The following is a 112,046-nucleotide window of genomic DNA, read 5'->3' on the forward strand; positions in this document are numbered from 1 at the left end:
GGAGTCACACAATTGTATAGGATGTCTAAGCGTAACATTTTCACTTAAATCCCTTTGCACAATGCCATCTCCATTAATATGGTTTACATGGGAAGTGGAAGATCTCCTGCTATAGAGCTCTGACCTCAACCTCATTGAACACCTTTGGGATAAACTTGAATGCTAACTGCAACCCAGGCCTCGTCACCTCACCTTCATCCGTACCTTACTTCACTGACACCTTTGTGTCTGATTGATCTCAAAACTCCACTAATACACTCCAAAATCTTCAGCTTCCCGGAAGAGTGGAGGTTATTATAAGAGCAAATTAGGACTAAATGTGTAACGGGATGTTCAAAAGCACATACCAGTCTTATGCTCAGGAGTATATATAATGTATATACACTTTAATTGTCCTAGACAAATATGTATAATGATTATTTTTCTTGTTGTATTACTGACTGATTATTTATTGTAAAAAGAAAATCTGTTTTTAAACACCTTTTTCTATTGATTGTGTCTAATAATTTGGAGTTGCCAACGTTCCCAAGACATCAAAAATGTAATGTTATTGGGCAGACAATGTGTAGGTGCGACTTTGTGTCTGTCTGCTTTAGCATTCATGGTACAGTGGAGACATGTGGAGGATGTCACACACACACACACACACACACACACACACACACACACACACACACACACACACACACACAGGTCTGATCTGGGCTCTAGGTAACAAGCCCTGTTATCAACTGACAGACAGTACAGAACACTGTCTCCTGACTGACAGGTCTTGTTAAGGAACATTACAGCACTTGAGTTTCTGACATTCCTCTCCAGAGAAACTCCATGAATCATAATCAGGATGAGGGCACTCGGAGCAAGAAAAGGGAAACGGAGTACCTTTATTTCTGCATAAGTAATACCTTTAGTGGTAATAATGTCTTCACACAACAGGCTACTAGTCTGCCTAATGGCCACATTTTTTAAACATAATTAAAGGCTCAACTCATCCCTGACTCATTTCCTCACTTTGCAGTCGCTCTTAAAAGGCCTGGCACTGACACCGCTTTCTTTAGTATCTGGCCTTTTCTTGCTCGGGGAGTTATTCAGGGAGAACAGTAAAAGTGCAGCTGAGACTTAAGGGGGCGAAAAAAAAAAAGAAAAAGAACAGCTCCGGTAATTACAGCCTTCACAGCGGCTTTATGTAACAACCAGGTCACATCCTGTTCTGTAAAGCTCTTAAGAGTACTTCTAAAGCTGGAGGGAAAAAACATTCGATACAATTATATTTTTTCACCTCAGTCTTATAGTTAAATTAAATTAGCAAGAAACAAATGAATGTCATGCGAGACAGATCAATCTATTACTAGACATTGATGGAAGGAGTTTCCAGTGTCAGTGTTTAGTAAAAGCTGGGTAACTTAGTTTGTTTTTTTATTTTAGACCTTGATAAAGAAAAAGAAATGAAAAGAAGGTAATGAAGAAACAACTGATGCTGCTATAATATAAGGAACAGGAATCTGTCTCATGGATGTTCAAACACTAAATGCAACTATAAATTTATAAAATATGCTGGAAAATGCTGTGAAAATGAATGAAGAAGAATAATAAAAGAAACTATAATAATATTAGGTCTATTGACACTATGAGATAGACTATATATATTATATAATGTATCAGATAGAGCAACAAGACAAAAATAAGATGAAATGTTAAAAGGAGATGAGATAAGATGAGGTAAGATAAAATACGAGATGAGACACGATAAACCTAAAGCAAGAAAAGATAAAACAAAAGACCGTATAAGATAAGATGAGACAAGATAAGATAAGAAGTTATGGCAAGGCAAGATGAAATGATAAGACAAGATGAGATAGGATGAGATAATTCGAGAACATGATGAGATCAGAGGTGAGATTAGGTAAGATGAGAAAATACGAGACAAGGTAAGACAAGATAAGAGCTGCTCCTATAAAATATAAATGTTTCGGCACATGTATTGCTAACTGTACATTTCATTCTCGAGCTGATCTCTCCCAGGCCATTAGGATTCCATAAGCAAACAGTTTGCACGGTTTGTGCTCAAATCTCCCATAAGCCCACGCAATTACAGAACAGCACAGGCCCTTTAGATCATTTTGCAGAGAGCACGGTGTAATTTATGCGCTGCCTATCCTTCAGTGTTTTTACCATTCCGTGAACGTTTGCGCTGTTTTCTAATGTAGGTCTGCACACTCCCAGGTACATCGCCGAGCACTATTCATCTCAATTTAGCCCCTGCTCAGCTGCTTGTCTCAATGAGCAATGAAAAATAGATGCCTCCTGTCTCTGAGTTAATGCCTCTGAAATGCTGAATGACCGTACGCATTTGCAGCTGTCGCTGGGGTTATGACATCTCTTACAAGCGAGGTTATAAAGACCCTGCTCGTTTAAAGTTTGACTGATTGAACCAATTAGGTAAATTATCCAGCTTGGGCAGGCTGTGCATTACTGACAGGAAAGCAAAGCTGACATTTCCAAAGTACAAAGCTAATGATGGGTACTTTCTGTGCTTTCTGTTTGAACCCTGTCACATTCAAAATGTTAGATTTCCTCACATATCCAGAGCTAACGTCTGCTTTGGCATTGTTTGCCATTCAAAACTCTGGTACGGGTCTATAAAATATTCAGGTCACTTTAAAAACTAGCTAGCTGTCAGTGAGATGTACATTTTGTTTGCACATTTAGTAGGTTACAGAAAAAGTAAAGACAAAAGAGAGAGAGAAAAAAACTTCAAATCTCTCTCAGACATCATAGCCATCCAATAAAGCCACCCTGGGCTCCAACTTCCAGAGTACACAGACACTTTCCGGCTCTGATTTGCTTATTTACTGATTAAGCAAAGGTATTACCTGCACAAACACTCTCACACTCTCTCACGCACACTATTTAAAGAACATTTATTCAGGAAAACATCATGAAGTAATACACTAACTGCCTGACTCTTGTTCGTTTGTCTATCGCCAAGCCGTAATATTGGCGTTGTTTCTCTTCTCATTTGCTAGACTGCTTAAAGCCAGTGTGAAAGAGGCAGATGTAGAGGACAGGGGGGTATGGAGACGGATGATCCGCTGTGGTGACCCCCTAATAAGAGAACCCGAAAGAAGAAGAAGACAGTAAAACAAAGTTTTACCAAGTAAAGGGAAAAATTTCATGCTAATGTATAGGATGCATCCAAAGACATCCTATACAACTGTGGTCCTTCAACTTTGAGCTAATAGTGTCACATATGATATATGGAAAAGTCAGATGTCCCAATATTTTGTCCATTATAGTATCTCTCTAAAGCGAATGAGCAATTTGGCCTAAAGGGCATTAGATAGGGTACATGGATACATCATGTTAAATCATTCAGTCCTAAAAATAAAAATAAAAATAAGAATTGTCCATGTCCAAGAGTTCTCAAGAGATCAGAGACAAGCCTCATGTCATGTAGCGCTCAGCTAAAAATGGCCTTTTATTTGAATCTAGGACGCATACGGAGATGCTGTAATGAGTCGTTCAAGGTGTTTCGAGTGGCGTGCGCATTTCAAGAGCAGAAAAACATCACGAAGACAACGGGAGATCAGGAAGATCTTGAATGAGCTCAACCAGCGAAAATGAGGCCAAGATAAAGATCCTTGCTAACTCAAGCAAAAAACACTGCTCAGTTCAGAGATCAGCAGGTTTGTTTTCATCAGTGAGGTAGACACCAGAAGCACAGTTCCAACAGTGAGTGATTACTTTTTTTCCTCTGGACTGGTGTTTGAACATGACAGGAAGCTAATGTTCCACACACAGTGCTGTGTAGCTAGAAGCCCAGATCTGGACCCTTTACTTACCATGACAGGATGATGAGTTCTCGTAGAGTAGAGTCTATAGAGTTACACACAGCTCTGTGGGGGAAAGAAATTGCTAAAAAATGCTACTAATTTCTGGACTCACTGTTTCCATCTCGTACAATGACAAGCACTTGGGATTTGCTGTTCTTTTTTTTTTTCTATGCCCTGCCAGGTGTTTCTTGTGAGCAATTTTAGCACTCTTAATGATGGTGATATATTATTATTATATTAAAATTATATTTTGTTTGTTGCCATATGCAAATTCTGCAGATTAAAAAAATATTATTAATTCAGTGCTCATATAATTTTTTAAAGGAAAAAACTAGAATACACCTAAAACAAATACCTCTTACCTGATTGATGATTGTAAATTATGCCTATAAAAGCTCAGCAAGCAGATGTGTGCAGATGTGTGCAGATGCGTGGGTTCCATTGTGTCTATAGCTAAGACCCAATATATTAAAAGCAGATGTGGTCAGATGTGTTTCAATGTGGTATTGGGTCTATAAGTAAAGACCCATCAGATTTAAAGCAGATGTGTGCAGATGTGTGTAGATAGGTGCCTATGTTTCATTCTTGTCAATAGCTAAAGACCTGGTAGATTTAAAGCAGATGTGTGCAGATGTGTTTCTGTTTCATTGTGACTTTATCTAAAGATGTGACAGGTTTAAAGCAGATGTGTGCAGAGGTGTGTAGATGCATGTATCTATTTTTCATTATGTCTATTGCCAAAGATCTGGTAGACCTAAAGCAGATGAGTGCAGATGTGTGTCTGTTGTATGGAGTTTATAGGTAAAGACCAGACAAATTTAAAGCAGATGTGTGCAGATTTCATTTCATTTCATTTTATTTATTTGACAGGGACAATGCAACATACATAGTGTCAAAGCAAGCTTGTCACTAAAATGCTACATAAAAAGTTTATAGCAAATGCTAATTTTCAACTCCAGATGTGTGTAGATGTGTGTCTGTTTCATTGTGTGTATAGCTAAAGACCAGAGAGATTTAATGCAGATGTGTGTAGATTTGTGTGTCTGTTTTATTGCGTCTATATATAAAGACATGACAGTTTTAAAGCAGGTGTTTGCAGATGCGTGTATATGTATGTGTGTGTCTGTTTCATTGTGTCTATAGCTAAAGACTCAATATATTTAAAGCAGATGTGTGCAGATGTGTTTCGATGTTTCGTTTTGTCTATAGCTAAAGACCTGGTAGATTTAAAGCAGATGTGGCAGATGTGCACTGGAGATGTACAGCTAAATTTTTTTGGGGAAAAAAATAATTACTTTATTCATAACCAATGGTAATTCTTTGGTAGGAACACATTGTTTTGTTGGATCTGCTAATGCAAATGACTGTGCTATACAATATGGCAACTACTAAAGAACATACGCAACGGTTCACTCGACTCAAACCCTCCTAACAACAGAAAAGAAAGTCTATACCAATATAAGCTATTTTTTTAATTAAGGAACAAAATACTAAAAAGAGATTTTACCTCTGACTGTGCTGACACTGGTGGTGAATAAATCACCATAATTTACAGTTGAATAATATTAACATAACGCAACATGAAAATATACTCTAACAAGATGGAATTTTGGCATGTTGATCTCTCTGTGGTTTCAAGTTAATGGTTAAACATAGATCGAGGTTGCACGCTCTACTTCTTGCCACAGTTCCCATAAAAACCGAATATAGTGTCGTCAATCCACTTGCGAAAATTTGACACGGCGGTGTAAACTCCAGGATACCGGGGATCTGCACAACCGTTACCCCAAGACACGATCCCGTAGACACGCCCTTCGCACACCAGTGGCCCACCAGAGTCACCCTGCGAAGAGGAAAGTGTTAAAAAACCTGCATCATCAGTGCAAGGGTCAGTATTCATAAAAACTGATATTACATATACATTTTCTATATTAATGGTAATTCTATTTTTGTTCATTAAGATTATGTACACTAGTTTTCCAGTCCACTTAAAAAAATTTAAGTCCCCAACTTACGATGGAGATGCATTCCGATGACCCCATCGTAACTTGAACATTTTGTGAGTCGAGACATGGCCAACCATGACTTTTAAATAATGGTGATCAGTATGGGGTACTTTATTGTAAATAGTTAATATATAAACAAATTATAATTATAATTGATATTGCATATAAAATCAATGCTAAACACAGTTATCAGGATGTGAGATCTGTAGTTGCTTTACACACTAATAAACAAAGTTTCATAGTTTCCACAATTTGGCCCTCATTAAAAGTCCATATTGTGACAATTTCTTTAGTAATGATGTTGCAAATATGTAGCTTACACTACAAGCATCTGTTCCTCCCTCAGCGTAGCCAGCACAGATCATGTTTTCTGTGATGTTTCCATTGTAGGAGTCAGTGTTGTTGCAGTTGGCACTGGAGACAATGGGCACAGTGGCAGTGTGAAGAGATGTAGGGATACCCCCAGTGGGGCTAGTGAATCCCCAGCCTGATACACGACACACACGCCCCTCTGCCATGTTCTCCCCTTGACGGGGCAGCGGTGCAGGGCACACATAGTCATTAACAATCACCGGAGTCTGCATCTGGATAGGAAAGAAAGAAGCAATATTTATGAAACGAGAGGGCCCTCTGCTTGTGACATCGTTCCTAAAATATCATATCTGGATTTTTAAATGTCAGATACCATTAGGTGAAACAGCATTGTTTTGAGTTACCCCTGATGGAGCAGTCTTTATCTCTGGGGTCACTTTTAATTTACTGTTATTAAATTATTAATTAATATAATTTTTAAACTAAGAACACTGAAAATCTGATGACGTGATGGAGCTTTCGCCAGCATCAACAACTAAAACTTTTTTCTGTTGTTTGAAAGCCAGGGCAAAGTCTTTGAACAGCACATAAAGGCACTCTTGACAGACTTATGTTGATGCTTCTAGTAATTGAATCTAGACTGCCTTGAATTCAGGCCACGGCACAAAAGAACAGCAATGCATCACCACCCTTCACTCTACTGCAGAGGACATCAAGTCTTTGTGAACCAGGAAGTCAGACAGTGGATCTCCCGGAATCTGTCAAAGGATCTCTTTCTCTTTTTTTTTTTCAGGTCTATACAGTGGTAAAGATAATTAAAAGCTAGGAAAAAGCCAGCTAAGAGTTTCTTTAGAAAAAAGAAAGGAAAGAAAAAAGCACTTCATTTTTATCACATGTAGATTACAGCACAATGATCGCAAAGATTTTAGGAAGCTGGGGGCAGAGCACAGGGTCAGCCATGATATAACGCCCCTGGTGCAGGGAGGGTTTAAGGCCTTGCCCAAGTACCCAAGAGTGGCAGCTTTGCGATCCTGGGGCTTAAACCTCTCACTTTCTGATCACTAACCCAGAGCCTTAACCACTAAAATGTACAGTAGTTTTTGCAGTTGTGGATGAATGGCTTTTGGCTGTTGGTCAGAAGGTTTTGCTTACAACCAAGTCACTTTGAATGAAAGCATCAATCAAGTGGGTTAATGTACATTTTTAAGTACTTTCACTCCTCACTGAGGTCTTTGGGAGTCAGATACTACCTTTGGATTGTGTGAAGTACTGAACCAGATACTCAGCTGTCCTTCAGTATCTCCCACCAAATTCAAATTCCATATGCTTGTTTATATATTATATATTATTACATGTCTGCTGGAAATGTATTTACAACACACACACACACATGCCCACACGTGTGCACACACTCCAGCAGATATTTAATTCCTTTTTTTTTTTTTTTTACTTTTAATTAAATTTGATTTCTCAAAGTAACTTTACAGAATGTAAGCATTATAAAACATGGTTCACTTATATTTACATTTAATTATATTAATTGTATTTATACAATGAGCAAGCCTAGGGCGATTGTGGCAAAAAGAAAAAACTCTATTTCCTACAGCAGGATATGCCTTTATAGGCAATTTCCATGGAACTGAAAACTAAATTACAGTCAAAGGTCAATAAAATGACACTGGTATTCATTCATTGTTTTATTCACAAATGGTTCTAGTGCATTTTAACCATCGTAGAGAACCAACCTGTCATCCCAAATATATAATTACATCAGAGCTAAAGCGTTTAAACATTCTGCTTACAATATGAGCATCTGTTATGTCTGCAAAAATACCAGAAGTTTATAGGGAGTCTATAAAAATATTATATTGCCGGGACAGTAACGTTAAATTTTCTTTTATCACAGATATTATGCTGTGCTGCTTTTTTGCCACGTACACAGTATTTATTTGGGGATTTTTTATGCTGTTTTTTTGTAGCATGTTTTTAAGGTTGTTCCTTGATTTTCTGTGAAGTTTACAGGAAAGAGAAGGATCAGTGAAAGGTGATGACACTTTCCCATGTCTCAATGTTGTTGTTTTTTTCAATTCAGGGAACAGAGCAGTTTCAGGTTTCACTTATTAAATGATAACATTCATATAGGCATTTACTCTGAACCTTTCATTTTCGGAGCTCTAAACCCGTAGCTGTTACTCGAACAATCATATGTTTAAATAAGGATTTCTGTGATTTTATTAACAGTCAGAACTACATAGAAAATGAATCATGAACCCAAAGCCTGCAAATCTATCAATCATGAATTGGCCCAATGTGTTTCCAGCAGTCGCAGGTAATCAATTTGTATTTCCAGATGGTAATGGAAGAGAACATTGTTCAAACTCTTACCTTTATGAGCATGATGTCTGCATTGTTAGTGCTTTTGTTGTACTTCGGGTGAGGTACTAGGAGCTGTGGCGACCGGTACTGTTCTGTCCCTTCGTACACACTTACGGAATAATCTCCGGTGACAATCCTCATGTTCCCAGCACTAGACACAACACATAAAACTGATCTTTCCTCCACAGTGGAAATATACTATATACAAAAACTGAAATATGGAATTTAATTAGCATTTCCTTCAACTACATACAGAAGGTTTAACCATTGTCTGATTAGATCGTATTTTCTGCAGTGTTATGAATATAAACCCGAATATTGCGTAATAAATCGAGCAAGCAAAGGTTAAGGCATAAAACTATAGCACCTTTTCTTTGCTCCACTTTTCTTTCTGAGATCGAATACATATTTTATTTTTTATTACAATTTTTATTACACAATATGTACAACCATATGGACAAAGGTTTGTTCCATTCCACATTGGTTCCCTGTTTGCTGTTATAATACCCTCCATTCCTCTGGGAAGATGATGTACTAGATTTTGGAGTGCGCTTGTGAATATTTGTCAGCCACAAAGGAGTTAGTAAAGTACTGATGTAGTAAAGTGAGGAGGCTTGGGGGCAGTCAGATGTTCAGTAGGGTTGAGGTCAGAGCACTGGAACATTTTATTGGACTTGACTTGGAACTCCAAACCTTTCCGAAGCATAAATTGAATACAAACACATCCAAAGACATCCTATACAATTATGTGCCTTCAACATTGTGGTAACAGTTGAAAGAACCACGTATAGCTGGATAAGTCAGGTGACTTGTGTCCATATAGTGTATATCCAGAGGGAATATTCAACAAGCCCCACTGGTTTAAATAATCATTATAGTGTGCTGATTCATTATTACTATTTGTTGATGAATCATTATTATAATTTTTTTTAAACTTAATCAGTTTTAGTTGTTTATTGCTACCTTCAAATGTAAAATTTTTCCTTGGAACATTTTTATAATACATTTTTTTTAATTTGTCAGTTAAAATTTTGGAAGCTGAATATTGCACAGGAAACTGAATGTACAGAAATTCTCTTTTTTTATCTTTAATGCATTTAGTGCACTTTATTTCCAATCACAACTTGCAAAACAAGTGGCCTTAAATAATCTCCTTATAGCTCTAGGTCCTCTGGTCCCTGTTTTCTTGGTTCGGTCTGTAATGTCGCTTGGCCATCCTTTCAGGTTTCATGTAAGTTCCCTAGTTTCTCTAGGGTGTATATTTAAGTGAAACTACACTGTAAGCTTTTTTGCTCTTGAGAAACTTTTTTTCAGAAGGAGATGATTTGTGTTTTTTCTTTGTTCGTTAGATTTTTTTCAAAGAAACTTACCCTACGTTGCAGTGTGCTGCTGTCAGCACCCAGTACTTGTTAATCAAAGTGCCACCGCAGAAGTGCTGTCCCACGAGGGTCTGGATGGACACCATGTACTTGATGGAGTAAGGTGCAGGGGCGTATCCGCCTATTATCCGGCCCTGCATCATTGTCTGACCTGAGAAAAACAGTGTGGATTCAACATCACAGTGCATTATATTCTACTGTTCCAGAAATCATGTAGCACCAAATAAAATAGACATTAAACATGTAATTTAAATAAATCTGGCTAATATCTCTGACATTTATGCATAACAGTTTATAACAGTATAACAGTATGTGTCAAAATGTTTGGGTTGAACATGTGGATGGAACAGTCAGGTGTCCCAATACTTTTGTTCATATATTATAGACTATATGGACACTCCAGTTTAGTTGACTAATATAATGTGATTTATTAATATGATATTTATTAGTATCTATAATTTGTACAAAGAAAAAATAGTGTCATGATATTTATTGGCAGAATTGTTCTGATGGAAATGCCTTTGGTAAGAAGCACAGGACTTGTTAGTATTAACTTTTTGAAAGCTTTAGGGAAAAAAGGTGTACAGTCATTTATCATCACATTACCCCTCCATAGTGTTAACTCATCTATGGCTATCTACATCGCCACCTAAGCGAGCATGAAAGGGACGAGACATGTAACTCGACCCACAGTTTCAGGTTTTGAGTGCTAATTTGGTCACATCGTAACTCAACCCTACTACACTTCCAACCAGACAATACTTGCAGATGATGGTTCTGTGATCTTTCAAACATGATTAATAACAGTATGCAGACCATAATTTCAAATTCAAATTTTATTTGTAACATACACATTCATAAATAGTATGACATGTAGAGAACAGCTTTTACGACTGTCCAACATGTGTGTGTGTGCATGTGTGTGTGTGTGTGTGTGTGTGTGTGTGTGTGTGTGTGTGTTCCAGTGTGATTGTTACTAAAGTGTCCATGTGCTGGTATTACAGTGCCACTGTTCTGTGCCAGTCCAATGACAGTGGTATTAAAGTGACAGTGTGCAATTATGCAAAAGATTTGTGCCACAAAGGAAACATGAGACAGAAGAGAAGTCCAGGTACTAGGTGGTTGGTGTTTCCTCTTCCTCCTTCTCTCTGTGTTCGCCTTCAAGCATCGGAAGCGCTTCCCTGAACTCAAAAGAGAAAAGGGTCCATTGTTGGGATGGTTGAGGTCCTTCACAATCTTCCCGGCCCTGGTACAGCACCACGTGCTGTAGATGTCCTGCAGGTCAGGGAACTCATTGTGGGTGGTACCATCCTCTGGAGGGCTCACCTGTCCTGCATGGTGCTGTTCCCTGAACTAGGAATTGATGCTACCCTTCAGGACACTCTTAATGGTGCAGGTGTAGAAAGTCCTTAGCACCTGAGAGGGTAGTTTAAAGACCCTTATGCGCCTCAGATGGAAGAGACGCTGCCAGGCCTTCTTCACCAGGGTGTTGATGTGATAGGACCAAGACAGGTCCTGCGTAATGTGAACTTCTAGGTACTAGAAACTGTTCACTCTCTCCACTGGGGTCCCGTTGATCTTTAGTGGTTGGTATGACCGTTCCTGCTTCGTGCTGAAGTTCACTATTAACTCCTTAGTCTTGCTGCCGTTCAGGAGAAGATTGTTCTCCTGGCACTATCTCTCCAGGTTTTGAATCTCCAGTAGGTAGGCAGTCTCGTCCTTGTTGGAGATCAGGCTGCGGCGGATGATGTTGGTGGAGTTAAAAGTGACAAAGTCATATGTGTACAGCGAGTACAGCAGGGGGCTCAGAACAAAACCCTGAGGAGCTCCATATATCTTTACCTGGCTAGCCTTTGAGCGTATTGACCTTGTGGCAGTGATTGGATTGCACATGCATATATATATATGCGTGCCTGCACACACACACACACACACACACACACACACACACACACACACACACACACACACAGGGTTGAAACTCAATTTGCAACAGAGCATCTAATGAGAGTGAAACCTCAGGGAATTTTTTGCTTTTTTTTAAGATTGTAAACTGCCTATTCGGAAAAAAAGATGATTGTGTCTGTGTTTGAATCTATTATTATCCAGACAATACAACAACTCGAACGGTGAATCAAATTGTTGTGCCTTCATCTTTATTGATATTTGGTTTTTTTTCCTGTTCTCAATTCTTTTAGCAGATGAGCCAATAGTTCTATCTGCAATTTGAACCAGGTATATAGTAAGACACTCATTCTAATATATTGTTTCCATAGTAACAGCTCATTCAGATGATAAAAGTTTTTGTTAGGAAATTTACATTTAACTTTTTTTATGTACTGGCATATTCTTTCGGTTTTTCCATCACAGGATAGTCTTCAGGATGGAGGACATTATGGTTTTTCACTATCATGAAAAACTGCAATTGATTCAGCAACTGATTGGTTGATTAAACTTGTCTTATTACCATGACCAGCAAATAACATGTCTTGGGACATTCTATATTTAAATTTACATCAAATTGTTACAATCTTTGGGTAAGAGAAATAATTTACTTCAGGTTTATTAGCAGGAAATAATCTTCACACCAACCCATCAGGTGTTATTACCTACATAAATCCCAGCCGGTCAGCTGACAAATCAGTGATGATCAGTAGAAAGAGCAGAGGTCATTTTGTGTGTTTTGTTTCGCTTATGAAACTTTTTTATTTTTTGGAAACGTTCTTATCTTCACCCTTATCCCCACCATCAGCTGAAACCCAGCTCCGGTTTCAGTTAATAAATAATGGTACCACATATAGAGCCGGTTCTTTACAATAATACATCTCAGTCCCAAGCAAGTCTCAGTGTGCAACCTGAATAACCCAGGGAGCTTTAAAGCCAGACAGCTAGAACAGAGCATAAATATCCGCGAATGTGCTCAGAATTTGGCAACACTTCTTCATTCTTAGCTGGGCTTTGGCATCCATACAGGGATGAGAATAGATTAGCAGCTCATAAAGAAATCACTCATACACATCATAAGGCATCTGGCTGTGAACGCATTATCTCTGGATCTGCATTCCTGCAAAATTCATGTCTCTATAATGCACACCAGCTGATTACATCTCCATAAATTATACAGTATTACACCTCAAAAGTTGTGTTAAGTAAAGAAAATAGACACACTACAAACAACATGTTCCCATATTTTCATTAGTATATTTGAAGACATTCTCGTTGATGCTGGATGATGCTGGGTTTGAATTTTTTTTTTGCCATAAATAATTTGTTTCTTTTATAATTGGGTATAAAAATCAATGAATATGAAAAGCACACAAGAAAACCATTACACATACATTTATTGATTTTGAGAAATTTCTCAGGGAAAGATTCCGTCAAAATAAACATTGTTTAATGTTTGGACCTTGCTTTAGGAGGGGAAAATAATTAGCATTTCCTCTTTAAATAAAAAAGGAAAATGTCCAATCATGCCATGCACACTTCAGTTACAGATCAAAAGTTTCTTCAAGAACTGTCGAAAGCTTTACTTACAGGTAACAGCGAGAACTTTCAGCAGGATGCAGAGCAAAAAGGTGAGCAGGTGATCCATGTTGTAAAAGGAGAGAGAGAGAAAGAGAGAGAGAGGGAGACTGGGATAGAAAAATAGAGAGAGAGAGAGGATCCACAGGAGTCAGGCTGAACTGACGGGAAACCTTTCCCCTCCATACTCTGATTGCTCGGCTCATTTCACTGCTCTCAGGTTTCCCAGTTCCGATTTCTGTTCCCATGGACACCTTGAAGACAGAAGGCATGAAAACAATATATAATTGAAACATCGCTTTCTTAACTCCACCTGTGACCTTTTGATTCAGGGTTTCTATTCCAATCTGGCTGACACGGATCCTAAGTTGCATCGCATTGAAAATTTAACAGCCACTGTGATTCAGGGGGAATTATTTGGACCGTACGGAAGTATGAAGGGAATAAATGCTAATGGACAGCATGTTGATTAGCAGAGGTTGGTGATCACTGGATGTCTTGAGATGTCATTAGTTACACCTTCTAAATCGCCTCGTCGATCTTAACTTCCATGCAAATTCCGTACGGATTCAACAGAAAGAAATGAACAAAGAAGGTTTTTATTGTTTGCAAATTTGCAAATAATCAGACCACATGACGGAAAAACCCACAATAGATTTTATGAAAGTCCGTAAACCTGTAGTTCCTTTCTGTCAGTGTTCATATGAGGGGCTCTCTGGCATCTTCCCTTAACACCTTCCTCAAAACCGGGTGTAGCTAATATCCACCTTTGGAGCCTGACACAGCAGCCTTCATTGGTCATTACATCTACAATATCTCTTTCTCTCACTGCCTTCGCTATTCCATGCTTCATTCCCCTGAGTGCTGACCACAGGCAATTTTTACAGCTGACCTGCCACTCTGCTCCTGAGCTCCTACTTAGCATACACAGATTAAAGGCCCATGTTCCACATAACACATCTTTATCGACCTACTTTCTGCATTTTAGCTCGAGGTAATATTAAATATTTGCCGGAACGTTGCAATGTGATGCAAGGTACTTTTGATTTTGTGCAATTGCTACACACTACACACAAGCCCTGCTTTGTGGATGTTTTGCTTGTTATAATGGTGTCACGAACCATGATAATATTGTGGTTATAATTAGAGTTGCAAAATGTAAGAATTTTCAAGACTGGAAAATTGTCATTGGAATTAGCGGGAAAATATGGGAATTGATGTTAATAAACTGGGAATCTACAGAATTGCAGGTTAGCCTCTAACAGGGAACTTAAATGTAGTTGAAAAAAAAAAAATCTTGTACAATAATATTAGTTAAAAGTTACAAGTTTGGGCACAATACTAATTTTATTAAATTTTTTGAAAATGTCTCATGCTCATCATGCCTGCATTTATTTATTCAAAAATACAGAATAAAACAGTAATATTGTGAAATATATATTAAGAAATATCTATAAATGTCCTACCTAATTAAATCAAAGTCGAACATTTCATTTTTTTTCATTTCTGTATTATATAAAATCTTGATGTACATAGTTGAAGAAATCTGATCTTGGTTTTAATATATATATAATATAGTAGTGACTGTAATGCAGGCAAGGATACTAGTTTTTAGAAAATAAACTGATCTATCAAAATGTAACTCAAATTGTAGAATGTAGAAGTTGCTGTGGGTTTGGTGAAAAATGAACCAGGACATGTAATGTGTTGCAAGCTGAGGCAGGACTCATATGATTTATGCTTTATTCATAGTCATATGTAGACAGCAACAAATCGGATAATCCATAGATCCAAGAGGGGTAAACGAGTGAAGGGGGTAGAACGATATATATAATTCAGATTGAATTAAGAATTGATCAGACTGAAATAAGCTATAATGATGAAACCATGAATAAACCAAGGAAGAAATACAAAAAAAAAAATATCAAGTACTAAAAACACTGAACAGGTGCACACAGTAGAGTAACACATAGGACAGAAACAAATGCAAATTTTGTTTACTCACCCCAAAAATTTACATAATCAATATTTCAACCATATCTAGTTTTTTTTTTATGTACATTTTGCAAGAAACATAAATTTTTTGAGTGTTCAAATGCAGGTCGGTACAAACTGAATGTATTCTCTGTGTCAATCTCCAGTAAGAAAAAAACCCACAAAAATTTAGTACTGTATCACAGTGTTGTGGCCGCGTAGAAGACAAAGCAAAACGATCTAAAGCATGTAAGTACCATGTAGCATGGCGCTAAATGAACAGTTGGTATTTGTGACAGACATTTTAAAAAACATGAATAAACCAACCGATCTGGTTAGCAAGGTGTAGTGGTATAGGGAATTAAAGCAAAAAAAATTTTTAAAGGCTTTAAAAACCTTTTTTAAAGGCTCTTTTCTGTGTTTTAGTTTATTATCTTGGTGCAGTAAAGTGTCATTAATTTACTGAGCTTTCGAGAAATTACATCATTTGAAGCATTTTGAAGTAGTGCTATAATATTCATTACAAAGTCAGTTATTTTAATTTTTATTTTTTTTTAATGCATTCTTTTAAAGACACCACTGAACCAAAAAAAACAATGGCAAGACGTTTGAGTTGGAGCAACAATCAAGCTACAAATAATACAATCTCACGAGCCAAGAAGGCTAATTTGCTATGCTAATAATAATAATATCATACAAACTGCGGTTTCTGGGTCATCATGCATTATGGGTAACTTTGAAAACTATAACTATGGCAAAGGAGAGCATTTTAGTGAAGCACACATTAGCAAAGGGTACTCAAGTTATAAGAGTACTCAAGTTATAAGGGTACTCAAGTTATAAGGGTACTCAAGTTGTACCTAAAAAGTAGTGAGATAAGATTTTCTGTCACCATGAAATCACAAATGAGGCTAATTTTTAGACTTATTAGCAAACTGGGATTGTATTGTGGACCCATTGACCTTATGGTTCAAGCATAGATTTATAGATCAACTGGTTTGTCATGGTAGATCCAGAGCTGAGCCTTGAAACTCTGAACATCCACCCTGTATATGAAAACAAATTTATATGCTAATATAAAAGAAGGTGCATTTATTTTACTAATCCACCTTCTATCATGCTTTTAGGAGGTGGTAACAAACCAGAGAACCTGGACAACAACCCAAGCAGACATGAGGAAAACAAACAGAACTGCATACACACAGTAACCTGATCTCAGGATCGATCCGGAGACAGAAATCAGATGTCAGTGTTTGTGATTGTGAATGTACAAAAAAAACTACTCCCACGAACACATTTGTTCTCTGCGCCACCGAGAATTGTTTTACCTCTGTAACCGAAAACCCACAGCACCCAATACTGTTTCGTGACAATTGCTTCACACCCTGCTTTAGCTTTTATCTCTCCTGTGGAGAGGTGTCGCCCACAGTCAGCAGTGTGAGAGTGAAGAAAGCACCGACTTGGTCACTGGACACCAAGGGACCCCTGTGCTTTGTCATATACCAGGTCAGTCCCTGTAGTTCATACAGGACCAACACAACATGCTAACAAAAGCCATGCACAAAAGACATAGCTCTATTATAAAAGCATTATGGGAAGCTCTGGCAGAACTAGCTCCACATATCCCAAGCGCATGAATGCCGACAGTGTGAGGTGAGTCTTTAAGCTTTTTTTGTCACATATTTCTATATTTTAAAAAAAATCACATTTGATATTTTTTTGTGCAACATGATGGATCGCATACTCGTAATTTTGCATCACTTTCTATAATGAAACTACACTTGACCGACAAAAGCCTTCATTTGCAAATGCGTGGAGTGATAAATCAGACTGACACTGAGATATGCACAATACAAATGGACACTGGTGCCACATGTGCATGGCTGTCTTCATAATTCTTGCAATGGCACGCTTTTCTGCTCGCACGACATTTCGATTTTATTATTATTAACTGGTGTGTTCAGCAGCAGGTGCTCGCAATATGGCTCTCGTCTGGGGGGTTGTAATCCTTGTCCTAACTATGATGAGCCAAGGTAGGTGTTTAAAATCTAAACATCTTATATAAATTGTATATCTGATTTTGAGGAAACTATGTCAAACTATGTTTATAGCTTAAAATATTTTGACTTTAAGATCTTTCGTTTATCGCCATGCTCTTCATAAATGATAATAGATGATAATCAGCAGTTGGTGTCACATAAATTTGCTTTGTAATTTTAACTCTTATCAGACTCACTGACCCAAAGAATCATTGGTGGCCAAGAAGTCGTGCCTCATTCTATCAAGTACCAAGCATCTCTTCAGTATGAGAGAAATCACTATTGTGGAGGCATACTGATCCACCAGCAATGGGTGGTGTCTGCTGCCCACTGCTGGAGGCCGTAAGTACTGCAGCCATGTTTACCTTACTGTTATATTAACATTCTAGCACATAGCCATGTAGAGCAATATGTTTGAAGACCGCAGGTTGTTTTTATATGTAGTAGTTGGCATGTTATCTTTTGGATAGGAGCAATATCATACAGGTGGTTCTGAGTGCACATAATCTGGCAGCTGAGGATGGATCTGAGCAGGTGTTCAGCGTGTCCAAGATCATAGCCAACCCCACTTACAACCCGAAAACATACAACGGTGACATCATGCTCCTGAAGGTGAGCAGTGTAGTTCAGAAAGATTGAAAATCTGATGAATTGATTGCAAATCCAATGTTAACTGGTCAACATATCTTGGTACATAATGAGAGCTATGCACTTGGGTTAGCATCTAGCTAGAGATTGTGTCTCCTTCTATTCCCACATCCCACAATAGAAAGTGTGCTTGGGTCTTTTTTTCTTAGCTGAGCCAACCGGCTGTTCTAAATGCATACGTCCAGCCAGCTCCTCTCCCGGATAATAGCATGCTTCCACTAGATAGTGGAACCACGTGCACAGTGAGCGGCTGGGGCGTCACACGTATCTACAGCTTCTACCTGTCCTCTGTGCTCCGCTCTGTGAATGTGAATTACATCCCCAACTGCTATAACTTCTACAACTCGATGGTCAATGAGAACATGATATGTGCTGGATCTCGATTTGGAGGCAAAGACTCTTGCCAAGTAAGGCAGAACCTATTCTCCATAGCTTACCATTTTATAGAACTCACAATAACAACATTGTTTTTTATAACTAAAATAAACCATTTTAACAATCTTTAAATCACTTGGTCAGGCCCATGACACAAAATGACACATTTTTATAGCTAAAGTACAGTACAGCCCCAAGTAGTGTAGAAGATCCTAATCACAGCTGAATTTATTATAACTTATTTAATCTGATCCAAATTCATAGTAGTTTCCATAATCAAATGTGTTTCCATATAAACATGTGAATAATCATATTTTTCCACAGGGGGATTCAGGAGGACCCCTTATGTGCAATGGCCTACTGGAAGGTATCGTGTCCTGGGGGATAGGTTGTGCCAATCCTTACTACCCAGGTGTCTACACCAAAGTGAGGAATTACAACAAATGGATCACTGGGATCATCACAAGTGACAGTCAATCCTAAAAATCAAGAAAGGGTTTAGCTTTAGACTAAAGCCTAAGTCCCAGTTATAAGGAAATCCAATATGGATTGAAAAATAATAGTAGCTGGGGATCTGTAACTGGGGGTAATATCGGTTTTGGGTGTGTATCCATATGCATAATTCATTAAGTAATTAAATCCTAGTGAGTTCTGCAGACACAGAAGTGTCTAGATTAATGATATAATGTTTAAGCACGGTTTAATTTCACCGCTCTCTCTCATATCTCATATGCATGTCATATTACATTTGTGATCTAGGCAATTAAATATTTTTTTTTTTTGGCTATAAAAAGGAATATTTGTAACTGATTATTGTTTATGTATCAGACGACTGAAGCATAAATAAAGGTGTTTTTCAGTGGTGGTGTTATTTTCTTTCATCTGCTCTCACAGAGGGATCAGTGTTTTGCATATTTGATTTGGCTCAGAATTTCTGGATGCCCTTCCTGACAAAACCCACCAGTCTAATCTGAGCTTGGAACAGGCACAGAAAGTGTGCTGGCTTGTGTGACACCCCAGGCTGGGTTGGTTCCCTCCCCCTGGAATCGATTGAGGGGCCTGATGAGAAGATGAATCTTAGACAATAGACCACAAAGAAACAGTGGGTGTTTTTTAGAGGTATTAAAGAAAAATATGATATAATAGTGGTGATTTTAATGCACGTTTACCTCATGTAAACTTCAAACCACACACACACACATTTGTTTAGTCATTTATTTGTTCATTATAATATAATTGTCCTTATAGTCACATGGAAGATCTGCCTACTCTCCATATAGCGAGGCTTGGGTCGCCATAATAGAGCTTTTTTTTTTTTTTAGATTGACTCATTGAGATCAATGAAACATTGCCAAACTAAGAAGAATTGATTTAATATAACATAAACATAGCTTTGAGGCTTTGCTGTAGGTCTGTTGATAAAGGATGCACATGTTAATCAATGCAAAAGATGGCTATTCATTCTGACTTCTAATCATTAGATGGTGCATTCTAAAGTGAAGCTTTCAATACTTATTTTCTGTTATGATCGTTAATGATTAAACACACTTCGGGCAAATCAAGGTCATCCAAGTGTTGGGTTCAGTGCGAGGAAAAAGCTGAGCAAGCAGCAGAAAATGCAACGCTGTCTCTTAATGCTTGTGAGATTTTGGATCATTTCGAAAGAATCCTGGTAAAGGCAGGTTAGATATAGTTCAATTATAACAATAGTTCATTGATGCCAAAACTACTTTTATTAGACCCGCTACTATTAATATTACTGATACTATTTCTATATATTACTACTGCTTCTGTACAACTATTTACATTTACATTTATGACATTTAGCAGACAAAAGTGCTTTGAAGACTCACTCAATAAATAAATCAACACTTGTTTACTAGGTTGCAAACTTAGGGTACCATCAGCCTAAATCTTTTGAAAGGAATTCTAGAACAATTTTACTGTTACTAATACGACTAATACACCTGTTACTACACTAATTATCTGTTACTACTATTACTATTACTATTAATTCTTCTTTTGGCTGCTCCCATTAGGGGTCGCCACAGCGGATCATCCGTCTCCATACCCCCCTGTCCTCTACATCTGCCTCTTTTACACCAACTACTTGCATGTCTTCCCTCACCACAGCCATAAACCTCCTCCTTGGACTTCCTCTTTTCCTCCTTCCTGGCGGCTCCATCCTCAGCATCCTTTTACCAATATAATTCATGTTCCTCCTCTGCACATGTCCAAACCATCTCAATCTCGCCTCCCTCACCTTGTCTCCAAAACGTCCTACATGCGCTGTCCCTCTAATAAACTCATTTCTAGTCCTGTCCATCCTCGTCACTCCCAACGAAAATCTCAACATCTTCAGCTCTGCTACCTCCAGCTCCACCTCCTGTCTTTTACTCAATGCCACTGTCTCTAAACCATACAACATCTCAGGTCTCACCACAGTCCTATAAACTTTCCCTTTCACTCTCACAGATACTCTTCTATCACAAATCAACCTTTACTACTTTACTATTACTAATACTAATGCTGTTACTATAACTAATACTATTACTAATACTAATGCTGTTACTATAACTAATACTATTACTAATACTAATGCTGTTACTATAACTATTACTAATACTAATAATAATAAAATAATAATGCTGTTACTATAACTAATACAAATTACTAATACTAATGCTGTTACTATAACTAATACTATTACTAATACTAATGCTGTTACTATTACTAATACTATTACTAATACTAATACTAATGCTGTTACTATAACTAATACAAATTACTAATACTAATGCTGTTACTATACCTAATACTATTACTAATACTAATACTAATGCTGTTACTATAACTAATACTATTACTAATACCAATGCTGTTACTATAACTAATACTATTACTAATGCTGTTACTATAACTAATACTATTACTAATACTCTCTACACCTAATACTACTATTAATTCTGCCCAGTAGTGGACAAAGTGCACAAATCATGAATTTGAGTTAAAGCAGAGATACACTAATATTTATATTTAATATTTATATATAATATTTTATTAATTTAATCCTATTAAACATATTGAATATTATCCTTTTTTTCTTTTTTCCACAAGTTTTTAATGTGATTCAGAAGAAGGAAGAATCTAAAAAGCAAAGCATTGCAAAATATCCGTAGGTTATGTACAGGAAACAAAATTGAGTAGTTTAACTCGTGACCTCTAGTCCGAGTTGTTCGTTCTTTTATCACGTGACTCTCATACACGCTATGCAGTCATGTATACACATATAAATAATTGGAACTATAGTCAAAGCTTGTGTTGGGGGATCTGCTTAGAAAAAAAAAAAAATCATTTCATTTTATTTCTGATCAAAGCAACGAAATGAACTAAATGACTCAAACGATTCTTTATTTTGATGAAAGATATTAAAAGAACCGACTCACTAAAATGAACCGATCTTCTCGTCACTACTATGTAACCAGTGTTAAAATGCTCGTGTTTCTTTACAATGATTGTATCCATCCTCCGCATAAGCTCCGCCCACAAAACACGTCACAATGGTTACTAACTGAAACACGGTCTATTAATCTGCCTCGTCACTATACAGCTCACAGTTTGCTGTTTGGGCTGAGATCAGGAAGGTATACCTACATTTTGCAACAAAACACATTGAAACTCTCAAAAATGTAAAATATTACTTTTTGCAGCTGTTATGAGTCTTAAACATGTGAACATTTTATTCATGAAAGAAAACATGTCAGAAAGCTTTGAGCTGGGTTTATGCGGTGCACATTGTATGTCATGTTTTAGGTTTCTTGTGACACGTGTTTGTTTGTTTTGTTTGTTTTTGGTCTTTGTTAACAGATCTAACACAGTGCATGAGTAGCAGATAGATTTTATTTTTGTCATTGTTGCTGATTTATACAGGTATATGATCATTACTGGTTATATTGATTGTATTGCTTGCACAGGAGATGGCATATGTAAAGTTTGTTTGTATGTCCTTTTTATGATCTTAACTTTAATGCATTTTATTTTGGGAATTCGTAGTAAAATTGGTCAAAGCGAATACCTGTATGTGAAACATGGGTGCTTTAACTGGCAACCAGCTGCGTCTTTTCTAGTAAACGTCATGCAATTCTCAAATCAAATCGACTCAAATCAAAATGCTAAAAAAAATGTAAGGGTTTCCCCTACAGCATTCATCAGATCTTAGTCTTCCAACTTCCACTCTACATATACATATGAAGCAGCTACCAATGCGATTCGATTTCGATTTGATTCAACACAATGTGATTTAATGCGACACAATCGATTGGAAACAAATATGATGCTATGCTATTTAATATGGTACATATTTTCCTTCTTTTATTTCTTTGCTTCAGACAGACAGCAAATTATTAATTAGATTAATTTGATTTTACAAACAGGCCTTTATAGGGCAAAATAAATAAATTTTTTAAAATAATGCATCGCGATACAAATGCCAACTTGTTGCATTGCTGTTACTGCTGCTAGTATGGTAATAATATTACTAATACAACTAAAACTAATACTATTAGTAAAACACTCATCTGTACCTTTTATTACTACAGTCGACTGTTAATGATACTTTTACTAATACTTCTACTTTTATTAATACACTACTCTTACAACTATTACAACTACTAAAAGAATAATACTATTTACTACTTCACTACTACTACAAGTACAACTGCTGATATTATTATTTCTGCTGCTGCCATTACTGCTTTAATTGTTACTATTTTTACTAATATAAATAATACCAATACAACTACTACTACTATTACTAATACATTATTCTACTATTACTAGTACTAGTACTACTACACTGCACCTACTATCACTATTTATACTACAATTATTACTGTTATTACTTCTACAACTACTACTTCTATTTTCTTAAATAAAGTGAGTTCTAATGTCTTTTCTCAATCTTCAGTCAGGTCAAACATTTCCAAATTTCTAGTCTATATTCCTATACACATCAGTCAATTTTTTAACCACTCACACAACTCATAATTCATTAACCGTTCAGTGATGCATTAGGATTTCGAAGCACGCATCAGTTTAATCATTGAACTGTAAAGTAGAAGATAATAGAGGAGTTCAGCAGAAAAAAAAAGAATCCCACACACAAATTAGAATGAGCTGCGTCCATACAATAATAAGCTCCAGTATAATGCACAGGATGTCATAATAATGAGATCTTTCACATTGAGTACGTAACAACATAAGATCATGATTTCTGTTTAATTCTACATGATGGTGACTATAGAATTGGTTCCTTGGCTCTGTTGCAAGATTCCTGCCCAATGTATAGGGGGAGGTTTGATAAGTGATGCACGAAAAGACAAGAGTCAGGTGGCAATCTTTATCTCACTTGAAAGTTTATTCAGAAAACAAATAATCTATACCACAACAAAAACATGTATGCAAAATGATCATTTGGTTGATAAACAACAAATCCTGATACACGTGGCCATATATCGGAAGCTATAATGGTCAGAAATGGAAAGATAATCCAGAAAGAGATGAGAAGATTAAATAAAAAAGAAATGTAAACGGGAATGGGTGGATCGCTAGGGTGTAATCGTATTACATACTGATTTGGAATAGGGATTATTTTTTTTTTTTTTGGCGTGGCATTTAGCACAGTAATTATAGAAACACAATGGTTATGAAACGAAATATGGTTATGTCTTTGCTTGAACTTGTCAGGGTTGTGCCATAGTAAAAAGCACGTACAGTGTGTCACAACTTTGTCTTCGAGTCGAGACCATTTTAACGTGATCTTGTTACCTCACTGGAATGATTTTTGTGGGGTTTTTTTTTACCTTCTCACTACATTCTAGTGTCATTTCCACTTTGTATGCATTCCGGGGAAACTGGACGTGAAGTATGTGACAAGTTCGAGCTTGTATTAACATGATTTGCTTCACAGGACGTTCAGCCCCTATGTGACTTTTTCGTCAACGTCTCTTTTTCTCTGCCTGTACTGTTCTGTACTGTTATATTTAATGGCGACACACATTTCTAAGTCAGATGTCATTATGTAGTCATGAAAATGTTGAAACGTTTTTTAAAAAAAAGTGACATTTCCATTCCTGTAATCATTACATTAGTCATTCTGCATGCGTGCAGACACACACACACACACACACACACACACACACACACACACACACACACACACACACACAGACAGATACTCATATACATATGTCCTCACTCACTAACTCACATACACACACTTTAACACTTTCATTTGTGCTTGGAGGGAACTGGAGCAGCAGCATCATCAACCGGATACTGTTGTCATTATAATGGATAACATCTTAAGTACTGAAGATTTAATAGCCAAGTCCCACGAAGCGAAAAACTTCGCCTACTCTCCGTACAGCAAGTTCAGAGTAGGAGCAGCTCTCCTCACACGCGATGGAATCGTCTACACAGGTAGGGAGATTATTTTACACCTTAGAGGTTTAAACTTAATGACCACTGAATGGGAGATTGTAGCAGAAATGCTTGTAGTTTTCCTAAGAATATTAAATGTACTATTACTATGACTACATCAACTACCTAGTGCTTTACATCCTCGTCTGTATTAATACTAATGCTATTATAACTACTAGTATTACACCTATAATACTGGGTTGATTTTCTTACATGAGCGTTTTGCATGTGATATAGAAGGAAGGTTTAAACACAAAGCTACACTGTTTGATGTTAATAATCAACACAGCTGTGGTTTATATTGTGCCTCCGAACACTGTCGGTAGTTTGTGAGGCATAACACAGGGACTATTGTAGAAGGGAACAGCTGAGTGCCAGTGAAAGAGGTGGGTGAGTGTGGCGGGGTGCTCGTTGTGAATACGGCAAATGCCACACAGCTTAGAGAGGTTATATAATTCAGCGTTTCTACTGTACTGCAACATTTCACAGCTCGACATCGGTTCTTAGAAGAGCAGGACGTTTCTAAAAACACAGAATACAAGTGTTGAGCGTGACGGATTGCAAAGGCTTTGGTTAAGAACTGAAACCTCCATTTAGGCTTCATGTATGGGTTTAAGTGAGAAACATGAAGGGATTTAAGGAACTTAATTATTGACCAAAATCAGTTTGGTGTGTAAATATCGCTTCCTTTCCTATGAGGCAATGAAGGATTGCTACTCGTTTATGAGAAGTTATTATCACACTGAAGTCTGTTACTGACTTGTGCATAATCTCTTTGACAAAGAAGTGTTATAAGGACTGTCGTTTATAGACAACAGATCAAAAGATGTTTTGTATACATCTCATTCCACATTTAGTCCTCATTTGCTTGTATAATAACGTCTTCCCTTCTGGTTCCTCTCAAGGTTTCTTCCTCATAACATCTAAGGGAGATTTTCACAGTCGCCACGGCTTGCTCATCAGGGACAAATTCACACCATTCACCTTAACTGTTGATTTGTGTAAAGCTGCTTTGAGACAATTTCTGTTGTGAAAAGCGCTATACAAATAAACTTGACTTGACTTGAAGATGTTCCCCTAGATTGTTTTGAGATTTGTGCTCATTTATTAAAAGTCAGGTGCTGATGTAGTGGAGGTGAGGACGCTTGGGGTGCAGTCAGCATTTACATTCATCCCAGAAGTGTTTAGTAGGGTTGAGTCAGAGCTCTATAGCAGGAGATCTTCCACTACAACCCAGGTATATGATACCTTTATAGACAGTGGTTTTGTGATGCTGACACAAGTTTGAAGCATCCAGAGTCATCTTATACAATGGTGTGCTTCTAAATTTGTGAACAGTTTAGTTAAGAATGAGTATATTTGGAGAGGTCAGGTGTCTTAATACTTTTGTCCAAATAGTGCATGTGAAGTGTTTATAAAATGTATATATTTTAATATAAAGATGAATCCTGTGATTATATTCTAAATGGCCACCATACTCACTAATCTCAGGTAATAATTTAACCTCTTAATGTTCTGGGCTTTAAACCAAATATTTACGGTGATAAACAGAAATATCTTAATGGAACTGAAGCATGTGGCACTGTTTGCGATGGGAACTGCAGTAGGAATCTGTCATACCTTTGACTTGCAAAATATTTGTTAATGCCAGAGATTGTCTTTTTTTTTTTGTTGGGTTTTTTTTTGCTTTTAATTGGTTCTTCTATGGGAGAGGTGATTTTCTTCATTCTGACCCTAGTCTGTGAAGATTTTGGTTATCTATCAAGTTATATATATATATATATATATATATATATATATATATATATATATATATATATATATATATATATATATATATATATATATACTTTATTTTAAATAAGAATGGCACTCTTAGACACAAATACTGTATGCATTATGTCTGATCTGAAGTAAGCGAATAATTTTTTTTTTTTTTATGCTAATGTTTTGTTTTGTTTGTACTTTAAAGGGTGTAATGTAGAAAACGCTTGCCTCGCCCTTGGTATCTGCGCTGAGGTAGTCACTATCTCCAAAGCCGTGTCAGAGGGACATCGAGAGTTTAAGGCCATTGCTATAGCCAGGTTCGAATTTATAATATTGCCTTTTAGCATATTTGTAAAAGATACTTTCATTATGTTTGGGTTAATTGTCTTATTATAAAGGTTCTTTTTTTTTTTTATAGTGATATGGCAGATAATTTCATCTCACCCTGCGGTGGCTGCAGACAGTTCATGAGGGAGGTTGGTTGTTTGTTTTTTTGCTTCTTTTCTTTCCTTTTTAATCATGCAGTAGGATTGCTGAAATGATTTTCGTTTCTCTTGCAGTTTGGCCTGCAATGGGAAGTTTATATGTCAAAACCAGATGGCTCTTTCCTAAAGCAGACTGTGAACGACCTCCTTCCTGTTTCATTCGGTCCTGAGGACTTGCTGAAGTGAAAAGTGATTCCTTCTAAGAAGATATTTTTCATTTTTTCGTGATGTATTAATGCTGAAAAAAATTTATCGGTTTTATACTTGTATCATGTGCTCATATAATGTGTTTATATTTTTTTTTGAGTACTAACAAGTCAAACAAAAAAAAAGAAGAAAATATATATTTTGATATCCTTATGGAAGGAGTCATCAGTGTCAGTACTTTGCAATGGCCAATACGTTTTTCCACCATGATGGGATTATCAAGAGTCTTTCTGCCTTTATTTTTACTTTGCAGTCATATAAATAAATAAATAAATAAACTTTTAAGAGCTGCTGAAACATAAGTACTAAGTTACTATTCTACAAAGTAACTATAAATGTATATCTTCTTCTTCTTCTTCTTCTTCTTTCGGCTGCTCCCATTAGGGGTCGCCACAGCGGATCATCCGTCTCCATACCACCCTGTCCTCTATATCTGCCTCTTTTACACCAACTACCTGCATGTCTTCCCTCACCACATCCATAAACCTCCTCCTTGGCCTTCCTCTTTTCCTCCTACCTGGTGGCTCCATCTTCAGCATTTTTCTACCAATATAATTCATGTCCCTTCTCTGCACATGTCCAAACCATCTCAATCTCGCCTCCCTCACCTTGTCACCAAAACATCCTACATGTGCTGTCCCTCTAATAAACTCATTTCTAATCTTGTCCATCCTCGTCACTCCCAACGAAAACCTCAACATCTTCAGCTCTGCTACCTCCAGCTCCACCTCCTGTCTTTTACTCAATGCCACTGTCTCTAATCCATACAACATCGCAGGTCTCACCACAGTCCTATAAACTTTCCCTTTCATTATGTATATAAAAACACAATAAAACACTGAATGGTTTTTGGTGGTAACAGTAACTCGTGTCAGGCTGCATCAAAACCCTCATCTTCAAGCATATCTTCATGGAGCTGTTTTAACTTTGTGGTTTAGTTAAGAACAAAAGTCAGGTGTCGTCCCTTACTGTAAGTCCTAAAAGGCCATGCATGATATATTTTTTTTTCTTGTTTTCTCATGATTTCGAAGAGAAGAAATGTTGTTAGGAAGTTTTCTGTGACGTCATAGGTAACTTGTCATGCTTGGTATAATCTGTATGTCTGCCTCAATGCCATGCATTCTAATTATACTGTACCATAATAAAGCTGTGTCACGTGTTGGAACCTTTCAGCCAATAGGCATCATGTAAACACTGTCCTTAATATATAACTATCAGAGCGAACGGAGCGCGTTCGCGTGTAATAACTTTCGATATATATATTTTTGGACATTTCGATAAATCATGTCGGTCAAACATGCTCTCAGTCGAGGGCTGGAGTTCAGCCGCACGCTTTTCCAGCTCGGGATTTTAAAACCTGCGGGGCGAATCGCAGGAAAGTTCCGAGGTGAGCGCTTGCGGGTGACTCAACCAGGCCGCAGCGTGCAGCCTCGGACTTTCCTGCCTGCCCGCTACCGGTATTACCGCACGTCTCTCAGCGGCCTCGCAGCGCAGCTCCAGTCCGCCGGTTTCCGTAGGCTGATCGGAGGCGGCTCTCCGAGAAACAGAGCCGTGTTTCTGGCTTTCGGTGTCGGTTTAGGTTTGATCGACCAACAGCTAGACGAGGACCGACGGAGCGCTGCGACATGTCAAGAAATTCAGGTAATTTAACAACAGCGGCTGAAACCATTAAAGGGGCAATTGCTAAAATATTTGTACACGTTTTAGACTTTAAGGGTCGTTTAGAAAAACTTCTCAATACATTACATCGCTTGTTTATTAATTTCACTATTAAAATACTTCTTGATATTGATTATGATGATGATGATGATGAAATGTTTCCGGGCCAGAAATGTCTCCGCCCCCCTCCCTCCCCATCCCCTTTTAAATTAAACATTGAGAGTATATTATGATAAATCCTATCCTAAATCCGGATACATTTGAAAACATCTAAAACGCTCTGCATCCACACTTTGAACCCCGCGGCTTAAACAACGAAGCGGCTTATTTATAAATTTTTTCTCGGTTTTTCACAGTTTCACAAACTTCAAGCCAAAAAACTGAACCCCATAACATTAGACCAATGAAGAAAAAAAAAATTAAAAACGCACCTCACCTGTGTTCTGAGCTGCACTGCATCGGGAGAAAAAACTTTTTTTTTTTTCAAACGCACGACGATGCCAAAAGATAAACTCCCGAGAGAAATAGTTGTGAAAGAAAGGAGGAAGACAGTGAACAATGACTTTCTTGGTAGGCTGCTGTTTAGATACAAGCCGTTGTAGCGCGTTGAGTCTGGGTGAAGGGAGAGTTCGCTAACTCCAGTTGCAACAGAAATCATATAAGCACAGACAGGTTTCCAAAACTCGTGCTTTTTTATTTTTCTTGGCAACAGCGTTAAGGGTTAGTCAAAGAAACTTAGAAATCAGCATTAGAAAATAATAAGGACATATTCCTCGGTCTTGCACACATGCAGTAATAGCGGAAAAATGCGGCAACAGGCTATTCCCAAAATACCGCTATGCTCCTAAAGGAAGCGCAACATATTTCACCCGTTACACCGTGTGTAACGTGTCTTTCGTTAAAGCCTGTGTAAAGTACATTAGTGTAGACAGGCTTATAGACAGGTGCGGCTTATTTATGTTAAAAATTAAAATATTTGTAAAATTCAGTGAGTGCGGCTTATATATGGGTGCGCTTTATAGTCCGGATATTACAGTATATAAATGTGTTTCTAAATTGGATTTCAAGAACTTAAAAAGTTAAAAGTTCATAAGGATGTGGAGGTCCTCCTCAGTCTACAGAAAACTACTTTTAGAATAATTGTCATGATTTGTGATGTTTCACTCGTTCCATTAAAGAAATGAATGTCTTTATCGACATGCAGGCACTTTTTACGAAGAAGTCGTCGTTTCAGAGCCCTGTAAAACCATTCACGTCTGGTTATAAGCTGGAGGACTACGTGATTGGGAAGCAGATAGGAAAAGGCTGCAACGCTGCTGTGTACGAGGCCGCGGCTCCTTTCGCACCCCTCGGGCCAAACAGCAGGTGTTCCTTGGTGGAGCTTAAACAAAACGGAGAAGAAAGTGGTATCATGGCACCTCTACAAATCCCCGGGGCACACAGCTATCCCCTGGCTGTGAAAATGATGTGGAATATTGGGGTAGGTTCCAACAGCACTATAAATTATTCACTGTACTGCAACAAGCTATTTTTTATTAATCTAAATAGTTGTTGTTATAACTGCATTGCAGGCAGGTTCTTCTAGCGAGGCGATTCTTAATGCCATGGCTCAAGAGCTGGTTCCTGCAAATCCTCAGGCATTGAGAAAAGAAAAAGAACTTGTCCTAAATGGGTGAGGTTATAAAGTGTAGTTGATGGTGTCCCAGAAAGCTGATTATATAAAAGAGGCTGGTTTATTGCATTGAAATTCCACTTTTGCCAGATTGCATGTTCTTAGTTTCAACTTGTGTTCTCTTTGTAGCCATTTTGGGGAAGCACCCAAAAGAGTGACTGCCCACCCCAACATAATCCAAGTGTACCGGGCCTTCACGGCTGAGGTCCCGCTCCTCCCTGGTGCTTTGAATGAGTACCCTGCTGCTCTGCCTGCCAGACTCAACCCTGCTGGCCTGGGCAACAACCACACACTCTTTCTAGTCATGAAGAAGTAAGAGCCCAAACCAAAAGATAGAATTTTTTCTCCTGTTCCACACAGATATGAAAATATGTTTAGGCAGATTCTACAATATTTAAGGTCTATAGACATGTATAGGTTTAGGGGAAAGAGTGTGTAAAACAGAAACAATACAATGCAACAGTTTTATGCTTAATATTATGACATGATATATTTTCCCTTTCAGTTACCCGTGTACCCTGCAGCAGTACCTGCAGGTTTGTTTACCAGGCTCCAGACATGGCTCTATGATGCTTCTGCAGTTGCTGGAGGGTGTGGATCACCTGTGCAGGCAGGAAATCGCTCACAGAGACCTTAAATCTGATAACATCTTGCTGGAGTTCGACTCCGGTTAGTTGTCCATACATTTAAATCACAAATCGATCGATAATTTTTTTTTAAGCTTTATTCTTAACTGTAATATTTTTTGGTCCTGAAGCGGACTGCCCCAGGCTGGTCATCACCGACTTTGGCTGCTGCCTGGCAGAGGAGCGTTTAGGACTGAAACTACCGTTTACCAGCCGTTATGTGTACAGAGGAGGGAATTCCTGCCTCATGGCACCTGAGGTATTGTCCAGGCCTATTGTCCATTCCATTCCCTTCTCAGAAAGAAAGTCTAAAAGTATTGGGGAAAGCTGAAAATTACAATACATTAAAGATCGAAACATGCATGTGAAGCAGCTACCTGTGCGATACGATTCACCCCATTACGATGCAGTGTGATCCAAAAGAACAAATTATTGGACATGTTCTAATTAAAAAACGTATAGTGCATCGACTACTAAAAGGTAGAAAGGCATTAGAAAGATATCTGATACATAGTGGGTCGGTTTTCATCTGCAAAAAAAAAAAAACGTCTGTGCAGGTGGCCACAGCCGAATCCGGGCCTGGTGTGGAGATCAATTACAGTAAGGCAGACGCCTGGGCGGTCGGAGCCATCGGCTATGAGATCTTCGGCCAGCCGAATCCGTTTTACAGCTCCTCAGGTTTAGAAAGCCGCAGCTATCAGGAGAAACAGCTGCCCCCTTTGGGTGCCAGCGTACCCTCGGATGTGCAGCTGGTGATGAGGCTGCTTCTACGCAGGAACCCCAAAAAGGTAAACGTTCCTCATGTCTGGGCTTAGACCTCACACGATTAGTGTTGAGATGTTGTACTTACTTTACACTTTTACCTTTAGCGCCCAAGCGCACGTGTCGCCGCCAACATCCTGCACCTCAGCCTGTGGGGAAAACATGCTCTTGCCAGCTTGAAACCTGACAGAATGGGAAAGATGGCCGACTGGCTGCTGTGTCACTCCGCTGTGGTTCTCCTGAAAGGCAGCAGACGCAACGCCTTAGTCGAGGCCGAGCTCCAGAGAGGATTCCTCGCCAACCTGGATCTGGAGGAGCTCCGCATGGCTGCAGGATACCTCATGTATGGACGTCAGCTGAGCTTTAGCGTCTGAACTTGAACGTCCTGAGTACAGACTGTAGCGTTAACACTGTGGATGCAATGCAATCAGTTAGATTTCTTTTCCGATTGTATAGAAGTAATAGCACTTTATGTACATACACTTTTTTGCTCCTTATAGATTTGATGTAATCTTCAGATAAAGCGTGTGGAAATACGTATGGGGCTACGTGATTGCTACGTAATTGAAAGAGCGCATACAGATATGTTTCTGTTCAGTGCACAGCGTGGTGTTGATTATATCACGTGCAATAAATACACTATCCTTTTAAAACATTGTCGTCTCCTTGTTATGCTCATTATTTATCCATTTTTTTATGAATAAATACACCATCCCTGTATAACATTATGATCGGTGAAGTAATTAACACTGATTATATCTTCATCATTGCACCTGTTAGTGGGTGGGATATTATTAGGCTTTTTTTTTTTTACATATTATCCACTACTGTACTACTGATTCAGAGTTGGTGTGTAGCATCTGAGGGCTCACACTGGTCCAAAAAATTGCTGATGCCCCAGGGTCGCCAATTCCTAGTTCCAGAATTCCCCGTTTCCTTGTGCCACCATGCACAATCAAGTTGATCTAATTTTTCTTTAATACATCGTAGCATCACATATAGAAGTATCATTGATATAGTGGCATTTGTAAGGAGTTGTTTATGCAACATTGAATGAGTTTAAAAATTAAAAAAATATTGCTCATTTTTTTGTTATGTAAGAAATTTAAGAAGAATAAAACACGTTGGGACGTGCTATTAAAGAAAAATAGACCGTGCATGGAACTAGGAAATTGGGCCACGTCGTTAATTATTTTCCTACAATTGCACTATGCACTGTTGTGATGCATAAATAAAAATAAAATAAAAAGTGAAAAGAGTAAGATGAATGAAATGCATTTCCCATGAACTCCTGTAGGGGGCGCCTTGTAGCGGATCGCGTTACAGCGGTGCAAAAGTTCAGCTCAGGGTTTGGAGAGGGGGTTGTTTTTTTCCACGAATGAAATAAGGGACAGGGCAGGAAAAGACAGGACAGGGACAGGAACAGGACAGGTAATTTCTTTCTGTCTCGTGCATGTGAAGATCGACGTCTGATTGCTATGCTACATTTGATAAGGATGAAAGGAATCCGGTGGCCCACCGCGTGCGTGTCGTTAGCGCGCGCGGTTCGGGAAAGCGTGAACGTGAACGTGACCGCCAGCCCGACCAGGCACATGTCCAGCAAGTCCTACAATGTTCCTCCAAGCAGCGAGTTTGTCGCGCGCATCTCCGGGATCGCCACAATGGCCAAGTTACCGTATCAGGACACACCCGAGGGATTGGACGCAGCTTTCATCGGAGTGCCCATCGACACCGGGACCTCCAACCGACCCGGAACCAGGTTTGCTCATGCATGTCCATCTCATCTCACATTTGCACACTTTTCCCCCCCCCACTGTCAGGGCCTTCAAGCTGCAAGGAACCGCCTTGAAAACTTGTTGCACGTGAACTTACAAGTCCTCTGGGCTTATGCTCAGACTTGGTTCAGTAATTCATGCAGGTTCACATGCCAACAAATTTCAACAGTCATAATTTCCAGGAAACTTTAGGTTATGGTTGTTCTAGTTCCAAAACGTAATTGTTATGTAACCAGGTAAAGTCTGGGGATGTCCAGGTGTCATCAGTGCATCTATCTAAAAGTGTAAATTATCCCCAGGACGACGAGACGCTCCTTATCAAGGGACATGGTATATTATGATATTAGTCATTTTGAGGATGTCCTCGATCTAATGCACTGGATTCCATTTCTGCTAAATGATCAGATTCCCAGAATAGACTGGCATGACCTATCAATCTGAACTTTCACATTCATGAGTCCAGATTCAAACATAACCCCAACGTCACCAAAACCTGGAAGATGAACTAGTAATGTGCTGTGACACTAATTTCAGAGCCAGTACAGTATTTTGCATAGGGGCTCAAGAGAGGGGCTTTATAGGAACATCAGCCCAAGGGGGATACCTCAGGCTTAAAGAGCTTCTGAGATGTACCTGTCACCTTCCACAAGGTTTTTAAATCACCCAGAAGATAACTCTTTAGACTTCTTGGTATGCTTGTGAGGAGAAAGATGAGTTCACCATGAGCTGGTGTATGACATCAGTTTTTAAAAATGGATTACAGGTACTGTATTTATCATATTTCACTGTATGACTTGGTACACAGCTGCACAAGAATTCATTCTGATCTTACTAGTCAGATCTTCTCCACCAAGCAGCACTGTAGCTGAAGGTTTCCATTCCAGCCATTTAGCTACAGCATCGCTTGATGTTCAGTAGAAGTGCATTCAGGTTTAACAGTAAATCCTCACATTGGTTACGTTGGAATGCGGCACCGGATTACAATTATGAATTCGAAAGTTCAGTTGCACTCAAAAACATGAAGAATGCTCGGTTGCCAGGTTTGGGCCTCGGCAGATCAGAGCCGAATCGTTCATGCTGAGGAACTACAGTGGCACTGGAGCTGCTCCTTGGGAGTCCATGATGGTTGCAGATATCGGTGATGTGAACGTGAATTTGTACAATTTGAAGGATGCCTGCAAACGGATTCGCGAGTTTTACCGCAACGTCATGGCTGCCGGATGCATACCGCTTACAATGGGTGAGTTTTCCTTACAAAAACAAAAAAAAAGATCGGATGTAAAATAATTAATGATTTTATTCCATCTGTTGAACTTTCATCGTCTGGCACGTGAACGCTTCTATAATGATTAACCTTGTTTATATAATATCCCTGCAGGTACGTCGGGTTAATCAGTGATTTACTGTCATGTCAGTTGTGAAACTTTAGCCTTTAGACAGGATTAAAGCTCTGTTGCATTGGCAGGGGGTGATCACACGATTGCGTACCCGATTCTGCAGGCCGTGGCGGAAAAGTAAGCAGGAACAATGGTTATCCTTATGTATCTTCACTTATACGGAGTCTATTCATGTGAATACACATCTTTATTTTAATCCAACTGGTTTAATCCTGTATCAGACATGGGCCTGTGGGTCTGGTGCATGTGGATGCTCATGCTGATACAGGTGATATGTCCCTGGGGGAGAAGATCACTCATGGCACACCGTTCAGACGCTGTGTAGAAGAGGGACTGCTGGACTGTAAACGCGTGGTTCAGATCGGCCTTCGAGGCACTGCCTATTCCCCTGACGCCTACGCGTGGAGCAGAGAACAGGTCTGACAACAGATATAAGCAAAGTCCTCCTAGCCACCAGGGGGCCCTGTAACAATTTGTAATATCTTATGGCGATTATTGTACAATGATCCAGTTGAGCGGCATGTGTTGTTTCACACAAGTAAATGTTTTTCTTCAGGGGTTCCGTGTGGTCCAGGCGGACCAGTGTTGGCACAAATCTCTGGTTCCACTCATGACAGAGGTTCGAGCCCAAATGGGCAAAGGGCCTGTGTACCTCAGCTTTGATATTGATGGTTTGGATCCTGCATATGCCCCTGGCACTGGAACACCTGAGATCGCAGGCCTCACACCTATTCAGGTATTTCTGTCACTAATACACTGATCACTGAATCAAACATTTTACTAGGTAAATATTTAAACCTAGTTTCCAGGTTTTAGGTTCTCGCAGCTGTTGGTGATGAAGCTGCAACACAGTTTGCTGATTTTCTGCCATGAGAAAGTCTTCAGGACAGAGAGTTTAGAGATCAGGCTTTTCTGCAATACAACAAGCTGTGTGTGTGTGTGTGTGTGTGTGTGTGTGTGTGTGTGTGTGTGTGTGTGTGTGTGTGTGTGTGTGTGTGTGTGTGTGTGTGCAGGGACTGGAGATCATTCGTGGATGCCGAGGTATAAATCTTGTTGGCTGTGACTTAGTGGAGGTTTCACCACCATACGACACTTCAGGTAACACACGTCTCTACATACTTTTAACATGAAAGTCTAAATTATATGACAATATTTTTCAGCCTGTGTTGCTTTTCTTTTCTTTTCTTTTCTTTTCTTTTCTTTCTTCTCCGTATACAGGAAACACAGCTCTGACTGCAGCCAACCTGCTTTTTGAAATGCTTTGTGTCCTTCCAAAGACGAAACACTATTGATTATGAAATGCTCTAATTTTCGAAATAATCGAAAATATGTAAGAAACCTTTGTTTACGCTGTAGCACATAAACATGGTTACATATATGTATAATGTATGTATATGTGTGGAAATGTTTTGAATGAAATATAAAAGTTTTATCAATACAAAAAAATGGGAAGTAAATAAACAGAGGGGAATTTCAAAGGAGCTCCGTTAAGGTTGTGACACCCCTCTGGCTTTCAATATTTACTTTAGCACTATATATATATATATATATATATATATATATATATATATATATATATATATATATATATATATTAGTTATTTTTAAGCTATAAAATATCTCACTGCTTTTTATATTCAGTGTTTAAGTTTTTCAATATTAGATTTTTTAATATAATTAAATAAAATTTTTTACATTTTTTAATTTCAATATACATTTTTTTCCTTTTTATTTATTTTATTTTTTAATATTGAAAAGAAAAAAGAAAATACAATCCCGAACCGTAAATAATAAGAACAACTTTCAGTAAAACTTTGACTTATTCAGTGTATGTCTTTTAAAAAAAAAGGCACATAGCAAAATTATGGAAATAAAATTAAATGATTCATTTTATTTGTGACAGCTCTACATTTTTTTGCAATAAATGAGACCACATCATTGTCTTGATCTATTCTATAACACTATCAAGCAGATATACACATGGACTGTACAGAATTAATGAAGCAAACATGAAAAGACTAAAACACTTGAAATAAATGGGCTTATTTGTCATTTATAAATAACAACAGGGTATGGATTTATGATTCACTAAACAGCACACTGGTTTGATGCATCTTCTGGCAGAAATTTCATATCCTAAAACCTGTACTGGAATGGAAGACTGGATTTGGATTATCATGCTGCTTAAAATAAATAAATCATCCAAAAGCTCGTTCCACGAAAGAAAAGGCACAGAAGCAGCTACACATCTCTGTAACTAATAAATACAGGTTATGAATATAAAAGGTGGAAGAAACAAGCTTTTTAGCTTCTATTGTAGCTAGCACTCTCTTCTACTGTGCATGCTACGGCCTGAAAGGAAAATATATAATACTATTGTAAAATGTTGGCGTAATTTGCATACTGGAAGCTGATTGGCTATTTTACTGAATGATGCAATTAAGAAAGGAAAAAAAAAAACCCAGAAAGAAATTCTCGTTTTTTTTAATAGAATCCTGGTTATTTTTTAGAAAAATCTTCATTTCATTTAAAAAAACTGGTCGCACAAAAAACATATTCATATTACTGGGTGGTCTGATCTCTGTGTAGCACATTATCATACAAATATTTCATTTGCTTATATCTATACAATGTATAAACAAAAGTATTGGGACACCTGACCTTTCCATCCATAGGTGTTTCTTTCCCAAACTGTTAAAAGTTGGAGACACACGGTTGTCTTTGGATGTGGTTTCATGCATTTTTTCCTTTACACAAACTGTAAAAACCAAAAAACGAGCTCAATGAAAATATGCTTCTCATATGTTGGAGTGGAAGATCTTGATTGGCCTGCTATTAAGCTCTGACCTCAAACTTATCAAACACCTTTGGTTTGGGATGAATTGCAACACCTCACCTACATCAGACTTCGAATGAATGTCCGCAAGTACACTCCAAAATCTAGTGGAACATCTTTCCAGAAGTCCAAATGGGGACCAGAGGTGGAATGGAATGTTCAGGTGTCCACAAAATATTTTTTTTTAATGTATTTAAAGAACCAGGTTCAAGGCAAAGTAGTCTTATTGCACAGGAAAGACACGGTCCTCTATATTCTTCTGTTCAGGACAAAATATAAATACGCACACGTATGAATAACTAATAGGATTATTTAAAATCTGTACGATTATAATTACAATTATTAAATATTTTGCTGTCTAGATGATGCTTCCCACTGTTATAGTTTACTTTTTTTTAATCCATGCTACATTTCCATGTGAAGGTGACCGTGTGCATGGCATGGGATCAGGTTGAGTTTTACACCGACTGAAATCCTCACATTTCAACCCATTTTGTATATATATATATATATATATATATATATATATATATATATATATATATATATATATATATATATATAATATATATATATATATATATATATATATATATATATATATATATATATATATATATATATATATAAAAGACATTTTACAATTACAGAAAGCTTTCAGGTCTTGTCTCCACCTCAATACATATTAAAAATACATATTTCCAATGTGGTACCATGCAGACATCACATGAGGACACTGTTATTGCTAGCACAGTTACAATGCTGTTTACTAGGAGATGACAGATCTTAATTATAACGGATAACTGTTGATGCTAGGTCCTAAAAAACATAAAAACAAGACCTTGTTTTTCCAAATCAGCACTTTCCAGCGATGTTTATTGTTATATTCATTTAAGAGCAGTCCGATTGTGGAGTGAGACAGAGTTTATGGACAGATTAGAGGAAAGTGAATATGTTTGATCAGAAGATTTGACTAAAATGCCTGATAGATTGATGAACTCCACCCACTATTAGCAAGTAGCTGAGAGACATTGTGGGTAATAATAATTGAAGACTGATATGCAGGTTGAATTTTGTCACTGGTATTATGTTTGGTTACGTATCAATGGATATCCCTATCTATTGTACCTTTAAAGTAACAGCTGGAGCAGCATTCAGTAGTTATAGCGCAGCATGGAGCTACTATTAGACTCGGGTCATTTACAGCATCTGTGTAAAAAGTCAGAGTCTGAGCTCTGAGGTCACAAAGTCCGCCTACTGCTATAGGAATGACGAGAAACCGCTCCCAAAGAACCAGCACCGACTTTTGCAGCATGCTAGGTTTCCCAACTCTATTTATTCACCGTGATCTTGTCCAGACCAGGCCAAGCCGGGATGTAGTATCGAGGTAGCGTGCCTTCCATCAGCCGCTCCATCCACAAACCCAGACGATCCAGTTTGTGGTGGATGTGAAGAGTGGTGGAGCGTGAACGTGCCCCTCCTTTCCTATGCTGGTGCTCATCTCTGGAGCTTGACCTGGATCTGGAGCTCCCTGCCTCGTCCTCTGCTCTGCTGTTAGCGTCCTCCCCAGTGTACACAGGCTTGAACAGGCACAGGTACTTCTTATGACCGTTGAGCGCCAGCACGTAGCCTGTGTAATCTGTCTTGCGGTTGCTGGCCTCCTCCTCCTCGTCCGCTTCCAGCTGCATGGCGTCCTGGGCGAATTCCAGCAGGGTGGACATCCATTCGTTGTGCTTGTCCACATTCAGGAAGGAGAAGTGCAATGTCTGGCTCCTGGAGATTTTAAGAATTGTTAACTTTTTCCTGTCACAATGTCGAACTGCCTCACTGTTTCAATATACAATCTTACTCTAAAAAACATACACTCAAATAGTATACTACTAAAAATAGTGTATATTCTCAAACAGAGTTATATTTCTTTAACTTCTTCGGGTCAGACTGGAAGCAAATCATAAATTTAGTTAAGCAACTTTTGACTTCTAACCCATGTCCCTTTGCCTGCCTTTGTAGTGGCAAACAAAAAGAACAAAAGATGACATAAAACCAGACGTTCTTTTTCTGTTCTGTCTCCGGGAAGGTACAGCTCTACCTCTGCTATGTTAATCCATTTTCTATGTGACTCAGGTCTCTGTTGTGTTGTGATGCGTCATATTCACCTAGCAGCAGTGATGCTGTGAGAATGTGCTTGAGAAACAGTTTAGCAAGAAGAAATCAATCTCAAATATCAAATATTGGCCAAACAATATTGGTTACTTTTTAGATAATTGAAGTATAGCGTATCTACTCATAATTAAATATAATTCAATCGTTTTTTTTAAAGTTCTAACTTGTATCCGATGCACACTTTTTAAAATCGATGCAACACATCGTTAACTTTTATAAGGATGCACCAGCGCAAACCATCTCAAACACTCTCCTCCCCAGTATGCATTCACATAATATATACTTTAAATACATAGTAAAACTTTCTTTCTGCTTCTCCCGTTAGGGGTCGCCACAGCGGATCATCCGTATTCATGATCCGCATGTTTGATTTGTTAAGTTTTTACGCTGGATGCCATTACCAACGCAACCCTCCCCATTTATCCGGGCTTGGGACCGGCACTAAGAGTGCACTGGCTTGTGCAACCCTAATGGCTGGGGTCGGTTCCCTAATTCCCGCGTCCTAACCACTAGACCACCAGGGTATACTCTCTAAATAGAGCTGGAAATGGAAAAAAACGTATGTTTCGGAATAAAATTCATAATTTTATATTGGTTTATTGTACTCTATTATAGCAAATAGTAGATCAATCTGACTACAGTATATTCAAGATATTTTCCTTAATGTCGCTATAGAGATAAACTTGACTTGACTTGACATGTCATGCGTATGTGATGATTGTGTATAAAGACTGACCCAGTGAAGGAGTAAACCTCTTTAGCAAACTTGCTGAGCAGTATGTTTTTGGTTGCGTCCGTAAGAACCAGCACCACGTTGATATGGCCTGGTCGCAGCTTCACCAAATTACTGGTATAAGTGATGTCCGTTAACTCCGTCACCTCCACAAAGTTTTTCTTTGGTGGGCGGCTGCGCCAAAACAAACAATGAGGGGGGAGTTTAGCAAATTAGTTTGATGAACAGTGGTTAAAAACAAATATTTGTGAATATTCATTCACAAATGTACATATGGGGCACCTGGACATGTTGGTAGTGCTTGGTGATCCATTCTGGGTCTTTGCTGCTTCTTTGGCCTTTGATTTCATCGGTTTCTCCTCACCAGAATCACTAAAAACCATATTTATAAATCTGTGTGCGAAGTAAAAAATTTGAATATACTGTACGTATAAACTGAAACGTACCTGAAAGCCTGAATAATCACCGTGCCAAACAGGATAAACAGGGCAGAGGATATCAGAGACAGCAGAGGCATCATTTCACGCCTGAAGTGTTGAGAGCAATAATAACAACCTCCTCATAAACAACGTATTTTTTTATCCCCAAGAATACAGTATACTGTAATGGATTTTTGTTACTTACCAATTATTGTGGAGAACATCATCAATAATTTCCGACAAGTAATCATACGCAGCATAAATCCACCTGATTAAAAACATCTGCAATCGGAAAGATACAGTATACGGTTTGAGTTGAAATTCGCTTTACAACATTGTTAGTAAAATACGACTTTTCATGGTAATGTCATGCTAATCACTCTATTGTTCATATAATTCCTTAAAGAATAGATTTATTGGTGGGAATAGTTTCCCATTTAAGGATAAATGCTCAGAAAGACTGACTGAAGCAAAGTCGTTGTTGAGCTCAGGCAGCGTGGCATCATGGGTAAGGATGGAGGGGTCTTTCCGCAGCCGCTCCAGCTCCTCCATCAGCTTGTGTTTGTCTTCTTCGCTGCCATTCCAGCCGCCCTGGATGGGCTTGTACAGCACTTTACCGGCCCCGTTACGCCGCTCCAGGATCACCACCTACATACACGTACTTTGTTATTGTAATAAAGTCTGACTTTTGGTGTGGGTTTTTTTTGTCTGAGCATCATGGTGCTGTGAGAATGTACCTGTGGAGGATTGTCTCTGTTCTTCAGCAGCACAGCACACAGAGGCTGCTGCTGACGTTGGTATACATATGCAAAACGGAGAACCTCCTCGGTGTTCACAGAGGCCAGAGACAAGAAAGCTTTGTTTCCTGGGACAAAGACTTCCTCCTCGCCGGTGATAAGCAGAACACAGTATCTGAAGAGAGAACAGCAAAATAACCAAAAACTTTATATCACAACCATCTACATGTAAATAATTACAGATGTGCCTCTAGAAAAAAAACACTGAAGCTCTCAAAGACATTATTTCCTTTTACTCGTATATCAACGATTTAGTGTTCCAACCAGTATGAACAGAAAATGGCATTTTTTAAACACTATGCTGGAGAAGACACCTACAAAACCTGGATATCAATACAGTGCTCCCAGTGTTCCTGCCACATCTGGAATATGTCCTGTAAGTCTTCTTTTTAAAGTGTGTGTGATTTGCAATGGAGCTCCACAATGGTGCCAAAACGGCAACCTTTGAGCTGTATATTCATCTTCGGGATGAAGTCCGCAGAAGCCATATCTGGCGAGTAGGGTGGGTGCAAAGTGAGATAATGTGAATTGTTCTCCAACGATCATCATGCACAAGTTGCTGAATGGTTTGGACATTTTTTGGGGTTGAGCTCATTCAAGGTCTTCCTGATCTCTCTGAGATGTTCTTCCTCTCTTGAAGCACGCCTGCTCGAAAACACCTTAAACGACTCATTGCAGCATCGCCGTATGTCAATCGTATGTCACGTCAAACATCTCTGTGGTCAGAATAGCACCAGTTGCACCAATAGTCTCAAACCCTTTTGATACCACCTCAATCCTATTGAATCATCAGAGACTTAATCTTATAAAGGTGTATTGATTAAAGGGCATTTTTATGGATGGAACTGAAGATACAGTTTGCTGGAGTAATGTTTAAAACTTTAATGAAGTCACAGGTTACAAATTTGAGCAATAATTGCTCCCTCTGACATACGACACAAAGGCTTTTAACTTACTTTCGGCGCCGATGGAACTGTTTGATGGGGCAAAGCTCGTCAAAGACCTTCTGGTTCACCAGACGAGGGGCAAGAAGGAATTTGTTGTTGGAGATAAATTCATCAATTATTTGTTTTTTCATCCCTTTAGCCTGTTTAATTAAAAACAAGATTGCATCAATAATTATTTTCCTATATTTATATGCCTTGTTTTGTTGTATATCCTACATCACCTGCATTGAAATTCACTACCTGTATAATGTCAGCTGGTTTGTCTGTGTTCTCCTTGAAGACAAGCATAGTCGGAGCATAGGTGTTAATGTTGTACTGCTTGAGCAGGTTGGCCGTCTCAGACAGACCCTGGTCCACGTAGCCAAACTGGACATAGTCCTTATAGGCAAACGCAGTCAGCTGTGCAGGGACAGGACGTATGCACGCACTATTAATCATAAAACCCAGGATTCGAACTGCATCCAACTTCTGAATATAACCACATATACCTTATACAGCAAAGGAACCGCCGGCACTTGGTCAAAAAGCAGAACGTGGGGTTTGTTAATATCATACCAGCTCTTCAGAAAGTCTGGGTGATTCCGGTCCGTGATCTGAAGAACAATCCATAAGTAGAGTTTTGCGTCAGGAATCAGATCAGGGGATGAAGTAGAGGGAGAAGAAGAATAAGACTTGAACTTACCTTCTCAACCAGTCTCTGAGGCAGCAGGTCCTCCACAAATTGCATGAGATGCTCTTTGGCCAGAGCGTAGTTAAAGAAAGTTACTTTTCCGTTGATCACGCCGAGTATGGACGGAGTGCGGTGAGCGCCAAGATGATTCGCTAAGCGTCTCTCATACCCGACGTCAACTACCCCTACTCCTACACCTATAAAAGAAGAAGCAAAGGAAAGAATATCGAGGACACAAGGACCAGAGTGAAAACCGTTTTGAAGTCACTTTATTGGTAAATTTAGCAGGAATTGATTAGATCAAGCAGTCCAATAATCATGCTACGTTGAAACTCAGCTCTACCCATGAGCTGATTATGAAAAACATTCCTTACCAAGAGGCTCGAGTTCCTTCACGGCCTCCCTCCACACAGGATCCATGTGGACGCAGCTGAAGCACCAGTCCGAGGTGATTTTGATTAGAAATGGTCTCTTGCAGCTGTCAGGCACGACTTCGTTGATGTACTGGTTGTAGTGCAGCATGTACTTGCTGTCGGTGTCGTCGCGGCTGCCCTTGCTGTTAAACGGGAAGTTGAAGAAGGACTCGTCGAAGTAGAAGTTGTCGTGGAAGTGACGGAAGCCATGTGGCCCGTAAGGCTGGGAGTTGGTCTGCTTGTAGCGATCATAATTGGCTCTTTTTTCTTCGTTCGATAAGATCTGAACAACAAAACCAAACACAAAAACACAAACACACTGTGACGAGAGATTCCAATAGATATTGATCTTGTTATTTTCTAAATAATGAAACACAAAAGTAGGATGTGTGTGGGTGTGTGTGTGTGTGGGGGGTGGGGGGTGGGGGGGGGGGGGGGGCTTTACCTCATAGGATTTTGTGATCTTAATAAACATGTCTTCAGCTTCTGGGTTCTTGTTTTTGTCTGGATGCCTGGCAAAAAATAAATGCAAGAGATGATCAGATCTGAATGTGAATCAGTGTGAGTGTGAATCACATCAGCCTTTATCACGACAGTTTGATATAATGCCTCATTCAAATCCTAATAGTTTCATTGTCACGTCACAGTTTTTAAATCTAACATCATGACCAGCCATGGCTCAGTACAGGCGTGTCTGGAGGTGTATTATGGTATGGTATTCGCAAAACGTTACCATTCTTTGGCAAGGCGTTTATACACTTTCTTGATTTCTGCCTGATTTGCACTCTTGGTGACCCCCAAGATCTTGTAGGGGTTGAATTCTGCATCGTCTACCAGAGCTCCAGCCAAGACAACGCAAAGGATCAGGACAGACTGAAGACTCAGGCACAGCATCACTGTTTTAGCCATGACTCCCAGACTGGGAAAAGACAAACACAAACATCATGGTTATGAAAATAAAATCAGTATAGTGAAATAAACACTGATGATGGCTGATATCAGCTATCTGGATTCTAAATGAAGGGCACTAGAATGCAGGACATAAATAATCTCCCAGATGGGATGTAGGGTGACCCTTGTTGGCGTTTAGTCACCATCATTGCAAACGCACCTTATTAGAGACTGTATACCAAATACATCAGTGGTATTTATATAGTGCACTAGACATGGCGTTCTGTTTTCTACTATGTAGTGCACCTGTGTAGGGAGTGAACGAATAATTGGTATTGAATAGCTGGCTTAGTAAGGATTTAGGCATTGAATAGGCAAAAAGATATGAATTTTTTTTAACAAATATTTGATTTAGTGCCTTAAATAAATAAATAAATAAATAGGGACTTACAGTCAGTCTAACAGAACCAGCATCATCGCAAATCAGCGACCTTGTTTGTTAAGAGGAAAACAGGCGTTATTCCAGATGTCGGGTTTAATTAAAGGATCCAGGAAATTCAATTCAGGTTCGACCCTGGATTTTTAGGACAGATGTCAAATCCCCGTTTAAACCGCGTTTTGATGCTCAGACGTTTAGGATCCTGCTGTAGATCCCGCTCCGCATCGTGCGCATCCCTGCCTCCGCATCCCGTTCCGCATCCCCCCCCACCACACACACACACACACACACACACACACACACACACACACGCACGCACGCACGCACACACACACACGCACGCACGCACACACACACACACACGTGACTGGGTCATGCCGTCACAATAAAAGCGTGCATTACGTTAGTCTATTTAAAAACGGAGAGGGTGATGCAATTTAAGTCTTTATGATGGAAATGTTTCTGAATCACTGAAATCTGTGGATTTTTTTAAAGCATTTCTATGTAGCTTTTAGACTTTCGTGTTGCTATAAGAGAAAATTGAGAGAGCATCCTCACCCTAATAGATCATATTAGCAATAATTTATTTGAAAGATTGGAAGTTTCTCATTACAAGATTAAGTGAATTGATTCTGATAAAGGAATCATTTGAGACGAAAGAGTCGACTCTTATTTTCCGGTTGAGAGAAAAAAATAACCACTTAGGACAACGGACCCCAACCACCGGGGCCGCACATCAGAAAAAAAAAATAAACACCCTTTTAATCATTTTATTTTATTACAATTTTATCGACTTTCACAATCTCCGTGGTGTTCTAATAAAATAAACAAAATGAACAAAAAAGTATCATTTGATAGCCAAATAAATCGACTCTTCTAATCTGGTCTTAAAAAATGGGCCATTCAGGACTCAATCATAGAAGGGGACAAATTTAAATACTAGGTCTAAGTAAAGGGGCCAAACACTGTCAACATTTAATGAACAACAGGACAGAGAGGAAAAGGGATGAGTGTGTGAAAATAAAACATGAGGTAAAAGTAATACATGTGGATATACAATATTGTGATGGGGAGACTCTAAGGATAAAATGAAGGCTAGTTTTCATGGTGCTGTGAGAGAAAATGGAGAAGGCATCCTCATCCCAATAGATCTCATCAGCAATTAATCATTTAAATGACTCGAAGACTCAATAAGCTTGAGTGAAAATGGCAGTGAATTGATTTTAATTAAGGAATCATTTAAACGACGAAAGAGTCGACTCTTATTTCCCGGTTTAGAAGAAAGATTATTTATTTAAATTGCACAAATGCACAATAAGAGACGCAATAATAAATTACGGTCTACTCTGATTGTGCTATTAAGAAGAAAAAATAGGAATGTAATGCGTCTTAATCTCCATATCCTACAAAGAGCATCTGGTTTCATTTATGAGTGTGAAAAAAAGAAAATAGAGCCACATCTGTAATGCCACAACCGTGTTTGACGATCTGCTTTAGTTTAATAGGGTTTTGCAATATTCAGGGCGCAATACAGTACATACGCATTTCATCACACTGAGTATTTAGTGGTTCAGAGTGAGCATTTTGATTAAATTCATAAAAAATACAATCTGATTATGTAATTACAAACACACAGATAGAACACATCAAGTATTTTTAGCAAGGAAAAAAAAAGATGGAGATGATCTCTGGTGCTCCCAGATGCAGAAAAAGGTCACATTTTTAGGGGATGATCCTGAAACGTACATAGTATTACAGAGCAATCAAACCCGGCTAACAAGTAGCAGATCCATTAAAGGAGTACTGAGAGATTTTCTACTCAAACAAATCTGCAATGGACGAGTGATTACTATGGATTCAAAAAATAACAATTAAAGGGGAAGATGTTGGAGTGGGGGCTTGAGTTAAAACTGAGTCGACTTTTGGGGCATTTCTTCCTAATTGAAATATAGTTAACACCAATTCAATTCAAATAATATATAAATATATATATATATATATGGTCAATTACACACAACTGTAATCACATCAGCATTTTTTGCAAACACAAAACCTCTTGAGTAAAATTTAGGCTATTAGACTATTCTTTTTTTTTTCGTACATTTTTCAATTAAATTCAACATCAGTTCTTAGATTTTCTGTTTGCTCTTTTTCCCTCTGCAGTACAGAGAATAAATCGTGTTCTGGGGGTAAAAATCACACGCACACCACATATCTGTAGATATATAATAAGCTTTTTAAAGTAAAAATGCTAGAGTTCTCCTATAAACGCATTGCAGCACTTTCGGGAACCTGACATCAGAGCACCGTATTAAAAAAGATTCACCATTATGTGAATAATAATAATAATAATAATAATAATAATAATAATAATAATAATAATAAAAGATTTCACGTACACGTAATTAAAAAAATGTAAATAAAAAATAAGTAATCTGATATATGCTAGGTACTGACCTCGCACACACACAAAGATTAAATACTGAATGATAAATCTCTATAATTAATTGAGTGTTTCGAGTCGTGTTTGGAGAGAAAGAGACGCTCTGCAGTAGTCCGGTTGTGCTTGTGCATATTTGCGCTCCGGTGGGCGACGATTTCACGTTCACGTCCACCTGGAGGGTCTCAGAGGTGTTAAAAAAAAGAGAAAATTAAAGCCTGTAGGACTGTACCTGTGGTGATAAAACATCAGAAAACGAACGAATGGGTTTAACAGACGAACCCTAATAAAACCATGGAGACTTCCTTTATCACTCACATCAGTACGCAAATACTGACAATTTAAATGTCAAATTATAAATAATATTTATTTAAAAAAATGACCAGAAGAATGGGGAAGCAAGGGGGGAAAAAAAGGAGAGAGGGGGAACTAGCGCTTTTATTGCGTTTATAGAACGGAGCGAGGTGCCACTCGCCCACTCAGAGTGCGCCCTCTCCTGGACAGGCTTTGAAGCACACTCTTCATTTGAGCACAAATAAACACAATAAAAGCTCACTAGTAAAATAAAAGATAATAAATAAAAGCTCGGCAGACTGACACACCATCACCAATGTTAAAAAAAAAAAAAAAAATAAGAAAAGAAGAAGCAGCTACGGTTCGGTAGACAAAGGTCAGGCCCGATAAAACCACGTGTTGATCTGAAGTAGATCAGGTCCATAAGTGGTTTATTACAGCTGGGGCACAGCCTGATGCAAGACATTTTTCTTTATAGAGGTCCGATAAAAGCACAAAGAAAGTACAAATCAAATTCAGATTTCCCGTCCCAAAAATCAGTCCATTACTTTCATCTGTCCACTTTTTTTTACACCATGTAATCCTGTAATGCCATAAATTAGAAAGTCTTTTTTTGTTTGTTTGTTTTTTTTTACAGTTTGAGACCTAAAAATTGCCCTAAATAAATCCAAATAAAATGGCCCAAGGCAAAAATGTACAAAACATTCATTAATGTGTTACATGTTAACATGTGGTGCGTGCATGTGTGTGTGTGTATGTGTGTGGGGGGGGTATTGGTGTTGGGGGTCAACTTTAAGATCACGGATGTATGTGTGAGATCATTCCCCCTAGAATCTCGGCTGAAAGTGCATTTCCGTAGGAAACAAGTGAATCTGCTCAGCGGACGCCGGAGAAGCCGAAGGGCCTCGGCCAATCCTGTCACGCAGTTCCACAGGTGACGAGGTTGAGATGCGTGTTCCGCATTGCTACGTTCCTGCTTGAGAAGTAGAAGGCGTGTTCAGTCAGCAGCGTTTGGTTTTCTGGTTTCGAGGTGCGTCTCGGCGGTGATGGGGTACAGCGCGGACGGAGTCAAGGAGGACGCAGAGTGCGTAACTTAGACCTCCGCCGCCGTCAGGCCGACCTTCTCCTCGTCATGTCAATCCGAGCTGGGCTTCTTCAGCGAGAAGGCGCAGATCTTAAAGTGAGCGCTTAGCTGTTCCACCTACAGAGGGAGACAAAAACGCATAGTGTTGAAAAAAAAGAATACGAAATGGACATTAGGATAATTCACAGATGTGAATTGGAAAATCTTACCATCTCTAGTATGGATAGAGAGAGAAGCAGATGGACAGATAGACGGACAGAGAAACAGAAGGACAGGCAGATTGTAGATAGAAAGACTGATAGGAAGATTGTTAACGAGATATGAGACGTAAATGAGAGACATAGATGGGTCATTAGTGAAGCAGACAGAGATAGTGATTTAGAGACACACACACACACACACACACAAAGAAAGAAAGTACATATTTTTCAGATATGTTGCAGTCATTACATGCAGCATTCACACCCTGAGAAGTTGTAAAGCAGCATTTGTTCAACACAGATGGCCTTCCTGTGTAGAGGAAGAAAACCACTGTGTGTGTGTGTGTGTGTGTGTGTAAGCGCGCATGTGTGATTTTGAGATATGCAAAAAATTTTCCTGCTCTAAGGCTCAAGCTGAATGTGTGTGTGTGTGTGTGTACGCACCACTGAAACCCCGTAGTGTATGTGTGTGAGGACGACTACAGCCGTCCACACGTACAACACCACCGTCTCACTCTGCTGCAACACGCCTGAGATCACCAGCAACACCACCAACGCCATCGGCACCAACAGCCAACTCAGAGGCTGGCAGCGTGTGTTAGTCATCTGACACACGATCAGCTTGCACTGCAGAGAGACAGACACAGAGAGAAAGAGAGATCAGCACAAATGCAGCCATATACGTCTACATTTCCACGCTTACATACACCACAGAGCACACAATCACACAAGTATTGTAGAAGCATTGCAAAAGTAAGACTTTATAAGACCTTTTAAAGACCATGAAGAATAAAATTTAAAACTTATATCACAACATCAAATCGCTAAACTTGCACCTTCCCATAGCTGAAAAATGTCACGTCTGTGCTACAAATAAAAGAGATTCACGCCAATAACAGAAAGCTGATTAGGTGAAATAAATTTGGACTAGCGAAAGAAAGCACAACACCACGGAAAGTAACAAACAAAAACATTCTAAAATGCTGCTGGAGCACTTCCATGAGCTTTTTACTATTTAAGGCCAACTTTTTTGTTCTTTGTAAGACCCCAAGGAAACCCTGATTGCAGAAACGACTGACGGATAAGCAGGACAGAATGCTGAGCAGAGAGAAAGACGGATAGAGAGAAAAAGAGGCACAGAGAGACACTCAGAAATAGAGGTGGAGAGGGGGAGGGAAGAGGGGAAGATATTGAGACTAAAAGACAAGCACGCAGAATGAGAGAAAATGAACAGAGCACAGTAACAGACAAAGAGAGAGGAACAGACAGATGAAGAGACCATGAGAGAGACAGGCATGTTCAAAGAGAGAGAGAAGGTGGCATGGAAGGAGAATGAGAGAGTGATGTGAGAGACCAAGAGACAGAGAAATAAAGACAGGAAGAGTGGAAGTGGTGTAGGGATTGAGACTAAGATGAAAGTGAGAGAGAGAAAAAAAAGAGACCGGTGGAAATGGAATAAGAGAGCCCAAAAGAGACAAACTTAGAAAAAAAAAAAGAGTAAGACAAAGTGAAACAGCGTGCTTGCTTGACGGAAAGAACGGATGACAAAGATAAAAAGATAGGAAGCAGAGAGACACAGGAAGAGAGAGGGAGGAAAGAGAGAGAAACACAAAAGGTCCCTTGTCTACAAGCATACCAGAGATTACAATGCTGTGTGTGTGTGTGTGTGAGTGCGAGAGTGTGTGAGAGAGTGTGTGTGTGTTGCACTTACAGTGACGTTGGCGAAGGCTGTCCCCACCATCATGTAAAAGATTCTGGGCTGCAGCTCCAGGATGTTGCTGGGAGACAAGACGACCCACAGTGTGGCGAGGATGGCGATGAGCAGGGGCGAGAAGAAGGGCAAGAAGGCCTCGTACACAGAGCTGTGCTTTAGCGTGTTACTGCGATATGCCCTGCACAAATCCGGCATCAGTCTCTGCCAAAACTCACACAACTGACACTAAAATAATATAAACATCATTTGGTGCTACTGGGGAGGAGATCGGGTCACATGATATCAGCCCATCATTGACACTGATTTTCCGGTGACACAAAACCCCACATTATGTACAAGTTAGAGGTAAAACACACACTTCAAAAGAGTCAGACTTACTTCCAAACGTTGTACAGGCTCATTGGTAATGTTACAGCAAACAAGCAACCTGTAATGCAGACAATATAATAATATTATAAAAAAAATTATTTAACATTGAATATATTTAATCATCCCCTATTTAATACTCGTACTGTCTATATTGTCTCACATTGTCTGTATTGTCTTCTACAGTCCGTTTTGTCTTCTATAGTCCAAGCTAAATGTGTAGTGTTATTTATGTCTGACTTTTGAGAGTCACTAACGGCTGGAACCATATTTCTTGTGTGTATTAACACACTTGGCCAATAAACCTGATTCTGATAAAAAAAATAATAAATAAATGGGAGAGAAAGACGTGTGAGCGCGACTCGACTCTCTCACCCAGGATCATGACGATGAAGAGGTCTCTGTACAGAATGTTCCACATTAGTGGCTGGTTCCACGTCTCCACTCCGACCAGGGCTGTGATGATGTACACGATAGAGATTGTCTGATTTTTGGGGAAAAAAAAGTTGACAAATATGAGAACGAGAAAGAAATATAGAGGGTAAAAATAAATAAATAAATAAATAAAAAGTGAGCTAAAATGAGAACTCTCGACTTCATAATATCGATTATTTTAAAATAAATTGATGGGTTTATCTAATACCGAGTAAAATTAGGGAAGTATGTAGGGAAATCATATCACAATTAGAATGATGGAGAAACCTGACAGGAAAACACGCCAGCGATCTACTGCAGGGAAACACGCCAGCGATCTACTGCAGGGAAACACGCCAGCGATCTACTGCAGGGAAACACGCCAGCGATCTACTGCAGGGAAACACGCCAGCGATCTACTGCAGGGAAACACGCCAGCGATCTACTGCAGGGAAACACGCCAGCGATCTACTGCAGGAAAACACGCCAGCGATCTACTGCAGGGAAACACGCCAGCGATCTACTGCAGGGAAACACGCCAGCGATCTACTGCAGCGAAACACGCCAGCGATCTACTGCAGCGAAACACACCAGCGATCTACTGCAGGGAAACACACCAGCGATCTACTGCAGGGAAACATGCCAGCGATCTACTGCAGCGAAACACGCCAGCGATCTACTGCAGGGAAACATGCCAGCGATCTACTGCAGCGAAACACGCCAGCGATCTACTGCAGCGAAACACACCAGCGAAACATGTTTTACAGTGATTTATAGCAGGGAAGCATGTGTGGGAATTTAAAACGGGGACCAAAAAAATCCCATCAGGGGAATCCCTTTAGGAAAATTGACATCATAACGCCTCCACAGTGCAACCAATCAACTCCCTCCAATCTGACGAAAGTTATGAACGCCCGCTGAGCCTAACAATTTCATTTGCAGCTTGGTGTGTACTTCTGTGTGTGTTCGTTGTATGCGATCATCTCTTACCACTTGGCTGATGTCGTAGCCCCAGGGCAGGAAGAGCACGCCGGTGTTATATTTCTCCCAGTGTGAGAGGATGAAAGAGAAAAGGACGACCCAGAGCAGGCCGTACAGCGTGAGCACGCTGACTCCGCTCGTGCCGCGCCCGAACACGGAGTACATGGAGCTGACAAAGAACACACACGCCCAGCTGTCCAGGCCGTGGTCAAACAGCTCGCCCAGGGGAGTGCTCGAGTTTGTCCTGCGAGCCTGCTTCCCATCGACTCCGTCTACACACACACACAGCACATTTTTACAGTCTCACCACATCTCCCCGAAGTGTTTTATTTTCTCAAGAATCGCCATACTGCTGTATGTAATGTACTGCTGGATGTGTAAGTCTGAATATCATCACACATACATGTTTACACAGTTTTACGCTGCCATGATGCCACCACTCACACACTGCTGTTACTATTTCAACTCAAGCTTAACTTTGACACACACACACACACACACACACACACACACACACACACACTTACCTAGTGTGTATGCCAGAAAGTTAAAGAGGCCTGCAGCTATCCAAGCCCAACTTGGCACGTGTGCATGACCCTCGGCTAAAACACACAAACACAGTAAAAAAAAAAAAAAAAAAAAAAAAAAACAGGATCAGTTAAATATTGACTTGTGTAAATCAAGCAAGCTGGTTCAGGGTGTGTAAGAGTTTTTGTGGTGTGTGTGTGTGCGTGTGTGTGCGTGTGTGTGTGTGTGTGTGTGTGTTAATAAAAAAGATGATTCACAGGGTGTTTCACTCTAGTTGCTGTTTAGTTGCTACAGGTAGACACGTCTCGTCTACTCGAGATGAAAAAGGGAAAGGGAGATGGAGTGAAATGAGAGACAGAGTGAGAAACATCTGAGATGCAGTGAAAAACAGGTCTTCAATATACAGCTTCCAAAAAGGACGAGTGGAAGATTGAGAGTGAACGAAAGAGACAAAAAAAGAGGGGACTTTGTACTTGCTCAATCACCCACTTACACAAACAAACATACACACACACACACTCACCTGATGCGTAGAAGTCATAGTCGTAGAAGGATAAGATTGCAAAGTTGAGCACTAGGAACATGAACCCAGTGAAAGTGATGAGGTTAGGGGCCAGCCATGTGGGTAAGATCTGAGAGAGAGAGAGAGAGAGAGAGAGAGAGAGAGACAGAGAGAGAGAGAGAGAGAGAGAGAGAGAGAGAGAGAGAGAGAGAGAGAGAGAGAGAGAGAGAGAGAAGAATTACAGAATTACATAAGTGAGAGAGACATGCACAGAAATACAAAAGAGAACAGCAAGTAAAAAGTGAAAGGAGTATAAAAGAAAGAAAGAGAGAAACAGAGAGACATACACAGAGACATAAAATAGAGAGAGAAAGAGAGAGTTAAAAAGATGTGAGAGAGAGTGAGTGAGACAAAGAGAGTGTGAGAGAAAGCGAGTGTCCAAAAGAGTGAGAGAGACCGAGAAAGAGTGAGACAGAGAGAGAAAGTTAGACAGAGTAGGAGTGAAACAGAGAGCGAGACAGACAGAAAGTGAGTGAAATAGAGAGCGAGACAGAGAGAGAGATTATCGTTAGTATAAAGGGGTGTGGTCTTTTGTATTGGTAATAGGATCCAAGTGGAAAACTCATTAAAGTTGTATCTTGGCACTGTGATGGACAGAAACACTGTTCATGCTAAGTCTGCTAATAAATAGTCTTAGCACACAAAGCCTACAGCATGTCTGAGAACATCTGCAGGGGCTTCATGCTTTCATGTTCTTTATATAATAACCACTGCTGTCTACAGAAGGTAAAAAAAAGAAACAGGAATTCATCTTTAGTTTCTGGGTAGAAACAAGCTCTTGGTCATGGTGAGTGGACGAGGTGGACCTTTCTCACCTTCACCATGGAGTTCCAGAAGGGGTGCATGATGTAGATGGAGAGCGGGTTGGTGTCCACCGCGCTGTACTGAAAGCACAAAGGAGACAGAAGACACGGGGTTAGAAGTTTGTTCACACTTACACACACAAACATACACACACACACACGAGCCATCTGGATTATGGTGCCATTTCACGTCTGTCTTTCTGATATTACCGTAATTAGCGCTGACATCATCAGCATCAAGATCAACGTGACGCGAAGAAACGTCCTGAGATGCTGAGATCAGTATGCAAACGATTTTCAAATCGGTGGTCGTTCTGGTGGTTCTGCTCTGTCAAGGGGCACTGAAGCACCCACACTATCACACAAAAACTATCACACAATACACACATTTCCTATTGCAGAATCTACAGCAGGTATACAGCATGTAGTGAACGTATAACGTGAATATGAAGAGATTTGGAATTCAGCTCATGTTCAGTCTAATGAACATGAAAGGATTGACTTTAACCTGCATGGAAGTGATGGAAAGAAGAAAGGAAGGAAGGAGGAGAAAGAAGGTAGGAAGAGAGAGAAGATAGGAAGGAAGGAAGAAAGAAAGAAAAGGAGAGTGAATAAGGGAGGATGGAAAAAAGAATATCAGAAGAAAAAAAGAGATAGAAAGAAAAAGGAAAGGAAGCAATTAAAAAAGAGAATTGAGAGAACAAAAGGAGACAGAAGGAAGGAAGGAATTCCTTCATTTCATCTGTCTCCTGTTCTCTCAATTCTCTTTTTTAATTGATTTGAAAGAAGGTGAAGGGAGAACCGAAGGAATAAAAGAAGAAAGGAAGGGAGGAACAGAGAGAAAATAGGGAAAGAAGGAAGAAAGAAAAGGGAAGAAGGAAAGAAGAAAAAGGTAGTAGGTTGGAAGGACGAAGAAGAAAAAAAGGAAAGAACAAAGAAAGGAAGAAATAAATAAATGAAGAGAATTAAGAGAAAAAAGGAAAGAAGAGAATTGAGAGGAAAGGAAGAAAAGGAAAGACGACAAGAAAGAAAGAGAGACATACGGTAGGATAGACAGAAATGTTTTTCATTCCAAAAAAAAGGGTTTGCTTGTAATTGATCAGGTTTTACTTCGACCTGCATGCGAAGCCATGTATGTGAAGAAAGGAAGGAGGAAAGAAAGAGAAAGAAATGAAGAGAAGGAAAGAAGAGAAGAAAGGATGAGACGAACAGACAGATGGATGCATTGAATTAAACAAAAAATGCTTCGCGAGCCAAAAAAATAAATAAATCCAGCCTCCACCCCAATCAGATCCACGAAAACTGTTATTAGAGGAAGTTTACACGTTTACGTGTGGCTACTGAGCGCTTTAATGTCCAAGTGATCTTCACAGTGACGTCTTGACATAATCCGAACTCTATAGGTGTAAATCATATATTTCTCTGGGTGGAGCTTGTATACGTGTGGGAAAAAATGTTTTCCACCTGTTTGACCATTCATTACTTTTACAATCCATTTTAATCGCTACATTTTGGAAATGGGGGGAAAAAAAACAGGGATTACAGAGTGAAAATCGACAGGGTTCCACAAAACAACTTAACAACATGTTTAAGTCACATGAGAATCTCTCGAAAAAGACACATGACATCTGGAAAAGACAGTGGTGTATATATAAATCCACAGATTTGACTCAATTGGAAAACCTGCCAACTGGGCCGAGGGCTTATTTACTCATGTTCACGTGATCTCCATGTGCTCCAAATAGAGTAAAGATCATTCAATTACCCTGACCAGCACAGGAGACTCGGCACTGCCCATTTCACCATGTGGAGTGAAACACTGACACCCTTCTGCATCTCACACACCAACAACAAAGTAAATACCAACCTTTATTGATGGAAAAAACAACACAGACATATACTGGAAGTGAAGGGGAAGAAGTGAGAGAAGGAAGGAATGGAGGGAAAGAAAGAAGGGAGAGAAGGGAAGAAAGTGAAGAAGAAATGTAGGAAGAGAAGGAAGGAATGAATGAAAGATAAAGAAGAAAAGAAAGGACTGTTTCCTGAATTACCCACACTGCCGGGTGAATTCTCGTCTAAAGTGATGCAGCAGCGCTTTAGTGTTTCCTTCAACTCTCTCGTCTCTACACTCCGCCCGGATCATACACTTTCACTTTCTCAAAACCCATAGATCATCAGCTGTCAAACCTCTGAGTCATATGGCTGCATCACATTCCGGATAATAATTCCCGGATTTTGAATGTTTTTTATTTTTTTTATTTTATGTATGTGTATAAAAAAAAAAAAATTAAAAAATTGATAAACAAATAAATTTGAAGCGAATGTACAATTTGTTGGACTTTCTTTTAATAAAGATACATATATATATATATATATATATATATATATATATATATATATATATATTATTTTTTTTTTTTTTTACAAAACGGTATCACGATAAACGTGTATTGCCCCACAATATATCGCGATATCACAAGTATTCCGAGCTACAGACTGTAAAACTGAGGCCGCATCCCAAACGCCTTACTGCGACCTACACATCGATCAGTGAATAAAGGCATGTACGCCCTACTTAGTGCCCTATGTGTGTAAATGATAGGGATTTAGGATCAGGCCTTGGGTGCAGTTCATTTCCCAACCCAACTCAAATTGTAAGACATTTTTTTTTATCATTTATTTTCTTAATCTCATCGGAACCACCAGGATTATGACCTACATATATATTATATATTACAGAGGGGGAAATTTCAAAACGTCAATTAAAAAAAAGCTAACCGGCTAACGCGGGACACCGAGGACTCGCGCCGCCCGTCCCATGCCGTTAATATTAGCATTATTAGCATTTTAGGCTACGTAGCGATAGTTGTTTTTGAATATTATATTATAAAAATCTTTATTCTCAGGGCTTACTTTATATTTATCAAAGCCGGAGAGCTGCTCCTGAGTGACATAACTGTAGAAAACCATGTTGAGTTGCAGCGGCACCACGCTCCCGGTCACTATCACCTGCAGTCTGAAGGAGGAGCACCAGCACTGGGGAGCAGCCGGAGTCGATACAACGTCATTTCCCGTCACGACCACCGCAGGTCAAACCGGATTCAAAGTTTTCAAATTAAAAGTCACAACTTCCTGTGTAATTATAGAATATGTATACGAGGTACATTCATATATGCATTATTTATATAAAAAATATGTAAATGTTATGCAAGGAAATGAATCGAATATGTTAATTATATTCTGTTAATTATGAAATACCGCAACGACGCTGAAGTTTCGAACCTGATTGGACAGAACGCGCTGATTAGTTTTGAGATTTCTAAAACAAAAGTCACACTTCCTGTATTGTTAAAGGATAATCAACACGAGACACGTGTAAATTTTATATGAAATGTTGATCTGAAATTAAAATAAAATGTAATCAAATGTCAATTATATTGGGTTACATAGTCATTGGAACATGGTCATTTTGTGTATGGCTTCTATACCTCAATGTCACATAGCATCAAAATTTAGAAGATAAAGATTAAAAGCTTATTATATTGTACTGCAATTACTCCAAATCGCTCCTTTAAAACACACACACACACACTGCAACTATATATACAACAAATGATTTAAATACAAATGCATGTACAACAAGATTCAGAAATTGTGTGCGAGTTCCAAAAATACTTTTAATTACGACCTCAAACTAAAAACCAGTACGTCGATGAAAAGGAGGTGTAGCATCAGGTCTGCATTTTCTATCCCAGATTATTATTTTTGCTTAAAGGAAGGAAGTGCTTGTGTCATGCTTGACAGTTTTCAGTCACATTATAGACAGGAAGACAGGTGGATGTTCAATGACGTCACACAAAAGCCATGATGTCCTCCAGCTTCTTGCGTGTCAGATCAGGTACGGTGGCATCCGTAGCTGCATAACCCACAGGAAGCAACATGAGAAGCTTCTCATTGGCTGGCCGGCGAAGGAGAACCCGGAGTTGTGGACCACAGTTTAAAGGTGTGGAGGTCACCGTCACCAGACCCACATTCTGCAGAATGTGAACAGATATGTGAAACTGTCCCACAGTGAATATATATATATATATATATATATATATATATATATATATATATATATATATATATATATATATATATATATATGTTTGTGTAAATATTCTGCACACCTGCAGAGCTGCCAGCAAGAGGCCACATGAGATGGACACGCTAATCTCGTTGTAGTAGTGAGTCTTTTTCTTTCCATCTGGCATTATTCCGTACGTCTGCTTGAAGACTAGGATCAGGTACGGCGCCATGTCGAGATAATCCTTCACCCAGTTAGTCCTGTACAAGAAAGAGTATAACTTAGAGCTGTAGATACTGTAGTTTATTGGCCATTAATTTTACAGATCTTAGCCACCAGAGGGTGCTAGTGCTATGGGAGGATAAGAAATAGGTATACACTATACAGTATAAACAAAACACCTGACTTTAACAGCCATTGCAAAACTGTAGGAACCTCATGATCCTGAACTAGGGGACCCAAATACTGTGTGTTCCAGCGTGGCAATGCCCCTGTGCACAAAGCAAACTCTATAAAGATATGCTTTGCATGGGTTGGAGTGGAAGATTTCCTGCTATAGAGCTCTGACCTTAAACGTATTGATTACCTTTGAGATAAATTAGAAGACTGGAACTATAGACAACAGGCCTCCTCACCATACACCAGTACCTGACATTGCATCAATGGCAATCTTCCCAGAGGTGTGGAGGATAATATAACAGCATATAGGGACTAAATGTAGAATGGGATGTTCAAAAAGCAAATACCAATCTTATGGTGAGGTGTCCACAAACATTTGGGTACACAGTGTGGATTTTGGGGGTGAGAGTGACAAACACGCTTACACAAACACACACATATACGCACACATAGACTTTACCGAAGTCTGAGCAGGTCATGAACCCATTTATCGCCCATTCTCTGTTTGTAGTTAATCTCTTCCTCCTGTTCTACGATCTCTCGGACTTTGTGTTTCGTCTCATAATCGGCCACCACCACAAATGTCCAGGGCTCGGTGTGAGCACCACTTGGAGCCGTACCTTACACACACACACACACACACACACACACACACACACACACACACACACACACAAAGCACAACAAGCACACAAGGAATAAAGGCGTACTGGTCAACTACACTAACTGAAAATCAAGTCTTGTGGTCACATAAGAAACAAATATAGTTTTTTATTCCTCTTATACCACAGTATCAATGCTGAAAACCTGTTTCCTTATTGATAAGCAACACATCTTACTTTTATCCATTCGTAGTTGCAATTTAATGTTGTAATCAGAGTTCAGTATATCAGGAGCCATGCGGTCTGTACCTGCAGCACGTATCACATTATCGATCACCTCTCGAGGGACGGGTTCTGGGCTGATGAAGCGCACCGACCGGCGCTTGTTCAAAAGAGCATAAAAGTGTTTGGACCGCTCCAGCATTTCTTCCTCAGGGTATTGACAAGGAGTGTACGGAATGTGGGGGAGGTCTTCTGTCCCTGTCTCCGCCCAATCATTTTCCTCTACAAAGAAGAAAATATGACACTGAGCTGAACTCAACGCAAACTCAAAATACATTAACATATAGCCATTTTACCATGAACACCTTTATCAATATGTTCGTCTATGTGGAAGACAGACAGACAGACAGACAGACAGACAGACAGACAGACAGACAGACAGACAGACAGACAGATAGATAGATAGATAGATGTACATGGCCAAACATTTTATAAGTAGAAATTTGCATCTTGCGTGAACAAACACTGAATGAGTTCTCATGCAAGACGTTTTCATGGAGTCAGAATCCCATTCTAATCTGGATGACTGCTCTCTTGAGGTACTTGACCTCAACATACTGTATCTTCAGGAACTAGCTGCTGACATTTCTGTTTTCTAAGAGCTTTGACATTCGAGGGCCTAAAAAAAAACTGTGGTGGAAAAAGCAACATTGATTTCTTCCTCCATTATATTGTAGGAACATTTCATGCAGGATCTCCACGTCTAACATGGCCAGTATTTTTTTAATGTACATGATGACTCATGTATATACAGTTTCTATTTATTCATAACTATTGTCACATAATAGACCGTAGTTCACCGGACCACTGATTTTCTTCATTATCACATGATTGAAAAGGTGTACAGACCATGGTGTAAGAAACACAGGTGCTGAAGTTTCCTAATGGAGAACGTATCAGATATTTAATCTTTAATTATCTTCAGGATTCACACAACATGAATTCTTGCATTCCCTGAAGCCAGGCAAAAGAAATGTGCAAGCTGTTTCTTTCTCTTCTTCTTCTTCTTCTTCTTCTTCTAGATACAGAAAATCAGTATGCACACTATACTCATATCCCAGCTATCAAAAGGCGTGTGTGTGTGTGTGTGTGTGTGTGTGTGTATGTGGGTGGGTTGGTCCAATGTGCAAACACATTGTAATCTGAGTTTAATATGTTGTATAGAAAAAGCGGTTCGGGTCGGGACGGGTCGGGTCTTGTATCAATCCCCGAACGAAAATCGTACCATTTTCCGGTCCAGTGATTTCGGTGTCGTCCTGCAGGTCCTCATCCACCCACGGCCGGTCTTCTGTCCGTTTTCCGACGCCGCTGGAGGACTTCTGAGCAGACGGAGACTCCGACCTGCGCTTCGTTTTCAAGATGAAGGCGACGACCACGCACAGGATGGCCACAAAGACCGGTGTCAGAGTGGAAATGAGAGCCATGGCACCGACGACACGATAGAGGACACAGACAGGACAAGACCCAGGACACAGACAGGACAAGACCCAGGACACAGACAGGACAAGACCCAGAGCCGAGGCTTGGTGTTAGGAAAGCTGTTCAAAGTTAACAAGGGGAAAGTTACAGGGGCGGAACCTGTTAATGTTTCTGTTAACTCTTTCCATCCCTTTATCTCTCTCTCTCTCTCTCTCTCTCTCTCTCTCTCTCTCTCTCTCTCTTCCTCCTAAGGAAAACTGTCATGATGTGGAAAAACAATGTTATACCCTGGAATTGTGCATGTGAGCATCTCAGTCACATGTGATCAATAAAAGCACATGGCCTACAAGCACATGGATTATTATCATTTGCAAACACATTATAATGAGTCAGTGTAATAACAGTGTCACTTACAGTGATTACAATAGTACAGACTAATTACAATGACATTGTAATGTAATGAGTAATTAAAAAATTTAAATACAAAAATTAAAACCATTTCTTAATTTCCTGTCTATCATTGAAACATCAGTTATCAGAATATTGGGAATTATTCCAAAGTTGTATTCTAACAGTTGTATTCTGTATGTCCAGTGGTCTTTAACATGAAATAACCTCCCTGCAATGTTCAGAGAACATTAAAAAAAACGTTATAATTCAGTGAGACATATAATACAGGAGTAAAATGTATTCTATTAATCTCATCACTTTTTATCTTTCTTTTGATCATTTTATATTTATTATTGTTTCTTCCTACCTACTGTATCTTCCTTCCTACATGTCAGTCTTCTTGTCCTTCTTCAAATTTTTAAAACCTAGACCGGAATATATTTCTTTATTTTTTCCTTCCAGAAGTGCCATGTTTTTGACTTTAGGAAGGAATTGCATTTGAAATGTATTTAAATCTGCTCCTTTATTTTCCTTTTCTTTACTTTTGCCTGTGTTTTATCTTGTCTCATTTATGCATCTCTATTTCTTAATCCTCTCACCTTTCTTTTGTTTAGATCTATTTTTCTATCCTTCATTTTTTAAATAGTTATATAGTAAATAAAATATGCATATAGGATTTAGGGGTATTACTAGGAGTTATGCCTGAATAAATGTACAATGTCAGTGTAAAAATGATGTGCAGTCTGTTCAGTTACAGCCCTGAGGGGACGCAGCTGTCTGTCTGGGCTGGAGTTGTTATTTTGACAGTCTGGTCTCTGACTCGTGCAGGTAGAGGCTGAGAAAAATATGAGAAAAAGCAAGATGAGAGGAACAATCTTGCCATCCTGTTTGTAGGTCCATTTCTGGATGGATGATGCAGTGCAGTGAGCAATCGCCTAGTCAGGAATAACCAAGCTGCAGTCTTTGCATTGCAATAGAATCTGTCTGAGGGGGTTTTCATGTTATGTTCATGAAATGTGTAAAGCAAGCAAATGAATTCATTTAGAAGCAAAAATATTAAAATAACTAAAACACCTAGATTCATTTGCTTGTTTGTTCAAATTCAGAAACATAATATCTGTCATTATTAATTATCAATTCATTTAATCAGTCAACCAACAAGCCCGTAAAAAAGTACAGCAATAAAAGTAATCAGAAAACAATTAATGAATAAACCAAACATTTATTTATTGGTTTGTTTATATTTAGAAACATAATTTGTCTTTATTATGAATTAATTCAGTCAATCTGCCAATCATTTAATCACTCCAACATTAATAAAAATATAATTTCGCAGAAAAAAATAGAGAAACAGATAAACAAAATAATAAATGTTTGCTTTATTAATGAAAATCTATTTACTTTATTTTGCTTCATTTTTTATTTTTTTGCCCAATGTTGTCTGCCTTATTAATGCATGCACTATTAGTGTAATGAATATAGTAATACAATAAAATATATATATAAAAACATAATAATTTGATTAAGTTGCAGGGGTTTTTTTTATATATAAAAATAATGTAACATATTCAGCGATTACAAATAAAAAAGCGTTTAGCTCAAGCAAGACATTTGGATATTTTTATGGCAATATTAATAATAATCATCAATTCAGCATAAATGAGCACAATCACAATATAAAGTTTGACAATTATTAACCAGAGTTTCACTTTCCTTCCAATCTCACACTTTCCTTTGTCGAAACAACATTTCGAAAAAATAGTTTCCTTTTAAGGAAAAGGGGCGGAGTTAGTCAACCTTGTGCAGGTCTGGTCCCAGCTCATTTAAAAAATGTAAGCATTTAAGGTTAACCTAAAAAAATAAAAAATAATTTATTGCACCATAGTATTGCACATCTTACCACTAATCAGAATAGATGTTTACATGTTTATACTATTACTATATTATTTTGCTACTTATCTCAATAGGCCAGTCAAAGGATCAATAATTGACCTTGGATTACTTCAACCAAAGTGTGTATGTGTGTATGTATGTACCTGTATGCCAACATGCACTATGGCCTAATCCCCTGCACTGAATCGAATCAGATCAGTTAAAAGACTGGTGGAATGTTCAAGGATCAACCTTAAGCAAACATTACATTTTAATAACAGTTAATAAGTCATCATTAATAGTTAACAATACAGAAAAGATTATGATTAATTATCAGAAGTCTTCCATTCTTCCATTTATGGATGAAGCCACAGATCAAATCCAAAGATCAAAAATGCATCTTTAAAAGGAACTTGTGCAATGGAGCAGTGCATGAAATATTCATTGGCAGTGAGAGTGATCTTCCTGTCATCCTTCAGACTCATGAGCACAGCTTCAGAATAAATACCCAACTTGACAGGTGAACGTTGTTGATGTTGCTGTTGTTGTGTCAGCCATTTATTAGTGATAATTAAATCACACGTGAAAATTGAAGGGGATTGAAGACAGCATATAATCTTGTTTGAAAATGCATGAGCATTTCTGTCTGCCGTCACGTGTCCCATCTCAGCGGGCAATTTCACGCCCTCAAGCCTCAGGAAAAAAAATAAATAAAAAATGGTGAAGGGGAAAAATGCATATAAATATTGAAACTGAATAACAGAGAAAAGAGTGTTTTTGTTGGCACACACACACACAGACACACACAGACACACACAGACACACACAGACACACACACACACACACACACACACACACACACACACACACACACACACACACACACACACACACACAAAATACAAATCGCTTACAGCTGGAAAGGTTGTCCCAATACTTTTAGCCTGGATAGATAGATAGATAGATAGATAGATAGATAGATAGATAGATAGATAGATAGATAGATAGATAGATAGATAGATAGATAGATAGATAGATAGATAAATTCAAATTATTTTAAGAATTAATAAATACAAAACAGATTCATAATGTTACAGGAAATGAAACATTAACTCCACGTATTATTCACTATTATCATTGTCAGTGCGATCACTCTACATAATGCCAGATTGCTAATAGGCTAATTTACATCTGCATGCTAATCAGCTACTGTGTGCAGTCTTTACTTCTGCTTGACATTTCAGCATGTGAAAGGTTATTTGAGGCCACTACACATTTGTAGGATTTGAGGTTTTGTTTTATTTTTTTGTGTGTAGCCAAAATCAAATCATAAAATAGCCTGTGTGCCTGAGTGTGTTAGTGTGTATGTTCACACTCTGTCATAAAACTCTTACTGTGATGGTGCCAGTCCAATGCCATGTGTCTTGTTCCTCAGAGCGCCTGTGGGCTTTACCACAGAAATAGGTTAATGATGGAGTGTTAAATATTAACCACCAATAAACATGCAGCTCTGGATTTTAGACCCAATGCCATTGGCAAGGGTCTGTTACACCCTCTCAGGCCATAACAAAACACAAACATATACACACAGGCCTTGTCTTGTTTGGTTACTTAAGCAGAAATGTCTTTATAGAGGTGCACAGTTTTGTTTAGTCAGATTTCATATTAGCTGTTGGAAGCTTGATTGACATATGGTGCCTCATTGGATATTTACAAGCATATTTCTGATTATACGTATGCTCAGTTCATTTCAGAGGTGGGAAGTAATGAAGTACAAATACTTCGTTACTGTACTTAAGTGAATTTGTACACAAATATATATTTTCCTCTCATTGTGCATCGTTTTTAGCCCATTTCCTGTCATTGCACAGTTTTTTCAATCTACCACTAATGTATAATTTCCTGGCTTTCACACACCACAAATGTACACTTGTTTACCAAGCTAACAATAAGCAGAAGGCTACAAGAAGTCTGGGGCTAATGTGGATGAGACAGAGAGAGTCAGCGATGTAAACATGAGTGAGACATTCCTAATCACCATCAGCTTTTTTCTGCTTGTGGTCGATCTGGTGGATGTTCAGCCTGGATACATTCATTAGGCAACTCAATTTTAAATTCTTTTTTGTATTAATATATTAATATGATGTAAGGTCCAGTTACCAGTGTGACATTTAAACAGGTAGTAGTAACGACTATTTTTTACTTAAGTACAAGTCAGAGCCCAAACTTCTTTACTTAAACGTTAGTAAAGAAATTGTCAGTACTTTGACTTTTACCAGAGTGTTTTATAACATAAATATCTGTACTTCTACTTGAGTGAAGGATGTGTGTACTGTTGCCATCTCTGGTTCATTCCTAGTTTCTTGGCAAAAAACGCAATGCCACTGAAGCGTCATGTGCTGCAAACATCCCACAATGCATATGTTTCCCCTTGAGAGATACCGTCTCAGCAGGAAAAGCTGATAAATGCAGCCAGATTCACTCCAGGCAAAATGTACCAGATGATCACTGAGATTTTAACTACTTTCGGAGAATATCGCAGTCACCGATAATTATTTATTATTATTATGGAGTATGCATGTTATTGTGTTCAAGATTGTGAAGCATTGTTAAAATTCTTGACTAGGTTATAAATAAATCCATGCAGGTTTATGGAGACATGCTTGGTACTCAGGTAGGAAAGATTTATGGCTGTAATGGTAGGGGGATGGAAAATTGGATTAATACGAAGGAAAGGAAAGCAACGGAGAATGAAAGACGGGTATATTTTTCTTTGGGGGGGGGGGTGGTCTTAAAAAGAAACAAGGAATAAAGTAAATTTATATATATATATATATATATATATATATATATATATATACACACACACACACACACACACACACACACACACAATGCATGCCCCTGCCTTTTAGACTAACAATATCATCTTACAAGACTCAAATATAGAGGCAGTCCATATTGATGGCTCACTGGACAAGTGGCTTAAGAGCTTGTTATTGGGGTTTTAGAAATGCGCATGTGCAGATCTCTGCGCGTTCCTGTCTTTAGCCCTTCGTCTAAGGAGAAAGTGGGTCAAAAGAAGTTAAGGGGACTTCCGCCTTATTTCAATGCAATGGCGTATAAATGGTCTCACAATGAGTTCAACAGAACTTAAGGATATCCCAAGCTTGGGCACTCCACATCAATTGCACACAAGATCAGGTTTTTAAAATCATCCACTCTTTAAGGAATTTTGTCTAATCTCACCTATTCCCACGTTACATATGTACATTGCTCGTGCCTGCCTGCAGAAAGTGCTAATGAACGGTGATTAGGATGGAAAGTTTCATACAAATAAAAGAATGCAGCATACAATATGCTCCCAAGTTACCAGATACAGGTCAATAACATCCTTCAGTGAGGTTCAGATCAAGCACCACTGCCATCATGAAAGTTAAATTTGCCTCCTGATCTCCTCAAAACCCTCAGCTCGCCATGTGTCTAAACGCTGGTAGCATTGCTTTTTTATAAAAACACAATTTCTGTTTAAGAGTGTGTGCGTGTGTTGGGGGTGGGTAGGGGATGTGGGGGGAGTACTTTAAAATAGTGTGATTGCGTACACAACAAATAACCCAGACATGATTATAGTCTGTGGATTTGTATGCAAACCAACAGAATGAAATTCACTTTATTTTAATTAAAACGATGCAAAAAAAAAAAAAAAACCCACACGCACTACATAAAAAAAAACAAAATCATAACTGATAATCAGTTAAAATCAGTCATAAAACAGTAATATCAATAAATGTAAAAACTAATTACAAAATTCTACACAAGGTTGACATAAAAAAAAAAAGTTCCCTTCATGCCATTGAAACACATGCAAAAAGTAAAAATGTAACATTTACAGAATTCATTAAAAGAGAAAATATGCTAAGCCAAAGCCCTGGAAAAACCCTGAAGATTTCTCAAGTATCTAAAACACACATGTACAAGAGATCTTTACATCTTTCCCTTATAATTAAACAAGCCCCAAAAAAGGAACCTGTCCAATCCACCAAGACTCTCCGTCTCATCTAGTAAAACACTTTAAATGAGACAGGAAATGCAAAAAAAATTAGGACAATGGACATCTTGCTCATCTGGTGATGAGGAAACGAATGATTGGAGCTTAATACAAAATCAAGTAGAAAATCTCCTTCTCTAAACACACAAAGCCCGAATCGATCCAATCACTAATTGAAACATCTAAAAATAAAATAAAAAGACCAATAAAAGCATTCCTTTCTTGGTTATTGGACAATATGTAAATCACCTCAGTGGTGATTTATCATTTGTGAGGTGAACACTAGTGCAGCGATTACGTTACACGAGTTCACTAGCTCTTTATATAAAGTCCATCATTTTGCATTCGTTGGCAACCTATATGCAAAACTAAGAAACAAAACGATCGTAGACTAAAATTGAAATACAAATTGGAATTTTCCAAATAACACTAAACAACTCGAGAGCGCTCGCTATACAGCAGCTACAAGTCGGCCATAAAACAGGCCTAATTTTTTTTTTTGGTGGGGGGATTTTTTTATACATCTAAACTCTGAGCTACAAAATTCCTTTTACACACTGGTTGAGACACTTTAGCTACAAGACTACAAAGTGTATAACAAGGTAAACATTACAAAAAACAAAAACACACTGTATGCTAGTAAGATTGTAATATCAATGTATGCTAGGAAGACAAATCAAAATGCTGAAACTAAATTGTACAGTCCACAGAAGAATGATGAATCCAACCCCTTTATGTATAATAATAATAATGTCTTACAAGAAAATCATGGACATAGACCCAACATTTTGTTGTTGTCGTAAACAACATTATAGGCTTTTTAAAAACTTTGAGGTTGTGGTAGGCTGTGCTAGGTGTGAACGCTACTATTCGATCTATTCAATTTTGGACACAAAAAAAAGTCCTTTCTAAGATTTATAGTCCGGACTATGAAGAGCTGGTGAAAGGCGAACCGAGCGGCGGGCTGGATGATTGATTTCGGGACTTGCAGTCATTGTCGCTGGATTGTCGTTGCCCCTTCAAGAGCAATTAAAGGCTTTTCTTTTGAGGAGCGCCCAGTTTCCTCATTCCCCTTATCCTTCCGAGGAGTTCCTGTACAAAAGCCTAAAGGTAGAGATAGAGAGATTGTGTAAGGGATTGACAGAGGTGTACAATGTCATCGGTTCATCTCAAGGGATATACTTGGACAAAGAACAGATTCGATTCAGTTTTGTCCTCAAGTCATCATTAGATACTTCATCTTATCGTCCTTTTGTCCTTTGCTACTGGGTTGAACTGTTGGCAAAAATCCCATTCTATGTGGCAAAGGACATTGGTTTGCACTTTTGAAACCTGCTAGCGCTCCACTATTGTATCCTAGCTACCAAATTGGAAGAGAAAAAAATTAAATTAAATAAAAAAATAACCCACATGCCTGTTTTGACACGAAGCAAACTACTGCACATGCTGCAGATGGATTTGTACACCACTTGATCACACATAAAAGCATAGATTTATACTTTTTTTGACTATAGGGTTTAAATCATGCGTCTTCCCACCCTGCTTGAAAAGTGCTATACTATAGTGAAAACCTGATTGCTTTTTTTATTTTTTTACACACACACACACACACACACACACACACACACACACACACACACACACACACACACACACACACACACACACACACACACACACACCACATTTAGTCCTTATTTCCTGTCATAATTACCTCCACACTTTGGGGAAAATGTTCCACTATATTTTGGAATGTGCTTGTGGGTATTTGTGCTCATTCAGCCACACAAACACTGCACAAATACTGGAGACTCCTTTATTAAAATATGTAGTGAATTTCAATTCTACTAAGCAATCAAGGCACCTTTTCTTGGTATAAAGATAAAAAAAATAAAAAATAAAATAATGCACTTACATCAGTCGGTTTATAGCAGTCTGTCAGGGATTCCTGGAAAAGAAAAGATTTCAGCATCTTTATTTCAACAATTCAATGACTAATTCAAACTGAATGCTGAGCTTTCCAAAGTTAACCGAAACACTTGCCTGCAATTTCACAGCTCTCTCGTCCTCGCTGTTCACCTCCAGGAGATCGTCGATGTCAATCTCAACCTCGGGCATCTCCTCTTCCTGGAAAGACAGAGGAACATATTAACCTCTAAATTTCCAATCAAACAACCCATATTTTAAGCATTTTTGTCCATGGTTATAGGATTATAGGAGTTGGAGATAAAATAGTACACCGATTGTGGAATCTGTTAACAGACTCACAGAATTGCATGTGTACTGTTAGTTCGCTATTGTGTGTCTCTCATCTGGAGGTGAGGACAGCGAGTATGTTGCAGTATGGTGGGAATCACCAGGTCACACAGGGCTGAGATCAATCTAATACCTTATTAAACGCCAGAGCGATGACTGGGTGGGGAGGATGGTGTGGTAAAGAAACCACACATCCATGCAATCACATTAGAAGAGAGCTATAAATATGTATTTGAAGTGGTGTGTGTATATATGTGTTGGGGGGGGGGGGGTGTTCATTTAGTAGGCTGTCTGGAATCCATGAGATGGGAAAAGCAAAGCATAGTATCCCAGAGAATAGTGGAAATACTGAAATTAAACTACTACCATGACAACCACCAACAAAACACCGAACTACTCTAAAATGAAAACCTAGCATTCTGCAACCATCAACACCCCCATAAAAACCCACAATTAAACACTACAGCAACAAACCTAATCCAAGTTTGTTACAATTATGGTGCAATAAAAATGTATTCAAATAATCTGCCCCAATAAACAAATCCAGTTTCAATACTTCTAGTTGAATACACTGGTTTCCAATAGGAGTTAAAGGTTAATCAATGTACATTGTATTAACCCATGTACATTTCTCACATGGCAGATCTGATTCATAAATGTTTCAAGATAAGAAATAAGAGTCTTATTACAAGTGTTATTTAATTCTATTAAAGGAGGCGTGGCATCTGTGCATTTTGAACTTTGTGTTGCTTGATGCCTTTGGAGCTCAAAGAAAGAGGTGTGGTGAATTAAGGACTCGATGAAGGATACATGGCCTATCAGAGATGCCCAAACTAGATTCGGCACACCATTCCATATACACTATATTGCTAAAAGTTTGCGGACACCTGGTCATAAGTACAATGTGCTTTGAGTATCACATTCAGTCCCAATTTGCTCTTACAGTTGCCTTCACTCTTCTGGGAAGATATTTCACTAGATTTTAGAGTGTGCTTGAGGAAATTTGTGCTCATTCAGACACAAGGGGTTAGGGTTAGGGTTAACCCATGTAAACAATATCTTCATGGAGCTAGCTTTGTACACAGGGGCATAGTCATGCTGGAACATGTTTGGGTTGTGGAAGAACCACATATGGCTGGAAAAATCAGGTGTCCCAATACTTGAAAAAAAGCCATTTAAAATAAAAACAACTTGGTTAAGCAGATTACAGTCTATATTTCTCTTATATATGAAAGATAGAAAGTCATACACGTGCAAACATTGTAATCAGTTCCTTCCTCTTAGTAAAGAAGCACCTTAAAAAACAAACAAAAAAAAAAAAAACAAAGGATTCAGGCAGACAATAACAATTTAAATAGATAAAAAAAATAAAATGAAAATAAGTGCATGCACGAGAAAGAGAAATTGGATTTACTTAGATGGAACTCTTGAAAATGGTTTTAGCCACGCCAAAAAGAGCCTCAGGAGAAGAGTCATGGTGCATTATTACAAAATGAGCCTTCATATATCTGTCTAAAAATCTTAAATACATCCTCTGGTTTTGATGCAAGAAACACACACACACGATGAGGAAGTGGGCTGGAGTAATTAGTGGCTGCATTAGTGAACGGCTAGGACACAGCTGATCAGGAAAGAACATTGTGTGCTAAAAAAAAAAAAAAGAAAGAAAGAAAGAAAGAGAGAAAGAAAGAAAGAGAGAATGGCAAAGAGGGAAATGTACAGCTTTTAAAAAATGACCAGTACAAGATTCAAGAGTGAAGAGTCAACATCCTTGGTGACCACGTGTGTCCAGCACACATTTATCACCACTCCAGACTCCAAAAGAAGAGACACAAATAAAAAAAATAAAATAAAAACAGAAGCAAGCACCATTTCCCCCAGACATATTCAAAGCAATTTGCTTGCACTTTTTATCTAGAACATCTTGTTTCTTTGCAATTTTACATGCATTTTACTACCTCTCTGAAATCGTGTGTGTTTTAAAGGAATACTTGACCATTTTTCACCGTAACCCTCTATCCACCAAATCCATGAATAATAGCAGCAACAAAAGAAAATAATGACATCACTAAAAAAAATTTATTTATAATAGCGCAGATGTTGTGGTATCGAAAAACCATTAAAGTTTTTTTCGTTAAAATGTTCATAAGAACTTTGGTTAAAGGAATTTCCAAATTATGCCCAGAGACTGCTATTCTAAAAGTCTACAAAAGGTAGCTCAGTGGTTAAGACATAAGACTTTCGAATTTAAGGTCAATCCCAGAATCACAATTAGACAACGCCTAAATCACTGCGCCACCAAGCTGCAGTCTTTAGCAAGCCCCTTAATTGTGCAGTTGTATCAGTGTGATTAGTAGAAGTTGTCATGGAGCAGGGTGTCTGCTATACAGTATCATTTACATTTACAGCAAACATTAAAGGCTATTACACAAGGTTTTAGATAAATTTTTTTTTGCATATAAACATCATTGTGAGAATTTGTCACTTATTTCTGTGCTAAGAACTGAAAGAAAGGTGCATTATACTTGTCACATGCACATTATAGCACAGTGAAATTCTTTCACATATACCAGTAATGTTAGGGCTTAGAGCACAGGGTCAGTCATATCAGGGTTAAGGGCCTTAAGAGCTCAAAGGCTGAAATTGCATATGCATTACATAGTGTTCTAAAGCAGTGGACACACTTGACCTACAGCAGGCAAAATTTCTTTGGATACCTGCTGTGAAAATAGAGGGCAACCCAGGAAAGGCAACAATCTATTATAAAACTTGTTAATCTATGAAGAAACACCGCAAACAGGGCAGGGTTTTTTTATATTATATTTTTTAAATGGATCTATTTTGAAAGCAGTGTTGTATGAACGGGACAATGAGACAATGCTGTAATCAGTCCTTCTTCATGTATTTTCACGGTCACATGTCTTTAATGTAAACTTGGGTCTTTGGGTCATATGGTGAAAGAGTTCAATTTTCATCTTGTGGCTTTTTAGAATGATGACAAGCTGCTCTGCATCTTACCAGTTTCAATAGAAATAAAGGCACACACACGTGTGTGTGTGTGTGTGTGTGTGTGTACACTGTGTGTACACTGTGTGTGCAGTTGAAGACTAAACACATTGTGAATTCCTGTCACCGTTATCAGTGCACTCTGGCAAGTGTCAGGTGTGCGCTTTTTGAAAAAGGTCAGGTGTTTACACACTTCACTACCCTAATAATAACCACCCATGCCATAAACGGGTGCCGACACTTATGTTACACAGCTGTCCAAACACCACACAGATGCAAAAACAGCAAAGCAGGACACCTTTCACTTACAGTTTGCAAAAAAACCCAAAAAAACATGGGCAGTAAATGCTCGCTGGTAAATCTTTGCTTATGACAAATTTATTGTACCACTTCTTCCTACTGATGCTGTAAACCCATCAGAGCCGAGAATCTAAACAAAACAAGTGCCCGAATCAATCATTCACCTAAGGGACGACCTTGGAGATGCCAAGTTCCTCGTTCTATAGTATAAACACCATCGTGAGGTGTCACAAATATCTCAACAATTATCCATCGTTAAAAAACACCCCAATTGGGGATTTCATACTAAATTATCGCCATGCCATTGAACAGACATGTTTTTGGGTTGTGGAAGGAAACCGGAGAACCCCAAAGAAACCCATTTGGACAAGACGTGAACATATGGAATATGTGAGGATCCCATGTGAGGATCCTGAACCTAATACTGCTTAAATTCAATCACAGGGCAAAAGCACATCAATCAAAGATCAGCAGACAGAAGGATTAACCGTGTGAATGCAATTTTTACCTAAATGAAGTCTCACTCACAGCAAACTATTAATGTACAAGATGCTGCCCATGAGATGCTGATAATATAAATATAAAGATCTATTAGATCCTCTAGGTCCTTTGTTTGTTCAGATTTAAAAATATTAAATAAAATAAATACAGCGATGCATGTCTGATTCAGATTTGATCCATTGTTTAGTTGGACAAGGTGCTGAGAAAAAGGTTTATATAAGAAAAAAAAAAAAACTCTTCTCAACCTTGCACTATTTCTTTGTGCTGCCTCATTTTCTGCAGGCACAAAGCGGAGCAGACAGGTCAGTTTTTTCGTAGGTTTGCCGAGGAATATCAAGCAGGGTTTACTCTTACTGAGAGCGCTTATGAGGAGTAAAGAAACCAGCTAGACACAAACAGCAACCCCCACAATCCCAGGACATTGAAGATCAATGTGCAGGAAGAATACAGACCAAGATAGAGAGGGCTCATTGTCACCAGAGACAACATTTTATAGATGACTGTTTCAGGTTCACGATTAATGGAGCACAATGCAACCATCAGTATCTGTTTAGTTCTCAGAATAAATCTGCTTAATATTAACTCTAAATAAGAATTTCTGTTCCACAGGCAATTCCTCAACCTCAGCTACATCACCCCAGTGACTAAATCATGATATCCGTCTTCCATGATATTTAAGAAATATCGATTGTTAACATTTTCCAAAATGTTAACAATTAACGGCCAAATCTAAACCGACACAATCTTGACAGGCAGTAACACTATCTATTCATTTACAATAAAATTTTCAGGCAGTATTCTTAAAAAACACATGTGGAATAAGCCACAGATAAAGAATGAATTTTAGTACAACCTTTTGTGCCCCACAGCATGAAACGTTATCCCTTATGACTTCAGAGAAAAACAGTGAGACAGACATGGCCTCCAGGCCAAACCTCAAAAGACCAATTGATCCACAGAAAAGGGGGGGGGGGGGTATAAAATCATTTGTGTTTACAGACAAAACCATGCTACTGAACACCCACTGGCAGAAAGCATACACGTACATGAAATATCATTTCGTTCAACCCAGTCAGCTGCTGTTGCCACTTTGAACCAATGACCTTCTCATTGACCGAACAGTACCACAAAGGCTCATTCACACTCCTCTAGGACACACTCATTCCACCAAGCCTTTAACATTCTCCTAACCGGCCTCCTTTTAACCCAAATATAGTCTCTGTAGCACCTTGAACAGTTTGTTTTTCATGCCCAAGAAGCTAAACGAAATGGTTTGAAAAATCTCAAAACTTACTCTATAGAGGTGTGAACATGCAGGGCTTTCGCAATTAAGTCTGTTCAGCTCTTTTAACCATTCAAGTTGTACACTCAAACAGATCAGCTTCCAAAGCTTCAACTTTTACACTAATAACGCAATCAAGCTAGTCATCTTGTAGATCGATTTCTTTTTTTATTCTATTAAACACCATTATGACTGTGCTAGCAATGACACTCCAACCTCTCATAGGAACAATACATTTACACCAGACTTAAGCACATTAAACATTTCAATATTAAGATACACCCCCAAAACCCAATAAAGTGGGTTTTATTTTCTGAGCCGTATTGTTAGCTATTTAATACAGATCTGCAGTTAGCAATCAATTCTCTTGGATAGATCAATGGTTGTGTGCCAACCATCTAAAAAGAGAGCACAAATGATTTAAGAGTGCTGTGAGCAATTTAAGCAATTGCAAATGACCTCCATTGATTCAGGAAATTCAGAAGGGCAAGACCATCTTGGAAATCCCACCGAGACCTGAAGTGGGAATGCATGCACAGTATACTGTAATATATATATATATTCTCAACAATGTGCAGCAATATGCCCAATGATGCATTCAGCAAAGCTAGCATACACTTTGATTAGCAAAATTAGAGAACCAAAACAAAAAACTAAAGAGCAATCTAATATGATGGGTAGATCAAGAGCTAGCTTTGCTAACATCGTTGTGTTAAGGCTAATCAAAAGACACGAACAACTTCAGTATGAGGCCTTTACATGTCTTCAATCAACATCAATTCAACCATATGATCACATGTGCAAACTACAAACCACGATTTGCTACACACAAACAAAACCTTACATTTTATTAACATTTTCGGTCTTATTTGCAATTTGCTTGGACTGTAATACTGTGTGGTTCATGCATGAATCTTCCTTGTTTTCAGAGTTTTCCTCTCCCTCATTTACATTCCAATCATCTTTACAGAACTCAGAGGTCATCCGGTCTGCTTTCCTAGTGGTAATGACTCCAATATTGAAGAGAAAAGCTTTGCTGACTTTACACTACTTGACAGTCAGGGACTCCACTACCACAGCTTCCCTCATTTAATATATTCACTGGCCACTTTAATAGGAATGTCTTTACAAAGGCTTAGTGCATTTATCTAAAAAGCCAATCGTGGCAGAAGTACAAGCAACTCAAACAGCCACTGTACAAACAAAGAATCTCAAAATGCAAAAACAAAAAAAAATTTCAAAAAAGGTAAATGTGCTACAACTGCAAAAGCTCACACTGGGTTACACTCCTGTCTGAGACTACAATAGGCACAGGCTTACCTAAACTGCGCAATGCAGGTCCAGTAAATGCTATAAGCATTATTTAAAGACGTAAAGCCCTGTACAATTATGAAAGCTGATCTGACCAATGGTGACTTCGAGACCCAGACAAAGGAGCAGAGTTTTGGATTTAAACGAACCCCTCGAGCTTACCAGTTGGTGTACTTCCTGTATACATGCCAGAATGCTGCATTTGTTTGTGGTAATGTTCACCAGTGATAAGTCGTTTCAATGTTGGAACTTCATCCTTGTCAGGTCCGAATCTGTTTATTTGCTTTTTTTTCTGTCAAGTATATAGTAGTCTCCCTCTCTCAGCTAGCTTATTAGTACTAAAAACTGCATATGTTTTTTTTTTTTTGTGCATGCCATACCTCCAGCCTCCTGTCCTTGTTCTAGGCACCATCCACTACAAAAATTAACATTCATCTCTTCAACAGACAGCCTTCTTTGTTCACACACTTGCTCTAGACCTTAACCTCTATTTTTGAAAATCCAGCACAGCCTGCTGTAGCACTCAAGTGGTCTTCACAGCACCTGAGCATTACACTGGTATACTGACATATTTTGAGCATCTAATATTGGAAGTGGATGCAAAATATTATGCAGGATCTAAAATACAAAACCAGGACTCAACCAAACTCACTTAAGTGTGAAAACTGCCTAAAATCAAATACCAACACTGGTAGTGCTGGTTTGCTTAAATATGGAGTGGAGACTGGAAACAATTAAAAAGCTCGAGATCAGGATCAAAACACGAAGTATGTGCACTTATTCACCAAAGCAATTAATATTGTACTTCGAATACCAATCAAAATTGTAATCTTGGGAAAATGCATTAAGAGCTATTGTATAATATTGTACGTGAAATGAAAAATTTGCCTCTGGTTCAGTCTGCATGCGATTTAGCTTCACTGCCAATCCCCAAACATCTCTCTATATATAGACACACACACACACTCAAAGAAACTCTGCTGCCGTGCCCATTAACTTCCTATAAAAGTTAATGACTTGATGCGAAAAGGAAAAACAAAAGCGAATGACTGTTTAATGCAGAAAAGAAACATGGCTTTAAGCTTCTATAGTACAAAATAAAAATAGACCTGAAGTGTACAGACTAAAAACCAATTAAAATCCTTCACTCAAACACACCTATCAAGGGTTTTCTAAGTGAGCTGATTAGTCCAGGGTGATAAAGCAGGATTGGGGAAACCAGGACAATAATACATGCAGTATATAGCAACACACTGCAGTCCAAGCAGTGACCCATGCAGGAATACAAGAAAGTTTCGAGGGAGTACTTATAAAATAGAATCTGTTTATATGTAAATAAATAAATAAATAAATAAATAAATAAAAGCCAGCTGAAGGTACAAATTCAGTGGGCCAAACACTAAAAATAAATAAATAAAAAGCAAAAGCACAGAACTTTGAAAAGTCATTACCTATAGAAGACTCCCAAACCTGGTCCTGGAGAAAAATTTTTCCTGCTCAGGAAGAGCTGTTACCATGTTAATTAACTCAGGTGTCCGAGAACAAGGAAAGCACTAGACATGATGTAATTCAGGACCAGGATTGTAGGTAATGCAGGATCTGTGACCTAGAGAATAGGCTATGTAATAACACTTAGTTGACCCAAGCACTGAAACATTAACGGATAACTCGCATGAATAACGCGCATGAGGGCAGCACCACGGATACATCTGTAAATACATATTCAGACACTGAAAAACTTGATACCATTGATCAACAAAATAATCCACAAACACATGCATTTATTCATTCAACTTCATGCAATTTCAGTCCAAGCCTGACCGGTTCTTTATTTTTCTTTCCCACAATCTTGTATATCTGGCAAGTGCCTGTGGTAAGAAATATTCAAATATATTTGTGTCTTGATGGCAACATAAATTTGCCAAATCCTATTTCACTGCATGTCATACTCTGTATGTATGTGTTATGTGACAAATACAATTTAATTTGAATTTGATTTGATTCTTTATCCAGCTTTATTCTGATTCTCCAGTGGAACAACAGGGTATTACAGTTTACAGATCCATTTAATCTCAGTTATTAATGAGCTGATTAGTGGAGTCTTAGAACAAGGTGGAATACTGACACGAGGATTGGAAAAAATAAATAAATAAAATAAAACACTGCAGAAGTATTATAAAAACAAGTCGACTAATTGGCCAAACGGTCTCTCAATTTCTAATTTATTCTTCAATTAGGTATGAATTGGATGATAGATAGATAGATAGATAGATAGATAGATAGATAGATAGATAGATAGATAGATAGATAGATAGATAGATAGGGTAAAGAAATCTGGACCTGTTTACAGTGTAATGCACGGTGACGAAGAGTTCATTCATCTGTGTGTGTGTGTGTGTGTGTGTGTGTGTGTGTGTGTGTGTGTGTGTGTGTGTGTGTGTGTGGTGATGCGTAAAAAACCGAGGACGAAATTTAGGTCAAACAATAGATCCCGTTCGATGCGCTTAGAGACAGGTGCATGCAGACAGGCATGTGAGCACAGGTGCATGCAGCTGTATTGCTGTGCAAAAGCGCATGCAATGCAGCTGTACAGCTGTGCAAAAGCGCATGCAATGCAGCTGTCCAGCTGTGCAAACGCAAAGAGATACACGAACCTCGCAGTCGTAAAGCTCGCTCAGCTGCTCGATGATCCACTCTTCCAGCACGAGTCTCTTCCGCAGCTCTTTCCGGTCGTACTTCACCGTGACTTTGCCCTGCTTCTTCTGCACCGGGTCGTCCCGAGGCACCGGTCCGTTGCCCACGCATCCTACGCCGGGTACCGTCTGGAAGAAGACCCGAGCCGGTGATGTGGGGATCGGCGTGGACGGCTCGGGGCTGGCGGCGGACATGGCGCAGAGGTCACTACGGTGCAGCGGCGACCAAAATAAAAAAAACCCCGCGCAAACCGGATGATCTGTCCGTCTCTTCCAAACACCCGCTATTTAAAGCTTCGCACGAGCTCTTAAAGTCTGTAGGCGGGGCTTCGCCGCGCAATTAAAGACGCAAACGATGCTGATTGGTCGACGGTCTAAGCCGTCGCGCGTCTCATTGGCCGCCGTGGCTGTCGTTGATGAAGCACGCGCACTAACAGGGATGCACTCGATGCCCTTTGTAGGAAATTTGTCCTTTTTTTTATTGTGAGCTCGCAGAATAAAATGGAGGGATTTTAAAGCGTGGAAATAAGAGAAATACACATTTACCAGCAAATTCAATGCATGTGAAATCCACACAACAAATATATTTATCACGAAACAATCTGCATGTTTTTTTTATTTTGTTGCATTATCTCTAACGCATTGTTAGGTTTGAAAGCCATTGCAATTACTTACCTCTCTGGCAGCCCAATGAACAAGGTATATAATTGGATATGTATTTCCACGATGCAGTCTTCACTGCAGTGTCACGCTTGAGACAATTTTGCGCTTCATTACATCTTCTCCCGCATGAACACCCTGAAGATTTATGCAAAACAAACATCATTTACAAACAAGTCTCACCATTTTGCGTCAGCGTACACTATCTCCCCTGGATACTGGTAGATTTCTACCTAAGAACTGCTGCTGCGATCATAAAGACTTTCACATGGTCATCACAGGACACATTTTCAGAATTTGCATGTACAGAATATATTTTTGCACTTTCAAGAGCATCCTAAGCAGCCGGATCATTGCTTGATTTGGGAATCGTGCCATGCAAGACCCAACAGTGGACAGTGAGAACATCTGAGAAGATAATCTAGGTCCCTCTATTACACAACATGCTGCATCCACAAGGTTACAAGCATTGGGGCTGATCATACACACCTCTTGCACATCCTCTTCACCCTCCTGAAGAGTCTGAAAAAGGGTTCGAAGCATTCTGGCCCACACAGCTAGACTGTGTAACATTTTCTTTCCACAAGCCATTCGACTACTCAATACAAATGGACTAGATCGACACACACACACACACACACACACACACACACACACACACACACACACACACACACACACACACACACACACACACACACACTGTACTGGTTGGTGCTGTGATATCAATGTGTGTACTATCTCACTGTCTTGTGTTGTTTGCACTTTATGTAGTGTCCTAGTTTTGTGTTATCTTGTGTTAGTTTATGTTGATTTATGTAGCACCTTGAAGGAACATTGTTTCATTTCACTGTATACTATTGGATTAACAATAAAAGCCTACTTGACATGTATAGGTTTATAATGTTTCTCATGTCGTCTCACTGAGATTGTCCTCCATAGTAATGAGAAATCTAAACCTACACTGGAGTTATGTGCATTCAAGCAGCTGTAGGTCCAAGTGTTAATACCAGAATAATCAGAACCATCACTTATTTATTATCATTAACAGACAATGCACCTTCTATTGAACATCATCATTTTACACACACACACACACACACACACACACACACACACACACACACACTTACTCACAGTGCAGAAGAGACAGAGGCATTGGTGCTAATGGAACATGGAGGTGTAATATGGTTCAGACAATGTTCTCTGTGTCCCTGGCTAACCTTCATTCAGTGCTATTATCACCCAGCTGCCCATATTGATCTACACTCAGCATGGCTAAAAAATCTCTCTCTCTCTCTCTCTCTCTCTCTCTCTCTCTCTCTCTCTCTCTCTCTCTCTCTCAAAACAGAACACAAGCTTTGGCCTCTGTGTCATCTTATTAGTGGGAGTTTCATTAACTTATATAAGCCCATAACACTATTACATTCTCTCTCACCTGCACAAACACCACACCACACGCTGTGTACACCGGGGACGACTGGTTTAAATGGGCTAGTGCAAAAATAAAGGCTTTTTGTGGAAGTAAAAACTGCTCCAGCACCTCAAGCACCACCTCCAGAATATAACCAGAAAGTCCAGAAATGGTTCCGATATGCACCATAACGTGTGGGTGGAACTGCACATCAAACCACTACAACAGTTCCTTCAGTGCCACCCGGAACAAATACATTTGTTGTTGTTGTTTGCATCTTTAGAAATCATCATCTTCTTCTTCTTCTTCTTCTTCTTCTTCTTCTTCTTTCGGCTTCTCCAACAGCGGATCATCCGTCTCCATACCCCCCCTGTCCTCTACATCTGCGTTTGTCACACTGACTACCTGCATGTCTTCCCTCAACACATCCATAAACCTCCTCCTTGGTCTTCCTCTTTTCCTCCTTCCTGGTGTCTCCATCCTCAGCATTCTCCTACTGATATACCCCATGTCCCTTCTCTGCACATGTCCTGCTGATAATGTTTTTTTTTTATGACAACATTGATTCAATTATATAAGAATGATTGTTTTTCTTTCAACCTGAATATTGTTTCAACAATAAATGAGGGTGCAGAAGTGATGTTGAAAAAAAGATAAAATTTGTTCACTACACCATTTAATGAGCAAAAGGCTGATAAATTACAAATAATATTTTACTGTGCTCGACTTGTTTGTCATGGCTCTCTATCATCATCTTATTGGTCTGGAGATAATTATATACTAAACTTGTATCAGGATGGACACACACACACACACACACACACACACACACACACACACACACACACACACACACACACACACACACACACACACCAGTTCATAAAATTGAGTCAACTCATCACCTGCCATGGCGTTCATTAGCTTAATTTGGCGTGTTAGAAGTGGAAAACGCTGACCTGAGCACTGACAGGATGTGTTTAGTGAGTGTGTGTGTGTGTGTGTGTGTGTGTGTGTGTGTGTGTGTGTGTGTGTGTGTGTGTGTGTGTGTGTGTGTAGTCAAAGACAACGCTGCAGCTCTTCTCTCTGGCAATGAGGTTGTGCACCTATAACATGCAATGATACAAAACTCATAAATGAAACATCTGAGAAGGAGCATCTAACCTATCCTTGGCACACACACACACACACACACACACACACACACACACACACACACACACACACACACACACACACACACACACACACACAGACTAATATTATGCTAATTAACTTGACTAATGTAAATGTAAGGATTCTTTACGAACGAATCTCATCATTACACACTGGAAAAGCACTTAAAGTCATATAACCTTTTTGCTAATTGAGAAATATCACAGTACTTTATTTATTTTATTGTACATTTTTTTCCCCAGTGATAAAGAAGTATTTTACGATTTGTCACCACTAGGTGGCAGCAGCGGCCAGACTTCTAATAGTTCCTTCATCTTATAACCACTAGATGGTAGCAGCGGTCAGCCTTCGTATAGTTCAATCTGTTTTATTGACACTAGGTGGCAGCATCGCGAAGCCTATTTATAGTTAATTTCGATGTATCGCCAATAGATAGCAGCAGCAATTAGTTTTCTGGTTGTTTGTTCAGTTTATGAACACTAGGTGGCAGCAGCGATTAAACTTCCTTTAGTTTATTAACTGAGTATTTGGTCTGGAGTTTTATATATAAAAAAAAACATCCTTTATACAAAGATTGACCATGGACATACATATGCATGCTTTATTTTGTATAATGTGACTTTATTAATTAATTTTATCGACAAATAAAACGTTAAAACATTAGATTAAATATATATATATATATATATATATATATATATATATATATATATATATGGGTTTATATATTTTGTATAATAAATTATATATAATTCTAGGAGGAAAGGAAAGCTAATTGCAAACAGGAGAAAAGCACTTTTTGGGTTAGAAAAGAAATAATTAATACGTAGAAAGACAGATTTCTGGTGCACGGAAATAATGCAAGGTATTGTATTAAGATTGTATGCAAATTATACCTTATTATACATAATTTGATTTTGCTTTATTTATTAAATAAATTTTTTATATGTTCATTCTATTTTAAATTTCGGTGCACAGAAATAATGCAAGACAAGAAATATGCACGCAAATTGTGTTTTTCTTTGTTATTTTTTCTTTTAGAAAAAAATTTTTTATATATAATTTGTCGAATAATGGTTGTACAACAAATTTTGTTGTACAACAAAAACATTTATATGAATTTATTCGTTGTTTGATTTGATTTTGTACACAATCAGTATCTTTTTCTAACACTTATGCAAAAAATGAAAGATTCGTGAAATTCAATATGCATTTTTATTAATATAGATGAATGTATTATGTTTTTTTTTTGTTGTAACATAATCACCTGTACGATTCCTTTTTTTATTTATTTATTTTTTATATACACACCTGTCCGCTAGGCGCGCGCGGATCCGATGACCGCCGCTGCGCTCGCGCGCGCCGGTAAATCCTCTTTCCAGTGACGTCGCGAGAAATGGCGGAGCGCGAGGAAAGCGACGTCTGTCGGAGTTCCAGCCAGGGTAAGCTCGATTTTTTTTTAATTAAAACCCTTCCAATCACAATTTATTTATTTGCATGAAGAATAAACACTGTTTTAACTCGAGCGTCTGTAAATATCAGATATTAAACAAATAAAATAATAAATAAATAAAAGTTTGACAGGTGTTGCTTTATTCGGTCAGAGGATCCGGAGTAGACCCGGAGATTATAATTATAATTATTATTAATAAACACGAAATTCGGCTCAATTTCACTTTTGCATTCAGGAACGCGGCATTGCAAAAAGTCTTCTGTATGAATGCACACATCCGGGTCTTTTTTAAAAAACTTAGGTAACTTGAAACACCTGTTTGAGTGTCTGGTGTTTGCTTGTTGTTACTCTGAAAGAGGAAGCGGTGAGATGACTGGAAACCAGAGACATTTCTTTAATATCATTCATGAACAAACATTTGTAGAGCTTTTGGGTTCTGTAAATAATCCAAATTATTTTGTTTGTTTGTTTGTTTGTTTGTTTGTTGCTGCCCTAGACACAAATAAACCATTAACATTACATATCAAACTCAAATTCCTCAAACCTAGTTTGGAAATAGGCTTTTATTAATTCTTCAGTTTATCATTCACAAGAGCGAAATATTTTTAATGACTCATCCTGCACTTGCTCAATTTGCATCCAATCAAATGTTTTTCAACACATTGGCCCCGCCTTTGCGACCAGACCTGCGTTATGGCGCTTTTAAGATCTCCTCCAAAGTCCGAGTTCGGATGTCGTTATAAGACCATGGTGTTTTTAAAATTGACAGGAAAAAAAGATTGTGGTAAAATGTAGCTGTGTTTTTGTATTCGTTGTGTATGCTCGGTAAAAAAAAAAACATGTTATTTGGTTTTGCTTAAAGAAAATTGAACATTTAATGTTGGAAATAACTATTTAGAGAGCTTATATTGGGTTATAAGCTTCATATTGGTGTATGATGCTCCTTTTAGGTGAGGTCATAAATATACTGTGTGAAGTGAACGCACCATGTTGTAATGACGACCTCCAAATTATGTGTAAAGTTACGAGAACGGCATTTTTTTGTTATGGACGTCCTTCCGGACGCCAGGATGTGAGGGATCAAAAAATCCCAAAACAAAACGATGACATTATTATGAAATTCACGTGCGCTCGCTTTATCATTGCGGTATTTCTAATTGTACATGAGCACATTAATTTCTACTGTAGCTGCATCGCACGTGGTGTCTTTGGTGTGTAGCCATTTTATTCCCCTGTTTGGTAAAAAGATGGATGGATAAATGGGTGGAGAGAATCCTGTTGCCCGTCAGTGTGAGTAATGTCTAATTTGATTGGACGAAATGTCCTGGGGGTGTGTTTAATGACTCATCTAGTCACCAGTAGGCTTCAATGGATCAACAGTCTGTCAACAGTTTGTGTTTTTTAAATGAGTAAATTATCAATACGGACAAAGATGTATATCACTGAGGGGTGTCATACTGTACTATATCAAAATAATGTATATATTAATTTAATTGTGCTTGGAGTATTAAAGTCTAACTGTGTGCTTGTACTGCTGCAGCAGGGTTAAAGAGTAAAGCGACGCTTATACTGCGGGCAAAGGTCAATATTGCTCAAGCCTCAGCCCTTATTTGCTGGATATTCTGTCTGTGTGTGTGTGTGTGTGTGTGTGTGTGTGTGAGAGAGAGAGAGAGAGAAAGAGTGAGAAGGAAGGATAAAATGAGAGAGAGAGAGAGAGAGAGCACCTTTACCTTTGGGCGTGTAGGTTCCTGCACAGTGGTTTCAGCTGAAGGAAAATCCCCAGTGGTTCGCTAATAAACGAGCCGCTGAACTGCATAAACTTAGCGGTCATTCCACGCCGATGGAGAGAACACGGCGTTCCACTCCACAGAGGTTTTTTTTTTTTCTCTCACATGTTTAAACATCCCATTTCCAAATGCAGTCTCTCCATTTGCTGTTATAATATGATCCACTCTTCTGGGAAGATGGTCCAGAAGACTTTGGTGTGTGCTTGTGGAGATTTGGTTTACCACGCTGTTCTGATGAGTTGGCTTCGTGCACAGGGGTTTGGGTCTCCTCGGTCAAGTGAGGTGAAAATGTTGTGCTACAGCATCCAAAATATATTCTATACAGATGTGTGTCTCCAGCTTTGTGAGATTAGTTTGAGAAAGAACCACAAATGGATGGAAAAGTCAGGTGTCCTAATATTTTGTCAATAAAGCATATGTACCTGTAGTTGAGATGCATATGTGTGTGGAGCGATATGTGAGGTTTTATTATAGCGGAGAGCTGAAACGCCATATGGTGTGTATAGCGTTAAATGATGGATGATTGCGTGTTCAGCAGGTTTATTGTTTTATGAGTGATGGCAAACTGAAAAGGAATATAGCTGTGAAGATGGCAGGATGATTTATTTATTTATTATTATAATTTTTTTAAATGAACGTTCGTATGATTTAAATGGTGTGATTGACACGAAAAGGTTTTCAGCGATTGGTTGTAGTTTCCTCTGTTCATGTTTCGCATTATGACTGAGAGTAAAAAAAAAAAGTGATTGGTCCCAGGAGTGATGACATGCTCGTGTGCACTGTTGAACTGAATCCTTATTGCCGCTGTGCTTGCTTACCTTGCATATATATGCTGCACACACAGAAACTGGGATGTGTGTGTGTGTGTGTGTGTGTGTGTGTGTGTGTGTGTATGTGTGTGTGTGTGTGTGTGTGTGTGTGTGTTTGAAGAGCAGGAATTATTTCCGCTTTTCTCTTCTGTTTCAATATCCGGTCTTTCCTCATAAAATCATTTTTCACATATCCCAGACCACAGGGTCAGACATGATACGGAACCCCTGGAGCACAGAGGGTTAAGGGCCTTGCTCAAGGGCCCGAGAGTGGCAGCTTGGCGATACCTGGGTCTGAACCCCCAACCTTCCGATTAGTAACCCAGCACCTTAACCACTGAGCCAAAACTTTAATCATTTGATTAAACATAATTATACCCAATAATAAATGTTTCGTTGATTTGAGATGTTTTTCTGTTCAGTATGGTTGTAAAGACTGGTGAAACTTTGTGAACCAGATCTCTCTATCTCTTTCTGTCTCTCTCACGTCAGACGAGCAGCAGAATTGTGACTTAATTAGATCCTCACCCTACATGCCACTGTGTATCCCGGGAGATTGGCAGTAGACACTTGGTGTTCTCTTTTGTGATTTGGAAGAAGGCCTACTCTGCATCTATCTGTCTGTTCGTCCGTCTATCATTTCTCTCTTTCAGCCTTGTGCTGTTGTAGAGCAATTATTAAGCGACTGACTCACCTTGCCCTGCTTCCCTCCACACTGAATATTTCAGTAGGAAATAGATAGGCACGTGTGTGTGTGTGTGTGTGTGTGTGAGAGAGAGAGAGAGAGAGAGAGAGGGAGAGAGAGAGAGAGAGAGAGAGAGAGAACCAGGGAGAGCAAAGAAGAGCAGTACAGCAGCAGTAGAGACCTTGAGAGAAAGTGGCAGCATCTCTATGGCTTGAAAGAGAAGAAAAGAGGAAAGAGTGATGACTGTGATCTTCTGGAACGTTCAGCATCCTGAGGTGTCTTCTCTGAGCCGTTTATTTCCAGATTTGTCAGTTTCCTTTTCATGCCTGTTTTCTTCACCTTTCTGGATCTTTCTGCTTTGTCACTTCTTGTCCTGCTTTCTAATTTCCCTGCATGCCATCTTCTGCCTTCTTGACATCTTTGAGTGCACTGGGAGGAGATGAGCAGCCTGGGTGCTAGTAGTTAGCATTAGCGTGAGTAAGCGCACCGGACAGGAGCTCACACACACACACACACTGGGAGAGAGAGAGAAAGCGAGAGAGAGGGGACCAACGATTAGAGCCAGGACGAGTGCGGCGCAGAGGGAGGGAGGATGCTGTTGCCCCCCAGGCTGAGGAAAGGGGGCGGCAGGTCAGTCATCACCTCCCTCACCACCATCACCGAGGAGGACGAGGAGCAACGTAGCCGGCGCAAAAAACGCAGGAGAGGAGGTGAGGGGAAGTTAGGGGACAGAGTATCGGATGGATGGATTGATGGGGAAGAGGAAGAGTAGATCTGCAGTTCTGCAGAATTCAGTTTCAGCTCTAATCTAGGTCTGATCCAGTGCTAATCAAAAAGCCTGATTATGTTTAGCAGGCATCGTGGATTGAAAGTCGGATTAAGTAGACGGCCTCAGAGATATGTGAAGTTTCACATGGAAACTTTAAATGTAGGCCAATGGAGTGTTTATGTATACGTGGTTTTTTTTTTTTTTTTTGCAAGTTTCCATTATTGCATTAATTCTTACTTTTGAGTTTTTCCACTGTATCCTAGATGTCAAAACTATTGACCTCCACTCTTCTGGGAAGATGTTCCACTTGCTTTGAGTGTGCGTGTGAAGAGTAAATTCAGGTACTGATGAAGGTGAGGTGAGGAGGCCTGGGGTGCAGTCAGTGTTCTAATTCATCCCACAGGTGTTTAATAAGGTTGAGCTTGGAGCTCTGAAGCAGGCCACTCAAGATCTCTTCATGGAAATCAATATCCAGAGCAATATCTTCATGGAGCTGGCTTTGTGCATGACAAGGGCTTGGTTTTATGGTTTTAGTGAAGGGAAAATGCCATGCTTCTGCATCCAAAGACATCCTATATTATTACCTGCTGTAAATATGTAGCAACAGTTTGGGTAAGAACCGTATATGGCTGGAAAAGTTTTTATAATTTTGCCCTGGTAGGGTACATCTTGTTTCTCCTGTATCCAGTTTGATCATGGTGGAGAAAGGGAGGTTGTAGTATGATTTTTAAAAGAGTCCAAATAAATGGGAGATTCTTATTGTTTTTTTGTTGTTGTGTAAGTAGCCTGATTTGTAATTATAATCACTTTATCATTAATAAAAAAACCCAAAATGAGCCTGTGTTCATGATTCAGTTGGTTTAAAAGACAAAAAGTTGCAGCCCTCCAAGTTTAAGTGCGGCAGTTTGGATGTTGGGCATAAATTTGTGTATTTGACGTATTATTAGTTGAATGGCAGTGTGTTGTTTTTGAGTATGGTTAAGTGAGTGAATGTGGGAGCTTTTTTTATAGAAATCTTTCAGTCCTTCTATATCCGGTATATGTGATTCTTGGCTTGTTTTGACGTGAGTATGTGTATATGAGGTTTTGTCTTGCTTTCATGCTGGGCATGCCTAACCAAGAACAATTCTGTTGTCATTTTTGTGTATCATCTTTTTAAAGAAACATTTCTAATTTAATGTTTATACCTGGTGTCACAAAAAACGGTCATCTGTATATATCAGGTTTATAAACCGACTTTCTGCAAGGGAACAGTGATGAGAGCCGTTTAAGATCACGTCAGCTCACATGACTCAAAGGCGGAGAATGTCTGAAGTAGACAAACCGGATCGCGGAAGCGTGGCTGGTGTCACTCCTGCGTTCTAATAAAACCTGTAAAAAAATATTTATGCCTTCAAGCCATGGCGGTGGCAGAATCTCTGATTGTCTTTGCAGCTTTAATGCAACTGTGCACTCAAGGATATGATTTCATGCATCGTTAGCTCACAGTGATGTTCTATAGATTGCTGTTTGGTTATAGTTTTTAGAAATGTACTTAATCCAGTGGCAACTTGTATACAAAAGTGTGAGATCAGTCTGGGGTGTGATGTCATAACTTGAAATTAAAAAAACCTGTGTCTGTTTGGGTTTTCTTCAGGTCTGCTGATTTCATTCCACCTGCTAAAATCTTTCCAGCAGGTGGCCTGATTTTACATTTTTAGCTATTTGGTAGATGACCTTATCTAGTGTGACTTACAATTATTGCCTTTACAGTGAACACTTGAGCAGTTAATGGTTAAGGGCCTTGCTCAGGGGCCCAGCAGTCTAAAATCCAACCACTTAACCACTGAGCAACCTCTACAACTGATGACTGTACATTCCACCCCTGCAAGTCTGAATATTTGTGTATGGTGCTCTGATATAAACTAGCGTCCACCACCTTATCTCACACCAAATGCTCACAATGTATTCTGGTATATTACGGTATATTCCCGGCAACCCGGAGTGGTTACTGAAGATGAGTGAGATGAGATCATGGTGCACTTTCAATTTTGGATTGTGTCCAAATGCTGAATCATCTCCAGAAACAATTCACTGGAGATGATATTTATCGGTACTTGAAATCAGGCACTTTCCACAGGGGTTTATCGATTGTGCAGTTTTTTCCCCTAATATATATTTCAAGAACTAGCAAATAGGAAGTGCATAAAAACGTGCTCCTTTTTGGGGAGTATAAGGGAAAGACGATGGTGTACATGTGAGTCAGAAAACAGCCTTTTGCACTTTTTGTCCTGGATTGAGCAAGTGCTCTCCTGCCCTCGTTCTCAGATTAGCATAAAGTGATGCTAAGCTGCTCAGTCCTGGACTGGAAGGCCTTATCCTCCTGCTTACACACACGCCACACGTACACACTGACAAATTAGTGCGGCGTAGACATCTTTCTTTTTTTTTTTTTTTTTTTTTATCGACCCATTAACAATGCACATGCTCACAATAATATTAACCACACACAATAGGGTGTGTTTTACCGTCACATTTCAACTGTTGTTTTGACTTCAGTCAGATAGATGGGTTAAAGGTCACTTACTCTTATGTGGCCTTGTCCCCAGTTATTACACCACAGCACCATTGAACTCTTGAATCAAGACAAGACGGTGTTAAGTGCACTATATGGACAACAGTTTGTGGACACCTGACCATCAGATTGAACCTTTTTGACCATCTTATTCCACAATTATTCTCCATTTGCTTGTAAAACAACCTCCACTCTAATGGAAAGATGTCCCACTATTTTTTTGGAGTGTGTTTGTGGAGATTTGTGCTGATCTAGGTAATGACAGAGGGTGAGGAAGCCCTAGTCAACATTCCCATTCATTCTGAAGGTGTTCAGTAGGCTAGAGCTATAGCAGTGGATCTTCCACTCCAACCTATGTAAAGCATATCTTCATGTAGCTGTCTTTGTGAATAAGCCATTAATATTCTGGAACAGGTTTGGGTTTTCAAGTTCAAGCGAAAGGAAAATTCCCTGCTACAAAGTACAACTGTGCCTTTAGCTTTATGGTAACCTTTTAGGGAAGAACAACATATGGCTCAGAAAGTCAGGAGTCCTAGTACTTTTGTCCATATAGTTTATTTGAGGTCACTGGGAGAGGATGTTCTGCTAAATCCTCCTTAACCTATTTAGCCAGCACCAGGAATAGATTCCTAAATGTAATGTAATATTGGACTACATTTCTAATCTGGCACAGCATTCAGATCTCATGTGTAGCGTCCAGTTTAGCACTGTTTCAAGTTTCGTTTTTCTTTTCCTTGCTGGCATAACTGGCTGTATACACAGGCCAGTGTTGTATGTCATACAGCTGGACCCAGGTGAGTAAGGGAAAGAGAGCGAGACTGCCGATATACAGTATGTATTGATTGACAGATTGTTTGTCTGTCAGAGAATTTGAGAACCAGTTCTCCGTGTTTATCAAATCAGATTTAAAAATCAAACTGAAGGACATTTTAGCTGACATTTATTGGTACACTATTTGGACAAAAGTATTGGGTCACCTGATTTCAAGTCAAGTCATCCTGACTTTTCTGCTACATGTAGTTCTTTCTTAAAATGTTACCACAAAGCTGGATGCACACAATTGTACAGAATGTCTTTGGACAGGGCCTCTGTGTCCAAAGCGAGCTCCATGAATATATGGGTTACATGGGTTGTAATAAAAGGTCTTGAGAGGCCTGCTCTAGAGCTCTGACCTCAACCCTAGTGAACACCTTTGGGATGAATTGGAACACTGACTGCAATCCAGGCCTCCTCACCTCACCTACATACACTTGACTTTACTAACACCCTTGTGGCTGGATGAGCACAAATCACCACAAGCACACTTCACAGTATTAAGGAACCCCAGAAGAGCTGAGGTTATTATAACATTGACTAGTTTTGGAATGGGATGTTCACAAAACACACACCAATCTTATGTCTGCATACTTGTGCATATAGTGTATTTTACTTAATCTCTCCTGCATGTTTATATTAAGCCCTTGATTCTTGTATTTGCTGACTCCTGATATAATTCCGAGATACTGCCAATGATCCTTTACAATTTGCTGATCCTGTTCTTAACCCTAAGCTTACAAATCCAGCATCAGGAGGGGGTTATAGGATACGCTGTATAAACTACTGTCGTATTCTCATTCAGTGGCTCTCTACATGGAATGCATATGTTGGATTAGATTACATCGTTGTGCTAATGAGATCTGGTGCTTTTATTAGAAATAAATTCCCCACAGGTGTTTCAGCGGGAAGACTGACTGACATAAGATATTTCAGTGTGTTTCCTAGTGGATAAAAACTATTGTCCATAGGTATAAAGGTTTGGAAATTGATAGCGAGTAAACTGGGTCAGGTGAATTTGGGACTTTTTATATTTGTGTTGATTAAATAAAGGCTTCGGGCATTTCTGGAGCAGGGTGTGTGTGTGTTTGTGTGTGTGTGTATATATATATATATATATATATATATATATATATGTGTGTGTGTGTGTGTGAATTCATACAGTATAGGTGAGGTTGCATACACAGAGGGTTGTGGATTGCTTTTAAAATAGAAATCGATATGAAACTCAGCGCTATATATAGAATCAATATATATTTATATATTTCACATTCAAACTGGATTGCACATAAACCCAAACTCAACAAATCACCTGGCTGAGGCGAGGCGAGGTGGGGCAAGGTGGGACAGGCCAAGGTGGAACACATGCAAATAGGCTGCAGAGAGAGCAGCGATTTTCCTAACAGCTTTCCTGCATGTGCAGCTCTCTGTATTTAGAAAAAGGTTTTCAAGATAACGCAGGGAACCAAGATGAGATTCACTCGACCTTATTGTTTGCCTGTAAATCTCGTTATGACAAAAATAATCTGACCCGCTAATATGATTGGTTGCTGTAGACATGTATAAAATATCCTTGGTTTCATTTGCTTTAGAGAGTCACTGATGCGAATATTCTGGCTTGATGCCAGGAATTGACAAAAATAAATGAATAAAATATGGTTTTGCATTGCAGTGGAGTCAAGTGTAATAGGAGGAACATGTATTTTTATTCTGGCTGACAAAAATACCCAACGCAGATTCATTCTTGTTACCTGAGCAAGCAGGGCGGGGGGAAAAAAACAGAAGGCAAACAAATATGTAGTAAGAAAGACTTCAGGAAGTAAACAAAGTATGTACAGAATGATGACCGTTTGTTTGTCTTTCAGTATTGTTTCCTGGCAAATGTCAGATGTATAGATAGTGGTGTTTTCTCTAATTATTATCTGTTCCTTTATTTTTTTGCCCTTTTTAATCTTTCAGGCTCTGACTCCCATCACAGAGGCGATGAGAAGAATCCTTTAAGTCGGCCAGATTCTACGACCCCTGGACATAACACGTACAACATTTCCAGCTCTGCCGATGTACAGAATACAAGCAGACCAGGCAAGACACACACACACACACACACACACACACACACACACACACACACACACACACACAACATACTGAAATATGATATTCTAGTTGAACAAGTACTAAGAAAATAAAATCTCAAGTTTTCAATTTTGTGTGTTTGTATGCAGAGCATCTGGTATTCAAACTTGATGAGAGGCAGAGACTGGCTCGAGAGAGGAGGGAGGAGAGAGAGAAACAGAATGGTAGGACACACATTTAAACTCAGGATGCATTTAATAAAAGCATTTGTCAAACACACTTCCAGTTAAGGTGTAAGGGCCTTGCTCAAGGGCCCAGCAGTGGTAGCATGGTGATGCTAACATTTTAACTTTCCAAGCCAAAGTTCAATGGCTTAACCACTTAAGACCCAAAATTTTGTTTTCAAACTGAAGGACAGTTCACAAATAAACCTCAAAACCAGCATCTTACAGTATGCGAGTCTTTGAGCTATTCATTCAATTTTAAACTTTGGACACAAAATACCGCTTGAATGCTGGATGAAAGATTTGGTTTTGCTGCTTTCCAGAACAGAATCATTTTTTTACTTTCCACACCAGATAAAATTATTGGGCTGATGATTTGGTGACCCAAGTGCTGTACACAGTATTAGAGTCCCATGCAAATAAACAGTTAAAGAAACACTGAATCATTATCTAAAAAACAAATGAATTCGCCTCAAGACATGACTTAAACTCATCGAGATTTGATGTGGGGTTCTGGAGGTGCAACTTATTCCAGAACCAAGGTCCAGCTACAGAGAACACTGTGTTAACTGTAAGCTATTTAAGGAGCTAGTTGCTCTGGGCAAATGTTGAACGGAGATGAGATCGAAAGGTAGGCAGGTGCCAAACCATGTATGCAGTTCCATACAAATAAAAGAGCTTTAAATATAATTTTGTATGTAACTGGGAGCTGGTTGAGTGAAGCAAGCAAAAGCACATTTTTGCCAGTCACAACCTTAGCTGAACAAGTTCCAGCAGACGTAGACACCTCCAGGTAAAACGCATTTCAGTAACCAAGCCTTAGGGACATGTATTAAGAAATCTTCACGCTGACTTTATCCTGAATTTGTCATTCATGCTCTCTCTTGCTTCTTCCCCCCCAATGAAATTCCAGGTTGTAGATAGTGTGCCTGGTGTTTCTTTGTGTGTGCATATAAGTGTGTGATTTTGTAGGATTTCGCCCACTGATTGGCAAAATTGACCTCTCGGCACCGAGTTTATTGAAATCTTTTTGAAATCGGCATTTGAACTGCACGCACACACTCTTTCTGCATGAATAGGTGACCGTGGCACGTTGCTGTGGCGAGCTTTAGTCATTATGTAAACTTTTTGGTGGCCCGGTTGCTATGGCACCCACAAAAAGACTTATGTAAAGGCTCTGAGTCACAAAGCAAAAGTTTTAGCCTGGTAGATTTGGGTAAATTGTTTATTGTTCAGTGAATATGTAAAAGTAAAAGGTGACTATTTGAACGATGAGGTTGGATAGAAGCTTTGAGGTTGTTTGCTGGGTTTTTGTGTGCTATAAATAACCACATCCTAAGGACTGTTGATTCTATAAACTCACTGAGTTTGGGTCTTATTTGTGTGTGTGTGTGTGTGTGTGTGTGTGTGTGTGTGTAGCTGTGCGAGAGGCTCAGTTATTAGAGCGTGAGGAGCGGGCAAGGCTATACTATGAGAAGCAGCAGGAGGACAGAAGGAGGCGTCTGGAGGAGCAAAGGCTTAAGGAGGAGAGGAAGCATGCCGCTGTGGAGGAGAAACGACGGCAGAAATTGGAGGAGGAGAAGGTTTTGAGCTGTTTTGTCACCAAAACACTTTCCTTACATATTACATAGTCGCAATATATCTACCAAATATTTACAAAAAACCAGGAAAAGAATGTACATACACACAATTTCCACAATTTGGAAATAATATTCCACAGAGAATATTGTATATAAATACAAAATACAGACCAATACATAAAATATATTTAAATGTGTTTAAATATACCTTATATTTCTATACGTATTCAGATCTACACACCTCTGTCTGAAATCCTAATGTTACCAGATGAGCACGTGTGAAGCACACGCTGCCTTTTAATATTAATATTTCTATTAAAAGTTTCTATATATTTGAAAGAAAATGCAGTATTGTTGCTTATATTTTTTAATATTTGTTTATGCAGTGTGCGGTACGTGTGTAAATGGAGTTTGACTTTTCATGTGTACCAGGCTCGGTATGAGGCCGTTGTGAGAAGGACTCTAGAGAAGAGTCGGCGAGTCAAACAGAAGCCGAACCGCTGGAGCTGGGGAGGAACCCTAACCTCCAGCACCTCGCACAACAGTGGTAAACACACTGCACCATCCGCAACCACTGCCACTACACCGTCTCAAACATATACACTTCTGTTATAGATAAAACCCTAAGATGCTGGGATTTCTATTATTTTTGCGCTCGGTGTGTATGTGTGTGTGTGTGTGTGTGTGTGTGTGTGTGTGTGCACGCGTGCATGGGGATGTGTGTACGGATGCGTGAACGTGTGTACATGAACACATCGGATTTGTTCTCTGCATCTCTCTCCCCTAGTGCACACATGCTGACTCAGGGCTCTGCTTCGATCGCCACTCCCTATTGTTTCTTTCTGTTATTTTTGTCCTCCCTCATTCACTCTGTTTCTTTCTCGCTCTGTCTCACTATGTCTCTGTAATAATCTTTACTTTTCTATCTCTTTCTGAATATCTGTGTCTGTATTTGTGTTTTTCTTTCTCACTATCTTTTTTATAGCTGTCTTCATGTCTGTGACTTTCTCAATCTCTGTCTGTTGGTCTCTCACTCCATTTATCTATGTCAATGTCTCTTCTCTATCACATTCTGTCTCTGTCTGTATGTCTCTTACATCATCACTCTCTCTCTCAGGATTTGGTGACTCTGCTCTCCTCTTCACACTGGATGTGGCTGGACTGGAGTGCGATGATGTTTTCAGTTTGGCACGCCAGCAGCGCCCGCACACACAATGTGAATATGACTCAGTGTAGTGCAGCCCACTAGCCATCTGACTAGCAAAGTCAGTCATAGCACGTAGCTTCAGACCGTAGTGCACGATTATTGCTAGTGAAATAGTGAAGAGAAATAATCTAGGCCTAATGTTTGCTATAGAGTTGTGTAGCTTTAGCATTTGCTGCATTATGTGATGATTTTGTATTTTTGTGATCTGAAGTGACTGTAGAACAAAGAACGAGTCTTGAACAAGTCAATGAACTCTCATAGGGGACACTGAAATGTTTGCAAGCTAAACAAAGTCAAGATCTTTTTTTTGATATATTCCAAATCTAATTATGTAGCTGCTAATATTGAATGTGCCTGTAGTAATCATATGTAGTAGCTACAGCTACATTAGATTCTTGTGAGCAAACATTAAAGCTGTGGTGCAGTCTAGTCCGAAGAAGTGTATATATGCTATAACAGTCCTAATAGCATTGACTAGCTAATGCTAGTTTCACATAATTTAAACTAACGAGTGTGGTCGAGCTCTTTGACGTTAATTTTTGGTGATATGTAAATTGTTAGGAAGCTGCTGCTTTCAGAAAGTGCTGGGGGAAGATTAATCTTTTTAGTGAGCATTGAAATGAAAAAAAAATTACACCTAAAATGACTAAATCTGCAATATTGAGGATGATAAAACGAATCTAGGTTTTAAGCTAGGTTAATTATCGGCTGCTAGCTGGGACTGAGAATGCTTGAGGAAAATGTATTTCATTACTTGCTATTTGATGTAAGCAAAAAAATAGAAAAAGAATCAATCTTGCTTGCTTGCTTGCTTGCTTGTTTTTACCTGGGACTTGCTAGGGATACTGTACGTGAATAACAAATGAATATAACGACCTGGTGAGGATATGCTGTGTGTTTTTGTGTGACCTTGATTACAGTATGGAAAACGTTACAAGTCTCTTTCCCTGCCCTTTCAGTCAGCATTGTCTCCAAACTTGACTGTTCTCTCGGTCAGTGTTTCTGTACCGAGCTTACTGTTCACATTTTATGTCTCATGCTGTGTGTGTTGTCGTTGTTGTGTCTCTGTGTTTGTAGATGCTGACCGAAGGTCAGTTTCCACCATGAATCTGTCCAAGCACATAGACCCGGTTATAAGCAAACGTCTGTCTTTCTCATCTGCCACACTATTAAACACGCCAGACCGAGGTAAACACACAAACGGACATACACACACTGGTCTGTCCATGTTCGTAAGAAAATACACATTCTGTCCTGGGTGTATTTTTTCCTTCCCACTTTTGTTTAATCTTCATAATCATGTTGACTTACTCAGTACACACAACACACTGTGAACTTTTTTCTTTGTTAATCGCGATCAAACCTATCCAAAGCACACTATATGGACAAATGTCTGTGGACACCTAACCATATGATTGTGCTCTTTGAAAATACCCCATTCCATACTTAATTCCCATTCTATACTCTGGAAAGATATTTAAAAGATTTTGGAGTGTGCTTGTGGAAATTTGTTCTTATTCAGCCAAAAGGGTGTTGGTGAACCCAGGAACTGATGTAGGTGATATTAGAAGGCATGGGGTTCAGTCATCATTGCAATTCATCTCAAAGCTTTTCAGTAGGGTTGAGGTCAGAGCTCTATTCCATGAGATCTTCCACTCCAACTCATAAACATTGTATCTTCATGGAGCTAACTTTGTGTACATCCAAAGACATCTTATACGAATGAGTGCCTCCAACATTGTGGCAACAGTTTAGGGAAGATCCACAGATGACTGGAGGAGTCAGGTGTCCCTAAAATCAAGTTTCGATCACTCCACAAAGCTGGTCAAGAAAAATTATTCTAAAGTCATATATAAAACTTTTTTTTTTGGCCCACCAGTGAAACATGGTGGTGGGATCATTGATCAATGTAAATGTGTTTTTAAGTGGATGGGAGGAAACTGGACAGGGTTGAGGGAAAGATGGCGATGAATACAGCCTCTTGAAAAAAACAATACTAATCTGAAAGTCTCAGTCAAACCATAATGTTTGTTTTAACCTGTTTACTTGTTTTTTCATCTTGTGCTATTGGTCCAAGGCTTACAGAAGCAGACGTCCCTCTCCTCCTCTTGCTTAGTAAATAGATTTTCATCCAAAGCTCGACCATCCAAAGAGAAGATCTACCAGGATAGACCTGCAGGTTGATTTTAGTGCAAAACAAGGATTTTTTTTTTCTCTTTTTTTTTTCTCAACAGGAAAAACACATTCACTGAATGAGTACCTGAAATCTTCAGATTTTATGGCTTAATAAAAAAAAAAAAGGATCTGTAGAGTGCTTTATAATCATTAATAAGCCACTAGATTTTAAATTAAAGTAAAGAACAACCCAGGTAGTGTTTCAGTGAGTGTGTGTGAGGAGATACTTTGGGGCAAACTGGCATGTTTCGAAAAGCTGGTGTTGGGTCTTGCATGTCTGTAGGGAGTTTTATTTTTCCCTCTTTATATAATCAGTTATTTTTTTCCTGTTTTTTTTTCCAGCTTCGGCGCAAGGACAAGGTGTTGCAACATTTTTGTTAATCTGAGCGCATTAAAGGAGCAGTTTGTGATTTTTCCAAAGCCTAAAAGAAATGCCATTGCAAAGAAAGCTCTCTGTTTAATAAACAAATAAATAAATAAATAAACACGCACTCGCTTCATGAATTGTCTTGGGGCTGGGATGATTTCTGAGCAACTCGAATTAAAGCTTTAGATTGTGAAATAAGCCTTGTTCAAGGTAACTTTTGTAATGGCATGATTTATTAAATAACTAATGATTAAAAAAAAAAATACAAACTGCACCTTTAAGTGTATTTAGCTGAGGGCATGTGTTCCTACAGCATGCTAATGACTTTAGTGGTATGGATTTCAATGGGAATGGAAATGGGTCTTGTATATGCATGCAATATCACTCCTCTGTGGTGTGGTTTGGCTTCGACTCTTCATTTTTTGTATTTTCAGCTTGCCAAATGCTCCTTTAACTAGCATTTAGGAATAATGATAAATTGATATAAAACTTGTGTGTTTTTCAGGTATGCACCGTATGCCTCTAACCCCATGGGAGAACAATGTAGTCAGTCGCTTACAGACACCAACACACTCGTACCTGGCCAGAAGTCGTAGTGCTGTGTCTCTGTCTGGAGATGCAGGTAAAGCGACACACACGCACACACACACACACACACACACACACACACACACACACACACACACACACACAACCACACATCTCTAACACATGATTAGATGTTTAAGAATAAAGCTCTGTTTGGCTGCCTTTGCTTTTCTTTCTGAAACAAAACTGCTCTTTCAGGGGTGTTCTCTCTCCCTAAACTGTTACCATAGTTACTCTCGTTCTGTGTGTGTGTGTGTGTGTGTGTGTGTGTGTGTGTTGCTTCATTTAAATCTTGTGCACAAAGGCTGCATGTGGGAGCAAACATTAGACTCTTATGCAACTTTTATTCCTTTTGTTGTCTTTGGGGTGTGTCTCTCTCTCTCACTCTCTTGGTGCTCGCTCTCTCTCTCTCTCTCTCTCTCTCTCTCTCTCTCTCTCTCTCTCTCTCTCTCTCTCTCTCTCTCCATTTCATGTGTCTATTCTAACCTTTAAATAACAAGTGTGGCAAAAAGCTGCTAACGCACAGACTCGATCATCACTGAGATCTACTAAACATGGCTGCTAAGCCACGCCCATTTCCGCTCCAATACAATACTTTTAGCTCCTCCCCTCAGAGATGATCACAGTCTCCAAGTGACCTTTGATTGCGTTGTAGATGCTGACACACTTTCTCTTTCTTCCTTTTCCTTTTCATATCATTTCTTCCTTCTCCCCTGCACCCGCCCCTCCTCTCATCCCTCACCTTTCTGTTTAATACACTCTTACTTCACACGGCCTGCTCGGCTACTTAACCTGCAATCCCGGTTCAGTGACCCCCGTTTGTCCTCGCTCAGCCTCCTGTCACCACACAAGCTCACTGTCCCTCAAGGCCCTGCAGTCACGCAGCGCCGAGCGACCGATCCGAGCCGGGCCCAGCTTCGAGCGAGCGGTCAGAGCGAGGACGGACGGCAACACGTGCAGGAAGGCAGCCAATAATGTGCTGGTAAGAAGACACACACACGAGGGCTGTAAGAGAGAATTTAGCTGTAGCAGTTGTACCCTATTTCCATTATTGCTTCTTTTCCACACCGATACAGGAAACACCTAAAAACTTTTGATGCCTCATTTTCCCTTCGAATAAACTGATTTTTCTTCTGATGTAACTAATGAAATACATTTGACCAATAAAAACTGATTTTAAAATATATCTTGATTATTATTGCTTTCCTCTTAGATATTTGATACCATGATGCAGGTGGTCATCGAAGTCCGATCAGGCAATTTTGGTGTAGTATAGTATGTATGGAGCATAATCAGTCCTGCTGTGTAGTCAGAAGAAAAAAAAAAAAAAGAATGTACAAATGAATCCGAATTTTATAAAGATCCTTGAAATAGGAAATTACGATTCATTTAATTTTGCTTAGATAATTCAGAGTTGTGCTTGTGCATAATGTGTGTGCTCTTTTTGCTGCATTTTACCCTCTCCCCAATTTTTTTTTTAGTAATTTTGATGTTTTTGTTTTTGCATGGGTGCCTAGATTAGAGTTTAAGCTCCACAGGATGTACACCAGCTTCAGATTGGTCGGGTTTGCCCTGATGACCGTACACACACACACACACACACACACACACCAGAATCTGGGTGTGCGCAGTTTGCCAGAGGCTTATAGTATTAAGGACTTATGTCTGAGACCCAGAGCCACTAACATGCGTTGGACTAATTCAGTCTGTTCCAAAGGCCCAAGGCTGTTTTTTCCCCTCTCAAAGTTCACAAAACAACAACGGATACTCCAACTCTAACCATGTCTTCAGACAAACACTCACACACCTGCACATGTTATTTTGAGGAACTAAATCAGAATCTGAACTATCAGCCAGACTTTGTCTTTCTGTTGTTTGATTTTTAACTCCAGCCCAATCTTAGAAACTTTGCCTGTTAAGGAAGCAAGAGATTGTACTGAGTAAATGTGTGCATTACTACTACGTCATTTACTTTTACTTTACTTACCATAATTACCTTTTATCTTTTTTTTCTCTCAATACTGCCATCTGTTGGACACACATGTCAATAGATAAAGATGACAAAAGCATTCGGGCAAGATCTGTCAAATATTTTGTCTCACCTGCTCGTCATGATTATTTATTTTGAATAAATAATACCAAATTGGTGTATGAACGCCTAAACCTTGAACTGGAACAGTAACAGCTGTGAGAAAACACTGGATGACAAGATTTTTCTTGTACTAAGATTTCTATATTTGCTCTAATTATATTTTTTTAATGGTTAGATTGATAGGAAGGATAAAGACTATGTGCGTAAATCCTGGAGTAACCTGTCCTGTCCCACTCCAACTTTGAGCATCGCCACCACTAAGAGAGCTCCCTCTCCTGGCAGTCAGCTTGTTAAATGCAGCCAGCCGTCACCCGCCAGGTACTGACACTTCTTCATCTTGTTTATCAAATGTTTAGTTTTTTGTGTGCAATCGTTTTCATGGTCGAAATCCAGTGAAATGTGCAACACTTTCAGTTATGCTGATTTTCTATTATTCTTATGCAGACAAAATTCTGGAAAAGGCAACGCCCACAGAAAGCTGAAAATGTGAACAGTAAAAAATGCAACTTACCACAGTGCAGCTTAGTCTACGCACATCCCCCTTTTAGGGTGTTATTACTTTTGTAAATGATCAATGGATTTGGTTTTGACTGGTTTCTTATAAATAACGATGACGCAACAACAGACTTTCCGTTTTAACTTTTTCTTTAGGATCTCCCCTAAACCACCTCAGAAGTCTCCCATGTCCAAAAGGTCAAGGTCTCCTCCTCCATCTTCTATTCACTTATCTCCTAGCAACCCCTCCCTGTTGCCTGGTAACCTGCGACCGAGCCGGGTGACCTCCGAGAGCCCGAGCGTGAGTCTGGAGGACGAGAAACCATCGCAGTTAAATGAAGTGGTCAAAAGAGAAGAAACTGAGGACAGCAGAGAAGAGGACGAGGAGGCGGGACAGAAGAAGAAGGAGCAAAGCGAAAGTCCTGCGAAAGCAGCAGCTGAAATCACTTGGAAAGTGGAAACCAATGGTAAGAGTGACTGCTGCTGTGACACACACACACACACACACACACACACAGGTGCATTGTGCATTTGATTGTAAACCTTTCCTGTTTGTTCCAGGTGTAGAAAGGGTTTTGAGTCCTCCAGGGGCCAGACCCAGTGCTGGAACCACCGACCCAGAGGAGGCATCTCGACTGATGGCAGAGAAACGACGTCAGGCCAGAGAGCAGAGGGAGAGAGAGGAGGAAGAGAGAAGACAACAGGAGGAGGTCGAGAGGTTCGTATCCGCCAAAAATGCTATTACATAACGAATACAAGACACTCCAGTACTTATTTTGTTTGTGTGTCCGTTGAATTGACAGGCGACACCGAGAGGAGATGGCACAGAAGATAGCTGAGGAGAGAGCGAAAAGAGAAGAGGAGGCACAGCGTCTGGCCGAAGAGAAAAAACGCAAGGAGGAAGAAGAGAGGCGATTAGAAGAGGAACGAATGCAGAGAGAAAAAGAAGAATCGGAACGCCTCCAGAGACAGGTTTTACACACACACACACACACACACACACACACACACACACACACACATATATTAAAAATTGATTGTACACATAGTGTATGTTTTATACCTTCACACAAATTGTGTGCATGCACATGGACAGAAAGAAGAAGAGGAGGCTCGTCAGCGTGAAGAGGCAGAGCGCTTGCGTCAGGAGAGGGAGAAACACTTCCAGAAAGAGGAAGCGGAGAGACTCGAGAGGAAAAAGGTACACTTTCTTTCTTTCTTTCTTTCTTTCTTTTTATTTATTTTTTAAGCTTAAACCATATTACCATGTTCATGGTCTTCTCTTTCATAGCGCCTCGAGGAGATTATGAAGCGAACACGCCGCTCAGATCAGGTACAGTACCACACTCGCACACACACACACACATCACCCATGTTATTCTGAGGAACTGGATCAGAATCTGAACAGCACTAAACCCAGTCAGACTTTCTCGTTCTGTTGTTAATTATTTTTACATAACCTCTGATTTATTTATCAGAAAAGCCCTGGTCAGAGTCAGAGGAATGGAGATGAGAGTCAGCAGAATTCCCAGGACACGTGTAAGAAAGATTTCGTTTGTGTTTCATTATGCCTACTGCATATTTGATGTTTTTTTCTTTGTCTGTTGTGGCATCTCTTCTTTTATCTGTCTGTCTGTTTCTCACTGACTCACTCTCTTCTATTTTACTGGCTGTCTTTCTTTTAACTGTTCTTTGTCTGTCTCTTTCTCTCGCGCTCTCTCTCTCTCACACACTTACTGTCTCTCTTATTTCTCTTTCAGACTATCTTTGTCTGTCTGTTTCTCACTGACTTTCTGTCTCACTAGCTGTCTCTCTCTGACTGACTGTTCTGCTCTCTCCTCAGATAGTATATATATATTTTTTTCTGTCTGTCTTCTCCTGACTGACAGTTTGTGTCTCTGTTCTTTCTAAGCGACTCTCTCTTTTCTCTGTCTGTCAGTCTGCCTGTCTCTCTGACTGATTGTTCTGCTCTTTAGTCTCAGTTTCTCTGATAGTATCTCTTCTCTTTGTCTGATTGTCTTTCCCTTTTCATTATTGTAGTTTGTCTGTTTCACTTGCCCTTTCACTTATTCACACACTCTCTCTCTCTCTCTCTCTCTCTCTCTCTCTCTCTCTCTCTCTCTCTCTCTCTCTCTCTCTCTCTCTCTCTCTCTCTCTCACTCACTCACACTCACGGACTCTTTTGTGCTGTCTTGTCTTTCTTTGCCTGTCTGTCTGTCCCTCATTGACTCTCTCATTCTCTGTCTAATTAGCTCTCTCTCTCTGACTGACCTGCTTACTCTCTCATCCCAGTTTGGCTTTGATAGTGTCTCTCTTCTCTATATCTCTTTTCTCCTTATTTTGACAGTTTGTCTCTTTGTCTGTTTTCTCTTTTCCGTCTGTCTCACACCAACTGTTTGTCTCTCTCTCTTTTACTTCTTCCTGTCTTCCTTTCTACTCTCTGTCTCTGACAACATTTAGTTGTATGTGCAATACATGTTTATTTTCTGTATTCTCTCCCCCCTTCTCTTTTTCCAGTGAATGTGGTCCCTGAAATCCCGTCCATCACTGTATCGGCTCCACCAATCCCTCACAACCCACAGCACAATGACAGCAATGGACACACTAAACCTGATTTCAACTTGAACACACTCCCCCCTGCTGGACACGAGTGAGTACTGCATCTCCAGCTCTACCTCAATCTTTAGGTCAGAATTCTCTCTGGTCTGAAGTCTCCAGCTGATATTCCATATGGTAATAACTGATGAGAGAAACTGATATTGAGGCTGACTTTTTTCGTCTTTAACACCATATTTGCATCTCTGTTCCTCATGTGGTTATAATATGTCACTACAGGTGTAACAGCACTATTAAACAGTTGTATTTATTAATTAATTTTTTTATTTCATTTATTCATTCAAGATTAAGCACCGAAACCCAGCTTCAGGAAAACGGTGTCACGGTGGAGACTCCGACATTTGAGGAGGTGATCGAGGTGCCCATGGTGAGCAAGCTGTCCCGGCAGGAGGGCGATGGTGAGGAAGAAGATGAGAGGAGGAAGACACCACTGCTGGCTTTCCGAGAGAACGGAAGCATACATGACCTAAGCACATGGGATCAAAGCTCAGTCCAGCAGCACACAAGTGAGCTGACGTACCAACCTTCGTCATCATTGTCCTTACTTTACACTTTATAACTCTGTCTTGTAATTGTTTTAAAGTAGAACATCATAAAAAAACATTGTTCTGCCCAGTCCATTGGTTTGGGCCAGAACAAGTAATTAAACACTTCGGAAATGAACCAATCACAAACACATTGTGCTTTTTTCAATCATTTAAATAGCAAGAATACCTCATGTGTTTTTGTTTGTGTTTTCTCTGTTGTTACAGGTGACATCTGAAACCCTCAGAGATCATGATAGGAAACAAAGTGTGACTGATTCCCTGCTTAGATTCTTCTATATTAAAAATTTTCTCCAACATAGACCCCTGGTTATGTGAGGAGGAAAGTATCTATATAACAATAAGTAATGGACCGCTCTCTTAAGTCATCCTTCTGCTTCCTGTAATGCAGCTCCTACCTTCTACCCCCATAAACACTAATGTGGTATGTTCCAGGAACACAGTTGATGAACGTGCTGGTGGCGTGTTTGTGGGAAACAGCTGTGTAAATCAGCTGTAAAGTCTGATTTAATACTTAAAGATCATTTTTTTTGGTTTATTTGTTTCTGTCGAGGTAGAACTGAGTAAAGTGCTGAACCTAATGAGGGCATCAGATTTTTTTTTTGCGCTGAGGAGTGCATTATGATTTTTTTACACGAATGAAGAGAAAGTCTGAAGTATTTTCCTACTGCTTTATACAGCTTTAATATGCACTTGCTTAATTTTGACTGTGTTGCTCTGGAGATGAGTCATCAGTTTAGGGATGCACCGAAAGAATCTTTTTTTTAAAATAATAGTTTAATTATCTATTCAAACTATTTGTATAATGTTTTGTGTGTTTTCAGTAATATCCTATTAAAAGCACAAATATTATTATTATAATTATTTATTTATTTTCTTATTATATATCATTTCAAGAATTTATTTCGGTGCATCACTACTCTATTGAAGTCTCAATCCAAAGATCTTACCAACAAAACACTGTCTAATCGACTGTCTGACGCAGCAGGTTTCCGAGTTTCGGATATTAGCTAGACGGGTTGTGTTGAAAAACAAGACAGGGTTTCTCTGCCGTATGCAGACACGATGGGTACAGTAATATTTAGTAAAATGATAAGTGAGATTTAAAATGCTGCAACGTGGACCTTCCCTATGCCTTATCGGATCAAGAGGTGTGTTTGGCTGATTATCCCCCTCCCCTCCATGTCATACATCGTGATCATTAGAGCTAGATCATCTTTAAAGTTTCAATCACATTTGAAAAATGTTTGACTCAAGCATTTCGATTGACTGCAAGGTAAACTGGTGTCCATTAAAACACTGTAAATGTAGATTGTGTACAGTAAATAAAGGACTATATTGTACAAAGACTGAGTTCACCCCAAAAAATAGAACACAATGGCTATATGATCTCAGACTGTAACCTGGCATCTGTACAAGCTAGAACAGAGAGATAAACGTTTCCCAGCCACATAAATAACACTTAGAAACTCCACCAAACTAAAACTAAGCTCTGCACATTCATAATCTTCAGTCATTTTCTGGCTTTTTTTTTTTTTCTTTTTCATCTCTTTACAAAAACCTCATTCTTATTTCCCTTTCAAGCAGTCACATCTGTATAGCATGTAAAAAAAAATATATATATTAAAATCAATAAATCATTTTTTTGAAAGACATCTGCTTTATTAAAAAATTTTTTTGTTAGAATTTAGATTTTACAGTAAGACAGCACGCCCCCTTTTATCTTATTTGGATCCTCTGGGGATGTGTGTGTTTATATATCTATCTGTCTGTGAGCTGATGTTACCTACCTATCAATCATTTTACCCATCATTCCATCACATCCTGACAAATCTAAAGTCAAGAGAAACAGTAGTGCTTCAAAATTGTGTTTGGTAGGAAAGAAAATCCTGCTGATGTCGAAGAGTTATTTCCTGATTTGTTGGGACAAAAAAATCCACAAGCAAAATATTTATTTTTGAGATGTAATATGAATATAATCTGAAATTTGTGAGTACACACACACACACACACACACACACACACACACACACACACACACACACACACACAAATATCTTTATGTTGATGTACAAGCATTTTTTTTGTGAGTTCCTTACTAGATGCATATTGAGTAAATAATAAAGTGGTCTTCTTTCGGCTTCTCCCGCTGTAGCGATCCCTAATGGATCATACCCCCTGTCTCTATACCCCCCTGTCCTCTACATCTGACTCTTTCATACCAACTACCTGCATGTCTTCCCTCACAACATCCATAAACCTCCTCCTTGGCCTTCCTCTTTTCCTCCTTCCTGGTGGCTCCATCCTCAGCATTCTCCTACTGATATACCACATGTCCAAAACATCTCAATCTCGCCTCCCTCACCTTGTCTCCAAAACGTCCTCCATGCGATGTCCCTCTAATAAACTTATTTTTAATCCTTCAGTTCTGCTACCTGCAGCAACATCTTCAGCTCTGCTACCTTCAGCTCCACCTCCTGTCTGGGTACATAATAAAGTACTTGTGTGTATGTGTATGTGTGTGTGTGTGTGTGTGTGTGTGTGTATATGTGTATGTGTATATATATATATATATATATATATATATATATATATATATATATATGATATAATATATATATATATATATAACGATGTGTAACTGGAGCATTGAGCAATATTGTAAGCAGTATTAACAATATTCGACAGTAAGACTGCAACAGCTCAGATACACTGTAGACATATAATTAAATACATCAACATTCAAACTGCAAAATCAACACGTAAAACCTCGAGCCGCAATACATTATAATAAAAAACAAAAACTACTGCTGACAGAGAGCCTAGTTCTTAACGTTTGAGACAACAAACATCGGCATACATTCATTATTTTGTCAAAGTGGTTAAAATGTAAATAAAATTAAAGCCTGGTGTTAAATCTTGAATGTGAGGGATGTGACTCTCATGGAGTCACACAGTAAATGGAGACAAATCTCCATTTACTTCTGCTGTTCTATGCACCAAAACCATTTGCGAGACCTTTTAGGTGAAAGACTACGATTATCAGGATTGCTAGTCGGTGGAATTCCAATAACTAAAACACTACGAAATTCTTGGATTGAAACTACATGTCCAGTTCTCACCGGTGCAGATTTGGAAGCAGCTCGCTTTTTCTCTCTTTCACTGGATTTTAGACCAAATAAACCATAAATCACTGAATTGAGGCAGCATCGGGTAAAAGCCAGAATAAAGCAGATGTGTGTGCCATTAATGAGATGTTTTTCATGGGTATAAATCCAAATCTGATGGTAATCTAAGATGTAAAGCAAATTCAATGTGTTATAAGGAGCCCAGCAAATGAAGAATGTAGTGACCAAAACGAAGGCAAGTCCAGTAGTTATGTTGCTGTGGTTTCCTGGAAACTTAACAGTTGGCAGGATCCTGATGTAGCAGAAAGCCATGACTAAAAAGGCACTCACAAACAGAAGGAGCTCTTTATACATGGTGATAACATATGGAACTGTCTTGCTGTACCTACAGCCTCCTGAGTAAGACTGGGCATTAATGTTCACCATGACTGGCAATGCTCCCAGGATGCTCATCACCCACGCAAATACAAGACCATCTCTGACACAAAATTCTTTTTTCCAGTCTGATTGAGGGTGCACCACGGCCATGTAGCGCTCGACACTCATCAACACCAGGAACACCATGCTGCTGTAAAACCCGACTGAAGAATAAAAGCTGTAAACTTTGCATACTGTCTCTCCCAGAGTCGAACCCCAGATATGGTCATAGACCCAGAAAAGTGGTCCAACAGTAAACAGCAGGTCTGACAGAGCCAAGTTGAGAATGATAATCCTGGTGAGTGAACGAAGTTTCATACAGACTACACTGATCACGATCAGCAGGTTGATTCGAGAAAGACTGAGGAGAATTACAATGCTGAGGTTCATGGGAATTTCAATGCTTCTGTATTCAGCCTTGGGGGTTTCGCTGTATATTTCATGTACAGTTATAGTCTTCATCAGTGTGCTGGATTCTGAAAATAATATATAACCAATATTATTCGATTATTACTATGGAATAATTAACAAAATGATTCAAAATGTATCCGGGGTGTCATTCATTATACCAAAGAAAACATGAATTCTTACCCATTCTCCTCTTCTGATTTTCGACCAGCTTAACAAAATGAAGCCAACTCACTTTATTTACTTTTATTCCTAAAGGTATCTGTAGAATGATCAAAGAGTTCCTCGATGCCTTCCTCTTTGCACGCCGTGCTTCATAAAGCTGCGATGATATTCAGGTTAACATCGAAAAGAAGCACAAGCACATGGTGTAAACGTGCTTTCACCAATACCATGTTTTTTTGCCATGTGAGGTTTTGAGGTGTGAAAAACTGGAACATTTTGCCCAACCCGAATTCCTGTTAATGCCACTACATATCAAGTGAACATTTGTAATCGGACACTTAGATTTACTGAGCTGCATGTTGGCTACAATTATAAACCCATGCAGATAAAAATTACAAGAATAAAAGATTTTTATTTTATACATAACTATATACTGTTCATATGGAATAGATCAATTTACATTAAGAAAATTTTGAAAAAATTAAATAAACAGGTCTGGTAAGGAAGAAATAGAAAAAGAGAAATGGAACAGACTGGATTTATTAATGTGATGCAGAGATGACAAACGTACACACATCCTTCATTTAAGTAGAAGTACAGATGCTCATGTATGAAAAGACTCTGGTAAAAGTTGAAGTACTGATTACACTTTTTCACTTAAGTTAAAGTAAAGAAGTTTGGGCTCTGACATGTACTTAAGTAAAACATTTCTTGCTTATTGTTAGCTTTGTAGGCTAGAATACGCCTGTGATGTTCCAGGAAATGACTAGGAGTAGGTTGATGGGTGAAAAATGGCGTGCACTGCGAAGAAAGAGTATTGATCATGTTACCAAATAGATTAAAACTAAGATAACAAGCCAGGTTTGAAAATGTTAGAAGTAGAAAGTGAAGATATTTGTGTTAAAAATATGAGTGAAAGTAAAACGTTGTCTGAAAAACAAATAGTGAAGTAAAATACGGATACCGAAAAATCTATTTAAGTACAGTAACGAAGTATTTATGCTTCATTACTTCCCATCTTTGATGTGATGTGTATACCTGCTGATATACCGCGGCTAATATAAGTTTCACAAGCACAAGTACAAGTTCTTACTTTATAAACCTCTTTAATGAATGCATTTTATTAAAGCATTTTTTTTTTAAGGATTGAGTTTTATCTTCTGACCGAAAGCAAATCATTTTATTTCCAGAAATGACACATTTTACTCATATGTTGCTTCAGTTTATAGGTATAAATGCAATACCAGGTGGAAAAACACATATATAAAACATATGTTTTAATGTCAGCTTGGATAACCACTAACTCACCATGGCCTACTAACATGGCTGCCCCAGATTATACTTCTGGAAAAGCACACAAACTCTGTAACATTTATATTTAGACTTCTAATGACACAGCTTTTCACAATTACATCTGCACCTACATAAACAGACCAGGAACACTGCTTGATCTGATCTCAACTACCTGTTTTTGATTACATCCTGACCTTATGACTAGGATTTGTTTGCCTGTGTTTTCCAAAAGTGCAATCAAAACCTACCATGCATGAAAATATAGTTAAGCTTGATGTATATGATCGAATTTCAAATATATCTAGCTACTTCTCATTCTGTAGGTAGGTGTAGCACAACCATGTTTGAGGAAGTGGTTTATATAGACTACTTATTCTAAAAAAAAAAAAAAAAAACAGTCACTGACACAGAAATTACTTGTGGTATACAAGGACTACATGCTTTGGGGTGTGTGTGTGTGTGTGTGTGTGTGTGTGTGTGTGTGTGTGTGTGTGTGTGTGTGTGTGTGTGTGTGTGTGTGTGTGTGTGTGTGTGTGTGTGTGTGTGTGTGGATTGGGGGCTTACCATCTGAGGTGATACTGCAGCCATTATTTTCCACTAACACCATGCTCTTGTATTCAATTCTTTACATATGCAAATCAATGAAAACTAATTCAGAAATATTGCAGTTGCTTAGACAGTACGTTTGTGTTCTGTGGGATTCTTACCCTTGCCCATTTTTCATGCTTTTTTCAAGCAACATTTTCCAACTTTGACAGCAGAATCCCGAATAATGTCTTTCTTTTTTTTCTTTTTCTTTTAAAAAATTTTTTTTTTACATATTTTAAGTCAGTGGTATCTGACATTTGGGTCCTGCTGTAGTTTTAATGGTGAAAAGTTGATAACTGAAAGTTAATAACTAGACACCTGTTGCTGATTACAAAGACACCATTGAAGGACCACCACCGAACAGATATTATCTGGGAGACACTGACACCATAATCTGTGTAATTCTTTATGTTAAGTGTATGAGATTTAAATGTGTCATCCTAATTATCAAGAAAAACATAAGATTAATGTGGATTAATGTAATGTAGAAGTCAATAAAAAAAAAAAATAATAATTAAAAAAAAAAAAAAAAAAAAAAAAAAA

At 38.9% G+C, this 112,046-nt stretch overlaps 11 protein-coding genes and 1 long non-coding RNA gene across 25 annotated transcripts; 5 read left to right on the plus strand and 7 right to left on the minus strand.

Moving 5' to 3' along the window:
* Window positions 1-5,183: 5,183 nt before the first annotated feature.
* Window positions 5,184-13,677, minus strand: LOC310715270 (trypsin). Its single transcript, XM_083521605.1, has 5 exons — window positions 13,441-13,677; window positions 9,898-10,057; window positions 8,537-8,678; window positions 6,160-6,423; window positions 5,184-5,676 (listed from the first exon to the last, which is right to left on the minus strand). The coding sequence occupies exons 1-5, from the start codon at window positions 13,496-13,498 to the stop codon at window positions 5,506-5,508; spliced, it is 795 nt and encodes a 264-aa protein (XP_083377731.1). The 5' UTR covers window positions 13,499-13,677; the 3' UTR covers window positions 5,184-5,505.
* A 3,220-nt stretch (window positions 13,678-16,897) lies between these two features.
* On the plus strand, window positions 16,898-19,219 carry LOC310715310 (trypsin I-P1). 2 transcript variants are annotated; one of them, XM_083521661.1, is made up of 6 exons: window positions 16,898-17,055; window positions 17,367-17,435; window positions 17,633-17,783; window positions 17,912-18,053; window positions 18,239-18,496; window positions 18,789-19,219. In XM_083521661.1, the coding sequence occupies exons 2-6, from the start codon at window positions 17,384-17,386 to the stop codon at window positions 18,945-18,947; spliced, it is 762 nt and encodes a 253-aa protein (XP_083377787.1). In that variant the 5' UTR covers window positions 16,898-17,055; window positions 17,367-17,383; the 3' UTR covers window positions 18,948-19,219. The 2 variants fall into 2 exon arrangements, with proteins under 2 accessions (XP_083377787.1, XP_083377786.1); XM_083521660.1 differs by having other exon boundaries at window positions 17,370-17,435.
* A 2,863-nt stretch (window positions 19,220-22,082) lies between these two features.
* On the plus strand, window positions 22,083-27,465 carry cdaa (cytidine deaminase a). Of its 2 annotated transcripts, XM_083520744.1 has the most exons (6): window positions 22,083-22,108; window positions 22,332-22,394; window positions 24,769-24,944; window positions 26,917-27,028; window positions 27,130-27,187; window positions 27,272-27,418. In XM_083520744.1, exons 3-6 carry the CDS (start codon window positions 24,815-24,817, stop codon window positions 27,380-27,382), a joined length of 411 nt encoding a protein of 136 aa, XP_083376870.1. In that variant the 5' UTR covers window positions 22,083-22,108; window positions 22,332-22,394; window positions 24,769-24,814; the 3' UTR covers window positions 27,383-27,418. The 2 variants fall into 2 exon arrangements, with proteins under 2 accessions (XP_083376870.1, XP_083376871.1); XM_083520745.1 differs by lacking the exons at window positions 22,083-22,108; window positions 22,332-22,394 and having other exon boundaries at window positions 23,368-24,944; window positions 27,272-27,465.
* A 1,094-nt stretch (window positions 27,466-28,559) lies between these two features.
* pink1 (PTEN induced kinase 1) lies at window positions 28,560-32,777 on the plus strand. The gene is made up of 8 exons (XM_083520743.1): window positions 28,560-29,044; window positions 30,267-30,542; window positions 30,634-30,734; window positions 30,864-31,046; window positions 31,240-31,403; window positions 31,492-31,619; window positions 31,918-32,148; window positions 32,230-32,777. The coding sequence occupies exons 1-8, from the start codon at window positions 28,688-28,690 to the stop codon at window positions 32,494-32,496; spliced, it is 1,707 nt and encodes a 568-aa protein (XP_083376869.1). The 5' UTR covers window positions 28,560-28,687; the 3' UTR covers window positions 32,497-32,777.
* A 665-nt stretch (window positions 32,778-33,442) lies between these two features.
* agmat (agmatinase (putative)) lies at window positions 33,443-36,833 on the plus strand. The gene is made up of 7 exons (XM_083521202.1): window positions 33,443-33,881; window positions 34,938-35,137; window positions 35,363-35,411; window positions 35,516-35,711; window positions 35,851-36,030; window positions 36,308-36,392; window positions 36,513-36,833. The coding sequence occupies exons 1-7, from the start codon at window positions 33,601-33,603 to the stop codon at window positions 36,584-36,586; spliced, it is 1,065 nt and encodes a 354-aa protein (XP_083377328.1). The 5' UTR covers window positions 33,443-33,600; the 3' UTR covers window positions 36,587-36,833.
* Window positions 36,834-37,156: 323 nt separating this feature from the next.
* Window positions 37,157-45,899, minus strand: dnajc16 (DnaJ (Hsp40) homolog, subfamily C, member 16). Its single transcript, XM_083521638.1, has 16 exons — window positions 45,615-45,899; window positions 45,006-45,191; window positions 44,718-44,784; window positions 44,234-44,555; window positions 43,872-44,056; window positions 43,678-43,782; window positions 43,430-43,588; window positions 43,199-43,329; window positions 42,183-42,357; window positions 41,911-42,093; window positions 41,651-41,727; window positions 41,473-41,553; window positions 41,309-41,398; window positions 41,030-41,200; window positions 38,745-39,903; window positions 37,157-38,625 (listed from the first exon to the last, which is right to left on the minus strand). Exons 2-15 carry the CDS (start codon window positions 45,179-45,181, stop codon window positions 39,462-39,464), a joined length of 2,364 nt encoding a protein of 787 aa, XP_083377764.1. The 5' UTR covers window positions 45,182-45,191; window positions 45,615-45,899; the 3' UTR covers window positions 37,157-38,625; window positions 38,745-39,461.
* Window positions 45,900-48,390: 2,491 nt separating this feature from the next.
* On the minus strand, window positions 48,391-58,074 carry selenoi (selenoprotein I). Of its 2 annotated transcripts, none has more exons than XM_083570747.1 (10): window positions 57,902-58,074; window positions 55,001-55,069; window positions 54,147-54,255; window positions 53,623-53,697; window positions 53,105-53,367; window positions 52,076-52,184; window positions 51,713-51,761; window positions 51,332-51,512; window positions 50,065-50,247; window positions 48,391-49,537 (listed from the first exon to the last, which is right to left on the minus strand). In XM_083570747.1, exons 1-10 carry the CDS (start codon window positions 57,956-57,958, stop codon window positions 49,430-49,432), a joined length of 1,203 nt encoding a protein of 400 aa, XP_083426873.1. In that variant the 5' UTR covers window positions 57,959-58,074; the 3' UTR covers window positions 48,391-49,429. The 2 variants fall into 2 exon arrangements, with proteins under 2 accessions (XP_083426873.1, XP_083426874.1); XM_083570748.1 differs by lacking the exon at window positions 57,902-58,074 and adding an exon at window positions 55,199-57,124.
* Window positions 58,075-58,640: 566 nt separating this feature from the next.
* Window positions 58,641-61,893, minus strand: iyd (iodotyrosine deiodinase). The gene is made up of 5 exons (XM_083570749.1): window positions 61,566-61,893; window positions 60,368-60,562; window positions 59,917-60,076; window positions 59,161-59,317; window positions 58,641-59,022 (listed from the first exon to the last, which is right to left on the minus strand). The coding sequence occupies exons 1-5, from the start codon at window positions 61,762-61,764 to the stop codon at window positions 58,840-58,842; spliced, it is 894 nt and encodes a 297-aa protein (XP_083426875.1). The 5' UTR covers window positions 61,765-61,893; the 3' UTR covers window positions 58,641-58,839.
* Window positions 61,894-64,268: 2,375 nt separating this feature from the next.
* LOC310715046 lies at window positions 64,269-65,975 on the minus strand. Its single transcript, XR_014530216.1, has 2 exons — window positions 65,417-65,975; window positions 64,269-64,714 (listed from the first exon to the last, which is right to left on the minus strand). It is a non-coding gene; the product is annotated as an uncharacterized lncRNA (long non-coding RNA).
* Window positions 65,976-67,646: 1,671 nt separating this feature from the next.
* On the minus strand, window positions 67,647-79,706 carry ppp1r14c (protein phosphatase 1, regulatory (inhibitor) subunit 14C). Its single transcript, XM_083569670.1, has 4 exons — window positions 79,381-79,706; window positions 70,114-70,197; window positions 69,986-70,018; window positions 67,647-69,174 (listed from the first exon to the last, which is right to left on the minus strand). Exons 1-4 carry the CDS (start codon window positions 79,612-79,614, stop codon window positions 69,100-69,102), a joined length of 426 nt encoding a protein of 141 aa, XP_083425796.1. The 5' UTR covers window positions 79,615-79,706; the 3' UTR covers window positions 67,647-69,099.
* A 4,271-nt stretch (window positions 79,707-83,977) lies between these two features.
* map7b (microtubule-associated protein 7b) lies at window positions 83,978-106,085 on the plus strand. Of its 11 annotated transcripts, none has more exons than XM_083570740.1 (20): window positions 83,978-84,111; window positions 93,499-93,621; window positions 93,765-93,839; window positions 95,259-95,422; window positions 95,852-95,966; window positions 96,537-96,635; window positions 97,704-97,814; window positions 98,704-98,805; window positions 99,674-99,790; window positions 100,566-100,738; window positions 102,024-102,166; window positions 102,500-102,810; window positions 102,905-103,061; window positions 103,147-103,315; window positions 103,440-103,544; window positions 103,635-103,676; window positions 103,822-103,882; window positions 104,861-104,993; window positions 105,245-105,465; window positions 105,712-106,085. In XM_083570740.1, exons 1-20 carry the CDS (start codon window positions 84,066-84,068, stop codon window positions 105,720-105,722), a joined length of 2,478 nt encoding a protein of 825 aa, XP_083426866.1. In that variant the 5' UTR covers window positions 83,978-84,065; the 3' UTR covers window positions 105,723-106,085. The 11 variants fall into 11 exon arrangements, with proteins under 11 accessions (XP_083426866.1, XP_083426870.1, XP_083426871.1 ...); XM_083570736.1 differs by lacking the exon at window positions 83,978-84,111 and adding an exon at window positions 87,402-88,113; XM_083570739.1 differs by lacking the exon at window positions 83,978-84,111 and adding an exon at window positions 87,402-88,113 and having other exon boundaries at window positions 100,590-100,738.
* A 2,397-nt stretch (window positions 106,086-108,482) lies between these two features.
* LOC310715029 (chemokine XC receptor 1-like) lies at window positions 108,483-109,790 on the minus strand (the record flags this gene model as incomplete). Its single annotated transcript, XM_083521175.1, has 2 exons — window positions 109,641-109,790; window positions 108,483-109,525 (listed from the first exon to the last, which is right to left on the minus strand). The coding sequence occupies exons 1-2, from the start codon at window positions 109,642-109,644 to the stop codon at window positions 108,483-108,485; spliced, it is 1,047 nt and encodes a 348-aa protein (XP_083377301.1). The 5' UTR covers window positions 109,645-109,790.
* Window positions 109,791-112,046: the final 2,256 nt, after the last annotated feature.

This window comes from Silurus aristotelis, assembly GCF_946808225.1.
Source record: "Silurus aristotelis genome assembly, chromosome: 19".
Lineage (NCBI taxonomy): Eukaryota > Metazoa > Chordata > Actinopteri > Siluriformes > Siluridae > Silurus > Silurus aristotelis.

Excerpts from the sequence above, each read along its gene's own strand:
- LOC310715270 (XM_083521605.1), bottom strand. The coding sequence starts at position 13,498 with ATGGATCACCTGCTCACCTTTTTGCTCTGCATCCTGCTGAAAGTTCTC. Across the intron at positions 10,058-13,440 it reads GAAAGTTCTCGCTGTTACCT|GTCAGACAATGATGCAGGGC; the intron begins GTAAGTAAAGCT and ends TGTTTTTCTCAG. Across the intron at positions 5,677-6,159 it reads GAGGAACAGATGCTTGTAGT|GGTGACTCTGGTGGGCCACT; the intron begins GTAAGCTACATA and ends TCCTCTTCGCAG.
- LOC310715310 (XM_083521661.1), top strand. The coding sequence starts at position 17,384 with ATGGCTCTCGTCTGGGGGGTTGTAATCCTTGTCCTAACTATGATGAGC. Across the intron at positions 18,054-18,238 it reads GTGACATCATGCTCCTGAAG|CTGAGCCAACCGGCTGTTCT; the intron begins GTGAGCAGTGTA and ends TTTTTTTCTTAG. Across the intron at positions 18,497-18,788 it reads GAGGCAAAGACTCTTGCCAA|GGGGATTCAGGAGGACCCCT; the intron begins GTAAGGCAGAAC and ends ATTTTTCCACAG.
- cdaa (XM_083520744.1), top strand. The coding sequence starts at position 24,815 with ATGGATAACATCTTAAGTACTGAAGATTTAATAGCCAAGTCCCACGAA. Across the intron at positions 27,029-27,129 it reads AAGGCCATTGCTATAGCCAG|TGATATGGCAGATAATTTCA; the intron begins GTTCGAATTTAT and ends TTTTTTTTATAG. Across the intron at positions 27,188-27,271 it reads GCAGACAGTTCATGAGGGAG|TTTGGCCTGCAATGGGAAGT; the intron begins GTTGGTTGTTTG and ends TTTCTCTTGCAG.
- pink1 (XM_083520743.1), top strand. The coding sequence starts at position 28,688 with ATGTCGGTCAAACATGCTCTCAGTCGAGGGCTGGAGTTCAGCCGCACG. Across the intron at positions 30,543-30,633 it reads AAATGATGTGGAATATTGGG|GCAGGTTCTTCTAGCGAGGC; the intron begins GTAGGTTCCAAC and ends ACTGCATTGCAG. Across the intron at positions 31,404-31,491 it reads CTTGCTGGAGTTCGACTCCG|CGGACTGCCCCAGGCTGGTC; the intron begins GTTAGTTGTCCA and ends TTGGTCCTGAAG.
- agmat (XM_083521202.1), top strand. The coding sequence starts at position 33,601 with ATGCTACATTTGATAAGGATGAAAGGAATCCGGTGGCCCACCGCGTGC. Across the intron at positions 35,138-35,362 it reads ATGCATACCGCTTACAATGG|GGGGTGATCACACGATTGCG; the intron begins GTGAGTTTTCCT and ends TTGCATTGGCAG. Across the intron at positions 35,412-35,515 it reads CTGCAGGCCGTGGCGGAAAA|ACATGGGCCTGTGGGTCTGG; the intron begins GTAAGCAGGAAC and ends ATCCTGTATCAG.
- dnajc16 (XM_083521638.1), bottom strand. The coding sequence starts at position 45,181 with ATGGCTAAAACAGTGATGCTGTGCCTGAGTCTTCAGTCTGTCCTGATC. Across the intron at positions 44,785-45,005 it reads AAACGCCTTGCCAAAGAATG|GCATCCAGACAAAAACAAGA; the intron begins GTAACGTTTTGC and ends ATTTTTTGCCAG. Across the intron at positions 41,728-41,910 it reads TCAACAACGACTTTGCTTCA|ATGTTTTTAATCAGGTGGAT; the intron begins GTCAGTCTTTCT and ends TTCCGATTGCAG.
- iyd (XM_083570749.1), bottom strand. The coding sequence starts at position 61,764 with ATGGCTCTCATTTCCACTCTGACACCGGTCTTTGTGGCCATCCTGTGC. Across the intron at positions 60,077-60,367 it reads TAATGTGATACGTGCTGCAG|GTACGGCTCCAAGTGGTGCT; the intron begins GTACAGACCGCA and ends TGTGTGTGTAAG. Across the intron at positions 59,318-59,916 it reads CATGACCTGCTCAGACTTCG|GACTAACTGGGTGAAGGATT; the intron begins GTAAAGTCTATG and ends TTTCTTGTACAG.
- ppp1r14c (XM_083569670.1), bottom strand. The coding sequence starts at position 79,614 with ATGTCCGCCGCCAGCCCCGAGCCGTCCACGCCGATCCCCACATCACCG. Across the intron at positions 70,019-70,113 it reads AGAGAGCTGTGAAATTGCAG|GAATCCCTGACAGACTGCTA; the intron begins GCAAGTGTTTCG and ends TTTCTTTTCCAG. Across the intron at positions 69,175-69,985 it reads ACTGCTATAAACCGACTGAT|GCTTTTGTACAGGAACTCCT; the intron begins GTAAGTGCATTA and ends CTCTACCTTTAG.
- map7b (XM_083570736.1), top strand. The coding sequence starts at position 87,996 with ATGCTGTTGCCCCCCAGGCTGAGGAAAGGGGGCGGCAGGTCAGTCATC. Across the intron at positions 93,840-95,258 it reads GGAGAGAGAGAAACAGAATG|CTGTGCGAGAGGCTCAGTTA; the intron begins GTAGGACACACA and ends GTGTGTGTGTAG. Across the intron at positions 97,815-98,703 it reads ATTAAACACGCCAGACCGAG|GCTTACAGAAGCAGACGTCC; the intron begins GTAAACACACAA and ends TATTGGTCCAAG.